The 144,179-nt window shown below is 39.1% G+C and overlaps 1 protein-coding gene across 1 annotated transcript; it reads right to left on the bottom strand.

Annotated features, from left to right (window-relative positions):
- Nucleotides 1–13,008: 13,008 nt before the first annotated feature.
- Nucleotides 13,009–100,326, bottom strand: BARD1 (BRCA1 associated RING domain 1). The gene is made up of 11 exons (XM_052635921.1): nt 100,184–100,326; nt 86,032–86,088; nt 80,491–80,639; nt 65,739–66,697; nt 55,780–55,860; nt 53,924–54,096; nt 32,707–32,815; nt 25,587–25,719; nt 24,735–24,827; nt 14,728–14,825; nt 13,009–13,341 (listed from the first exon to the last, which is right to left on the bottom strand). The coding sequence occupies exons 1-11, from the start codon at nt 100,324–100,326 to the stop codon at nt 13,009–13,011; spliced, it is 2,328 nt and encodes a 775-aa protein (XP_052491881.1).
- Between the last annotated feature and the right edge of the window lie 43,853 nt (nt 100,327–144,179).

Consider the following 144,179-nt stretch of genomic DNA (forward strand, 5'->3'; position numbering starts at 1 on the left):
TAATAATGGAACAGAATTTTGGAAAAGATTCAAAACAAGAGAAGGAAATGGCTGAGGACCAAGATTCTAAATCACCATTTTCTGACACTCGACACAGCTGACAATATTACAAGGGATGAGCCCATCAAGGACATGTTGAACTCCGAAAAACTTTTTTTGTTGTTCTATGGATTCTTTTCCTTCAAAAGTTATTATAAAATATTAAAATATTCTCCAGAGATAACCACCTGAATATGATATTTCTATGGATTATTTATCATCCAACGCAGGGTAAGAGGTCTATTGCCCTAAACTCCCACAAGGTACCGATATGCTCAGAACTGAATGACTATTTTCTTAAGGATAAAAAATTACAAAACCACAAGCTTATCTTTGAATAAAGAAGCTTGGCTTACCTGCAAATTCTTAAGAAATTACAGTATAACATAAAATGACATAAAGCAATTATTGTGTATGCTTCATTTTGTTTATTCCTTCTTCCTCTTCCCTCAACCATAGTTCTAGGAGATTGACAGACTTTCCACTTGGTATTTCCATCTTCCAAAATGTCCAAATGGTCATCACCAATTGGCCTTATCTTTTTGTATCATCAATACCTGATAGCTTCCTCTTCATATACACTTTTAAAATCCCCATCACCTCCCCTACACCTAGATGACTTCCATTTCATCTTACCAGATCTGTGAATACAGCCTTTATCTTTAAGCACTAAGGCTTATAAATCTCAATAGTACTACCTAAGGAAAAAATTGATGCAAAGAGCAGACTCACTGTTAAGACCCTGATGCTGGGAAAGATTGAAGGCAGGAGGAGAAGGGGATGACAGAGGATGAGATGGTTGGATGGCATCACTGACTTAATGGACATGAGTTTGAGCAAACTGCAGGAGACGGTGAAGGACAGGGAAGCCTGGTGTGCTGCAGCCCATGGGGTCACAGAGACTCGGACATGACTGAGTGACTGAACAACAGCAAAGGTAAAAGTATGCCTGGCCAGCAAACATGAGATAAGAAGGCTTAGTGCTTAAAAGATTAACCATGAATATCACAATACTTTGTATATAGAATATTACAGATAGAATCAGTGGACTTTTCTGAGCAAAGAATGAGTCAGCCATTTAAAATCATCATTCAAAGCCCCAAATCTCATTTGGAAAAGAATCTGTAGAACTTATATCAGTCGGCAAGTTGCTCCAAGTCCCACACGACTAGCCTGCTTATTTTGTCAAATATTACTCTAAAAGGTTAGTCTACACCTTTCTAAACAAGGGTATGTCCAATTATTTCCAAATGGCAGAAATAGTCCAAAGCATTGTTTTATTAACTATATATAAAAGGTAAAAATTTCTGGTTTTCAGAGGGATGTAAATAGATGTTGAAGACATTATACCCTTGACTGCCCCTTTCTTTGCCTGAAAACCACACTGAGAAACCCATGAAAACAACTTCATAGATAGGAGAAGGTCAAACCCCAGTGCCTTAGAGGAAGACAGACAAGAAGGCAGAAGTTGATTAACCCCTTAAAGCTCGACTCTGAGGGAAGTCCATTACCACCTAAGAATTATTTACCAAGCCAAAGGTCAGTGGTGATGGGAGAATAAAATATTTTTCAGACAAAATATTTAGAGATTGGATTCTTTCTCATGAAGCTACTGGAGGATATTCTCCATCAAAATATTGATGTAAAGCAGAAAACAGCGACTCCAATAGAGAAAAGCAGCAGGGGGCTTCCCAGGACCTGTGAAAGGGAAGTCGCAGGACGAAAGCTGGCAGCAGATCTGACAAGTGAGCAGTCAACACTCAAGAAGGGAAGACAGAAGGCTTAGTTAGGAGGGAAGTGTTCAGGAAAACACTGAAGCCAGTCTACTGCCCAACCAGGTGTTTCTTGGAGAAAAATTATATCATAAGACCTTTGTCAAAGATCTCAGGAAGTAGTGGAAGATACAGACATAGGTTCAAACATCTGGGTGTAAATTTTAGAAACTAATAAAAATAAAACCAAAAAGGTTTGCGAAATGAAAATGCAACCACTGCAGATAACTTGGAAGAGCAAGGAATATTTCCAGTCCTTATGGTGAAAGCCCTGAAGAGAGATTTAAGCCACCTATTAGGAAGGTTTGTAGAGGAAAGATGTGCCAGGAGTGCTGAGATGACCGACCATCTACCAGAAGAGAAAATCAATACATGTCTAGAATGGATGAATCAGGAGAACCCAGAGCATACATACTTACTAATGGAGAAGGCAAATACCAGTGTGAACTGCTGCAAGTACACAGAATGATTGCTTCTGGGGAGAGACAGAGAGAGAAGTTCAGGAAACTGATGCTTTTTCATCTTAATCTTTTAGTATTATTTGACTTTTTAAACTATGTACACACATTACTCCTCTGCAAAATGTAAATTCTTTTAACCACCAATGATCCATACTAAAAGGCTTTCTTACAATACATTAAAAAAAAAAAAAAAACCGTCTTCTACATCTGAATTCAGAGAAAGCCAGCATGAATATTAAAAGCATACGTTTGGGGAGAGGAAAAGATAGATGAAATAAATCTGGATAGCTTTAACTGCTGTTTAAATTATCTTGAGATTAACTTTGGTAACTAAGCAAATTAAACACTGATACCAAAAAACAAAAAACAAAAAACCTCTTATTTCCTATTCATGGCTTCAGTAAGATACATTTCTTATTTCTAACTTGACTTTCTAATTAAAGGAAAAACCTTCTAATAAAATATTGATAAAATGTCATTCTCTTACAAATATCACTCAAGGGGAATCAAAAAATGTTTAGTATCATAGTGAATATTAATTCATTTGATCCTAAGAATGAGTCCTAGAACCCTTTTCAAAACATTAAGCTGCATGTCCAGAGCAAACACTCGTGGGTTCTTTTGCCAAGTAAGTCATGGGTAGCTGTGTGTGAGACAGCCTTCCTGATGTCCTGACACAGAAATGCCCCCTAGGGTACATGGCTCCTCCAAGCCCTTCTTCCTGAACTGGTAAAAGTGGCCTACTTTGCCAGACACAGTATCTGTGCAGCCATCTGGCTACTTGTTTGACTTTCCTACTGAAGTGTAAGCCCTTTGAGGACTGTGGCCACATCATTCATTTTTCACTGCTGCAAAGTGAAGTGAAGTCGCTCAGTCGTGTCCGACTCTGCGACCCCATGGATTGTAGCCTACCAGGCTTTTCAGTCCATGAGATTTTCCAGGCAAAAGTACTGGAGCGGGTTGCCATTGCCTTCTCCAGGGGATCTTCCCGACCCAGGGATCGAACCCGGGTCTCCCACATTGTAGGCAGACGCTTTACCCTCTGAGCCACCAGGGAAGCCCAAGCGAGATGTGATATCCAGCAGTTTCCCAATAAATATCTAATGCATCAATGTACAAACTAGTGAGTGAATCAGTATCAGACTCTTGTTCAGCCTCCTTTAAAAATGTTAATGAGATCTACATTTTTAAAAAGAAAAAGGATAAACTGCATATGTGTAATTACTAGTGCATCTTTGCATACCATTTTAAAAAAGAGGATACTTTTTTAACTGTCTTCCCTTTGTGCTTTTGTCATGCATCTGTAAAAGAAAGGCCAGTGAAAAATAGCTTCAGATTTCATTTACTTTTCAGAATGTATTAATTCCTTCTTAAAAGAAATTAAAACATCATACTTGTTATCATTACTTCCACAGTCAAGAAATATATGAATTTACCACTAGGTATCAGACCTCTAGAACTTTTAGGAAAAAAAAAAAGATTATTACAGTGAGAACGGTGACAATTTTAAGACACATGCATCAATCACATTCTATAGCAAATTCCACATACCTTAGCTTAATAAATGTGTGTTTTGAGAGATGAGCTATATTACATACCTAAGATATGGCTACATTTAGTCAAATTACACCACGCACATTTTGCATTACAATAGTTGCCTGAATCAAAAAATAATCTCTAAATGGTGTGACCACATCACAAATTTCCAACAAGAAATGGTACCAAAGATGTAACTTGCAACTGTGGGAAGTGCAGGCATAAAGATCACCTAGAGAGCTTTTTCAAATTATCTTCCTCCTTCCGACTCTCTTGCTGCCTTTGAGCTTGTTTTCCCCCCTTCAACCACCAATTAGGAGGGCATGGCCTCCTAGTTGAGAATCACTTCTAGACTGAGCCACAGTTACTGACTGGAATATGTCCTATACTTCCCAAACACTGTGGAGAAAGCAACATACATATAAAGATTACTTAAGTTTTTCAAGCATGGCTGGTTTTAGTGAAGGTAAATAATTCTAACTGGAAAACCAATTTGACTAGTTGGCTGTGACTGCCTGAAATAAGAAAGATTTGAAGAAAAATTTGAAGATCCTTTTTGGTCTCAAATACAGACGCAATGACATGCAATGCCTGCAATGAGGTGGAGGTGGGTAGGGCTGCAGCAAATGTGGGATGAATGCTATCAGCTTGGAAAGTTCAATCAAGTAGAAATCAGATTACAGGCTCTGTAACAGTGAATGCTTTGGATTTCTTAAAGAAACAATGTACCCTGGAAGGTGAGATGGCAGAAGCAGAACAACATATGCTTTTAATGTGGGCCCTGCCAATAATGATGTATGTGACCTAAAGGTCTCCAGACCCATTTCCTCATCTTAACAGAAGAGCTCCTCACTGGTCAAATTTTAGTCACTCAGTCGTGTCCAACTCTTGTGCAACCCCATGGACTGTAACCTTAGCCTGCCAGGCTCTTCTTCCCATAGAATTCTCCAAGGATATTGGAATGGGTTGCCATTCTCCAGGGGATCTTCCTGACCCAGGGATCGAACCCAAGTCTCCTGCATTGCAGGCAAATTCTTTACCATCTGAGCTACCAGTGGAACTCCCTCACTGGCAAGGTGATCCATAAGATCTCTACCAAAAAGCCTAAAATTCCTTTGCCTCTTTTTCCTTTTAGCTTCTAACCTGTAAGAGCTGGGGTGTTCTGACTCTTACAAGTAAAGCTTCATCAACTCATGAAAATTGCAGCAATCAACTAAGGCTCTTTTTAATTTTTATATTTTAAGCATACTTAATTTAAATAGGTAGGGTGTGCACTGCATTTTATAGAGATGATAATGATAGTGACTTAGCTTTACATTTTAAAGAAATTCTCTCCCTTTCCCCAGGACCAAAATGTTTATATAAATATGTATATATATGACCAAACTAGACAGCATATTAAACGGCAGAGAAATTACTTTGTCAACAAAGGTCCATCTAGTCAAGGCTATGGTTTTTCCAGTGGTCATGTATGGGTGTGAGAGTTGGACTATAAAGAAAGCTGAGTGTAGAAGAATTGATGCTTTTTAACTATGGTGTTGGAGAAGACTCTTGAGAGTCCCTTGGACTGCAAGGAGTACCAACCAGTCCATCCTAAAGGAAATCAGTCCTGAATATTCATTGGAAGGACTGATGTTGAAGCTGAAACTCCAATACTTTGGCCACCTGATGCAAAGAGCTGACTCATTGGGAAAGACCCTGATGCTGGGAAAGATTGAGGGCAGGAGGAGAAGGGGACGACAGAGGATAAGATGGTTGTATGGCGTCACCAACTCAAAGGACATGGGTTTGGGTGGACTCCGGCAGTTGGTGATGGACAGGGAGGCCTGGCGTGCTGCGGTTCATGGGGTCGCAGGGTTGGACAGGACTGAGCGACTGAACTATACAGCTTTATCTGTAATAGTGAAGTGAAATGAACTCACTCAGTCATGTCCAACTCTTTGTGACCCCATGGACTGTAGCCTACAAGGCTCCTCTGTCCATGGAATTTTCCAGGCAAGAGTACTGGAGTGGGCTGCCATTTCCTTCTCCAATCTCTGTAACAGAAATAACCCAAATATTCAATAGCATGAATTTGATAAAATTGTAACACGTTTGTAGTAGGCAACTATACAAATAGGAAATTACATATAAAAATATTTAATCACATGGGAAAATATGGGAAGTACATTTAGGATTTAATTCCTTAGTTATAAAAGTTGTATGTGTGTGTGTGGTTGAATAGAAAAGAATGTTAATAACTGTGCTTCTGAGTTGTGGACTAACTCAATACTCCCAAGGCCCAAGAAGTGGAGAGGCAGGAGAGTAAGGAATGATGGAGGCTGTGGAAAACTGAAGCACTCAAGCCCTTTTAATAGCATTCATTCTATTTTTTTTTCACATTATGAAAGCCAAAAACTAATTTGTCAGTTTGATTCCTGAATCTGGCTACTATTGTCTTCCTTGTGTTTTTATACCTTGCAAATTTTCTACAGTAATTATGTAATATTTCTGTAAGAACTTAAAAACTTGAAGGTAGTACGTTGGTAAAATTCAGAAAAAGACCTATATATTTCACTGATGGAAGAATATTTTGGCACTATTATTTTAGCAGCAGGCAATGGGGAGTGATTTTGAAAATTCTGTAGTATTAATAATGAAAATATGATTTTCACAAGTTATTTTACAAATTATTAACTAAAGGTAGAAAAAAAATCAATTTTCTTTATTTAAGCGATGTGTAAAGATTGGGCTTCCCAGGTGGTGCTAGTGGTAAAGAATCCACTTGCCAATGCAGGAGACACAAGAGACACGAGCTCGATCTCTGGATTGGGAAGATCCCCTGGAGGAGGAAATGGCAACCCACTCCAGTATTCTTGCCTGGAGAATCCCCAAGGACTGGAGCCTGGCAGGCTCGTCCACGGGGTCACAAAGTTGGATGCGACTGAGCACAGAAAGTAAGGTTATCCTAAAGTCATACAGCACAAAGACTGAAGTGCCCATAAAGTACTATGACACAAAGCCGACAGGAACGGTTTGGCCAGTGCTTTCTAAGGTGTACATAGTAAGGATAGAAGCCTAAGCAATCTTGGTAACCAAAGCATAATACACACAATTCAGGGAATGAAAGCTAAATAAAACCTTACCTGAATGGGCAGGAGAATCTAAATAAAACCTTACCTGAATGGGCAGGAGAATCTACATAGCTGGGGAAGCTTCACTCAGCCGGGGAGAGAAGTCAGAGGAGAGAAATTAGCCAGGGAAGCCAGGTCCTGGACGCTGTTAAGGCTAACATGAGTTAAGTGAAGACAGCACAGGCAGCATTTAAGCTAGAGCCGATGATGATGGCAAGAATGAATCAGGACCAAGACGATCAAGACCAGGACTGACCGACTTCTCAACGAGCTGCTTTTAGAGAAGTCTCTGATCCATCTGCTCACAGAGGAATGCAAAGTGATCCTGTGAGTGCCTGCACGGTGCTGTGCTTTCATCCACTTTAACATCCATGGGCAACAGACAGGATTTTCCCACCTTTAGACACAGGTTAACTAAACTAGTAAAGATACAGTAAACAAGTCCAACTGACTTTAAAGCCTGTGCAGGAGGCATGCCCTTCCTGGGTCTTTAATCCAATGCCTGCCATTGGCTCACTGACCCTTCTCAGAATGGCATGCACAGGCAAACTGGAGCACTGTGGCCAAAGTAATCCTTATCTAACCAGGTCAGAGTCTGAACAGTTAAGTGTTTTCCCCACTTCTCCCACATCACCATTCTAATAGAAACTTCCAGGTATCAAAAGTTGTGTTTCCATATACCAAAAACAAGGTACCAGGAACAGAAGAAAACAGTCTAATTTACAACTGTATAAGGAGAATAAAACACCTAGGAACAAATTTAACCAGGCGGTGAGACCTGTATTTTTAAGGAATTTGAAGACAACATAATTAAATGGGAAAATATACCTTGCTCATTGATTTGAAGAATTAACATTGTTAAAATGTTCATACCACCCCAGGCAATGTACAATCAATCCCTATCAAAATACCCATGGCATGTTTCACAGAACTAGAACAAAGAATCCTAAAATTTGTATGGAACCACAAAAGACCCAAATAGCCAAAACAACCTTCAGAAAGAACAAAGCTGGAGGGATCATACTCCCTGCTTTCAAAATATACTAGCCCAGAAATAACCATGTATATATGGTCAATTAATCTATGGCAAGAGAAGAGAATATACAATGGAGAAAAGACAATTTCTTCAATAAAGATATTGGGCTCAGCATATCTTTATTACTCAAAATAGGAACCAGTAAAATCAACACATTTTTGCCAATGAGAAATGTTTGTTTATTCCTGTAACATAAAAAATTTGTGCTTTGGGATTCAACAAACTTTTGGGAAGCATTTTCTGCCTCCTGGTCATTGTGGAAGCATTTTCCCTGCAAAAAGTCATCAAGATGCTTGAAGAAGTGGTTGGTTAGTGGTCAGGTGAATATGGTGGATGAGACAAAACATCACAGCCCAATTTGTTCAACTTTTGAAGTGATGGCTGTATAACATGTGGTCAGGCGTTGTCCTGAAGAATTAGGCCTATTCTGTTGACCAATGCTGGCTGCAGGCCTTGCAGTTTTTGGTGCACCTCATCAATTTGCTGAGCATACTTCTCAGATGCAATGTTTTCGCCAGGATTCAGAAAGCTATAGTGAATCAGACCTGCAGCAGTCCACCAAACAGTGACCATACCCTTTTCCTGGTGCAAGTTCAGCTTTGGGAAGTGCTTTGGAGCTTCTCCTCAGTCTAACCACCGATCTGGTCATCATCAGTTCTATAAAATCCACTTTTCATTACGTATCACAATCTGAGAAATGGGTTCATTGTTGTTGTATAGCGTAAAAGACAACACTTTTAAATGACAATCTTTTTGATTTTCAGTCAGCTCATAAGGCACCTACTTATCAAGCTTTTTCATCTTTCCAATTTGCTTCAAATGCCAAATGACCTTAGAATGGTTGTTCTTTGACACCTTCTAGTATAGCTATAAGAGTATAGCTTTGATGATTGCTCTCATTTGGTCCTTGTCAACTTCTGATGGCCAGCCTCTACACTCATCTTCAAGGCTCTTGTCTCATTTGCAAAGCTTCTTGAACTACCACTGCACTGTACATTTGTTAGCAGTTTCTAGGCCAAATGCACTGTTGATGTTGAGTTGTCTCCACTGCTTTGTGACTCATTTTGAACTCAAATAAGAAAATTGCTCCAATTTGCTTTTTTTCTAACATCATTTTTACAGTCTAAAATACATATAAAATATATAGCAAGTAATGTCATTAGCAAAAAAACATAAAGCAATGCTCATTAAAATGATGTATAACATTTAAAAACGTATTCTAGTATCAAACAGCAAGATTCAACAACTCAAAACCACAATTACTTTTGTACCAACCTAATTTTTTTTTTTAAAGTGTTGGAGAGAATGAGGAGAAAAAGGAATACTTGTGCTACATTGATGGGAATGTAACTGGTGAAAAGTGAACGTTGCTCAGTCATGTCAAACTCTTTGCGACCCCATGGACTGTAGTCCATGGAATTCTCCAGGCCAGAATACCGGAGGGGGTAGCCTTTCCCTTCTCTAGGGGATCTTCCCAACCCAGGGATGGAATCCAGGTCTCCCACATTGCAGGTAGACTCTTTACCAGCTGAACCGCAATGCAAGCCCAAGAATACTGGAGTGGGTAGCCTGTGCCTTCTCCAGGGGAACTTCCTGATCCAGGAATTGAGCCAGGGTCTACCTGCATTGCAGGCGGATTCTTTACCAACACTATCAGGGAAGCCCTGTAATTGATGATGCCACTATAGAAAACACTAGAAGTTAAAAAATAGAACTACCATTATGATCCAGCAATCCTACTTCTGGGTACTTATCTGAAGAAAACAAAAACATTAAACTTGAAAATATGTATGCACCCCAATGTTCACTAACGCATTATTTACAATAACCGAGATACAGAACCTAAGTGCCTATCGACAGATAATGGAAAAAGAAGTGACATACACGTACAATGTAAATGTACAATACTGACAAATTCAGCCATAAGGAAGAATAAAGTCTTGTCATTTATGACAACACGGAAGACTCTAAAGGGTATTTTGCTAAGTGAAATAAGACAGAGAAATACAACTATTCTATCATTTCACTTATACGTGGAATCTAAAAAATAAAACAGAAAATGACTCACAGATGCAGCAAACAAACCAGTGGCTGCCAGAGGAAAAAGGGGTGGGTGGGTTGGGAGTCAGGCAAAATCAGTGAAGGGGATTAAGAAGTAAAGACTTCTAGTTATAAAAGAAATTTAAGTCACTGGGATGTAATATGCAGCGTAGGAAATATAGTCAATAATATTGTAATAACTGTGGTGATAAACAGCAACTAGTTAACAAGGTGACCATCTGAAATGTATAAAGTATTGAATCACTATGATGCACACATGAAACTAATACAATACTCTGTCAATTACATTTCAATTAAAAAAAAAAACAATGGAATCACTGTGTAATAAATGACACTCTTAATCACGATTGCAAATTACCAACGTTACACTGTATTCAAAACATTTTAAGTAATAAAGTACTTAATATACATTTGAAATATAGTACTCAAAAAGATTAAGCTTTTGTCAGCTGAAAGATTTCCTCACATGTCTTGCCGAGCCTCGTTCTTCAACAGTGCAGAATAGGCCCCTTCTATAGAAGAAACAGAGATATGCAAGCACAAACAACTGTAATGGTTTACGGTAATTAAGAAGGAAGCTTGAATCTCTGGCTGAAAAATGAAAATAATTACAAGTGTATCTATACAGAAAATATAAGAGCTTAACATCAATTAGCTGCTGTCAAAATAAATAGTTAAGGAAACGAAATATAAAAATGCTTAATAGTGGGGCACAAAGAGGGAGGACAAATCAAGAGAATGAACGAAGGAAGGCGAGATGTAAATATCAGAAGTGTTTTTACAAATAGGGATTCAGATCAGAGAAAACAAACACAAATTTGTCTGGGATATGACCAATGAGGCAATAGAAAGCAACCAAAAGTCAGTTATAAATCAAAAATGACAACCAAAATCCCAGGGAGTCTTAAATTATTTAATCCAGACATTATCTAACCCCTCAGAATTGCTTCCTGCTAAATATGTTCTTCATCTTTCTCCATTAGAATGAAATGCAAAACAAACACATTACTGGTTGAAGAGAGTGTTTCAGAGCTAATTCACCCTTTGAAGGTCAGGATCAGCAGTATTGTGTTCACATAATACATTTCTTAATATGGAAAAATAACACTGCAAAGAAGAAATTAAAGTAAACTTTATTTTGAAACAATCAGCCAAATTTCAAACTTCAAATAAATGGATCTTAAAATATTCACGAACTTCAGACTGTCCATATTCTAACCTAATGGTTACCAAAAGGGACAAAGCTGGCAAGTCTCAACAGAAACACCCTTCCCATGTTTTCAATATTGTAAGTACATTAAATTTCTCGAAAGACTATTACAGAATTCTACTTCTTAGAAAAATGTTTTAAATGATCCAATCTTCCTTGCTGATTCACAAATAAGAACACTCAGACCACAGCAACCTTCCCAGGTCTCCCCATTCTCAGAAGATGTCCTGTCCACTACTCTGCAGCCTTGGCAGTACTGGAATCATGAGTGAGCCCTTTTCGTTGCTACCATTAAACTGATTGTCACAACCATTTGTATCATCTGGACAAACTCTGTTTGAAATCAGTTACCAACTTCTGCCCTCCCAGAAACCTAAACATGAAAAACAATTTATGAAGAAAGAAATTAAGATCTATGAAAAAATTACGTTAAGGATATATGTTAAGGTCTACCAGAAAGACTGCATTCTAATTCACTTATACTTGACTAAAAATTTGTTAGTCTAGTGAGACCTCCTAATACTGAAATTAAAATGTTAGAGAAAATGTTCTACACAGATAGATACATATACTATTAACACAGTTATAAGCTGATTATTAATAAGCAAGTATATACAATAAAATATCATGAGCCCAATGTTGATTTTCACCAAAAAACAGTAATGTGAAGATTCAAATCATGATTTTCTGATTAAAAGACTTTTTTTCTTTTTAGAAAAGGGGGATAAAAATGTAGGAACAGACATCCAGGTAAATTATAAGTAACTAAAACAGAACTGTAGAAAGCAAAAGAATTTTAACACCTATGGTGACACATTTAGACCAGGTAAACTATTTTCACTATAATAAAACCAAAATAAATTATTTGACAGTATTATCTGCTTACTAAACAAATGCAAATATTTTTGCTGGTGGCAAGTGTGGATTTTTTTTCATCAAAGAATATTAAAAGCGACAGACATGATACCACTTGTAGATGTAACCAACAGTTCTGATATTGTCTCATAAATCTTTGACATCTGATAGCATGAATAGTGACTTCCCAGGTGGTGCTAGGGGTAAACAATTTGCCTACATGAGATGCAAGAGATGCAGGTTCTATCCTTGGGTCCGGAAGACCCCCTGGAGGAGGAAAATGGCAACCAACTCCAGTATTCTTGAGAGGCGAATCCCATGGACAGAGGAGCCTGGTGGGCACAGTCCATGGCGTTGCAAAGAGCAGGACATGACTGAGCATCTGAGCACAATGTGAATAGAAAGACATGATGAATCAACACATATGCTAGTTTTAAAAAGAAAAATTCTCTAAAGCAGTCTCAGCACTCAGTATGTGAATGTAAATGGTAAATACAGAATGAATTCCTACTCTGGCAAAGAATATATATATATTTTTTAATTCAAGGGAAAAAACTATATGAATGAGTCTGCTGCTGTTGCTGCTGCTAAGTCACTTCAGTAGTGTCCGACTCTGTGTGACCCCATAGACGGCAGCCCACCAGGCTCCTCTATCCCTGGGATTCTCCAGGCAAGAACACTGGAGTGGGTTGCCATTTCCTTCTCCAATGCATCAAAGTGAAAAGTAAAAGGGAAGTCACTCAGTCGTGTCCGACTCTTCGCGACCCCATGGACTGCAGCCTACCAGGCTCCTCTGTCCATGGGATTTTCCAGGCAAGAGTACTGGAGTGGGGTGCCATCACCTTCTCCCATGAATGAGTCTACCTATTTGTAAAAATGTGACTGATGAAAACAGTGCAATCACAGGTTATCACACTGTGTGAGTTCAGTTGTCAAGAGGGAGCAACTCAAAGGACATCACACAATCTATAAACCAGCTGGAAGGAGCCATCCAGACTTTGCCCTGCCGAACCCTTTCTGGGCGATAATTAGACAAGTCCTCATAGATGATATACTGTGTGCAGAAGCGCTGATCAGAATCAGGTTTGGCATGGTACGCAACTGTATTGATGGTTTGAGTCACGTCACTGTCTGGCTTGGGCTTTCTAATGAGGATCTGGCCCCCACCGGCAGCAACAAGCTTAATAAGGTTGTCCTTTGGATGGTGTTTGAAGGTTCCCCCCAAATAGAAGTAACATCCATCAAACAGCTTTGGCAACTGAAAAAAAACAAACAAAAAGAGCTCATTAAAAGCAGAAAAAAATATTTTAAAACACTGCACATGAAAAAAGGGAAATAAAAGTCATAAGCAGTTAAGAAGCTATTTAATGAGGTGCAAGGACAAGACACACTTCAAGAACTCTCTGGGTTAAGTAACTCTTTGGGTTAAGAAAAATGCTCATGAAAATAAAGGTTTCCTATAATTTTTTTCTCCTGAAGACTCTGGTCCTTTTCACTCTTCTCACATTTTAGGTGTGTTATGAATGTGTGTGTATATGTGTGTTTGGTACACATACACGTTTAAAATCTGTTCCTCAAACTTCTTGTATCAGAATCTTTATTCATATTTGTTAGGACTTAAAGCCTCAAGAATTCCTTCCTACTGTATCTAAAATATGCTTTGCATATACCAAGCTAAACTTCACTGTAAGTGTGACAGCTTGTCCATGGATCTTTCCAACTCTGCCCATCCACATTCAGGTCCCTATATACTACCAACCCAGGTTCCCCCAGGGCAGCACGTGGGAGGGTGGCCTCCAGGGTTCTAGAAACATTTTCCTTACAGCACAACACATTAGAAAGCCACGGTCAGAGAGCCACTTAGCTATAAACACATTTCTGTGTGCTTTACAAAAAAAGCTTCACAAGTCCCTTCTACAAAAATTCTTCAACATTTTTAATACACTTGTTTGTCAACAGAAAAATGGAATTTTGTCCATTAAAATCTCAATATGTGGTAATAAAGACATGGTTAACTAAACCTGAGCAGCAGCTCTGTCTTCTCTCAAACTACTTGTATCTAAGACTCCTCAGGTTCTGAAAGGTTTATGGTAATGTTTGAAATGCCCAAAATGCAGAACCCGTATGAAATTATTACCTTCTGGATTTTACTGCTCATTGTTATCATCTCTCAGAATCAAGCACTCGAAATGAGCACAATTAAAATTTTAACCAGGTGTTTCCCTGGTGGCTCAGTGGTAAAGAATCCGTCTGCCAGGGCAGGAGACATGGGTTCAATCGCTGATTGGGAAAGATCCCACACGCTGTGGAGCAAATAAGCCAGAGTGCCACAACTATTGAGCCTGGGCTCTGGAGCCCGGGAACAGCAACTACCAAACCCCGCATGCCATAGAGCCTGTGGTCCACACAAGAGAAGCCACCACAATGAGAAGCTGGAGCACAACTACAGAGTGTAGCCCCTGCTGGCTGCAACTAGAGAAAAACCTGCATAATAATGAAGAGCCAACACAGCCAATAAATAAATAATTACAAAAATTTTTAATCAGTCACCTGTACTTGTTAAAAGGGCAGAAGTTTTTCCTGATGGTAATAACAGTATTAATTTATGATAAGAACAATGAAAGTAGAATCAAAAGGAAAATACCAGCTGTTCTCTGTTGAGCCTGCTTTTCTGTGGTCCTTCAGGAATTTCATACTTTTCTTCCTGTTCACATTCTTTGCTTTGTAGACATGCTTTCACCCCTGGCAAAAACCAAGGATAAAAGCAAAATAAATATCAAGTGAAAACTATTTCTTTCACAGTGAAATGAAGCCATTTACCTAAGCGATTTTTCTTCTTCATGGTTAAGTATTGCTCTGAAACAGAAAAAGAAACCTAACTTATGCCAAAACAAAAGGGAGTAAAACTGATCTTTCCTTCAGCAGACTAGCAATGAGGCAGTACTGAATACAAATTTGAGTTTTCTTTCTAAAAAACCTAACTCAATACATTATTCCACATACAAAGTAAAAATCTAAATTTTAGTTTATGGCCATGATCAAAATTAGAGTGAATAAAAAGTCCCACGTTAAGTTCAGCTCACAATGATCTGACTTTGAGATCTAACCATCTGCCCCACTCATCCTGGCAATCCCATGTCTAACCTCCTGTTAGACTATAAGTGATCTGATGTACAGGGGCTCTACAGCACTTGTTAAAGTAAACAGTAAAGCAGAGTCTGACATGTTTGGAATCGACAGGTACACACTGCAGTCACCAAGGGATGACTGGTGAGTATTTCAAATGCCTTAGAGCCACTTCAAGGAAATCAGTCCTGAATGTTCATTGGAAGAGGACTGATGCTGAAGCTGAAACTCCAATACTTTGGCCACCTGATGTGAAGAACTGACTCACTGGAAAAGACCCTGATGCTGGGAAAGATTGAAGGCAGGGGAAGAAGGGGATGACAGAGAATGAGATGGTTGGATGGCATCACTGACTCGATGGACATGAGTTTAGGCAAGCCTCAGGAGTTGGTGATGGACAGGGAAGCCTGAAATGCTGCAGTCCATGGGGTCACAAAGAGTCAGACACGACTGAGCAACTGAACTGAACTGAACTGACAGCTGCTTCAGTTGAGATGTTCCAAGATATTATATAGTATAACAAAAGTCAGAATATTTTAATGACTGAATACTCCATCTCTTCAAAAGCATAGCTTTGTCAAGGGACTGAATTTTTCTTAACTTGGAGCTATGAATGTACATTACAATTCAGTGCTCAGTGCTGGCATAGCTGTACTTCTCTATCACGTGATTCTTAATTTTCTGCTAGTTTTGCCTGTGTTTTGAGGTCCCCTTCCCCCAATGTTTTCAATGCAAGAATTCTATTTAGCTAAGTCTGCTATGCTGAATCCTATTCTGATCAATAACTTATAAATATGATAGTTTTATAAAAACTGTTTTTTTGTATGTACTTAAAAACTTTATTTTAAAAATATAATTTTAATAACCACTCACAGGGTATGAAAAACTATCTTTCCAATGAAGCTAATACTAAACTATCAATTTTACCATTTATTAAAAATGAATGTAAAAATAAAAATTATGACTAGGTCAAAATCATACCAGAAACACTGACAGTGTGCTTACATGATATCCTATATTAAATATCAATACAAAAAACATTACCAATATAACCAAATAACTGACTTACCTCAGACTTATTATTTCACATATAAATTATTCCTTTTACTTTATGTCACTTAAATATGTAGCCCCCTTCTCCTAATGATATTTGCAGAGCATTTATTTATACTGGTTTCTTTAGATGAACTGTACATGCCAGTACATAAAGCCAAGAACTGAACATTGAATACCCCTATGATATCTAACTGTAACAAGTAAACAGCTAATGTATAACTACAGAAATAAATAAATACACTGTGCCTATGCTGGCTGCTTACCCACCTTATGGGTTTATGTGATTGGTTATTTAAACTATCAAAAAATCATACTAAAATTATTTTAATTGACCCAAGGGATATGCCAGCATTAGTCAATTAACAGAATATAGCCTTAACAGATAGCAGAATGAGACAAGCACGGCATCAAGAGAAATGAGACGGCAGACACCAAGAGGGCAGCTTTTTCAGTGTAAATATGCCTCAAATCATAAAACTTCCAGCTTTATCGTAATTGGTCAGTAAATTTCTGTAAAGGTAGTCAGAAAAATCCAAGGCTCTAATTACAATTGTTGAGCTAAATGAAGAATGCATTCCTCTGATATTCTCTTACTACAAAAAGAAACATTTTGCCAACTCTCTCTACCACTTAATATCAACTAAAGAAGGAGACTATAGTCTCCCCCCCGCCCCCCCCCCCCGCCCCGCTGAAAACTAAGGAACAGTTTCCAGTTCTATGATAACATGATAGAATTATTGCTGCACAGAAAACATGGAGAAGTTTTTGAAGCCTGGGTGAGAATAATGCCTACAAGAGCCTTTCAAATGATGTAACCATGTTGGGTATCTCATGTTAAGTGGGAGGAAGTTATAGAGACTGCAATCATAATATGCACATCTTACTCAAAGACACAGAAATTAAATGATTATGATGAACTAAATCACATAAATTGTACCTGTTTTGGACTAAAGACTGCCAATTTGAAACTCCTGATGCTTCATCTAATCAAATTCTTCATTTCACAGGTAAAGGAAAGTTAAATTCTTTAAGTGACATAAGTGAGAAAAAAATTCAGATATCTTCCAACTCCTAGATCAGTTTTTTCCTATCTTTATTTTATTTAAAAAAATAAAGCATCTTAGGAAATGCCAGGTACTCTCTACTCAGATTTAATATATTGTAGCTCTCTTAAAATAAATGACCTAATGACTAAACAGATGACTAAATAGGAGGATCCTTATTTTTAAGAGATTAGCCAAAAAGTGTATCAAAATGTCAAAAAGTGCTGACTACCTGGGAGATTGGGAGCAGAGAGAATAATGCATTTGGCTTTGTCTTTAGTGAATTCAATGAGTTTGTTTAATTTGAAACCAAAGCTGCCACTCTCTCATCTGTACCCTTTGAGTTTCAGAATAGTAATACTTGTCAGTAGACATTTATAATTACACTTCATATCAACTTCCTAGTTGACTTCTTTTGCAATAAACCAATTGAACAGATTTACTACAACATGAAAAGAATACTTTAAACTTTCAGTAACTTAAATGGTGATATTTATCTAATCCAATTTCATTTATCCAAAGCAATGAAATGGATGAATCTACAAGCCAAAATACTATTTAAAGTTACTACTTTAACAAACCTAAATAGATAATCATTAAGGTAGTTATTATTAAGATTAAGATAATTATTAATAATTACTCAATACTATAGTTTTAATTACTCAATACTATAGTTAACCAAACTGCAGCAAGAATTATTAAATCTATTTTCTGTATTAAACAATCAGAACTTTCAAAATATTCTTAGTCATAAACTCATCTAAAGTAATAATATATATTGTAATCATTAATCTCTATAAAGACTTTAAAACAGGCCATTTTCACCAACTTAATATTTCCTTACTGTACAGCAGAGAGACAATACTTAATATCCTATGATAAACCACAATTCAAAAGAATATTTTTAGAAAGGATGCATATATACATATAACTGAATTACTTTGCTGTAAAGCAGTAATTAGCACAGTATAAACCAATTATACTGCAATAAAAACTTTCTAAAACTGAAACAAATTACATTTTATATTTGTACTTAATAAAGTCCATATTATTTCATCATCTGCAATAGTTCAGCAGAAATAAAAATATATGCAAGATCACTGCTTAACTTTCTCAGCTAAATAGGAGGATCTGAATTCAAACTGAAATGACTTTACATGAGTAACTTAATATTGCTTATATAAACAGATTTCTGAATATGCCAGAAAGATACATACTTTAAAATGTGCCAAGCCACTACCCTTGTAAAATGTATGCTTTATAACATCTTTACTTGTCACATGTTGTATTTTAAGATTGTGACCAAAGCTATCATTCTGCAGAGACATAGAAATGAACTAGCTATCTTATTAAAAGGAAGAGATTCTTTTCAATTCAGATGTATTCTTGATCATGTCTACCATTTCAGGTAAGCTTTCCTTGTGCCCTGATTTTATTACTTTTTGATATAGAGGTAAGCAGCCCAATTCCCAAACTACTGCTTAACTCAAAGTCATTAACTCTAACTCATTAAGGCAGCTCCGGCTACCTAAGCAACGTCTGGAACCTGCATACTAATGCAGCTTATGAATTCTGGGATATGATTTTTTTAAAAAAAGAGTCTTATACCATCCAGAAATGTACTTCTTTATTCTAAATCTCCAGTAACCACTCTTGCCTCCTACTTCATAAAACCATACAAATCTATGGGTGTGTATTTTCATTTTAGCTACATGAACCACTGATGATGTTCATTAATTTCTATTAAGCTTAGTCACTTTTCCTAGTTTTAGAAGGAAAAAAAGGATTACACAAATGGGAGTAGGTTCCTGAATCCACAGCTATAGAATTCAATGAAGACAGAATAAAGCTTTAAAATGGAAATCTGTCAAATGCTCCAAATTCCAAATGTCCAAAGGGGAAATGATCCCTCGATGAAGCCACAGAACGTGCTCACTCTCTTCAAAAGCCAGAGCAATAAACAAACTCTTATTTTAAAGAACTGTTATTCTTCTGGAGCCAGTGGCTATTTGCATTGACAATTAGAATTAAATATTACTCTCAGCCAACGCTAAATGGTATCCTAAAAAAAAAATAAAAATACAGAATCAAAAATTTTATGTCAAAATCAAAAATCCTAATAAATATGTCATTAGATCCAAACTAGGCACTAATATAACTCAAGAAAACTGCATATTAGTAAATTTCCTTTCTATGAACACCCAAGTTGTAAAAACAAAACAAAAAATTATTTTTTAGGTTCTTTTCTAGTGGGCTTTTTAGTCAAATAGGCTATCATATCACTAAATTTTAGACAAAAGGAAATTGTTTTTAAGAGGAAACTTTCTACAACAATGACAAAAATGGGAAAACAAGTTTTATTCTTACTGTTACTTTTAAAAAATTGGATGGCAAGTAAAAGCTAAAACCAATATTATGAAATTCCACAGTGAGGATGGAAGGCCAATAAAATGAAGGCTGAAAACATAAAAGGTAAATGCTCCTCTCATGCCATCATAGACATTTGAATTTAGAAATTAACTGTCACAAATCACTAGATTTTGCATTTTCATATAAATATCATTGAACAATTGTTTATTTTTGGCTACATTTTAAGCCAATATTCTAATTATAAGCATATTTATACATAAAAATGTTTCTTCATAAGACAGTGTGCTAAGTTTATTTATTTTACTTAATGCATACTGAGAAGCAGGTCAACTTCTATCACAAAAATATATTACTGTATCATAAAATTTGCTTAGGCAAAATTTGGTATCAATTCTAAATCCTTGTATTATGAATAATAATATTAAAACAACCCTTCTTTTTATAAATGTGGTTAACAAACAAAGTCATTCTAATGGCCAAAAGTTTTCCTAATAAAATACTTTAAAAACTCATACTTGGTGCTCTTTTCTCATCATATTTTTAACACAAATTATTTATGTAAGATTTCTATGTTCATTGGACAATAATCATATTAAAATGTATCTGGCTAGATCTACGTAACAGGTATAAACAATTCACTGTATCAGATTCAAGCAATATACACACATAGGTTCTAATTTCCCTGATTAAGAATGAAACCATTAACTCCTCAATAAATTTTGAGAAAAGATCAAAAAGAAGATCTAATTGTTATTAGAATTTAAGAATTTAAATTTCTTCCTAAAACATTTAAGAGACATATATTGATGTTAAAACTGTTATAAACAGACCTCTACCTAATCTAATCCATGACTGTTTACTTCTTTCGCCTGTACATACTCACACATTTATGTAATATTGATAGAAAAGACATAAATGTTTTATGCTCTTTAAAAAGTTTAAACAAATTTGTTTTTCATATTTCAGACCTAAGTTATCATATAAAAATATAAATTTTTTTCAGAAAATATCTTTAAGTATTTCAGAATTTTCTTAATTCTCTGAGATTCCATTTATTCCCCCTATTTCTTGTTTTAAGAAATAACAATAGAAATCAGTTTTTTTTCCTTCTCTATTACTTGCTTGGGGTATATCTCAGAAATAGGACTATTATTATATTAACAGATGTTATTATTTTTTTTCTTAGACAATCTTTGGTAAAAGATTTCTGTAAGCATGAAGTTGGCTAACTAATCTTAGTTGATAGAAATGCTTTGGTATATTTATTTTTTGATAATTAGCAAAATATGAATAAAATTTTTCTTTATTTTAAAAATTTCACAGCACTCTCAATATCCATTTAAAGAAAGTTTTAATTGAAAAGTATGTTCATTAATCTGATTATGAAGTTATTTATAAAATGATGTAGTGATTGCCTTTTAGGTTCCATCTTCCACATCTAAAACTAAAACAAAGCAATACTGTATCTGGCCCTTCCTTTCCTCACAGATAAAAGTCCAGAGTAAAATGTTTGGCACATTCCCACACCAATTTCCTTAGGTGCTAAGGTCTTTCAAAACTTCTACATTTTATTTCAACTCAGGTGATAGTGAGAAAGAGGAAGAGATTATGAAAGAAAAGATGACAGCCATCTGCTCTCCCCTCCACAATGAGATGAGAAGTGAAGAGGCAAAATTCAATTTTTTTCAAAAAAAAAAAAAAAGGTTTGACTAGAGGAGATTTGAAAGAACAGTTCAGTAAAACACATCTCTTTCTGAAGGTTAGTTTACACCTTTAGGATGTAGTTCCATCTTCTTCATTCTCTATGAGATGAATACAATTTATACATCTTCTATTTTTCATTCTAGCCACTTCTTTAATTACCAAAATCACCCTGTACAGGGATGGTTAGTAGTTTCCTGTGAGGAATTGTCACCAAAACTAGGACGAAAGTAGAATCTGAGGCACAAACTCAAATCTTGACAAAGGAATTTTCCTATCTATACCTCCTGTTTCTACAAAATAAATACCATCCAATAAAATATCTGTAAAATAAACATGATGAGAAAGAATGCCTGGTACAATAGCATAATTATGGCCTATTCTTAGAATGTTCATGCACAGTTCATTAACTATGACACTGTAAGATGCTCCATATATATAAAATAGAAAAATAAGAGATATTAACCAGTTAAGAGAAAAATACATTTAAACAGAAAACCTCCAGTTAAATTTGGATCCAAGGAATCCAGACTGTTTTATATTTTTGTTAATTTATTTAAATTTGTTTAATTTTTAAAGTAAGTCAATTCCCTACAGAGAAAGTTTACATGAAACTTCCTTTTCAGTCTACTTGGTTTATAGAAAATACTGAAAAAGCTAATACTAAACATTCTACAGAGTTCAGCCAGTAAAGATTTTGTCTTTCAGGCAAGTCAGTGAATATCTCAAACACAAAATCTAGTTTTAATAACTCATAGATCTTTGTGATTAGTTTTGAAAGCTTTGGCCCACCATATCATTCCTTAATATAGATGATTTTCAACTAATTTTAAATAGCTCTCAACATGTTTTTAAAAATCACACTAAGTTGCCTGACATTAAGAACAACACAAAACAACAGAAAAATATATTAGGAAAGAAAGTGTTCTTGCAACTATTTCTTGCAACTAAACCCAGCAACTATTTAAATTCATTGTCTCCAACCCTGAACCTATTCCTGTTTGTACTTTGAATTAGAAAATATGGGGATATGAAGTTCAGTAAGAGATTCCATCCACCTTTTATCCTAAAAGAACCATTGATATTAGAGTCTGTTATTCACTACTGTGACAATCACCAAATGGCACACTATTAAGCCAGCTTGAGTCCATTAGTGATTCTATAAAAATGACATGGCCAAGCCATTAAAGTGACAAAACTTCCATTTCTTAAGAAGGCAGATTTTATGGAAATGAATCATGTAGTCTCTATATGTAACATGATGCAAGTTCAGCAAATTCACAACTAGACTTACAGGGTTAAGTGGTAAGTGCCTTAATATTTAAAATTTCACACAGCTTCTTTATTACTGAGATTCTTGTTACTATGAAAATCCATTTCTTTCTATAACCACTGGCAAGCTTTCTGGCAAAAGTTCAGTACAAAAACATCTATAATCATGGAAACATTTTAGGTCAATTTTTAAAATACTGAGACCCAATAAGACTTGATACAGGTCTGAAAGGGAAACAAAGGACCAAAAATAAGGGACTAGAGAAAAAACTTTTTTCCTACATAAGTGGCCAATCAGTCCAACTCATTCTCATACTTTTTAGCTTGGCTGACTGGCAGAGTGGAGTAACAGGCACAGACTAGAACAGACAAGAGTGGCACCACAGTTATATATGTCACAGACCAAATCAGTGGAGACAACCATCAGAAGAAAAGTGGTAGCTGTACTTCACTGAGATGAATACCAACTGCTAAAAGAAAACTTCTTACCAATCAAGTTAATTTAAAACAACAGATTAAATTAGTAATATAATTAAGGCTTTGATTCAATCAAGCAACTCTACCATAAAACCTTGAAAGTACAAACCTATAAAACAAAAGATTTTTCAAAACTAACTCTAACCCATCATTTGCTTCTTACAAAGAAAGTTTCATTAAAAACCTCACTATTCTTTAATTTTTAAATTTGAAATAATTATATATTCACAGGTGATTGCAAAGATATGCACAGGAAAGCATCATGCACTCTTTTTCTAGTATCCAGTGTTAATATCTTACACAACAATAGCACAATTATCAGCACCAAGAATTTGACATTGATACAGTCCGAAGAACTGATTCAGATTTCACCAGTTATACACTCACCATTTGTGTGTGTGTGCACACACAGACCTGACATTTAATCATATACATAGACTACGTAACACAACCACCTCTAAGATCAAGATATTCTACTGTATCATGACAGGACTTCGCAGGTCCCTCTTTAACAGACACTTTTCTTTTTACAAACAATCAGTTAGCAAAAAGGTCATTTCATTGTCCTATTTTAGTTGTCATATCAAAAGCAGAAGATACTTTAGTGATTGAGGAGTAGAAAATAACCTTGTACAAACTTTCTTTTTATTTTGTTAAGTCCTAGGTAAAACAAACAGGTGAGAGCTGGGAAGGTGAGAGGCAGCAGCAAAGGTGAAGGTGGTTGACTGCTAACTGGAAAGGAGTAACAGGAACACATTTTCATCAGAGGTTTTGAGAATTGCTAGTGTAATTGCCCCCAGTCAGGTGGTACAATTGCCTGGAGGATCCCAGGGACACGGGAGCCTGGCGGGCTGCCGTCTATGGGGTCGCACAGAGTCGGACACGACTGAAGCGACTTAGCAGCAGCAGCAGGTGGTACAAGGCAGTCTCAATTTCCAAAGACCTTCCTAAAACAAACTATAGTAGCAGAGACAGCTAAAGAGAGTTATGCAGGTAAGTTTTTAGACATCACAAGGAAAAGCAATAAACTAATTTCATTTAATAGTCATATTTAAAACAAGCATTTATTGAGTTAAATGTATCATACATTGGTAATATGGACTTCCCAGATAACTCAGTGGTCGAGAATTCATCTGCCAAGCAGGAGATGCGGGTTTGATTCCTGGATCAGGAAGATGACCCGGAGAAGGAAATAGCAACCAACTCCAGTACTCTGGTCTGGAAAATCCCACTGACAGAGGAGCCTGTCTGGCTACAGTCCATGGGGCCACAAAGAGTCTGACATGACTGAGCGACTAAACAACAACAACAACAATAATGGTAACACAGATTGCTTAAGCTTACAGGTCTATTACAGGATCCATTTACTCTGGATTAAAATAGTTGGTATTACAGAAGATTTTGAAATGAGAACATACTTGTATACTTTTACCAAGAACACCTAAATGATACCATTAATATGAAAAGCTTTTTCAAAATGTAGGGACTAAACAGAGGTAAAAAACATTAGCATAAGGTCCTTAAATAATTACTGGCAATACTGCAATTAAAAAATGAAATTAGTCTACTTAATTCCCTTTGTAATTCTCCCAAATCCAGTACTTACATTCAAATTTTAGGATCCAGCATCCACTGAGAATTCCAAGCATACATTTCAGGGTGCTTTGAACTGTATCACCAGGAACAATGACATGAGTTACTACAATACAAAAAAAGCAGTAAGAGAAACAGAAATATAAACCAAAACAATTATTTAACTAGTCCACTTACATCTGAATTTTCTTCAAAGGCAACAATTTTTATACTTCGGTAAAGACTTCTTTATTTAGTTTCATTCTCTATCATGGCTACCAACATGAAAAATTAGATCATAAATCATAAATCTTAATGCCACACAGAGTGTATGTGTATGCTCACTCGCGTCTGGGTCTTTGTGATGCTATGAACTATAGCCTCCCAGGCTCCTCTGTCCATGGGATTCTCCAGGCAATACTAGAATGGGATACCATTTCCTCCTCCAGGAGATATTCCCAACTCAGGAATCAAACCCACATCTCCTGCGTTAGCAAGTGGATTTTTTTTTAATAACTGAGCCACCTGAGAAGCCCAAAGCCACATTGGCCAAAGCGAATTTCTTTTCTATTTCCAATTACAACTAAGGAATTAAATAAAGCCATTACATTGTTTGACCATTTATCTGTCATTAGCAAACTCATAAAATTTCTCTTCTGACATATGCCCTAAAATAGGGGCAAAGCTTTAAACTTTATATTTCCTAATTAAATGAAGACTGTAAGTAATTTATAACTGCAGAAACATTTTAGAATTTATTACCAGATTCAAAGTATATAGTCAGATTCCAATGGGTAAAATGTATAAATTATCAAGGTGAGTTCTACAATGGAATTACCCATTTAAAATCTCTTCTACCAAAACTAAATAAATCAATAATCCTCACCTGTACTGTCAAACTCAGCACATTTTTTAGCCTTAAGAATCGTTACAAGCTCACTGAGCATTTTCTGTTGTTCAGAAGAAAGTCCACTGCCTATAAGTGCAAGAGGCCCATCCCGACGCTGACCAGTGTTTACCTGTCAATAGAAGAGGCGATGCCATAGTGTCAAAAACATTTAAAGGCTAGAGAAGATTAAACTGAGTTTCACTTGATATGAGCTTGGATTTCTCTACTTTATCTAGTAATTCCCAATAATTTCCATTGAACCGTCACTCAGAACCTTAAAGCTCAATGCATCTGGATAACTGTTTTTCTGTTTCTTTATCCCTTGCCCCCAGTAAAACACCATTTGGGACATCTCTCTATAGCTAGGGTGTCTCATTTCCTCGATTCTAAAGTGGATCTCTCTAGGGTTTTCTAACTTCATCCTGTTACCAGTAAGCCCCACCTTTTTATAAAATAACTCCAAATACCCACTTAAAATGATCAATTCTCTACCCCCCCAAACTAACTTATTCCAACAGAGCTAAATCCAGCCTGATGTGTTTAATTTAAACTCAGATTAAGTAAAAAATAAAAAAACACCAAGGCTTCTAGAACAGGACTAATCTCAAAAATAGAAAACACAATTTTAACAATGAAAGAATTATTTTTCAAAACCAACAAAGTAAAAACAGACAAGGGAATACTGAAGTTATTATATCAGATTTACCAACAGAAATAAGTCACTGCAGTTTATGAAAAGGAAAGTGCTCTAACAAAGATTAATATTTTTACTTTAATAGATAGAATTTACAGGAGACAAAAAAAGACAAGAAATTTAATTCCAAGAAACTGGAATGAGAGTTAGCCAAAAGCTACCTGATGAAAAAAAGCAATGATCCAGCAGATAAGAAAGTAAGGGTAAATGAGCACTACTGTATTACAAGATAAAAAGCAAGACATAATACTTTAATTTTCAAATACAACACAAAGGACCCTCCTACACGTATGAATGGGCTCTCAGAAGTTCCACAGAACATGAGTGAAACACTGCAGGTATAATTACCAGTATAGTTCAGCAACTAGATTAGAGGAAATTTATATTTAAATATTCACTTCACATATCTGAATAATGATAATTTATCTGGTCTGATGCCCTACAATATTACATGTAAATTGCTGGCTACATCTCTAAACAGACTGATCTCAATAATTCATTCACCCAAAATGCATTAAATAGGATTCTATTATATATTAAGCTAGTATGTATTCATGACATTTTAAAAAACATTTCTATACAGTTCTTTTTATGACAATATTCAGCACTTAAAGTTTCAGCTTCCTGAACTACTTTTCTCGAAGGTTCAAGTTACAGAGGTTTTACTGGACATGCTGTGCAAACACCACACACATACTGACATCACATTTCTGTCCATTTATCTTTCCTATTCACTCAGTTATAACATGAGGTAACTATGTTTAACCTAAACACTGTAAACACTCCATAGCATGAAAATAGTTCAGTCTACTTTATCAATCAATTACTATATTACAATCATGTTAAAAAACAGTATTTCAAATATTCCTGTCAGTTTACAAATGAGCATCATAAAGTAGTTCTAAATGGAACACATTACTTTTCCATTTTTATAACTCCACTTCAGCTAAATGAGTTCTCTGCACAAAATAAAAAGTGAAAATATATCAATTGTAAATATAGCATATGGTACTACTTCCATCAAGCTCAGGAAAGCACCAAAGTGGGTCAAGCATTTTTCTATCTAGTTTCTAAGTTTGAATAAAAAATAGAAACTGGCACTAATTTCTCACAATTAAGGAAAGCTATTAAAAATAAATAAACAAAATCAAGCAAAGAGCTGTCAAAGCCACATGTTTAATTTGGGGCAGGAGGTGGGAGTGTGGAGGCATTTGATTTGAGTAAGCAGAGGTCTCAGAATCAGGAGATTCAAAAGCTGTTCAGAAAATAATCCAAAGGGTCAATACTCTGTTTTTAGAGATATTAGATACTATGTACACTGGCATTAAATAAATTTATCTAAGGAATAATTTGATATGAAACTTTTTCTTAGAAAAATTAGTTACTCTGAATTTATCAAAATTAATGAGTTTATCAAAAACAGAGTTTAAAAAACTACAACAAGAGCCAGAGGGAGTGAGGAAGCATGCCACGTGTACATCTGGCTCCCTACATTTGTTCCTGGTGGAGAAAACTGCTAGCACCAAGGACTTGAAATGGGGACGTGTCTGGGGGATTCAAGAAACAGCGAGGCAGCCTATGTGGCTGAAAGAGATGAGTGAAAGGGAGACTGATGCTATTTGGCAAAGATTTTGTCTTTAGTGAGTATACACAAAGAAACAACTCTTTAAAACTTAAGGAATTGTTACCGTTCATGATCATTTCCTTAGCCAAGTATCTACCATTAAGAGAGTAGATAACCATATTCACTCACGGGCAGTATCCATGTGACATGCACAAAGTGTAGGTTTCTTACATTTAACAAAAACACAAGAGTAACTGGAAGGCTAAATTAAGAGGAAGATTGCCACTCTCAGATTCCAATAATACCATTAACATATCTTTATTTTTGACACATCTAAAATAATCCTTTTCCCATTTCTAACATAAAAGAAATACTGGCAAATGACAACTTAGTTACATTATGTTCTGCCAGCAGAATCCAAGTCCAAATGAATAGAGTAAGGATCAATATATAGTTAAGTACAATAGGACCGAATCAATACTGACCTAAAATTTTCTTAATATTCTGAATTCACTCAACTTCTAATTGATCTATTGGGGGGAAAAATTGTGTTTGGTTTTTTGTTTTTTGTTTTTTTTTCTGTGGTGGGCTAACCCTGAGCAAATCACACTACATATCAGTTTTCTCATTTATAAAACAAGGAAATTAAACTGCTGATTTCTAGGTTCTCTTCCAGGTCTATAGGTAGGGCACACTTCCAAGGCTGATGCCTGGAGCAAGGAGATTAAGAGTTTTCAAAGAATAAGGGTAACCAGCCTGTGATAGCATCTACTGTTCTTCAGTTGCTCAGTCATGTCCAGCACTTTGCGACCCCAGGGACTGACTGCAGCACGCCAGGCTTCTCTGTCCTTCATTGTCGCCTGGAATCTGCACATACCCATGTCTACTGTGGTGATGATGCCACCCAGCTCTCTTATCCTCTGCTGCCCCCTTCTCGTCTTGTCCTCAATCTTTCTCAGCATCAGGGTCTTTTCCAATGAGTTGGCTCTTTGCATCAGATGGCCAAAGTATTGCAGCTTCAGCATCAGTCCCTTCAATGAATATTCAGGGTTGATTTCCTTTCAGTTTCAGTTCAGTCGCTCAGTCATGTCTGACTCTTAGTGACTCCATGGACTGCAAACTGACTGGTTTGTTCTCCTTGTTGTCTAAGACTCTCAGTCTTCTCCAGCACCACACTTCAAAAGCATCAACTCTTCGGTGCTCAGCCTTCTTTATGGTCCAACATTCACATCTGTACATGACTACTGGAAAAACTATAGCTTTGACTAGATGGACCTTTGTTGATAAAGTGATGTCTCTGCTTTTTAATACACTGTCTAGGTTTGTCACAGCTTTTCTTCCAAGGAGCAAGTGTCTTTTAATTTCATGGCTTTAGTCACCATTTGCAGTGATTCTGGAGCCCAAGAAACGACCACCTCAAATTATAAACACCTTCAGTTACCTCCTTATCTTAAACAAACTCTGCTGCCCTTACTAGACAAGAAGCCTTCTCTGAACAGTTCTAGATCTCAGTTTACCCTTTTCTCTCATTTTCCCCCTTCTGAGCAGTTAAGATACACTGAGTCCATCACCCCGCTCTCTTTAAAGCCTCTCATCTTCACTTCATACCTCCATCCCCAACACCACTTGTAGTTCCAATCCTCTCCACTTCACATGGACACACAACAGCCTCCTCACCAGTCTTCAGTCCCAGCCCGCCCTCACTATCCCCCAGAGTCCCATTCCACTGAGGGTGCCTCACTAACTGGGGAATAAAGTCTCTGTTCCTCCACAGAGAGCTCAAGGTCTTTCACAATCTGATCCCCACCCAGGTCTTTACTTCCAATTTCTCTTTAATGCACCTCATGCTCCTCTCACACTAATTCTAGTTTCTCAAATTTCTAAGGCCCTTTATGTCTCCTTGTCTCTGAGCAGCTGTTCTTTAGATCTGGGCTCTATTTCTGCTTCGTGTACCTAATTGCAGTGGGCAATGAAAATCCATTCCTCACTCCCTCTAGACTCTAGTAAGAGTCCCAATTCTGTTCAGATCTTCAAAGATTGACCCTACCTTCAACCACAACGTATGTCAAAAGTAATTATGTGACCAGTTCTGACCAATAAGACATCAGAGGAAGTCCATTGAAGGCTTCTGGGAAAGGTTTCAGTCCTAATGCTGGACACTGTTGTATCTGGAATTGTGGCAATCACCCTACAATCACCAGGAGGGAGATTAGTGAGGACACAGCCACCACACTGAAGATAGTGAAGCAGAAGAACAGAAAGAATTTAGATCTTTGGGCAGCCTTGTAATTGCTAAGCCAAATTATAACAAGAACCGTCGTATACTAAGATTATTTAAGAGAATACACTCTTTAAGTATTTGAATGAATGTTTTCTGTTATTTGCAGCCAATATAACACAGTATTATATATCTTGCTAAAACTTGTACCTTTAAAGGCTTACTTAGACATCATGTTACCTTCTCTTCTGATCCCTCATAAAATCAGCTTCTTTCTATAAGACTCTACTATATATTTGTATGGCATCTATTACGAATTCACTGCAGTGTGTAATAATTTTTTTTACATCCATATTCCCGACTAAACTACAGGTTCCTAAGAAATAGGCATTCTTTCCACAAGGCAGCAAATGGCACCCACATCTCCTCCACTGCTAAAGTAAAAAGTGGAAGTGTTAGTCGCTCAGTGGGGTTTGACTCTTTGTGATCCTATGGACTATAACCCACAGGCTCCTCTGTCCATGGAACTCTCCAGGTAAGAATACTGGACTGTGTTGCCATTTCCTACTCCAGGGGATCTTCCTGACCTAGGGATCAAACCTGGGTCTCCCATATTGCAGGTAGATTCTTTACCATCTGAGAAAACAGTGAAGCCTAAGTCATATTAATTCTACTCTTTCTCCACACTTCGCCTATAATCTATCCAAAAGTTCTATTGGCACAAACTCAAAAATACACACCAATCTCATTACTTCTCACAGCTTCCATTGCTGTTCCCTTAATCCAGGTCATCATGGTCTCTCTCTCTTCTTTACCAAGAAAGAGTCCAAGTAATCTCCCTGCTGCCACTCTTGCTGCCGCATCATCTTCTGATTAGAAGCTGCCAGAGTGAACTTTCTAAAGTATAAATCAGATTATACCATTCCTTGCTTTACATTCTTTCAGTGGTTTTCCCATTACTCTTAGACATGCCCTGTGCCAAAGCCTTTGACTGTGTGGATCACAATAAACTGTGGAAAATTCTGAAAGAGATGGAATACGAGACCACCTGACCTGCCTCTTGAGAAACCTATATGCAGGTCAGGAAGCAACAGTTAGAACCGGACATGGAATAACAGACTGGTTCCAAATAGGAAAAGGAGTACATCAAGGCTGTATATTGTCACCCTGCTTATTTAAGTTATATGCAGAGTACATCATGAGAAACACTGGGCTGGAGGAAGCACAAGCTGGAATCAAGATTGCTGGGAGAAATTTCAATAACCTCAGGCATGCAGATGACACTACCTTTATGGCAGAAAGTGAAGAACAACTAAAGAGCCTCTTGATGAAAGTGAAAGAGGAGAGTGAAAATGTTGGCTTAACGCTCAACATTCAGAAAATGAAGATCATGGCATCTGGTCCCATTACTTCATGGGAAATAGATGGGGAAACAGTGGAAACAGTGTCAGACTTTATTTTGGGGGGCTCCAAACTCACTGCAGATGGTGACTGCAGCCATGAAATTAAAAGATGCTTACTCTTTGGAAGGAAAGTTATGACCAACCTAAATAGCATATTAAAAAGCAGAGACATTACTTTGCCAACAAAGGTCTGTCTAGTCAAGGCTATGGTTTATCCATTGGAAACATATGGATGTGTGAGTTGGACTGTGAAGAAAGCTGAATGCTGAAGAATTGATGCTTTTGAACTGTGCTGTTGGAGAAGACTGTTGAGAGTCCCTTGGACTGCAAGGAGATCCAACCAGTCCATTCTAAAGGAGATCAGTCCTGGGTGTTCACTGGAAGGACTGATGCTGAAGCTGAAACTCCAATTCTTTGGCCACCTCATGTAAAGAGCTGACCCACTGGAAAAGCCCCTGATGCTGGGAGGGATTGGGGGGAGGAGGAGAAGGGGACGACAGAGGATGAGATGGTTGGATGGGATCACCGACTCGATGGACATGGGTTTGGGTGGACTCTGGGAGTTGGTGATGGACAGGGAGGCCTGGCGTGCTGCGGTTCATGGGGTCGCAAAGAGTCGGACACGACTGAGCGACTGAACTGAACTGAGTCACCAGCAATAATGACTTTCTCTCTAACCTTCAAACACACCAAGGTCACCCACTGAGGGACCTACACACTTGCTGTTCCCCCTGCTAGAACACTTGTCCTCCAGACATTCACCTGGGTGCTCCCTTGACATCAATCAGGTTTCCGACCAAATATTAGATGTTTAAAGGCTCTTCTCAATGACCCAGGTAAAATGGTACCTTTCTTGAAGCCCACAACCTCCAGTCTATTACACTCTATAAAGTCTTCTTCAAAGAACTCATTTGTAAGTTTCAAAAATTATTTCATTTATATTAGTATACATATCAACAGTCTGTATCTTTCCTAGCTCTCATTAGAAAGTATACTTCTTGAGAATAAGAGTTCTATCAGTCATATTTACTGCTATATGAATGCTACCTAATATATGGAGGGGGGAAAACAATAAATATTTGTTGATTTATTCTGATTATGTCTTTGACATCACAACAGCTACTTTATAGAAAGTGCTCAACTGGTGAATGAAAGCAGTTCACTAACTAGAAATTTTGCCATTTTATAATCAATTTAAATAAAACACATAAATGTCCCAAGGCTACATCCATACTCACTACTAAGCAATGGCTGATTGATGAGGACGCCTTCTTCTCCGGTAGCAGCAACAGTGATTTCATATCTTTACTGTCTGCATAATCCACAGGCCGCAGACCAAATATGTTGCTGGTAAAATAAGTACAGATGGGTTTAAGTAAATAAAATGTGTGATCTGATTTTTAACTAAATGAATACACTAGTGGAACAATTTTTTCAACCTCCCTAATAAGACACAATTTTTTGAAAATAAATGACTCAAGAATTCATATAAGGCATAAGAATCAAGAACTACAATCTGCTGAAAAATAGAAAAAATATGTAAAAATAGAAAAAAAGATGTGAAATTTCAATTTAACACCAGACCATTACAGGAACTGTTCTTAACTGAATATATTGTTACTTAAACATGATTTTTGTTTTCACAACTCCATATTGGTATTCAAATTCTTATTTGAAAATATAGCTTCATAATCATTAATCACTATGGGCTGATTACATGCTTTCAAATGCAAATAAAAATCACTTACTATAGCTGTTACAGGCTCTGTAGTCTATATAAACAAATACAAAAATTAGACAAATTCACAAGATAGGTATTTAGATTCACTAGAAGGAAAACTATGCCACATGACAATTTAATAAAGTAGTAAACAGGGCATTTTAAAATTAATTTTTAATGTGTATGTACACTACAATCTATAAAAATTACAGCCATCACAGAATAAACTGATGGAGTTCAGAAAGCAACCCAGACTTCCCTGCTGCACTAATTTGACAGTCACAGAACATTACAATGCAAGAGACCTCAGACACATGATATGGCTGTTACTTCACTGAGAGAAAGCTTCCACTGACTTGACTAAGATCTCGCTTTCCTTCTATTCATTCTAACAATATTCCATATTGCCCATATCTCAATCATAAGGACACTGTTAAAATTACAGCACTTTGTCTAATAGTCCACTTCTTTACATACAGTTTCAAAATGATTTTAATGCATTATATCATGGCAGAAAACTTTTCTAAACTGAACCTGTCTTTTGAAACCTTCTCTGGTTTTTAGAGTACAGGATATCCATACAGCAGTCATTATTGTTCATGTAAAAAAAAATGCAATGTGTTAAATAGGATATAAAATTATAAACTTGGTAAAATATGAGCTTTTAAATTTGTATCAAACATGCAGGAAAAGATCTGCATGGAAACAGGGAAACATTAAGAGGGAGAGAAATGAAGGTGTCAAATCTGAGAGCGCAGGGATGAGAGATACGAGCACCTACTGGGTTTAGAGTCAAGGTCATTAATGATCTTAGAGAAAGCCGTTTTGATGGTAGATTGGGAAAAGAAATGAACCACAGCAAATGTTTCTCTAATGACTGCTATTCACGATTATCAGGTTCAGTCACTCTTTCTCCTTGGGCAAGTGCTATGTAAACTCTGATCAACGTGTATTCTCAGATTCCCTTACATGCCCAAGTCCTATAGCATGTGTCTTTCTTCTGGCAATAGTTTTTCTCAAACCAAAGTATAATACAATCATCTGTATTTCAACTTTCTGATTACAAAAAGAATGACCCAGTTATTACACTGGAAATTGGGTCCTCCCAAATTATTATACATTCAAAGCAGAAGCGGGAGCTTAACTTGTGGTTCAGCTGGTAAAGAATCTGCCTGCAATGCGGGAGACCTGGGTTCGATCCCTGGGTTGGGAAGATCCCCTGGAGAAGGCAAAGGCTACCCACTCCAGTGCTTTGACCTAGAGAATTTCACGGACTGTATAGTCCATGGGGTTGCAAAGAGTCAGACAGGACTGAGCAACTTTCACTTTCACTCTCAAAGCAGATAAGTTCGTTTTCTTTCAAAAGAGAGCTGATCTCATCTACTACACTTGACATTTCTCAATTTTATTATCTGTTATGCCCATGTACCAAATACACAATCTCCTCACATACATACGTTGTAAGTATGACAATCAAAAAGGAATCAATATGCTAGATCTTCTATCCCCGGATGCAAAAATAAACAAAAAAAGTCACACTATATGCATAAAAAAAAATCAATCAGTGCAGACATAGAGACTTTTTACCAAAGACAAATGTAGATTTCTCCAAGGAAATGAAATTTAAGAGCCCAATCAAGTGTACTTTAATGCACAGTAACTACAGCATAATTATTTTATACAAATACAAACTGAAGAGAACCATGACAACATTTAAAAATGTTAAATGAAAGTACTTTCCAAAGAACCAAATTAGCCTAAAAAGGCTTTAAATAAAAAATAAACAATGGTCTCTGAACAAGGAAGATGCTTTTACAATCTTAAAAAAACTGCTTCATAAAATGACTAGCAAGATTCTAGTCATTTAGAGTCCTTACTACACAAAGCTTACTACCTCAATATCGTTTTTAAACATGTGATTTCTCTACCTGGATTATCGATGGCTTCTGCTTATACACAATTTGCTAAACGCTTAGCCTTCCTGCATTGCTAATGAACTGGGGAATGGCACATTAAAAATGCTACTGAAATAATCGGTTAACCCTTAGTCCTGCATCATGGGAGATGCAGTCTATTAAATTCTGTCATGATACTGCTTTGCCATGGACCACTGAAATTTGGAATTAGGCACAAGTTTTTATGTGACACCTTCAAAAACCATAGCAAGAGAAGACAGAGCATATGTAAGATTTCTCCTTTATTATGTGGGCACAAAAAAGGCATAAAACTTTTTCCCCATGATGATATATTTGAATGAATACTTTGCTTACATTTTATGTCAAAAATCAGTTTAAAATATACTTAGATTTATTCTTTTTAAAAAAAAAAAAAATAGGTAATACATAGAGGAAAAGCCACAAGGGACTATTGATGTGATCAATTATTAACTGACGACATGAAGAATCAATTGTTCCCCATCACTATATAAGGAAGAAGTGTTTTATGTTTGCTTTAGATTTACTGCAATATCATGGATGCAGAACAAGTACCAATAATTTGCTATTAGAATGGGTTACCAAGGGAGCTTATAGAACAATTTTTTTCCTAAATGTTCTTAAATATAGCATGTTCTTTATTTTCTGACATACTTTAATCTAAAACCTTAACCTTAAAACAGATTATTTTGGAGGGATACATAATACTTAGAAAACACTGTCTTTGCCTATAATCCTACTGAGGACAAATACTCTTCCAATAGGTAAGTATAAAACTAAAAAGTATTAATCAAGGCACAAATAATGAGGTGAAATGTGAGATGGATTTTACAGGAGGTTAAAAAAACACACACACAAATAAAATGAATTCAAACTCAGGACTAGAAACTAGAATTTGGAAGATGAATGTGAAGGGCTTGTTGGGGGAATAAGCAATGTGATTTATGAAATGGATGGAATTAATGCAAGAAAGCTTTCTATCAGGGTTGAAGAGCCTAATTACTTTATGCTCATGTGTCTAAGCCAAATAGAACATGGAAAATTGAAAACTGTATGCAGGTCAAGAAGCAATAGTTAGAACCAGACGTGAAACAATGGGCTGGTTCCAAATAGGGAAAGGAGTACGTCAAGGCTGTACACTGTTCCTCTGCTTACTTAACTTATATGCAAAGTACATCATGCAAAATGCTGGGCTGGATGAAGCATAAGGTGGAATCAAGGCTGTCAGGAGAAATATCAGTAACCTCAGATATGCAGATGACACCACCCTAATGGCAGAAGTGAAGGGGAAGTAAAGAGCCTCGTGATGAAGGTGAAAGAGGAGAGTGAAAAAGCTGGCTTAAAATTCAACATTCAGAAAAAGAAGATCATGGCATCTGGTCCCATCACTTCACAGCAAATAAAGAGGGAAACAATTGAAACCGTGGCAGACTTTATTTTCTTGGGTGCTAAAATCACTGCAGAAGATGACTGCAGACATGAAATTAAAAGATGCCTGCTCCTTGGGAGAAAAGCTATCACCAACCTAGACAGTGTATTAAAAAGCAAAGACGTCACTTTGCTGACAAAGGTCTGTACAGTTAAAGCTATGGTTTTTCCAGTAGTCATGTCCAGACATGAGAGATGGACCATAAAGAAGACAGAGCTCCAAAGAATTGATGCTTTCAAACTGTGGTGCTGGAGAAGACTCTTGAGAATCCCTTGGATTGCAAGTTCATACCAGTCAATCCTAAAGGAAGTCAATCCTGAATTCATTGCAAGGACTGATGCTGAAGCTCCAACACTTTGGCCACCTGATGCAAAGAGCCAACTCACTGGAAAGACCCTGATGCTGGGAAAGATTGAAGGCAAGAGGAAAAGCGGGTGACAGAGGATGATACGGACATGAGTTTAAACAAACTCCAGGAGATGGTGAAGGACAGGGAACCCTGGAGTGCTGCAGTCTATGGGGCTGCAAAGAGTTGGATACGACTGAGTAACTGAATGCCACAAATAAGGCATAAAGCAACAGTCATTAGAGACAAAGACAGCATGTAGCTGTGAAAGCAGAAAAACATAAATGTCTACTGGCTAAACTATGGGTCAATGCAACACCAGTATAATGAAAACTATTTTCAGAATATAGGAACACATCAACATCTTCAGTGCTGAATTTACACATAGTGCATGACGGTATATTAACAACTTTCATATGCACCATTTTTGACAGTTCAGTTCTCTTATGACCTATCAAAGAAATCTCTTTATGATTCAGTGAATGGCAAATGACTACATATAGATAATATACTTTATCAATACTAAATCATAAAAACTGATAAGTAAAACATTTATATAGTCACTAACCAGGGAAGTATCTTTCTGATTCCAATTTTTTTCTGTTTCTTCACAATACGTTATATTAGCAAATTTTACCACTTTTTTTCCTCTGATATATTCCTGCTCTATTTCTTTAGTGCTGATTGTAAATAATTTTAAATATATTTCACATAAAAGTTTTGAAGGTATGACTGAAGATTTTAAATTTCTCTTCAAATATTTAGTTTAAAATATTGACAATCTAAGTGTCCATAAATTACTGCTTTTTCACTACAGAAAAATTAATTAGAAATGTTGGAGGGTCATTGTTGCTGACCTGTAACTGACCGAGGTTAATAGATTCAACATAAAAGTGCATATATGTATTAATATACATAATGTATATATATCACAACCAGTAATAATCATTTATTTATTTATTTAACACACATATATGTGCATGCAGCCTGCCTCCCATTTCCACAGGTTCTATATCCATGGATTCAACTAACAGTGAGTGGATCAAAAACATGAAAGAAGAAAAAACAAATTTTTTTTAGGAAATTCCAGAAACAAAATGAATTTGTCATGTACTAGCAACTATTTACATAGCATTACACTGTATTAAGTATTATAAGTAATCTAGTGATGCTTTAAAGGACACTGGAGGAAGTGCATGGTGGCACTAGTGGTGAAGAATCTGACTGCCAATGCAGGAGATGCAGAAGACCTGGGTTCAATCCCTGGGTCAGGAAGATCCCCTGGAGTAGGAAATGGCAACCCACTCCAGTATTCTTGCCGGGATGATCCCATGGACAGAGGAGCCCCTAGTGGGCTACAAGCTATGGGGCTGCAAACAGCTGGACACGACTAAAGCAACTTGACACACACAGGCACACACATGTGTAAGTTATATGCAAATACCATGCCACTTTATTTAAGGGACCTGAGTACTAGATTTTGGTATCAATGGGGGGACTGGTTCCAAGTCCTTTGTGGACACCAAGAGGCAATTCTGTACACCTAGGGGAAAAGCTACAAACGTCATTTTGTAATAAGTTTGGCAAACAGTCATGCACTCAACTACTTCTAAGTTCTCTTAGTCACTAAAGAACCAACGAGATAAAAGGGCCTCACAGAGCTCACCGGGGCAAAAGCCAAGGAAAGAAAACAAGAAGAACTTTAAAGCTTGGTAAAGCTGTATAGACATGAAAGGAGAAACAATAAAAGGAGATACAGAAGTAGAATAAGAATCTCCCAGGAGAGAGAAAAGCTTGTGTGAAGGCCTTGACATGAGCTAGTGTGGAAAATGAGAAACACCAAAAAATATAAAGAGAAGAGCAAGAAAGAAGAAAAGAGGGAGAAAGACAGAGAATACAAAGAATGCAGTGTTCTGGAAATGTACACTGTGACCTGAAACGAAAAGGAAGGAGCTGAAGAGGTGGACTAAGGACCCTGAACAGCTCCCTGAACGGCTATCAGCAGGCAGGAGGCATCAACACAGCAGGACAGCTGAGAGCTGGGGTTACACAACCAGAGAGCCTGAATTTAGAAAGCGTCTGTCTACAATGCGGGAGAGCTGGGTTCGATCCCTGGGTTGGGAAGATCCCCTGGAGAAGGAAATGGCAACCCACTCTAGTATTAAGCCTGAAAAATCCCATGGACAGAGGAGTCTGGTAGGCTACAGTCCACAGGGTCGCAAAGAGTCGGACACAACTGAGCGACTTCACTTTCACTTTTCACTCTGCCACTCAATAGCTGTATGACTTTAGAGGTAGATGGGGAACCAGTGGAAACAGGGTCAGACTTTATTTTTTTGGGCTCCAAAATCACTGCAGATGGTGATTGCAGCCATGAAATTCAAAGACTCTTACTCCTTGAAAGAAAAGTTATGACCAACCTAGATAGTATATTCAAAAGCAGAGACATTACTTTACCGACTAAGGTCCATCTAGTCAAGGCTATGGTTTTTCCTGTGGTCATGTGTGGATGTGAGAGTTGGACTGTGAAGAAGGCTGAGTGCCAAAGAATTGATGCTTTTGAACTGTGGTGTTGGAGAAGACTCTTGAGAGTCCCTTGGACTGCAAGGAGATCCAACCAGTCCATTCTGAAGGAGATCAGCCCTAGGATTTCTTTGGAAGCAATGATGCTAAAGCTGAAGCACCAGTACTTTGGCCACCTCATGTGAAGAGTTAACTCATTGGAAAAGACTGTGATGCTGGGAGGGATTGGGGGCAGGAGGAGAAGGGGACGACAGAGGATGAGATGGCTGGATGGCATCACGGACTCGATGGATGTGAGTCTGAGTGAACTCCAGGAGATGGTGATGGACAGGGAGGCCTGGTGTGCTGCAGTTCATGGGGTCGCAAAGAGTTGGACACGACTGAGTGACTGAACTGAACTGAACTGAACTGAATCTCCTATGTCTCTTTTCTCATCTGTATAATGAGAATACAACTCACTTTGTAGGATTAATATATATAAGGACCAAACGAATTAATGTATCAAGAGCACTTAAGACAGCACCTGGAAAACAGTAAGAGCTCAATAATTGTTTGTTATTAATATTATCAGATTGGCATTTTTGAGGAGACAGAAACAAAATGAAGATTTGGGAATATGAGTTATATTTCAAGTATTGGCCTCTTCATTTTTCCCCAATTTTATGACACACTTCATGCATGCACGGTAATGACAATATGGATGTGCACTAAAGGGAAAGGAGGACAGAAGCCTGGTTTTTTAGCAACATTAAAACACGTGCAGATCTATGTTGTCCTACATGCTTCCCAGGTGGCTCAGTGGTAGAGAATCTGCCTGACAATGCAGGAGACACAGAAGACACAGGAGATGCAGCTTCAAACCCTGGGATGGGAAGACCCCCTGGATGAGGAAATGGCAACCCACTCTAGTATCCTTGCCTGGAAAAGCCCATGGACAGAGGAGCCTGGTGGGCTGCAGTCTATGGAGTCACAAAGGAGTTGGACACGACTTAGTGACTAAGCACACACCCATAGGATACAATACAAGGATAAAAAAAATGAAAGGCACAATGCTCACTCGGATTCCTTCTCATCACTAAGGCTAATAAAAAGAAAGTACTTACTGGAGTGTGTTTTAACATTTCAGCCTTTTTTTCAGGTGTTTAACATTTCAGTTTTACCCAAAAGGCAGAGATCAGAATATAGTATAGGCCTTCAATGTCCTCCCCCTCATGAATGACAGAATAATTAATAAGGACCTACTGTATAACACAGGGAACTCTTCTCAATGGGAAAAGAATCTAAAAAGGAGTGGTTACATGTATACATTCTGAGCAAACTCTGAAATTCAGTGAAGGACAGAGGAACCTGGTGGGCTACACTTCATGGGGTAGCGAAGAGTCAGATATGACTTAGCCACTGAACAACAAGAAATATGTATATGTTTATTTGATTTACTTGGTTGTACAGTAGAAACTAACACAACATTTTATATCAACTATATTCCAATAAAAACTTAAAAGAAAAAAAGAATGATGAATAGACATGCACCTACAGCTGTCCCGGAGATGAACTTGACCACTAGTACAAGGGGAGAAGGAGAGATCGGCTAATTTAAACTTGCACTTGCACATATAATTCAGTCTATCCCAAATAACACATGAAAGAGCACTTTTACTACTACCAAACCTATAACATATGACAGGATACCAAGACGGTGCACGATGAAATCCTCTATGAACAACTATGAAACTGCAAACACACAGATTTTAATTTTTCAAGTCGCGTAATTTGTGATGAAACAAGAAACAGCAGAGAAATTCAAAAGAGCAACATGATTCCTAACAGCTATAAAATATAAATTATCTGTTATAGAAGATGAATATTTTAAAAATTAACAACAGTAGTGGAATAATAAGTCCAATGTATATACTATACTCTAACTAAGAATTCTACATCCTTCAAATGAAAATTCTGTTAATAGCAGTTCATTACAGTTCAGGCGCTCAGTCATGTCTGACTCTTTGCAACCCCATGAATTGCAGCACGCCAGGCCTCCCTGTCCATCACCAACTCCTGGAGTTCACTCAAACTCATGTCCCTTGAGTCAGTGATGCCATCCAGCCATCTCATCCTCTGTCGTCCCCTTCTCCTCCTGCCCCCAATTCCTCCCAGCATCAGAGTCTTTTCCAATGAGTTAACTCTTCGAAAGAGGTGGCCAAAGTACTGGAGTTTCAGCTTTAGCATCATTCCTTCCAAAGAAATCCCAGGGCTGATCTTCAGAATGGACTGCTTGGATCTCCTTGCACTCCAAGGGACTCTCAAGAGTCCTCTCTAACACCACAGTTCAAAAGCATCAATTCTTCGGCGCTCAGTCTTCTTCACAGTCCAACTCTCACATCCATACATGACCACAGGAAAAACCATAGTCTGGACTAGACGAACTTTAGTCGGCAAACTAATGTCTCTGCTTTTAAATATACTGTCTAGGTTGGTCATAACTTTTCTTCCAAGGAGTGAGCGCCTTTTATTTTCATGGCTGCAGTCACCATCTGCAGTGATTTTGGAACCCAGAAAAATGAAGTCTGACACTGTTTCCCCATCTATTTCCCACGAACTGATGGGACCGGATGCCATGATCTTCGTTTTGTGAATGTTGAGCTTTAAGCCAACTTTTTCACTTTCCTCTCTCACTTCCATCAAGAGGCTTTTTAGTTCCTCTTCATTTTCTGCCATAAGGGTGGTATCATCTGCATATCTGAGGTTATTGATATTTCTCCCGGCAATCTTGATTCCAGCTTGTGCTTCTTCCAGCCCAGCGGTTCTCATGATGTACTCTGCATGTAAGTTAAATAAGCAGGGTGACAATATACAGCCTTGACATACTCCTTTTCCTATTTGGAACCAGTCTGTTGTTCCATGTCTGGTTCTAACTGTCGCATCCTGAGCTGTATACAGATTTCTCAAGAGGCAGGTCAGGTGGTCTGGTATTCCCATCTCTCGAAGAATTTTCCTCAGTTTATTGTGATCCACACAGTCAAATGCTTTGGCATAGTCAATAAAGCAGAAATAGATGTTTTTCTGGAACTCTCTTGCTTTTTCCATGATCCAGCAGATGTTGGCAATTTGATCTCTGATTGCTCTGCCTTTTCTAAAACCAGCTTGAACATCAGGAAGTTCACGGTTCACGTATTGCTGAAGCCTGGCTTGGAGAATTTTGAGCATTACTTTACTAGCATGTGAGATGAGTGCAATTGTGCAGTAGTTTGAGCATTCTTTGGCATTGCCTTTCCTTGGGATTGGAAGGAAAACTGACCTTTTCCAGTCCTGTGGCCACTGCTGAGTTTTCCAAATTTGCTGGCATATTGAGTGCAGCACTTTCACAACATCATCTTTCAGGATTTGAAACAGCTCAACTGGAATTCCATCACCTCCACTAGCTTTGTTTGTAGTGATGCTTTCTAAGGCCCACTTGACTTCACATTCCAGGATGCCTGGCTCTAGATGAGTGATCACATCATCATGATTATCTGGGTCGTGAAGATCTTTTTGGTACAGTTCTTCTGTGTATTCTTGCCATCTCTTCTTAATATCTTCTGCTTCTGTTAGGTCCAGACCATTTCTGTCATTTATCGAGCCCATCTTTGCATGAAATGTTCCCTTGGTATCTCTAATTTTCTTGAAGAGATCTCTAGTCTTTCCTATTCTGACCAAGTATCAAATCCTGAACTCTATCTATTTCTGTTAAAACAAACAAACAAACAAAAACAGCATATGATATGCTCCAAACACTCAATATACTTCTCATGTTTCTGGAATAGTTCTGTTTTAGGTTCACTCTGAGACACATAGAAAGCCGTGGGAAAGGACAGCCTATGAGGTTTTAAACAGTTATCAACATATTTCTAAGCAACAAAGAAACAGAAGATATGAAATTTATTTTCATATATGAAGTTAAAAATAGAACGAATTTTCCCTCCTGGGTAACAATGGGTAAATGTCTCATGCAAAACACAGTAAATTCAGAGCTAAGCTAATTAATCAGTTCAGTTCAGTTCAGTTGCTCAGTTGTGTCAAACTCTTCGCGACCCCATGAACCGCAATACGCCAGGCCTCCCTGTCCATCACCAACTTCCGGAGTCCACCCAAACCCATGCCCATTGAGTCGGTGATGCCATCCAACCATCTCACCCTCTGTCATTCCCTTCTCCTTCAGCCCTCAATCTTTCCCAGTGTAAGTCAGCTCTCTGCATCAGGTGGCCAGAGTATTGGAATTTCAGCTTCAACATCAGTCCCTCCAATGAACAGCCAGGACTGATCTCCTTTAGGATGGACTGGCTGGATCTCCTTGCACTCCAAGGGACTCTCAAGAGTCTTCCCCAACACCACAGTTCAAAAGCATCAATTCTTCGGTGCTCAACTTTCTTTATAGTCCAACTTTCACATCCATACATGACTACTGGAAAAATCGTACCCTTGACTAGATGGACCATTGTTGGCAAAGTAATGTCTCTGGTTTATAATATGCTATCTAGGTTGGTCATAACTTTCCTTCGAAGGAGTAGTTCAGTTCAGTTCAGTAGCTCAGTCATGTCCGACTCTTTGCGACCCCATGAATTGCAGCACGCCAGGCCTCCCTGTCCATCACCAACTCCCAGAGTTCACTCAAACTCATGTCCATCGACTCGGTAATGCCATCCAGCCATGTCATCCTCTGTCGTCCCCTTCTCTTCCTGCCCCTAATCTCTCCTAGCATCAGGGTCTTTTCCAATGAGTCAACTCTTTGCATGAGGTGGCCAAAGTATTGGAGTTTCAGTTTCAGCATCAGTCCTTCCAATGAACACCCAGGACTGATGTCCTTTAGGATGGACTGGTTGGATCGCCTTGCAGTCCAAGGGACTCGCAAGAGTCTTCTCCAACACCACAGTTCAAAAGCATCAATTCTTCGGTGCTCAGCTTTCTTTATAGTCCAAATCTCACATCCATATATGACCACTGGAAAAACCACTGCCTTGACCAGATGGACCTTTGTTTCCAAATTTGCTGGCATATTGAGTGCAGCACTTTCACAGCATCATGTTTTAGGATTTGAAAAAGCAAATTAATACTATATTCAAATGCAAGAGCCATTTAAAAAATGCCAGTTTGCACAGCAAAAGCTCAAAGCACATTAAGAAAGTATTCTAAGCAAAATGTGACTATAAGAAAACACTAAAGAAATAGAACATTAAAATTAAATCAAAATCAAAGATAAAGTAAGAAGTATACATTTATATGGTCTCAGATTTAACTACAAAATAGATAACTTAGTTTCATAGTTCACAGGGACAATTTCAGGATAAATTAAAAGGATACCAAAAGTCCATCTTCTCTTTAGTACCTCTATTAACCTAGTAGAATATAGGTTAATGTTAATACATTAGAATTTCATTAAATTAATTAATTTCATTAATTAATTCAATACATTAAATTCTAATGTTAATACATTAGAATTTCAGAGTGATAACTACTAGTAGTAACCAAATTGAGAGGTATCTCCAAATATACTATATGAAAGTGATCAAAATAAATAATGTTATGTCAGGTTGGGGACAAAGGACAGGGGATGGGAAACAGGAAGTAGGGTGGGAATTATTTCTGTTAGATACTCTATTCACATACCCAACACCAGAGAAGGTGGAAAGCATCCTGATTATTTTTAAGAACTATAAGGATCATTTTAACATCAAAACCTGAAGGTAAAAAATGGAAGTTAAAACAACAAATTATTCTAATTTATAGCTATAGATGCAAAAGTCTTAAATAAATCCTAGGAAACTAATACGAACTATTTGTGTAAAGATTAACACAATACACTAAGTTTATCCCAACAATGCAACATGGAGTAATATTTTTAAATGTGGTAGTAACATCAACAGGCAAAAAGTGCAAGATCATGTCAAAATCACTTAATAAAATAAAATCCAGTCTTGTTTAAAAATGGTAAAATAACCGAAAGGAAAATCTTTTTTTAAAATTGAAGTGTAGGTGACTTACAATGTGCTAGTTGCTGGTATATAGCAAAGTGATTCAGTTATACACACATACATACATTTATAAATACATACACATACATACACACACACACATATATATATACTTTTCCATATTCTTTTACGCTATGGTTAATTACAGGATATTAATTACAGGAGTTCCCTGTGCTACACAATAGGACCTTGCTCTTTATTTTATATATAGTGGTTTGTATCTGCTAATCCCAAACTCCTGATTTATTCCTCTCTTACCCCCATTGCCCTTTGATAACCATAAGTTTGTTTTCTATGTCTGTGAATCTGTTTCTGTTTCGTAAATAAGTTCATTTGTATCATATTTTAGGTTTCACATGTAAGTGATATCATATGGTATTTGTCTTTTTCCTTCTGATTTACTCAGTATGATAATCTCTGCTGTGATTACCTCTGATATGATAACCTAAGATAATTAGCTCAGTAGGATAGCACCAAAATCAGATTGTTTATATTCTTTGCAGCCAAAGAAGGAGAAGCTGTATACAGTCAGCAAAAACAATACCAGGAGCTGACTGTGGTACAGATCATAAACTCCTTACTGCCAAATTCAGACTTAAATTGAAGGAAGTAGGGAAAACCACTAGACCATTCAGGTATAAACTAAATCAAATCCCTTACAATTTTACAGAGGAGTGAGAAATAAGATTCAAGGGATTAGGTCTCATAGACAGAGTCCCTGAAGAACTATGGACAGAGGTTCCTGACACTGTACAGCAGGCAGGGATCAAGACCATCCCCAAGGAAAAGAAGTGTAAAAAGGCCAAATGGTTGTCTGAGGAGGTCTTACAAATAGCTGTGAACAGAAGAGAAGCTAAAGGCAAAGGAGAAAAGCAAAGATACACTCATTTGAATGCAGAGTTCCAGAGAAGAGCAAAGAGAGATAAGAAAGCCTTCCTTAGCGATCAATGCAAAGAAATAGAGGAAAACAACAGAATGGGAAAGACTAGAGATCTCTTCAAGAAAATCAGATACCAAGGGAACATTTTATGCAAAGATGGGCTCGATAAACGACAGAAATGGTCTGGACCTAACAGAAGCAGAAGATATTAAGAAGAGGTGGCAAGAATACACAGAAGAACTATACAAAAAAGATCTTCACGACCAAGATAATCACGAGAGTATGATCACTCACCTAGAGCCAGACATCCTGGAATGTGAACTAAGGGGGCCTTAGGAAGAATCACTATGAACAAAGCTAGTGGAGGTGATGGAATTCCAGTTGAGCTATTTCAAATCCTAAAAGATGATGTTGTGAAAGTGCTGCACTCAATATGCCAGCAAATTTAGAAACCCTAGCAGTGGTCACAGGACTGGAAAAGGTCAGCTTTCATTCCAATGTCAAAGAAAGGCAATGCCAAAGAATGCTCAAGGTACTGCACAATTGCACTCATCGCACACGCTAGTAAAATAATGCTCAAAATCCTCCAAACCAGACTTCAACAGTACATGAACCATGAACTTCCACACCTTCAAGTTGGATGTAGAAAAGGCAGAAGAACCAGAGATCAAATTGCCAACAGCTGCTGGATCATCGAAAAAGCAAGGGAGTCCCAGAAACACATCTACTTCTGCTTTATTGACTATGCCCAAGCCTTTGACTGTGAGGATCATGACAAACCATGGAAAATTCTTCAAGAGATAGAAATATCAGATCACCTGACCTCACTCTTGAGAAGGAAGAAACTATTAGAACTGGACATGGAACAAAAGACCAGTTCCAAATAGGGAAAGGAGTATGTCAAGGCTGTATATTCCCTGCTTGTTTAACTTATATGCAGAGTACATCATGAGAAACGCTGGGCTGGAAGAAGCACAAGCTAGAATCAAGATTGCCTGGAGAAAGATCAATAACCTCAGATATGCAGATTACACCACCCTTATGGGAGAAAGCCAAGAAGAACTAAAGAGCCTCTTGATAAAAGTGAAAGAGAAGAGTGAAAAATTTGGCTTAGAACTCAACATTCAGAAAACTAAGATCATGGCATCTTGTCCCAACACTTCATGGACAAATACATGGGGAAACAATGGAAACAATGACAGACTTTATTTTTTTGGGGCTCCAAAATCACTGCAGGTGATGACTGTTGCCATGAAATTAAAAGACGTTTGCTCCTTGGAAGAAAAGTTATGACCAACCTAGACAGCATATTAAAAAGCAGAGATATTACTTTGCCAACAAAGACCTGATTAGTCAAGGCTACGGTTTTTCCAGTAGGCATGTATGGATGTGAGAGTTGGACTATAATGAAAGCTGAGAGCCAAAGAATTGATGCTTTTGAACTGTGGTGTTGGAGAAGACTCTTGAGAGTCCCTTGGACTCCAAGGAGATCCAACCAGTCCATCCTAAAGAAAATCAGTCCTGAATATTCATTGGAAGGACTGATGCTGAGGCTGAAACTCCAATACTTCGGCCAACTGATGCGAAGAAATAACTCATTCGAAATGATCCTGATGCTGGGAGGGATTTGGGGCAGGAGGAGAAGGGGACGATAGAGGATGAGATGGTTGGATGGCATCACCGACTCTACGGACGTGAGTTTGAATAAACTCTGGGAGCTGGTGATGGACAAGGAGGCCTGGTGTGCTGCAGTCCATGGGGTCAAAAAGAGTTGGACACGACTGAGCAACTGAACTGCACTGAAGAGAATCTCTAGGTCCATCCATGTTGCTGCATATGGTATTATTTAATTCTATTTTATTTTGGAGTAATATTCCATCAATATTCCAGCTCTTATTATTTCACTGTATACATATCCTACCTCTTCTTTATCCATTCCTGTATGGACGGACATTTAGGTTGCTGCCAAGTCTTGGCTACTGTAAATAGTTCTTTTATGAACACTTGTATGCATGCATCTTTTCAATTAAAGTTTTCTCCAGATATATTCCTAGCAGTGGGATTCCTGGATCATATGGCAGCTCTAGTTTTATTTTTTAAGGAATTTCCATATAGCTTTCCATAGTAGCTGTACCAATTTACAGTCCCATCAACAGTGCTTCCTCCACACCCTTCCAGCATTCACTATTTATAGACGTTTCTTATGGTGGCTATTCTGATTGGTGTGAGGTGGTATCTTATTATATTTTGATTTGCATTTCTCTAATAATTAGTGATTTTGAGTATTTTTTCATGTCTCTGTCGGCCATCTGTATGACAAGATCATTATTTTTAATACAACCTTAATATTGACCTGCAAATCTATGGCCAATATTTTTTCTAAAATGAGAATAAAGCAAGTATGCCAAGATTATCACTACTATTTTATAATATTGCTCTGGAAACTGTGACAAATGCAATACAAAATAAAAGCTAATATATGATCATTTGATCCTTCTCTTTACTTCTGCCCTTGATTATGGAACAGACCTTTTCAACTGGATTCCTTCCCAGTGTGGAGGTGAAAATTTTCAACTTCATATGTGAACTCTTTAGCACACAAGGCCTTTCACTGCCTCTGCCCATCTTCTCTGGCCTCTTGTCTCACCGTCCTCCCTCCCTTCATTCCAGTCTTGTATCAGCTCCTAGAAGTGAAACAAGTGCCTAATACCTTAGCAACCATCATCCTCTTTCTGCAAAGTTCACCCTCTTATCCTTTTTCTTCAAATTCAGTTGAAGTGCTACATCCTCTAGGAAACCTTTCATGACTTCCTCTAGTCGTTATTTCTAGCCCCTATCCTAGATACTCATGGAATCTTGGGGGCATTGAGCTATGAAGACATGTATCATACTATTCTGTAACCACTAACATAAATGTCTGTTCACATCTACTAGAATAAAAGTAGCAGATAAAACAACTGGGGAGATGAAGATGTAAAGGATAAGAGAAATATCTAACACGCATTCTGTTGGAAATTCAGGAAAAGAAGGCATCTAAGTAGAAAGAAGCCTTTAGCTCTGAGATAATGAAGAAGATTCCAAAATGTCTCTTCTAGAGCTAAAGAATGGTATTTAGAAATTTAGAATAGGCAAAATGACACTATTTATCTACAACTTCAATTAGCCAAAGCACCAAGGATAAGAGAACAGTTTTTGCCCTTTCTCGTCTCTACCCTTCTTCTAGAGATGGAAAAAGTCTAGTCCTGGTTACTCTGAGACAAGATATATTAAGAGTAAAATACACGGTAAGCAGAGAAAAAAATGGAAGCACACCTATCAACTCAGATTTCAGAGTCTGAGATATTAACGGCTTAAATGGAAAATGAACTTTAGGCGAAAAACAAAACGAGTAGTAAGAACCCTACAAAGTCTCCACGACCCCCTCCCCATGCCCTATTTCAGATATGGAGGAAAGCACAGGAACAAATTTCATCTGTTCTCACCTGTTAATACTTAACTCTAGAAAAACAATATATAGAACATTGGCAGAAAGAAAAATAGACCTTAAAAATGTCAAGGCTAAAATTACTTTGGGCGGCCTTGATCCCACAAAAGGGAACAGGAATGAACAATGGACAAGAGACTAACAATTCTGCCCAGGGAGCATACATGGTTTGTTCACGCCGATGAATACCGGGAACCAGTTCTACCATCCGAGATAAGGTGCAGCTTATGGAAACTTAGATTTACACATTCTCTTCATAGTTATAGTGAAGTTGGGAGCAGAGGGAGGCAATTCTTATTTTCATCTTGTCTGTCCCTTTAATCAAGAGATGAAAAAACATATCATCATTTTATGGATTCAGAAAGTGTTCAGAAGTGTTAGTCGCTCAGTCATGTCCGGCTCTTTGTGACCCCATGGACTGTAGCCCACCAGTCTCTCCATGGGATATTCCAGGCAAGAATAATGGAGTGAGTTGCCATTCCCTTCTCCGGTGGATCTTCCCAACGCAAGGAATGAACTGAACTTCCCAGGTCTCCTGCATTGCAGGTAGATTCTTTACCATCTGAGCCACCAGGGAAGCCCTTTATGCATTCAGGAAAATGAAAGTAAAAGTCGTTCAGTCATGTCCAACTCCTTGCGCCCCCATGGACTATATAGTCCATGAAATTCTCCAGGCCAGAATACTGGAATGGGGAGCCTTTCCCTTCTCCAGATCTTTTCAACCCAGGGATCGAACCCAGGTCTTCCACATTGCAAGAGGATTCTTTACCAGCTGAGCCACAAGGGAAACTCTTTATGCATTCAAAGACTTACCAATTCACTCTACAAATAACTGTGGGTTCAGACTACCTGGCATGCTACAGTCCATGGTGTCGCAGAGTTGGACACGACTTAGTGACGGAACAACAACAGACTACATCAGGCACTCAGGAGGGCCTGGGAGAGCAGGCACGATCCCTGGAACACAAGAGCACACAGCCTAACGAGAAGATAATAAGAAGCAGGTACACTGCCACCTCCACTTATAACCAGGAGGAAGCACCATATACAAAGGACTCGCGAAGGCCAGCCAAAAACAAACCATACGTAAGATGAAACCCAAAGGAAGAATATACCACACAAACCAAAAGCATATTTGATGGTTAGGAGACAAAACAGCTTTGCACATCTTAAGGAAATAAAAATTTAGAAAGGCTAATGCAAAAACTGGCCAGAGTGTCCTGACCAGTAAGGAACAGGAGACTCTATTGCCCTCTCTCCCCTTCCCTCTCTCTTTCCTCTCCTTAACCCTTCCTGTCCTTCCCTGTTTTTCTAGTCTCCTGGTCCTGGACACAGGAATCTGGTCGAAGGGCCCTCAGCCTGAGCTGAGGATTGGAGACTGATCACCTCCTCTTGGCAGAGAACTCGAATTCTGGTTCTGGTCTGGTCTGATTTCTGGTAGGGCTGAGTTCCAGTCCTCCCTTCTCTGGAGGCCCAGAAAAAAGTCCCATAACGCCTGGGTATCTGTCGGTGGCAGGAGACGTCTGTAAGGCCACCCCTTTCGCCCCCCACTCCCGCCTCCTCCCCCTCGTCTTTCAACCTGGCTTCCTTTCCTCCCTTGAAATCTTTGATGTTAGCACTTGAATCTGAAGTTCTGTGTCTCTATAGGAGGTTTTCTGAGAGACTGTATTCTTGTATTTAAGGGCTTCCCTGGTGGTGCAGAGGTTAAAGTATCTGCCTGCCATGTGGAAGACCTGGGTTCGACTCCTGGGTCGGGAAGATCCCCTGGAGAAGGAAATGGCAACCCACTCCAGTACTCTTGCCTGGAGAATCCAATGGACGGAGGAGCTTGGTGGGCTACAGTCCACGGGTCGCAAAGAGTCAGACACAGCTGAGCGACTTCATTAGTGCAAAAAAAGTTGAAGAAGGGGGACAGGAGGGGCCAGAGAGACGGAGCTGGAGAGATGAGGAAAGCTGGACCACGTGAGGCTCTACAAATCAAGTTCTTAAGTCTGACTTCTGTTTTAAAAACATTAAGAGTTACCAGGAAGAGTTTTAAGCAAATAAGTCATTTGGCCAGAACTGTATATTTTGAAAGCTCTTGGGCTGTGTAGTACGAAAAGTAATCTGAAAAGGAGATCAGTTAGGAAATGGCGAGGCTAATCAGGTCAACAGCAATTATCACAAGATAAAACAGAAACCAAGATATACAGAAAATACTTAAGTATGATGACCAACAGTCCAGAACAGAAGGAATAACGATGTTTAGAAATAGCTCCCGGTCTGTTACACCTTAAATTAAATCAACTCTTGCAATTGTCCTACAGTTGCCTTACCCCAAATCATTCCTGACTTCAGTCACCAGATAAACCTGCCTTCCCTACTATCAAAACGGTACCAACCAGCTCTCCAATGCAGTAACCATCTGGCATATGTGACTATTTAAATTAATTTAAATATATTTTAAAATGTATTTCCTCAGTAGCAACAGCTCCATTTCAAGTGCTGAATAATAAGAGATGTCCAGTGGCTACTGAGTGCCTGCACATGTCACGGAGTGTTTCCATCAGTGCAGGAAGATCTACTGGACAGTAACGGGCTAGCGGTGTACCAACACCTGCTGCTTCACCCCATAACCCTGTTGGGAACAACACAGCCATCTGAGAAGGCACTTCTGAAAGCAGACCCACTTACCATCTTAGGCCCACACCCTGTGTATTAATGAGCTTCACAGTGTAGTGAAGAATCACAGTGTACAAACCATACGACAGACCCTGTGTTTTGGCTCATGAATCCCCACTATACTCTGCAGAAATAGAAAAGCAGCAGGCATCACCCATGTTTTATAGGTGAGGACACCAAGGCACAGAAACTACCCTGACTGAAGCTATAAAGGCAATAATGGAGTCACAAATAAAAGCAGGAATCCCTAACACCCTGACCAGTGCTCCATTCGTTAGAGTAGTCATGGCTGATTTAAGCGCCCACGAACAGGAACTATTCTGTTTCGCCTGAACAAAGCAACCACCTGCTCTACCAAATGGATCACTATCCCGACAAGAGGGTCATACCTGTTACACATGTATATATGTACACATACACACAAACACACGGCCTAGTCTAATACACATGTATGTGACGTGTGTGTAAAAAATTTTTTTAAAAATTTAAGAAATAGAAGAGATGTATTTTCTGAGTTTGCCCCAACAACCTTATCACATGTGATGAGAAATAAAGGACATTAAAAGCACCAAAACTAACAGCATCAAGGTATAGTAGATTCCTGCATTATTATCTTTCAACTATGTTTTATGATTACCTATTTTTTTAAAAAATGAAACCTAGAAGATCTGCATTTTGTAATATTTATTCCCTTCTGTAAACAGAGCAAGTCCTGACTTCTGTGTACTACTTCCAAACCTGCAGCAGTAATGGGTAAACAGAGAGGCAATGCTTGCATTTTCATTCCAACTTCTTCATTAATTAAAAAGAGTAAAATAATATATAGGGAGACATGAACCAAGTTAGAGATTACAGATATAAAATCCACATGCAGCATTTACTTGTGACACTCTTGACAACAGCCACTTTAAAATGCAGCCGCCAGCATTCACTGATGTGTCTCTGTGCTCCAATACTGGGAAACAATTTACCTGGAGGTTCACTTGAATGATTTGAAAAATCTAAGAAATAATTTGACTGCACTTCACTAACATCTCAATTCTTACATATTTTAAATGGGGTTATACTAAATATTCAGGAAAAGAAAAGGAATAGAAGATTTACAACAATTCTAAAGTGCTAGGGAGCATACAAATTAGTTATTTACAGGCTTCTAACTCTTGCCTTACTAATAAGTATGAATCAATCTATATAAAAACTGAATGACTTTTTCCAGAAACTCGAAGCTTCCAAAATTAATCTGAAAACTTTCTGAATTAAGAGTACACCTCCCTTCGACACGTAAGACTTATAAAGGAAAAGGGCATGAATGCTGATTTTAAGTCTAGAATATATTGGCCACATTTAAATATAGTTGTGAAAAAAAAAAAGAAACAGTTATCAACTTAGGTAGTAAAGTCTCTGCTTCATCAAAGACCTTGTTTCAATAAAATGTCAGCAGAAAAAAAATAGGCTTTAAGGTGAACTACTTACACTGCCTCCCTGGAGGCTCCATAGGCGAGTAACAGCTTGACAATGTCCGCATGCCCATTCTTCACTGCGTCATGAAGGGGTGAGTCGTTCTGATACCCAGTGGTGTTTACCAACGCCTTGTGCTGGAGCAGCAATTCCACCACCTTCAGGTGCCCATGATTGCAGGCTTCATGCTGATTAAAGGAGAGTGAGAAGAGTAATGAGGAAGACCAATGAATAATAACAAAGCCCACACTTCAGAAAAATAATACGAACCTCGAATCAGAAAACTGGTTCTTACCTAAATACTCACACAGACCATAAGTTATTGACAGAGTAAAATCACTCTTAACAGTCTTAAAGGTAAGATAGGTCGCAATCAAGATTTATGCAATTCATGAAAAAAGATTTTTCTCATTTGAGCCTTGGGTCAAACGCTCTTTACTTGGAAGAAAAAGTAGCTTTAGTCCAATTACAGCTCCTAAATTGCTCTATAGCAAGAAATTTAAAACAAGGGGCAAAAAAAAAACCACAGAAAATATTTCAAAACCAGATCATGCATAAAATCTGAAATCCTTCAAGGCTGAACAGTATTCACTAAATCAACTGCTTAGCCATAAGCTAAGTGGCATATATATACGTAAGCACCCAGCAAAGTGAATATCTTAGAATGAGAACTGACGAGACAAGCCTCTAGTTGTGGAAGCTACAGATATTGTATGGCTGGTGTCAGTGACAAAAGATACAACATAGAGGAGATGCTCAGAAGGAACTTAATGAATGACATAACTGGGAATGGTGGAATGTTCAAAAATGCTTCACACTGCAAATCTTCCTTATGTTTAATGATCTCCTAACGATGCCACTGTGTCGTATTCTAAGAAATCTCTGGCATACCATGCCTTTAAGTACATACCTTCAAATCTTAATAGGCAAAACACCACACTGTATGCTTCTGGTCTATTTCTATTTCCAAATTAGGTCTCATGTCCCCTAAATTATTCACCAATTTTTATTAAAGTTTGCCTTAGTTGTTTAAAAGAAAAATTAACCTTTCTTTGAAAAGGTTAGCCAGACTGTGTGTGGAGTCCAAACAACAAAGTGACTCTAATCCAGAATAAACATTCCCAGCTTAAAACATTGCAGGGAGAAGTCAGTATAGACGAGTTTAAAACCTTTTTTGCACCTGGTCTAATGAGAATCTCTCCATTTCTTCAAATTTACAGTTCACAGAATAAGGCTATCCATCTCATCTCTTGATAGTCTATGGTTGTATTCAAACCACATGCTAACTGTCCCAATGGTCGATATAGCACTTGTTTCCATGTACTTGTGCCATCCTTTTTCCAGACTGTCCTTTACATTGTATTTTTAGCAATAAAAAGCAAAGACTTTAAAAATTATTTAATGTGAGCAAAGATTTCTACTACCTCTGTGTGTCTGTAATTGGACAGGCTATAACTGAGGCCAAGACAGATCCTCAGTAACAACCATTGCCTTGTGCTACATTCCTATACCCAGTTCTTGACTTCTTTTTCCCGAAAATTGTGGTTCCAATGACATGCAGTGCTGCAGAACAGAGCCTAATGTCTGTTGTAGCAGTTAGCTTTCCATACATGTGGTAAATTCAGCAATATAGTGGAACCAGACTCTTAAATCTACAAGTAGTCAGTCAAAAGGTAGGCAATTTTTCACCTGGCACAACTGAAAAGCTAGATGAAACATGACATTTACCCTTATTTATTTAAAATATGAGTTCTTCAGATTAAAAAGAGACTATATATATGGGAGAGGGGGATATATAGAAACCTACATAACTATAATAACTATAAACCATAAACAGAAAGATAATAAAAAACAAACAAAAAGAAAACTACCAATGGTGTCCATCCAGCATGGTCTTTAACATTGGGGTCACTTCCACTTTGTAAGAGGTATTCAACAGAAGGGATGTCGCCCTAGTAGAACAATGAAAAAGTAAAATTAAAAATTATAAAGGAAAGAAAAAAAAAACTCATGATTTTGTATTTCTTCTTTAAGATTTCTGTCTTCTTCAAGATATAATTTAAACCTGTTCTATACCCATTGCTCATGAGTCAATAAATAATAAGTTACTCATTCATGGATTGTTCTGAGATACCAACTCAAACTCATGTAGTCCATCTCTGAACAGACTCCAATATCTCTGATATTAGCAATCTGTATCAAAATTCATGTCAAAATACCAAGGACAGTAGCCAAAGTTCATCTGATCATAATGAAGTTTTTAAAGTCACCATTTCATTTGTGAAAAACGTCCTTTTTGAACATATAAGAAAGTGGTTTCTTATTATCATTTAAAACAAAATTAAAGCCAAGAGGGCATCTTGGTGAAGCCAATGTTAAACCCAAAACTGGAGTCTTACTGGTAGTTAATCAACTTATCCTCAAGACACCAATTTAGTTTCAGTTCAGTTCAGTGGCTCAGTCAGGTCCGACTCTTTGCAACCCTATGAACCGCGCGGCACGCTAGGTTTCCCTGTCCATCACCAATTCCCAGAGTCCACCCAAACCAATATCCATTGAGTTGGTGATGCCATCCAACTGTCTCATTCTTTGTCATCCCCTTCTCCTCCTGCCTTCAAACTTTCGCAGCATGAGGATCTTTTCAAATGAGTCAGCTCTTCGCATCAGGTGGCCAAAGAACTGGAGTTTCAGCTTCAACATCAGTCCTTCCAATGAACGCCCAAGACTAATCTCCTTTAGGATGGACTGCTTGGATTTCCTTGCCATCCAAGGGACTGTCAAGAGTCTCCTCCAACACCACAGTTCAAAAGCATGAATTCTTTGGCGCTAACCTTTCTTTGTAGTCCAACTCTCATATCCATACATGACCACTGGAAAAACCATAACCTTGACTAGACGGACTTTTGTTGACAAAGTAATGTCTCTGTTTTTTAATATGCTGTCTAGGTTGGTCATAATTTTCCTTCCAAGGAGTAAGCGTCTCTTAAATTCATGGCTGCAATCACCATCTGCTGTGATTTTGGAGCCCCCCAAAATAAAGTCAGCTACTGTTTCCCCATCTATTTGCCATGAAGTGATGGGAGCAGATGCCATGATTGTAGTTTTCTGAATGTTGAGCTTTAAGCCAACTTTTTCACTCTCCTCTTTCACTTTCATCAAGAGGCTCTTTAGTTCTTCTTCACTTTCTGCCATAAGGGTGGTGTCATCTGCATATCTGAGGTTATTGATATTTCTCCCAGCAATCTTGATTACAGCTTGTGCTTCCTCCAGCCCAGTGTTTCTCATGATGTACTCTGCATAGAAGTTATACAAACAGGGTGACAACATACAGCCTTGACGTACTCCTTTTCCTATTTGGAACCAGTCTGTTGTTCCATGTCCAGTTCTAACTGTTGCTTCCTGACTTGCATACAGGTTCCTCAAGAGGCAGAGCAGGTGGTCTAGTATTCCCATCTTGTTCAGAATTTTCCAGTTTACTGTGATCCACACAGTCAAACGCTTTGGCATAGTCAATAAAGCGGAAATAGATGTTTTTCTGGAACTCTCTTGCTTTTTCCATGATGCAGCAGATGTTGGCAAATTGATCTCTGGTTCCTCTGCCTTTTCTAAAACCAGCTTGAACATCTGGAAGTTCACGGTTCATGTACTGCTGAAGCCTGGCTTGGAGAATTTTAAGCATTACTTTACTAGTGTGTGAGATGAGAGCAATTGTGTGGTAGTTTGAGCATTCTTTGGCATTGCTTTTCTTTGGGATTGGAATGAAAACTGACCTTTTCCAGTCCTGTGGCCACTGCTGAGTTTTCCAAATTTGCTGGCATATTGAGTGCAGCACTTTCACAGCATCGTCTTTTGGGATTTAAAATAGCCCAACTGGAATTCCATCACCTCCACTAGCTTTGTTCATAGTGATGCTTCCTAAGGCCCACTTGACTTCACATTCCAGGATGTCTGACTGGTGAGTGTGAGTGATCCTATTCACCTTATTTTCTCAAAGTTATTTTTCAGGCAAAGGAAAGGCTTATTTTCTCCCAAAAAAAAAAAAAAAAAGAAAAACTGACAGCTTACTCTGAAATGCTGAATAAATAAAAGTTACATGTGATAAAAATTACATACACCAATGTTGTGTTTTGAGAAGAGCTTCTTCAGGGAGAAGGAAATCTCTCTCCTACAATAAGCAGCCCCAACTCTATCAAATAAGCTATTCTGTATTGGTTGGAAAACGTAGAAGTCACTAAATCCCCTCAAGACAGTAACATTTGCTTTTACTGGGCTGTTTCAGACTACCTCGCAAATACCGCAAATCTAAGCTGGTAGCTTACTCAGTTTTCGAAAATACAAAAACAAAAACAAATCTTCATGCAATATATATTCTTAAGTTCCTAGATTACCAACAATACCTTAAATACTCAATGGGCCTAAAAAGCAAGCACTCCACATGTTTCAAATCAGTTGCGCCACATCCAATAAAAAAACTTTTTCCCACAGTTCCTCAGAGGAGCAATTCTACACCTGTGGTGCAAGTTAGCGTACATTTAGCTACTGTTGCACTATGTTTAAGTCAGTTCCAAATGAGCTCAGGAACATCTGTCAAGATACAAATTTTATTTTTTGAAACAATCCCATGAATACAGAGGCAGATGAACTGCCAGAACCATACACATTCCCAATCTTCAAAATCAAAGTATACACAAAAAATACACAAAAACCTTCTCAAAAATATCCTCAGTCTAATTCTACACAGCAGTCACAAAAACATATTAAAGAAGCCTGTAAAATAATATAAACACAACTGTGGAATAAAGAGTCATATGGAAGTCACATAGACAATTAGAGCGACAATTTGGAAACTAAAAAGAGAATCTCTTTTAAAGTTGCTAGCTGGTGGCAGTTTTCTTTCAAGTCACCTCTTCATATTATCAAAGGTGTCTTATGTTAACATTTTACCCCTAGACTACCCTGAAATGTATGAACAAAGTTAGTGGAGGTGACGGAATTCCAGTTGAGCTATTTCAAATCCTAAAAGATGATGCTGTGAAAGTGCTGTGAATATGCCAGCAAATTTGGAAAACTCAGCAGTGGCCACAGGACTGGAAAAGGTCAGTTTTCATTCTAATCCCAAAGAAAGGCAATGCCAAAGAATGCTCAAACTACCGCACAATTGCTCTCATCTCACACGCTTGTAAAGTAATACTCAAAATTCTCCAAGCCAGGCTTAAGCAATACGTGAACCGTGAACTTCCAGATGTTCAAGCTGGTTTTAGAAAAGGTAGAGCAACCAGAGATCAAATTGCCAACATCCACTGGATCATCAAGAAAGCAAGAGAGTTCCAGAAAAACATCTATTTCCGCTTTATTGACTATGCCAAAGCGTTTGACTGTGTGGATCACAATAAACTGGAAAATTCTGAAAGAGATGGGAATACCAGACCACCTGACCTGCCTCTTGAGGAACCTGTATGCAGGTCAGGAAGCAACAGTTAGAACCGGACATGGAACAATAGATTGGTTCCAAACAGGAAAAGGAGTACGTAAAGGCTGTATATTGTCACCCTGCTTATTTAAATTATATGCAGAGAACATCATGAGAAACACTGGGCTGGAGGAAGCACAAGCTGTAATCAAATCAAGACTGCCGGGAGAAATATCAATAACCTCAGATATATAGATAACACCCCCCTTTATGGCAGAAAGTTAAGAAGAACTAAAGAGCCTCTTGATGAAAGTGAAAGAGGAGAGTGAAAAAGTTGGCTTAAAGCTCAACATTCAGAAAACTAAGATCATGGCATCCGGTCTCATCACTTCATGCGAAATAGATGGGGAAACAATGGAAACAGTGGCTGACTTTATTTTGAGGGGCTCCAAAATCACTGCAGATGGTGACTGCAGCCATGAAATTAAAAGATGCTTACTCCGAAGAAGGAAAGTTATGACCAACCTAGACAGCATATTAAAAAGCAGACATTACTTTGTCAGCAAAGGTCCATCTAGTGAAGGCTATGGTTTTTCCAGTGGTCATGTATGGATGTGAGAGTTGGACTATAAAGAAAGCTGAGCACTGAAAAATTGATGCTTTTGAACTGTGGTGTTGGAGAAGACTCTTGAGAGTCCTTTGGACTGCAAGGAGATCCGAGCAGGCTATCCTAAAGGAGATCAGTCCTGGGTATTCATTGGAAGGACTGATGTTGAAGCTGAAACTCCAATACTTTGGCCAACTGATGCAAACAGCTGACTCATCTGAAAAGACCCTGATGCTGGGAAAGATTGAGGGCAGGAGGAGAAGGGGACAACAGAAGATGAGATGGTTGGATGGCATCACCAACTAAATGGACATGAGTTTGGGTAAACTCCGGAAGTTGGTGATGGACAGGGAGGCCTGGCATGCTGCAGTTCATGGGGTCGCAAAGAGTTGGACATGACTGAGCGACTGAACTGAACTGAACCCTGAAATGTATAGCTGATTTGCAAATTGCTTGTTTTTCATACTCAATCTATTTTTTCCTCCCTAATTCTGAAAAGTTTGTCATATTTTCTCCTTCTCCTTTATGTAGATGTAATGTCATGCACATAAATAAAATTATGATAATTTGATAGGGTCCACAGTAACAGGGTAAGCTTGAACCAATATATAGTTTCCAGGAAATAAATTCACTTCTGCTTCTGATTTCTTGGAATTACTTTAAAACAGAAATACTCTCAAACAGAATATTTTCTGAGTAATAAGAACTTCTAGGCTTCTTACAACTTACAAGAATAATTGAGATTCTCTTAAACCACAGAAGGAGGAAAAATCAGAGGAAACAGTATTTACCAAGGCTTATAAAAATTTTTAAACAGACTTGATGTTTTCAAATAATACCTTAAAGGGAACATGTGTCACACTGAATCTTCTTATTGCTAACCTTTCATTCAAAGGAAATATTCTTCACGTATTCATGCATATGGCATCAATATAAGTTAACTTCTCAAAAACAAATACACTCACACACAAACAAAACTTTTTCCTTATAAAGGTAAGCTCTTTAGAATAAATATCTGTATCAAAATAATACAGGACAGTAAAGTACAACAATAATAATACCTACCCAAAGTGGCACTTGTTGTAAAGAAACTGCCTGCCACCGTGATAGATGCAAGAGATGTGGGTTCAATAACCGGGTCGGAAAAATTCCCTGGAGTACGAAATGGCAAACCACTCCAGTATTTTTGCCTGGAGAATCCCACGGACAGAGAAGCCTGGTGGGCTACTGTCCATGGGGTCACAAAGAGTCAGACATGACTGAGTACTTACACACCGCAACACCCAAAACGGTTAAGTTTTTACACATAAATGAATTAACCAGGTACCTAACGTTTCTCCTTTTAGCAATTAAGTACTGTTGTTGCCAACTTGAAGACAAAGGAAAAGGGTCACATACCCAGGAATGTGAGTCTCTAGAACCTGAGAACAGCTCTTAGCTATAAGCCAGCAAGAAAACAGGATCTTAGCACTATAACCATAAGGAAGTATACAGTTTCTGCGAATAAACCAGATAAGCAAGGAAATGGGTTCTCTCCTAATGCCTCCAGAAAATAACACAGCCGATGAACTGATTATAATCTGGTGAGACTCATACCAGACTGACCCAGAAAGCTGTAAGAAAACTAATTTGCTTGTTTAACTCACTAAATTTGTGGTTACTAGCTATGACAGCAACAGGAAGCTATTTCAAGTGGCTAGGGCAAGAAAACACAAGTAACTTCCACTAGGGTGATAGCTACAGCCAACAAAGATGCCCGAAGTAGGTATGGGGCAAGATATTAAAGAATTTTAGTAATGATGTGGCCAAGCTCAAAGGTCCTTCTATAAAGCCATCACTGTAGCAAGGGATGCTAACCAGCCCAATAGAAGAGTAGAACTCCTATGGGATTCTCAGACCTCAGCACATCCACCAGGTGTACACCGTGCAACGGTGCACTCTTAGCATCTGGGGGAAACAAGAATGTAGGCACTGCACGTTTACAAGATATTTCTGGAGAAAATAACAACAACAACAAAATCTGTCTCTGACAGCAAAACACTTCATCTGTTCTGCCAACCTGCAATGTCATCAGATCTGTATTCATCACTCGGCTGCTCTAACTCCTTCCTTTTCCCTGTGCTTTGTTCCACGTTATAGTATAGCTGACCCTTAAACAACACAGATTTGAACTGCATGGGTCCACTTAAACACACATTTTTTTCAATAAATATACTGGAAAAATTTTCAAAGTTTGTGACATTTTGAAACAACTTGCAGACACACCAGGTAGCATAGAACTGTCGAAAAGAATAAAGAAAAGTTAGGTATGTCATGAATGCATAAAATATATGTAGATAACAGTTGATCCTTACCCTGATCTATGCTGGTATTTAAATTAAATTAATAATGCATTAGTATTCTTACTCTTTTATAACTTTGCTCTCAAAGAACTACACTACCATTCAAGATGCCTCTCTGTACAGTATGCCTCTCTCTTGCAAATGGAGAAACTGCACATCAGTCTATCATCACAGGTAAGTCATTTTTTAAAAAATGTCACAATATTTCCAATAGTGTATTATGAGTATGACACTGTGGGCCATACAAATCTTATGATTCACTTACAGAGTATAGGCTGGGCTACAGTGATGCAACTGTATCAATTACACTAGTCTACCATAAAGCAATCACATTGCTGCTTCACTATCAATGCATGAATCATTATACCTGTTAATAAATATGAATTTCTTTTTCACAATATCTCTTCATTTTTGATGTCTAGTGTTAGTATTCCATATACCAAGTACACTATTTTATATCGTACAAGACAACACTGATGTATGTACTGACTGACTATAACATAAACTAATTCTTTTGTATTGTATAAAATCAGTACAGTATCATAAATGTTTTCCTTATGATTTTCTTAATTAACACTTATCTCTAGCTTCCTTGGGATTCTCTTGTGGTTCAGTTGGTAAAGAATCCACCTGCAATGCAGGAGACCTGGGTTTGATCCCTAGGTTGGGAAGATGCCCTGGAGAAGGGAATGGCTAACCACTCCAGTATTCTGGCCTGGAGAATTCCATGGACTATATGATCCACAGGGTCACAAAGAGTCAGACATGACTGAGCAACTTTCACTTCTAGCTTCCTTTATTGTAAGATTATAGTATATAATACTTATAGAAAATATGTATTCATTGACTGTTTATATTACCAGTAAGGGCTTCTAGTCAATAGATGGCTATTAACTTTTTAAAGAATCCAAAGTTATGCGTGGATTTTGACTGTGTGGAGGTCAACCCTCCTAACCTCTGCCTTGTTCAAGGGTCAACTGCAGTTTTAACTTTAGAGTCACCTCAAATCCTTTTCTGAAGTAGGTGGATAGAAAGCATAAACAAGACAGCAGTACCGCAGCAATCGGTTTTCAAGTACACACGGATTATTCATTCTGGGTTGCAAACAAACAAATCAAGATAGTAAGTGAAATGAATACTATTTATAAAAAGATAAATATACTGATAAATTCATTGATTTTTCTTCAAGTATTTGTTTTGACTATTAAAATCAAGCTGAGATGGGAGCATACATTCTACTTACAAAAAATTTTTCAAAGAACATTACTGTTAAATAGGTATTTTAAAAACAATAGCAATCAATTAACTTTTCTTAAAGGTACTGTATCAGAATCTGCCAGTGAGTGACAAAACAGTATCTGATAAGTTGGAGAGAATCAAAATTCTAGTTCTGGCATTACAATTTCTAAGTAAAATGACAATCTGACAAAACTTGCATTGAAGCAATCTTGAACATTATCAATGGAGAAAATTCACCAAGACAACATCATGCCACCATATTTTCCTGCCTTAGGATTCCCCTGGGCTTTTTTCCATGGCCCATGTTGAGCATAGATAAACTATGGCCTGAAGGCTCGACACCCGATTTTGTGTACAAAACTTTACTGGTTTACAATATTGTCTATGACTACTCTGGCACTAAAATAGAGTTGAATAGTTAAGACCATATTACTACAGAGCTGAAAATATTCACTTTAATTTCTCCTTTAATAAAGTGTTTGACAAACCACGGCCTGGACTCTAGGTCCTAGAGATCCCCACTAATAAAGATATATGATTCTTATGATTGAAAGAAAAATTCTCTACCAAAGTAAGTGGATGCTTAACTAGTGGTCAGAAAATAATTCCCAGAAAGCAGAATGTAGAAACTAGAGCAATCTACATTCATGTACTAGCTAGAAAACTGAACAAAAGACACTGATTACTATACTAACTACTTATATCTATAAAGCATTAATAACACTATAATGTTAATACTGTTATACCTACTGTAATACACATATGAACATTCTCACACGCACACACATATATATAAAGAAGACAGAAAATAAAGTCTGATTTTTTAAAACCATACCTTGCAAAAATCAGACTAAAATGGAACTAGAGCCAAGTCCAAAAATTCAAGTTGTTCAAAGTATATGGACAGCGTAGAAAATGGTCATCTTACAGGGGAACCAGACAAAGAATATTCTACATTCATCATTTATTAGAAGAAAAGAAAAACATTAGAAGAAACTTACTTTTGTGTTTTTCCCTTTCTACCAGAAAGAATATATCTGGACTCGGCCTACTCCATGTTCCTCCCAAACATGTTATGATGCTCACCACCTTCATGCTCACGGGTCTCAAGGGGTTCTTTCCAGACCTCCCAAAGTTCTCTACCCATGCAAAAGACCTAAGTTTCCCAGTGAATTTAATGTACGATTTAAAAAAAAGCTATCCTAATTCAGTGCTAATCTTTCCTATATTATCGTTTCGTAACACCTGCATGAATTCACAAACCAAAGTCTATAAAGCTGTGTCACTAAGCGCTCCCTCTATGTCCAGCACTTGTGTCAATTTCAAAGAGTAACCACTGCAAGTACACCTCATGCTCAGCAAAAGAGGTAGCTTCCAAAACACAAATATTGCCACTTCTGAGGTACAGAGGCAATAAACAGACATAACTCAAAGAATGGGCTATTGAAAGGAACAGGCTGGCTGTGGGGCCCAGAGAAGTCCCTCTGCGGTGAACCACAGGAGTCATTCATGACACTCAAATTTCCAGTCACTGGAGGAATGCCCAGGCCATGTAGTGAGACCTCCTGGACTCTGCACAGGCCCGCTAGGAGGGTCAAACATACAGAAGCTCATGCCTTCTCGAACTGCCCTGAGCTCAGAAGCTGGGTAAAAGACATGTTGCCAGCAGTAAACTTGGCAATGTTGTGTCTATATCCATAAAGCATAAGAAGAATGGGTTAAAAAAAAATGGTAAAAACTGAACAAACCATTGAAAGTGAGAGTTGCTCAGTCATGTCCAACTCTTTGTGACCCCATGGACTACACAGTCCATGGAATTCTCCAGGCCAGAATACTGGAGTGGGTACCCTTTCCCTTCTCCAGGGGATCTTCCCGACCCAGGAATCGAAGCAGGGTCTCTTGCATTTCAGGCAAATTCTTTACCAACTGAGCTATGAGGGAAGCCCAAACAAAACCATTATGGAATAGAAAAAAACAAAAGCACTTGGCAAAGTTGAAGCTGAAATATGGAAATACTGGTTTTCTCCTGCAAGGTCATGCTCCTCTGGCCCAGGGACCCTGCTCTGAGGTAGGGTTCAAGTCCTTATCAATTCTTGCTTCCCCGGTTCACAGGAAGTACCACTTATGGTCAGGTTAATTAGCCTAGTAATCGTGTCATTTTTCACAAACTCCAAAGAAACCACTTTATACTGGGTCTCATTGTGAAGCTGTATTTCACAGTAAGCATCCTACCTTAATTGAAGCAATATGGAGCAAAGTCTCTCCTCGATGATTTCTCTTCACAGCTGTAAGGCTAATGGGCCACAGCTTTGTTGCTGAGGGACTACACATCATTCGTCTGTAACTTGGACTGTTCAGGGCAGAAGGCGGCGTACCTGGTGACAGGCTAATGGATTCATCCAAGATAGTATGGCTTCTCCTCCTTAATGTGTCCCCAGCTTTTTTGTTTGAAGGTGGTGAAGAACATGCAGGCAATGGCATGTTTTCTGAGAGCACTGCTGGCTTAACAGAGTTTCCACCAGTGCTCTGACTGCTGCTTCTGCATCTCTTAGAAACAGGACTGGAAATTCTGTTGTGTTGCCCACGCTTCCCATTACAACCTGATGGCAAAGATTTCTCGGATGGAAGACAGTTTGCAGAGACTGTCTTTTCAGGAGTCACTACTTCATCCTTGCTTTCAATTTCTGGAGACTCTATATGCTCAGCCAATGGTAAAAAGACTTCAGCCAAGCTTCCGAAACATTCAGATTCTGTAACGGACCCACTTGCTAGTAAGTCTATTTCACCATTTATCTGCAGGTTAGGAATCACAGATGGTTGGCTACAGAAGGATACCAGCTTTTCCTTACTTTCCTCTTTGGAGTCAAGGTCACCATCTTCCTTTTCTGCCTCTAAATTCCATTTTTGGTTGACTTCAGCTAAGGTTTTCTTTTTCTGTTTTTTTCTAGATTTTGTGGAAGGCTTCTTAGGCCTCTCAGAAACCTCCACCGGAGGGGTCATAGAGACAAATTCGTACATGGAGGTCTGCTGAGCATTTTCATCATTTTTCACAGAAGGGTGGGTTTGCACTGAAAGTTTACTCACAGTATATCTGACTTTCTTACTTCGAGGACTAAACCACATTTTTATTGAATTCTTCTTACTTTGTGCATCTTTAAATAAACGTTTCCTAGATGTTTCTTCTTTCAAATCTGATAGGAAAAAGGAAAAGGAATTGTTACATGAACATAATCTCTCCCATCTTGAACTCCCAAAGAATTGTGTTGATAGTTCTTCTAAGGTGTATCACCTTTTATTTGTGTACCTCTTCCTTCCTTCCTAGATTATGAAAGCAGATAGCCTCATTCAACAAATATTTACAGAGTCCTATCTGATTTTAGACCATGTTCTAGAAACTTACAGTCCACTGGGAAAGACAAAATATACAAACAAATAATTAGAACATACAGTCTGGTGTATGGAAGTACAGCCATGGGAAAAAGCTATGGTAAATAAACAGATTAACAGGTGAGACTTAATAAACAGTAGTCAAAAAAAATTAAGACTTATTAGCTGGGGAGGGAATAAAGTCAAGAAAAAAAACAGACTTATTAGCTGATGCTTAATTTTAAAAGAGGACTTTTGAAAATTAATCAATATAATTCACTATAAAACAAACTAAAAAGAAAAACAGGTGGTTTTTCTCAACAGATATAGAAAAATATATACACTGGCCAAATCCAGTATCCATTCATTATTTTTAAAAAGGCTCAGCATTAGGGATAGAAGGAAACTTCATCAACCTGCTAAGGACATCTACAAAACTACACACTGCTAGTGCCATCCTTAATGAGAAAAATTGGACTACTATTTTGTTCCTATTATCTTGTTTCTGTCATCAAGACAAGGCAAAGATGTCCACTCTCATCATTCCTATTCAACATCACACTGAAAGTGTGATAGCACACCAAGGTTAAGAAAAAGATAAAAATCACACGAATTAGAAGATATAAAAATGTATCTGCTCAAAGCTAACTTGATTAGCTATACAGAATATCCCAAAGAATCTCTTAAAAAATCACTAATAAACCAAGTGACTGTTCAAGGTCACAGAATACAAAATCAATATACCAAGTTCAATTGCAACTGTATTCCTACACACTAAAAATGAACATATGTAAACTACCAGACAATGCAAATTCTTATTGGCAATGTTAAAGACTTCAACACATATGCTAAGAGCAAAAGAAAACCACTAAAATGTTTTATGTCAATCCGGTGGCATGACTATATCTGTGTTTTTAAAAGATCCCTCTTGGCTGGAGTGTGGGAGAACAGGTTGGAAGAGGGCAAGAATGGATGCAAGAATAATCGTCAAGAGGCAAAGTAGTAATACAAGGAGAAGATAACAGCCTAGAGAGGTGACAGTCGAGAAAGAAGTAGAATTACTTGAAAAATATTTAGGAGATAAGATTTACAGGATTTGGTGATGAAATGAATAAAGAAAAAGGTGACAAAACAATTCATATGTTTCTGGCTTATAGCACTGGATGCACCTAGAGAAAAAACACTTATGCTGGCAGGGACAATCTGCTCAGGCTCCCGAGCACACCAACATGCTCTTGTGGGGTGTACCAAGAAGGCAAGGCCCTGGATGCTTTTACCCAGGCCATTTCTCAGGACTGTGTGCAGCAAGCAAACCTGAGGGAGCAGCAGTGTTTCCCCAGGGAAAAAAAGCAGGTCCATTTCTGCTTTCTCTGTGCATGCTAAGGCACTTCAGTCGTGTCTGACTCTGTGCAGCCCTATGGACTCTAGCCCATCAGGCTTCTCTGTCCCTGGGATTCTCCAGGCAAGAGTACTAGTGTTATATACAGTCAATTCCCCAAAGCTCTGAGTTCCTTTCCTGTATCGCAACCACCTGTATGTGTAGGAATCCATGATGGGCCCTTTGTCAAGTATCATCACCAATGCAAAGGTGCACTGAGGAATTTCAATGGCAATGTGATAAAATATTTGCAAACTTTTTACGCATGTACTCTTTCACAAGGCAATTTTACCTCTAGTAACCTATCTTACAAAATATACAAAATATTCATACATGTGTCTGCAAATCTGAATGTGTGAATGCTAACTGCAGCAATATTTGTAATAGCCCGAATGAGGAAAAAAGTCAGTGTTTATCAACTGGAAATCAGTTAACTATGGAGCATTTATATTACAAAATCTTATGGAGCTGCTATACACATCAACTAACATGCAAAGATCCTCAAGACACTTTAAGAGTAGTACAATCCTATTTAAATTTTAAAAATTCTATTGTGTTTATATTCAAATATTTTCATAAATTCATAAAGAAAGATTCAGTTCAGTCCAGTCACTCAGTCGTGTCTGACTCTTTGCAACCCCATGAACCGCAGCATTCCTGTCCATCACCAACTCCCAGAGTTCACCCAGACTCACGTCCATCGAGTCAGTGATGCCATCCAGCCATCTCATCCTCCGTTGTCCCCTTCTCCTCCTGCCCCCAATCCCTCCCAGCATCAGAGTCTTTTCCAGTGAGTCAACTCTTCGCATGAGGTGGCCAAAGTACTGGAGTTTCAGCTTTAGCATCATTCCTTCCAAAGAAATCCCAGGGCTGATCTCCTTCAGAATGAACTGGTCGGATCTCCTTGCAGTCCAAGGGACTCTCAAGAGTCTTCTCCAACACCACATTTCAAAAGCATCAATTCTTCAGTGCTCAGCCTTCTTCACAGTCCAACTCTCACATCCATACATGACCACAGGAAAAACCATAGCCTTGACTAGACAGACCTTAGTCCACAAAGTAATGTCTCTGCTTTTGAATATGCTATCTAGGTTGGTCATAACTTTTCTTCCAAGGAGTAAGCATCTTTTAATTTCATGGCTGCAGTCACGATCTGCAGTGATTTTGGAACCCAGAAAAATAAAGTCTGACCCTGTTTCCACTGTTTCCCCATCTATTTCCCATGAAGTGATGGGACTGGATGCCATACTAATAGAGTTTTGCCAAGAAAATGCACTGGTCATAGCAAACACCCTCTTCCAACAACACAAGAGAAGACTCTACACATGGACATCACCAGATGGTCAACACTGAAATCAGACTGAGTCTATTCTTTGCAGCCAAAGATGGAGAAGCTCTATACAGTCAACAAAAACAAGACCAGGAGCTGACTGTGGCTCCGATCATGAACTCCTTATTACCAAATTCAGACTTAAATTGAAGAAAGAAGGGAAAACCGCTAGACCATTCAGGTATGACCTAAATCAAATCCCTTATGATTATACAGCAGAAGTGAGAAATAGATTGAAGAGCCTAGATCTGATAGACAGAGTGCCTGATGAACTATGGAATGAGGTCCATGACATTGCACAGGAGACAGGGATCAAGACCATCCCCATGGAAAAGAAATGCAAAAGAGCAAAATGGCTGTCTGGGGAGGCCTTACAAATAGCTGTGAAAAGAAGAGAGGTGAAAAGCAAAGGAGAAAAGGAAAGATATAAGCATCTGAATGCAGTTCCAAAGAATAGCAAGAAGAGATAAGAAAGCCTTCTTCAGTCATCAATGCAAAGAAATAGAGGAAAACAACAGAATGGGAAAGCCTAGAGATCTCTTCGAGAAAATCAGAGATACCAAGGGAACATTTCATGCAAAGAAAGATTAGGAAGGTTAACTAAAAACAGTACCTCTGAAAAAGATTTTGTGTTTTTTGGTTGGGCATAAAGGGTAGAGGGGGACTTCCACATATTACTCTACACACTTTCATACTGCTTACTCAGTTGCTAATAGAATGTTCTCTTATATTTCTTATGTAAATTAAACAAAAAGAAAATAAAACTTGTATAATACAAGTTATATACCTAATTGGTGACTGAGCTGGCACTTGAATTCCTAAGTTCTCACTATGTAAAAATTAAAACTTTTCACTAAATACATGCTATATGTAATACTGTGATTTATAAGAAATACACATTTGGTCTTCGTCCACCGTTGTTGTTGCTGTTTAGTCACTAAATTGTGTCCAGCTCTTTTGCGACATCATGGACTATAGCCCGCCAGGCTCCTCTGTCCATGGGATTTCCCAAGCAAGAATACTGGAGAGGGTTTCCATTTCCTTCTCCGGGGGATCTTCCCAACCCATGAATTGAACCTGTGTCTCCTGCATTGGCAGGCAGATTATTTACTACTGAGCCACCAGGGAAGCCCACTGTACCAGGCACAGAGTTCCTAAAACCCTTGAAATTTCCTATATGAACCACAGGGGCTTCTTTTGTTACATTTAATTGTGTTCCTAGTTACCGAAACAGCTTCAGTAAAAAAGATAAAATTGGTGTCTTTTATTATTCATAACAAGCCCTGGTTCAACCACACCTGAGTTTATGTTAATAAGATATCAGAAAGTCCCTAATGTTGGAGGCTGGTTGCCAAGGGAACGGACCTGGATTAGAGGGTTAGAACTTTCAATCCCACCCCCTGACCTGCAGGAAGAGAGGGACAGAGGTTGAGCCCATCACCAAAGGCCAATGATTTAATCAATCAAAACTTTGATCAGGCTTCCCTGGTGGCTAAGACCATAAAGAATCTGCCTGCAATGCAGGAGTTCAGTTCAGTTCAGTCGCTCAGTCACGTCGGACTCTTTGCAACCCCATGAATCGCATTCCAGCCATCTCATCCTCTGTCGTCCCCTTTTCCTCCTGTCCCCAATCCCTCCCAGCATCAGACTCTTTTCCAATGAGTCAACTCTTCTCATGAGGTGGCCAAAGTACTGGAGTTTCAGCCTCAGCATCAGTCCTTCCAATGAACACCCAGGCTGGTCTCCTTCAGAATGGACTGGTTGGATCTCCTTGCAGTCCAAGGGACTCTCAAGAGTCTTCTCCAACATCACAGTTCAAAAGCATCAATTTTTCGGCGCTCAGCTTTCTTCACAGTCTAATTCTCACATCCATACATGACCACTGGAAAAACCATAGCCTTGACTAGACGGACCTTTTTTGGCAAAGTAATGTCTCTGCTTTTGAATATGCTATCTAGGTTAGTCATAACTTTCCTTCCTACGAGTAAGTGTCTTTTAATTTCACAGCTGCAATCACCATCTGCAGTGATTTTGGAGCCCCTGAAAATAAAGTCAACCACTGTTTCCACTGTTTCCCCATCTGTTTGCCATGAAGTGACAGGACCGGATGCCATGATCTTTGTTTTCTGAATGTTGAGCTTTAAGCCAACTTTTTCACTCTCCTCTGTCACTTTCATCAAGAAGCTCTTTAGTTCTTCTTGGCTTTCTGCCATAAGGGTGGTGTCATCTGCATATCTGAGGTTATTGATGTTTTTCCCAGCAGTCTTGATTCCAGCTTGTGCTTCTTCCAGCCCAGCATTTCTCATGATGTACTCTGCATAGAAGTTAAATAAGCACGGTGACAATATACAGCCTTGACATACTCCTTTTCCTATTTGGAACCAGTCTGTTTTTCCATGTCCAGGTCTAACTGTTGCTTCCTGACCTACATATAGGTTTCTCAAGAGGCAGGTCAGGTGGTCTGGTATTCCCATCTCTTTCAGAATTTTCCAGTTTATTGTGATCCACACAGGTTCAATTCCTGTCTTGTGAAGATCCTCTGGAGAAGGAAATGGCAACTCACTCCAGTATTCTTACGCAGAGAATCCCAGGGACAGAGGAGCCTGGTGGGCTACAGTCCATGGTGTCACAAAGTCAGACACGACTGAGCGACTAACACACACACACACACACACACACACAAACACACACACACACACACCCCTATATAAATAAGTCTCCATTTAAAAAAAACCCTCCAAAACACACACACACACACACACACACACACACACACACACACCCCTATATAAAGAAGTCTCCATTAAAAAAAAACCCTCCAAAATACAGTTGGCAAGTTTCCGGGCTGATGAACGTGTGAAGGTGCTGGGGAAGCTGTACACCCAGAAGGGACATGGAAGCCCTTTGCCCCTTCAACACACTTAGCCCTATGGACTTCCTCCTGTCTGGCTGTTCCTGTGGTATATCCTATTATAATAAACCAAGAATCTGGTAAGTAACATGTATGCCTGGATTCTGTGAGACACTCTAGCAAATTATTTAAATTCGAGGTGTTGACAGGAGCCTACAATTTATAGCCAGTGGGTTCAGAAGCAGAAACTGGACCTGAGGGTGGCACCTAGGAGGAAGTGGGGGCGGTCTTATGGACTCCTAACCTGTAAGATTTGACACTATCTCCAGGTAGACAGGGTCAGAATTGGGTAAACTGACACCCAGCTGATGTCACATAATGGCTTGACGTGTGGAAACCCACACATCTGGTGTCAGAAGTGAAACAGTACTGTATGTAATAGTAGGGTGAGTGGTGGTGGTGGTTTAGTCGCTAAGTCGTGTCCGACTCTTGCAACCCATAGCCCACCAGGCTCCTCTGTCCTTGGGATTTCCAAGGCAAGAACACTGGAGCGGATTGCCACTTCCTTCTCCAGGGGATCTTCCCAACCCAGGAACCGAACCTGGGTTTCCTGCACTGCAGGCAGATTCTTTACTGACTGAGCTGTGAGGGAAGCCCAGTAGGGTGAGCAGAGGACATATAAGGAGAAGAAAGCTTTTCTTCACACAACTTATAGTATAATCTTTATGTGTATTTTATTCTTTCAGACCTACCAATCTTGCCTGTTAACAGAGGCTCCAGAAATAGAATAACTGTACAGAATTTCACTTTCTGACTCTGGCAGTGGTCCCTCTTCAAGCTCTCTTGTTCTGTTTTTGCCCTTAAGCCCATTCAGTTCAGTTCAGTTCAATTCAGTCACTCAGCCGTGTCCAACCCTTTGCGACCCTATGAATCGCAGCACGCCAGGCCTCCCTGTCCATCACCAACTCCCGGAGTCCACCCAAACTTCTGTCCATCGAGCCGGTGATGCCATCCAGCCATCTCATCCTCTGTCGTCCCTTTCTCCTCCAGCCCCCAATCCCTCCCAGCACCAGGGTCTTTTCCAATGAGTCAACCATTATTCAAAAATATTCCCTTAACATTCTCTTTTCTCACTCCATATGGACAGGTAAAACCAACCCAGTCAGCCCAGCACAGTGGTGAGCACATAAACAGTGCTCAGAAAATACTGATGAATTGATGAATAAATTATTTGGAATGTTCTCTTAAATTCCCTGGTGGCTCAGATGGTAAAGAGTCTGCCTGTAATGCAGGAGACCCAGGTTTAATCCCTGAGTCGGGAAGATCCCCAGAGAAGGAAATGGCAACCCAGTCCAGTATTCTTGCCTGGAAAATCCCACGGACGGAGGAGCCTGGCCAACTACAGTCCATGGGTCGCAAAGAGTCGGACACGACTGAGCGACTTCACTTTCACTTTCATGTTCTCTTAAATCTTGACTGGTATTTATTCAAGGGAGGTTAGAATTTAAGTTAAGGACCAGAAGAAAGTTGAGGAACTGTCCAATTCTCTCATTTTAAATATAAGGAATTAAAAGTTAAAAAGAAAGAAGAGGAAGTCTCCCAGCTCCCAATCCAATACTCTTCTCTTCACACACAATGGATTATCAAGAGGCCACTTCAGTTATGAAGAAGAACATCAGAAAAGCAGAGAAACTGGGAAAAAACCACAATCACCAGGACCACCTGACAGGACTGACAATGACCAACAAGTAACTTCACATTTCCTAATGCTTACTCCCCGAATTAACATGGACTGAGTCTCCCATAACTAACCAGGACAGTAGAATAGGTTTTATTTGTCCTGTTTTAAAAAAGAATTAAGGAAGTCATTTGACTAATGTTTTTCTCTTGAAAGGTCACTCTTCATTCAAGCTGGAGCATGCACGAGTGCCCAGTCGTGTCTGGCTCTTTGCAACACGATGGACTGTAGCCCGCCAGGCTCCCCTATCCACGGGATTCTCCAGGGAAGAATACTGGAGTAGGTTGTCATTTCCTCCTCCAGGGCACCTTCCGAGCCAGGGATGGAATCCGTGTCCCCTGCATTGCCAGGCAGACTCTTCTCCAAGAGTTCTATATAAAATCTTTCTTACATTATGGAATCTAGAGAAAAATCTTAATGAAGTTCTAACACTAAGTTGCTTTAAGAAGAAAACCTACCTATGCATCTTACTCCTGAGGACCGTAACAGCCACTGAGTAGGAAGTAAGCGTGTATGGACGTTACCACAGTGAAACTGTCAAGTGCGTTATTCCTACAAAGCTTTCATACTTAAAGAGATACACAGTAATTTTAATTTCATTTTTCTATTGTTTCTGGGAATACATTTCAACATTTCTCATGTCTTAAAATATTAGCAAGAGAAAATGAAGTTATGAAATGTTATTTTTGAATTCCTTTTAGATACTCTTTATTCACAAAGAACAGTTTAAAATTATTTTAATACATGAGAGGATTAATAAACTCTCAGATCTTTCCTAAAGTTCAAAACCCCTTTGGTGTATTCTTTCACCTCATGTTTCTTAAGTACAAAATTCCTATCTTTATAAATAGATCTGCCAAGTAAAAAACAGCACTTTAGACAGATTAAGAAAAATGAAACACTGGATTTTGAAAATCAACTTGTATTTATCTCTGGAGAAATTTCAGAGATATGATCCCTGTCAAGCAAAAAAATTCAGTGAAACCCCCACTCACTCCAAAGAAGCTATTCCTTCCTCCTGGGAATGGAAAAGGAAGCCACTGCACTGAAAAGCCAGTTAACAATAAACCAGCTGGAAGGAGAAGAGGGTATCGGAGTGAGAGCAGACCCTCTAACACCCTTTTTCCATCTGAACTGAACTGATGCTCAGAAAAGTGCAATTAAGACAGGATCTTGGAAATAAAGGCAATCCAAATGAAGATCCATTCACACAGACTTTACATCTAAATTCAACATCTAAATGTCACTTTTCTCTGCAGTGACAAATAGATTTCAAAACTAAGTCCTTTCTAACATAATCTGGAGACGAGAGAAAAGGTCAAAATGAAATGTTATCAGGATTACTTTTTAAGAAAGACTCAGAATTACAAAGACTTAAAGGTTAATCCTTTGCTACTCTGTAAAAACTCATACTTGATTTTTTAATTTAATATTAAACACAGGTGATGACATTTTCAATTAAAAACATTGAATTCTGAAGTCCTTAACAGTTATAAAACTTACAAAATGTAATTAGGCATTTTAAAGGAAAATTAAGAATTGCAGGTAGTAATAACATAATTAACTAAAAAAAACTCTAAACCTAAAAAGACAACAGAACTTCCAACTGAAGAGCACATGTTTTCTTCAGTAACAACATAATCAACAACAGACTTTAAAATGCGGAACACAAATACAGGAGTAAATGAAGATAGCATATATTCATGCAATTTACATGTACACAATAATCTTACTAATCTCACTAATCATCCAGTAATAAATTTACTCAGGATGATTTTGATTATGCATCTTGTCCTAACTAAGCAAGAATGACTATAGCAAACACGATTTTAAGTTTTGGATTTTACACAGCATAACTAAGTTACACAGCATAACTAAGTTAAGAGTGTAAAAAGAGAAAACACCACTACTGTTGGAACATAAATCAAACTATCAACAGCTACAACAGGTTTTATGGGTGAATGCTGTTAAGCATGAATTATCATATTCATTTCATGAAGAAAAATATTGGTTCTTCCTCTATATAGCAAATTTCTTAATGACATATAAAAGAATTCTATTCTCTGAATTTAAGTATTTCTGAGTACTCCACAATACACCGAGGAACGGAGATGTACATGCTGCTAAGGAGCTGCTTAGCCAAGAGTTTTGTTAAAATTTAATAATAAACTATAGAAAAGGGAAGCAATTAACAAATGTGATTTAGCTATCATTAATCTACATCAAAGGATTATAATGATGTACATTGTGTGCCTTTCAAATTATTCTCTATTATAGGTTTCACAACAGAAGTTGAGAAATCTCTTTGACAAACTAGTCCCTTATTAAAAATCAAAGGAAAGTACTTTGCTACCATCTGTGCAACATTAACGCCTTCACTAAAGAATGATTATTTTGTAAGTTAAGAAGTATTCAGCTCTATTTAAAACAAAACAGCAGTGACACAGCTATTCAAATGCTCATCTTCATCTATTATAAAAAAGTCATAGCATATATGAAACACTATGCAATTCGCTACAGAAAGACCAGCATCTCTCCCAAAACCTTTCCTAACAGAAAGGAAAATTGAGACCCATGAAAGCATAATCAAAGTGTTGCTGTTTTTTTTTTTAAATGTCACCAACACCAACATATGCTTCACAAAATCTGACCAGCACCTGCAATGTCTGATTTAATAAGATGGGGGGCAAGAGAAAATAAAAACTTAAAAGTTTAATGCCACTCTTAGAAAGCAGATTATGTTTTAAAGAATAAGGTAAAATTACCCATAAATGGTTGTCAGAAAAATTTATGACAATCTCTTCTCTTTAAAGAACACTGAACCAAGAAAAATCTGTTCAAGTATTTAAAAGCTCATTTTAGAAAGGATTACTATAAATTAGGCTTCTTTGTCTCCAGTATGCCATATACCATGTCCATGATTTGACAAGTTCTTCCTAATTACCCATTTTAATTACAGTAATTATATATGTTATAGTAAATGAAAGTAACCAGGTTCATTAGGAAGATAAATTATGAATAACAGGTTTTAAAAAATTAGAGAAAATGTGGCTATGTCCAACCATTCCACTTAATTAATCATATTCAACAGATTACCATTTAATAGAACCATATGATTTTGGAGCTAGAACTCAGGAATCAATCTAATACTTTTATCTTATAATGATATTATTTTCCAAGTTCCTCATTACAAAGAGGATGAACCATTATTTGTCACCAACTGTTAGCTCCCTTTACATAGTCATCTAGTTTGCCTTGTAATATTTTGGCTTTAGAAGTACTTGCTAGATAAAAAATATATGGAATAAACTATAAAGACACAAAGGGATATACCAAAAGAAACCACCTCAATTCCCTTCAAGACTAAATCTGTTTTGGGTGGCTAAACCTTGAGAGGAAAAGGTGATAATGATGCAACTTACAAGAAGTAGAAAATACTTTGCACCATGGAAATAACACATCCAGATAGAAATTTATACTTCAATATATTTATATTCTAGATACATTTCATCTTCTCTAAATATAGCAAAAGAGATGTTACCATTATAAAATGGATTACTGAAACCAAAATGCAAGAATTTGTTTTAATATTGTTTTAATTAAGTTTAGTCTTTAGGATATGAATTAGTCTTAACACTGCCAATTTTTCTCTAACACAATTCAATGAACTACCCACACTTCTAACAAAAGTATTGTGCTAAATGATAAAACAATAGGCGAGACACTGACAATATTATCATCCTGCATAACCTAGGCCCTCAGTTTCCTCACCTACAGAATAAAAAATCCTAAAATTGTGATATAGGTTAGGTAAACAGTGAAATTTCAATGCATTTTAAAGTAAGTAAAATGTTAAAGCCAGCACAGCTCAAGTCTGATAATGACTAATGTAGTCATCATTCATTATAATAAGGAAAATAAACACAAAGTGGCCTTTGGAAAGTGAATCGCTGTAATTCACTCCCCACGCTCCACCTCTGCTTAGACAAGAAAGGCAGAATTCCAGAAGGCCTCAGGCTCCACACGAAAACTTGTTCTCTACTCAGCAATTTTCCTACATCTCTTTTTTAATGATGAAATATCAAGGCATTTAATATTCCAAGGTCCATGAAATGTGAAAACCATACTGATAACTCAAACATCACTAACTAATAGTAAAATTTCTTGAGGAGCCCCCGATTCCTCTTGGCATCAACATGGCACGCAGACCTCAGTGAGCCAGAAGTGACCACAAGCAACCCACTGAAGGTTATTCTGCTCCCGCATTAGTACCATCAGAGGTGTCAGTGCTTCTTTTGGGCTAACCTGTGTCTCTCCCAAAATTCACATTTTGAAGTCCTAATACCATTACCTTAGAACATGACCTTATTTGGAAACCAGGTCATTGCACATATAATTAGTTAAGATGAGGAAGATGGGGCTCTAATGTAATATGAACTCTGATCCAACAAAAAAGGGAAATTTGACACAAACATGCATATATGGAGAACACCACAAGACCACCTTCTACAAATCAAAGCGAGAAAAGCCTGGCACTCATCTTTTCCTCACAGACCTCAAAGTAACCAAACTTACCTACCCCTTGATTTCTAGCCTTCAAAACTATGAGACAATAAATTTCTATTGTTTAACCCATCCAGTCTGTGGGACTTTTTTACAGCAGTCCTAGCAAGCTAATATCTGACTATATAGAAGCTGAAGAAGAATCAGATCAGAATATCATGACAGCCACAAACAAAATAGCACCCAAATCTCAACTCCTGGCCGACATTCCTAAAAGGCCACACATCTTTAAGAACCTGATGCAAGCTACTTTCACAGAGACATGACATTTTTCATATCATACACTTAAGAGAATCACTAATCCCCACCCTCAACACTGCTAAAGATGTGTGGACTCTTGATTAAGAATTCCTGCCTAATCAACGGGATGGGGATGGGGAGGGAGCAGATCATACGCCCATCTTTTCTAAATATAAAGTAAAACACTATCAGCACTGCCTCTGATAAAGAAGGAAAAGAACACAGATGAGCTAATAAAACTTTTCCTCATTGTGCCTTTAAATAGGGTTATGCTATTTTTTAAAGGTAAGTACTTTTAAAAATATGTGCATATAAAATTATATCTGAAAATAAGAAAAACTTTATCACCATAGCTCATTTTATCATGAAAGAATAGAATCTAATGCAATAATCAGCAAACTAGATAAAGAAAACTTTTCTTTGGTAAACTATGGTTCAAAGTCTTCTCAAAAATATGGACCTGGTCAGTAAGACTCAAAGTAGTTGTCTTATTTCTTTATTTTGCCCAAACAACTTTGCCTTTAGTAGTTGACAATAACGTTATCATGTTGGAAAATAAGATCATAAATATTAAAAAATAGAAATTCTACCATTTTATAGGAGCCTAATCAATCATTCATAGCATCCTACCAGTCAAGAAAAGGTTCTCCCATAAACACAAGCTAACATGGTATTACCTGGTCAATAAAAAACCAATTCCAATATCTGATTATGAAGATTTAAAATGCTTTACTTTCTTTCCGCAGCTGATTAGCTCTCAGCAGAAAGCAAAAAGGGAAGATACATAGTTAATACACAGAGCCTAAGAACAATTTTGAAAAACATTAACCTCTGTTTAAATAGAAAAGAAAATGAATATTAGGTTTTGCTCTTTCAAAATGTGCACATCTAATAAATCTGTAGGAAAATGATACACAGAAGGTTGCATTCTGTCTAGTGAAATGATATTTAAGTGAGTTTTAAGGACAAAATCATTATTACTAGGGACAGAAATCACTACTCCATATATATTATACAGAAATTATTTAACAGTAAAAAGCGGGCAGAAAGAGAAGGGGACGACAGAGGATGAGATGGTTGGATGGCATCACTGACTCCATGGACATGAGTCTGAGAAAACTCCAGGAGTTGGCGATGGACAGGGAGGCCTGGCGTGCTACAGTCCATGGGGTAGCAAAGACTCAGACACAACTAAGTGACTGAACTGAACTGAAAAAGCGGGTAGTGTAGGTGAGGAAAAATCTCTGAACTGAGAATCGAAAGAAACAGGCTTTATTTCTCCTGCTCCTGGTACTAACTATGGGAGACTTCAGGCAAGATCATGTAACTTCTCTGGACCCTGGCTTCTCATCTATAAAATAAGGTAGTCAGACTTAATTATCTCTAAGGTACCTATCACCTCTTGATTCATAACACTATAAACCTTCAAATCTGAAATAAGTCATTCATATTTTATACATTTATAAAATCAATATGAACCTCCGTTATTTAAGAGAGACAGTGATACTTCCTTCTTACCTGAAAGATCAGTGTCGTGCAGCAAATTCCGAAGCTTACTACAGAGCTGGATCATGCTGTCCAGCTGTCTGTTTATCTTCACATCTTGTATCCAGGCTGGGGTATAACACACTGGACATTGACTTCCAATGCAGTCACTTACACAATAACTTAAAAAGGATCAAAAAATATATAGATATCAACACACATTCAGCAGGATCTAAATTCAAAAAAATAAACAGTATGAACAGAAGTAAATGAAGCAGAGGCTATTCTAATACACATTGGTCAATCATAAAATATCAGTTAAAACAGTGTTTTCGAAAGAGTATATGACACTAATACAGACATCATGCAATCCACATCTAAAGTTGCTTATGTAACTGCTACGAAGAGACTATACCTGGCCAGACAAAGTCTGCATAACTTTTCCCTGTAGATAAATCTATAGCTTCTAAAGAGAGTACTGCTGCTGCTGCTAAGTCGCCTCAGTCGTGTCCGACTCTGTGCGACCCCACAGATGGCAGCCCACCAGGCTCCCCTGTCCCTGGGATTCTCCAGACAAGAACACTGGAGTGGGTTGCCATTTCCTTCTTCAGTGCATAAAAGTGAAAAGTGAAAGTGAAGTCGCTCAGTCGTGTCCGACTCCTAGCAAGACCATGGACTGCAGCCTACCAGGCTCCTCCGTCCATGGGATTTGCCAGGCAAGAGTATTGGAGTGGGTTGCCATTGCCTTCTCCAAAAGAGAGTACAGAGGGAGATTTAAAAAAAAAAAAAAATTAGTCCCCAATGCATACAAGCCATGCATATGAACCTTGCCTGTTCTAAACCTAACACTGTGCTTCATAGAAATTCCCAAAATTACTGCACAGACAAAGGTAAAGGTATTTTTTCTTTTATTTGTGTACAAGTGTCTAAAGGTTTTAAAGTAGTTTTTGAGAAAAGATTTTGGTTTTTTCAGGTACTTTTAATCTGTAGATTCAGTTAAATGACCTCAGATTATCTGTCCAAGAGTTATAATCTCATAATTAGAAAGGCTTTTATTAAATTTCTTGGTGGCTCAGACGGTAAAGAACCCGCCCATAATGCGGGAAACCTCGGTTTGATCCCTGGGTTGGGAAGATGCCCTGGAGGAGGGCATGGCGACCCACTTCAGTATTCTTGCCTGAAGAATCCCCATGGATGGAGGAGCCTGGCAGGTTACAGTCCATGGGGTCACAAAGACTGAGCAACTAAACACAACACAACCCAACACAACAACACCATTTATGGCTCCGATGAAGATGTGCACAAGCTTTTGTTTACAATTCCCCCCTGAAACCTATCTGTGAATCCCGAAACAAGAACCCTCTACACTGCATGGTGGGAGTTCCCTGGTGGCCGAGCGGTTAGGATTCCAGGCATTCACTGCCAGAGCACAGGTTCAGTCCCTGGTTGGGGAACTGAGATTCTGCAAGCTGTACAGCACAGCTGAAAAAATAAATTAAAAAACCTTCCACACCCTCTTTAGCTTCACCAGATGGGCTGCAGCAGGAAGGGGTAAAATAATAGCCGTAGCAGCCACATCTCCTCCAAACACCACACCCCTTTTCCTGTGACCCTCTTGTCTGCAGGCAGAGGACTCCTCCCACAGGAGCCCCTTCAGAATATTTAACCCGACTTCTACTCAGCAAAGGAGAAGGAAATGGCAACCCACTCCAGGACTCTTGCCTGGAAAATCCCATGGACGGAGGAGCCTGGTAGGCTACACTCCATGGGGTCACGAAGAGTCAGACACGACTGAGTGACTTCACTTTCACTTTTCACTTTCATGCATTGGAGAAGGAACTGGCAACTCACTCCAGTGTTCTTGCCTGAAGAATCCCAGGGACAGCGGAGCCTGATAGGCTGCTGTCTATGGCGTCGCGAAGAGTTGGACTCTACTGAAGCGACTTAGTGGCAGCTACTCAGCAAAACAAAGAAATTTGCAAAAACGTAAAAACAGTGCCACCCTGCCATTTTTCCTTTGGTTTGCCCAAGTTATTTTCCCTTAAAAAGTGTTCTTTAATATTACTATGCAATGTGTTTATCCTCATTATTTTTAAGTGAATTAGTATTGTTTAAATGTCTAAGTTTTACATGGGAAAAACACACACCCATAAACAAAAGCTCTTAGCAGGGCTCAATTTTCAAGAATGCAAAGTGGTTTGAGCCCAAAATGTCTGGGTCCTCCTGCCACATATCTTGAAGACTTACATCTGAGAGTTCATGAACTACTTTTATCAGGGACTGGCACGAAAGTATGATATTCTGAAGCTGCCAGAATGTGTCAGTAAGATAAAGACCTGTGTTCCTGCTAACCTTCCCTTGACTCCAAGGCTTCAGCTGCACTGTGACATATTAAAGCCATCTTTTAAACCCACATGGCGGTCAGAGAGGGCAAGGGTAGGATGACTTGAGAACAGCACTGAAACATGTAAATGACCGTATGTAAAACAGCTGGGCAATGCAAGTTCAATGCATGAAGCAGGGCACTCGAAGCCAGTGCTTCGGGACATCCCAAAGGGATGGGGTGGGGAGGGAGAAGGAAGCGGGGTTCAGGATCGGGGGACACATGTACACCCACAGCTGATTCACGTCGATGTATGGCAAAAACCACCACAATATTGTAAAGTAATTAGCCTCCAATTAAAATTAATTAATTAATTTTTTTAAAAACCTGCATGGCAGGAATTCCCTGGTGGCCTAATGGTTAGGATTCCAGGCATTCACTGCCATGGCACAGGTTCAATTCCTGGTTGGGAAACTGAGATTCCACAAGAATGCACAGCACAGCACCCCAAAATGAAAACAAAACTTCATGGCATTTACAGCACTGGTCAACAGCTTTAACATCTCCAAATCACCAGGAAACACAAACAGCTACCCTAATTCTTGGCACCATATAATGAAAATGAATCAAAACTACACTGAATCAGTTCTTTCTTCTGTTCACATACAGATGACCATTTTCTCTTTTAAGATGCTTCTCATGCCTCTCTTAATCTTTCATTGGTTGTTTTAAATTACAGATCCCTTCAGAATCCAATTAAAGGTATGGTCACACACACACACACACACACACACACACACACGCCTTACATATAGACCCCTTCAGAATCCAATTAAAGGTATGGAACACACACATATACACATGCTTTACATACAATTTCAAGTTTATTATGCTCTAGACGTGTAACTGATCTATTATATACAGTGAGTACAACCCCGAAATGAAGTAAATCTGCTTATTCCAGAGTGGAGGCAGGGAGCAGGCAAATTTTAGATAGGCATTATGAGAGGCCTTTTGGAGGAGGTAATATTTGAGCTGAAATGCAACTGATGAAAAGCTAGGCTGACAAAAATCTGGCGGACAGAATTTTAGACAGGCATTATGGGAGACATTTGAAGGAGGTAATATTTGAGCTGAAATACAACTGACGAAAAGCTAGCCTCACAAAAATCTGGCAGAAGTACAGTTCAGATGGAAAAATCAGTGAGTGCAAAAGTCCTGGGGCAGGAGTGAGTTTGACATGTTTAATGAACCAAAAGGAGATGGTGGCTGAACAGTGTGGTCCGAGAGGCAGTCAGAGACTCTGCCCTGTGCAGAGTCTTGCGGACCCCAGCACAGAGTATTCTGATTGTAAAAGGAAACCACTGAAGGATTTTAAGAGTGGTAATGATATGAATGTGATTCAGATTTTCAAAAGATAACTCACAAGAATGTAGAAAATGGAGAAGGGGACCTGTTCTGAACGTTTTACAATCGGCCAGGGAGAGATCATTCAATGGTGGCTTGGACAAAAGCATAAACAGGAAATAGAAATGTGGGAAAATGAAAGACTTAGAGTACATTTTCAGGTGAAACTGAGAACTTTATGATGTGGGATAAGCAAGAAAAATAGCAGCCAGGTGTGCCTACTGGTTTCTGCTTTGAGCAACTTTGGTACCATTTATTCCAATGGCACGGTTTACTGATATGAAGATTACCGAGGCAGAACAGGGTAAAGGCAAGGACGAGCAACAGATCTGCTCTCAACATACCAAGCCTGGAATCCCACTTCATCATCCAAATGGAGTTCTCAGGTAGGCAAGAGATACTCTTTCCTACCCCATCCTCCTGCCGGATGTGCCCCATGGAGCAGACCTATGTTTCTACATAGAAACAAAATCTGGACCCTAACCATAGCCACCTCCCACAGTCCCCAGCGCACCCAAGTGACACTGTAAATTACTTTCATATGTGCTTAAACTTCATATTGCAGTTTGCTCATGCCAGATAACCACAGTCATAACTTGAAATAATTAAAAGGTTGATTCAAAGGAGGATATATTAACCCTGTCTCACAGACAATTAAACTAAGACATTCACTCCTTTAATTGATTTCCTCTTGACTAAGAAATAAGATGAAATGAAAATCTAACATTCTAACCTCTCAGACAGGGCTTTAGTAGATAATTTCATAGCAACTGTTATGACTTGAATTGTGTCCCCCAACAAAAAGATGCTTAAGTCTTAAACCCCAGGACCTGTGATCTTATCTGGAAACAAGGTCTTCGTAAATGATCTAGTGTAGATGAGATCATTAGGGTGAGCACCCTAATCCAATATAACCAACTGGTATTTTAATCTTATAAAAAGTGGACATTTGGACACAAAGAGGCTACTCTGGCCACCTGATGTGGACAGCCCACTCCTTGGAAAAGACTCTAATAATGGAAAAGATTGAAGGTGGAAGGAGAAGAGGGTGACAGAAGATGAGATGGCTGGATGGCATCACCAATGTGAAGGGCACGAACTTGGGCAAACTCTGGGAAAAGGTGAGGGACAGGGAGGCCTAGCCTACTGCAATCCATGAAATTGCAGAGTCGGATACAACTTGGTGACTCAGCAACGGCAAAAGGCACACAAGGGAGACTGCCATGTGAACTTGCAGGCTAAGAGCAGAGTGATGTATCTCTAACAGGATCACTGCCAGAAACCAAAGACTCTCTACCAGAAGGTAGGAGAGAGGCATGGTACAGATACTCCCTTACCTCCCTCAGAAGGGGCCAACCTCACTAACACCTCGCTATCAGACTTCTAGGCTCCACAACTGTGAGACAATAAATTTCTGTTGTTCTCAAAGTCACCTGGTTTTTGGCACCCTGTTATGGCAGCCTTCAGAAACTAATACAGTAAATGAAAAGAACTTAGGTTTCACAGTTTGTAGAGACCTAGATTCAACATTAACTGGAAGAGTAAGAGAGGCATATTTGAATTATATAATAATTAATTTTCTCCCCATACTTAGTAAAGCTATTTTCTAAGCTTTGTACCTGTCAGTAAGTTATCCTCTTTGACCTTTTAGCTTCTGATTAGTAAATTAAGACAGATAAAAGGATCAAAAGGAGATAATGTACAGTAAGTCATTTTGCAGTCCATGAGAATTATACAACAGAAAGTAATACCAGTATCAACATGATCACGTGACTATTACCTCAGTAAAAAATACACTTACATTAAATGTGTGTGTCTATCTATCATAAGCCATCATTACTTACCTACAGAAGATGTGCTCACATCCGCCTAAGCACACAGGCTCCCTCAGAATATTAGTGCTGTTTTAAGAAAGAAAAATAATCAAGACTTAGGTCACTGTTAAACATTTTTTACCCAACATTTCACAAGTCCAAGACCCAACACTACTGTACTTGTTTCTCAAAACATAAGATATTAAGGTCATATTCATTTGAAAGGCTGTAACTCCCTGATTAAATATTGTATCATCACACATCTGCTGAATTCAAATAGCAACTACCAAACTCAGGACAAACTGTAACACTTTTTATAATGCATATGCTGTGAAATCATAGAAAGAAGCAACTTTGCTCAATATCTCTGAACCTCTTTCAAGTAAAATGAACCACTAGCCACTTCTTTCAATTCATGATTCAAAGTGTAGACCATAAATCTCAAAAGGAGACTCACAAATAGAATGGCTATACAGTGTAATGTCCAAATGAAAATACTTCTGAGAGTAAAGGGGAGTGATAACTGGATAGAACAGCAGGTGTAAACCAAGACTGTCATAGAAAAACAGGACATCTGGTCCCCTTGACCATAAAAATTTATGGTTTCCCATTTAAAAAAAAAAAAACTGCTTTCCAGTTGTTGTCAAGTAGCCATCTATTTTTTACAGATGTCTTTTCAGAAATGCAGCAATTCTTTCTATTTACAGGAAATTGTTTTATTCTTTAAAGCAACTGGGAATAGGAATCATCAGGTTGGCAGTCTGCAGAAAATTAAGTATCCCCAGCACTGTCCATCAAAAAACACCTGCTAAGTTTGATAATCCGAAGAAGGTAAAGCTACTTAACTAATAAACACAAATCAAGTCCTTAGTCAGAGGGCGTAATGTGGCAAGAAAAAACAGGAGAAGTAAAGCTTTTTAAAAATGAACTTTTTTTGGCTTATTATACTAACCCTAGGACCTTTAGGTATTTACATCATTATTATTCAATTATCTCTGCACACATCTCACATATCAATAAAAATAGTTTTCTATGTTTCTTGAAAGATCAAATGCATCACACTGCACATTTTAATAGATATGAACATTAAAGTGAAATTGAGTTTTCAGCAAGAGTGCTAAAAACAGAGCACACCCACAATGTTATTCTCAAGATATTGAAAATGGTGCTCACTGACATTATAAAACCCATCACTTTTTAAAAACTCAGAATATCTGATTTCTCTATCACACTACATAGGACACAGTGATAAAAATATGACTTGTGCTGGCAACTTCTGGCAATTCAGATGATTTCTGCTACAATGCTCATGCTAGCCCTATAATTTCTGTTCATTATTTGAGCTACCAAACCTAACCTCTGATCTCCGAATAAGTGTGTTAAATTCTACTTCATTACAAGCTCTGCTTCTGAGATATCAAAAGTGGTGTGACCAAAAGTTCTCTTATCATAATATCCCCCCTCTCTTTCTACCCCATCACCCTGACCAAACCTCCACATTCAGGTTGCTCTCCATCTGGAGAGACTTCCATTCAGTATTAGCTGCTTGGGTTCCCTACCAGCCCAGGCCACAGAGTTTTACCTGCTTCAGCACCATCTTCACCATCACCCCAATTCTACTAACCTCTCAGACACTCAAGAATGCCAATCTACAATGCTAGACAGGCCCCCCAGTCAGCTCTTTCTATGCCTGCACTCAGGCTCTGAATAACCACTATAAAAAGATAGAAATATATATAAACTTGTCTCTAAAACTCATCAGGTAGTTTCCTCACCATTGTATCTCTACCAAAATGATGTAGCACATGTTCTGTGAGTAAACAAACAAACGAATAGAATAGCAATGCCCAAGCTCTAAATCCCATTAATCTTACTGAAGCCAAACAGTGTGAGCTTTGTCCCACCAGATTTATTCCTACTTCCCCACCCTCCAGGTTCAGACTTGTCCTTGGATCCCTTATCTTCTCTGCTTTCTAAAACAGTCTATTCACATGACTATAGCCACCTTTCATCTTCTAGCTGCATCTAAACATCCAAAGTTAATCTCTCCTGCAACATAAAAAAAAAAAAAAACCTTTAGACTCTACCCTCCACTCTACCTTCCGCCCTACCTCTTCCCTTTCTTGTATATTTAAGATCTTAAATAAGGAATCTCACCAGCAAATCCTTCCCTGGCTTCCCTGGTGGCTCAGAGGTAAAGCGTCTGCCTCCAATACAGGAGACCCGGGTTTGATCCCTGAGTCTGGAAGATACCCTGGAGAAGGAAATGGTAACCCACTCCAGTATTCTTCCCTGGAGAATCCCATGGACAGAGAAGCCTGGTAGGCTACAGTCCATGGGGCAGCAAAGAGTCAGACAGGACTGAGCAACTTCATTTCCACTTTCACTTTCACCAGCAAATCCAGGAGTCCCCAACCCTTTATAGCACCAGGGACTAGTTTTGTGGAGGGCAATTTTTCCATGCACTAGTTGGGGAGTAGGTAGGGTTTGGGGATGATTCAAGAGCATTACAGTTATTGTGCATTTTATTTCTATTATTTATTACATCAGCTCCATCTGTGATCATCAGGCGTTAGATCCTGGAGGTTGGGGACCCCTTAGCTAATCTGCCTTTTCTTCCTAGCTTTAACTCCCATCACTGTTCACACTGCTCACCAAAACACGTTTTGGTCCTCGTTCTCCCCGACATCCCTGTGAAATAACATCAACCTCACGTTCTTTTCTGAAACCTGCCCTGAGTTTTAATTTTCTTAATTTGCTGAGTTCAATACTTCCTTAGCTGCTTCTTTTCCTATTTCTCAGTGGAGGTGTACCCTCAGGATGCAGCCCACAGCCTTCTGGCTCTCTCTGCCAATACCTGACTCAATGACTTGATTCTATTTATAAACTTAAATTTCTTTCCTAAAATGACTCTGAATGTCTTGATCTACAGTTCTTACCCTTCACCCCAGCAACAAGACACTACAGTGCAATTAGCAATGACCCTAGTACTATGAATAACTGGTCAACTATAGTAATTATTATAATTAATGACCTTGAAAATATTTTTTATTGCTGTTAATAAATGAGAAAAGACACTGGAAGAGTGAATGAAAAGTACGTGCATGTGTGAGTTAGGGGAAGAAGCAGGGAGAGGAGTGTTATAGCCAAAGCTGGGAGTAGTTCAAAAGAATTCTAATGGAAGAGCTCAAAGAATAGATTTGCTACACAGAGGGTGACACTGATTTCTGTCAAAAGTGAGACTTTCTCAAATGTCTAGAGCTTCGCTGAGAAGATGCTCTGGAATAAAAGAATTCTTATTACAACCAGACAATACCTATCAAAATTTTAAATGTGCCAAACTTTAACTCAACTATTCTACTGCCAGCAATTTATTTTTTAGATAATCTCAGATGCTTGCAAAACTGAAACTTCAAAATAGTAAAGATATCTATCTAAACATGACACCAAAAGCTTCCAGAGACTAAGATAAAATGTTAGATATATATACATACATATTTTTTAAAGAATTCAGAATAGTATAAGTCATCTCAAGGGAAGACAACAGGCATTAGGTCTTCACAGTAATGACTAAAAATTATTTTGTCCTTTGAATACGATATCCAGTCATCTTCCATAGTAGAAAGTTGATCACTGGTAATCAGAAAAGTCATCTTTCAGAGTAGGAAGTTAGGGAATTAACAAATAATGTCCAAAACAGAAAAAAGAAAATCTAGAACTAGCAATAGGAACACATTTGGTCACGTGGAAGTTAAAAGAATTAAGAGATGAAAGAGGCTGTACCTGGAGTATAGAACTCAAAGGAGATAGGAATAAGGCAAAAGAATATTTCATTACAGTAGTACAGTCTTTGTCCCACTGATTTTGTCAACCGTGTTCAGGCATAATTTCAATTTTAAAATTTTTAATGTAAAGACACATGGACAAGGACATTTACTCTAGGCGAAGTCCTGTATTTATATAGCACAAGACTGAAAACTAAATTTCTACCGAGGAAATGGTTAAATAAATCATGACATATCTACCTGGTCACTGTATCCTCTCATCTGAGGTACAAAGTGCTTATACAAACAGAGAACCACTTAAGGGACACACAAGTAATTGATCGCAGTGGGTTCTTGAAGAAAGTTCAGACTTACTTGTCATTCACTTAACAAATATTGAATGACTATATACTGTGTTAATTCTTTGGCATATACATGTATTACTTTCAGGTTTTAAAACACAGTTTTAAACAGTTCTTCAAAATTTGGTTACTCCAAAGCAAAAACTGCTCTTATCACACCAGTCAGTGTCTGTTAACATTTCTCGAACACCTTAAGTCCAATGCCAGGCCCAGGACTGCTCAGACTGTCCCCAGTTCCTCCTCTTCCAACACATTTTCCAAATACTCTCCAGGATGACAGAATAAAAGTGACACTAAACAAAGAAGCATAGAAACACTTGGAATTTTGTTTCCATACCATTCACTTCTGCAGAATCTGTACCCTGCAGCAGACACAAACTGGACGCAAAGCTGACTGCATTATACTCCTTCCTAAGGGGCTTACTAATCTAGTTAGGTAGCTTTATAAGCCAAGTTAACATGTGTCTTAAGTACAAAATCTAAAGTTCCACACAGGGCATCAAGCGGGGGCTCCGGAAACCAATGTTGAAAACTAAGTATTTTGTATTTTATCTCCCTGATTCCATTTTTTTTTTTTAAGTCTCCAAATAGATCATAGTCCTACGGACAAGAAATCTTGACTTTCATTTTTTCTGAGCTCCCCAACACACCATTACCTACCTAGCATGGTGCCATGTGATTTCAATAAATCCTTAGTGCATGAATCAAGTGGAAGACTACATACAAAAATGCATTTATATTAGCAATTCTATTTTATCCTCACCCTGTATTTTGTCTGATATACAGGGGGAAAAAAGCCAGAGGAATAAGAAAATACATTTGCATGGTAACAGGATTTCTGCACCTTGAAAATTCAGCTACTTTACTTTTTTCCATCTGCCATCATACTATTGTTACTTTACATGTAGTTGATTTAGAAAGACCTGTAATCAGAGGATTAAAACTAAGTGAAGAAATAAGTAGGGAAAACAGACTGTTTTTTTTTAAAGGTCTTACTGACAGAAAATTTTCTTTGCAGAGAAGAAAAAGAAAGTAAATTCAGTTGAGATCACAATACTGAGGCAGACCTATTTCTGAAGTGAATTGGTCCCTAAATTTCCATGAGATATCAACTGCTATTTAGTATTAGGCAAGATAGCAGAAGGAAACGGCAACCCACTCCAGTACTCTTGCCTGGAAAATTTCATGGACAGAGGAGCCCTGTAGGCTACAGTCCATGGGGTCGCAAAGAGTCGGGCACGACTGAGCAACTTCACTCACTCACTCAACTCACTCAAGATAGCTACTGGGCTTCCCTGGTGGCTCAGTGGTAAAGAATCCGCCTGCCAAGTAGGAGACTTGGATTCAATCCCTGGGTCTGGAAGATGCCCTGGAGGAAAAAATGGCAACCTACTCCAGCATTCTTGCCTGGGAAATTCCACGGACAGAGGAGCCTAGAGGGCTACTGTCAATGGGGTCACAAAAGAGCTGGACCTGATTTAGCTGATTTAGACAGCTACTACAGTGCTCAAGCATTTCAGAAAATCCCCATGCTATTTTAAGCGTAGACCAACACACTTACCAAAATACAGAGGCTCACCAAGTGAACTACACAATCTGGGTTTTTTCTTAAGGGGAAAAAACAAAATTGTTAGCAAATAAAGGAATATGGACAATGACAGGAAAGCATATTATTTTGCACAGTTATTCTGTATGTCAGATTCAAGTAAATCACACGGAAAAATAATAATTCATGTCTAATTATTCAGTTCAGTCACTCAGTTGTCCGAGTCTTTGTGACCCCATGGACTACAGCACACCAGGCCTCCAGGCCCATCACCAACTCCCGGAGCTTACTCAAACTCATGTCCATTGAGTCGGTCATGCCACCCAACCATCTCATCCTCTGTTGTCCCCTTCTCCTCCCGCCTTCAATCTTTCCCAGCATCAAGGTCTTTTCAAATGGGTCAGTTCTTCGCATCAGGTGGCCAAAGTACTGGAGTTTCAGCTTCAGCATAAGTCCTTCCAATAAATATTCAGGACTGATTTCCTTTAGGATGGACATGGACAGAATGGATCCCCTTGCAGTCCAAGGGACTCTCAAGAGTCTTCTCCAACACCACAGTTCAAAAGCATCAATTCTTCAGTGCTCAGCTTTCTTTACAGTCCAACTCTCACATCCATATATGACTACTGGAAAAACCACAGCTTTGACTAGATAGACCTTTGCTGGCAAAGTAATGTCTCTGCTTTTTAATATGCTGTCTAGGTTGGTCTTAGCTTTTCTTCCAAGGAGCATCTTTTAATTTCATGGCTCCAGTCACCATCTGCAGTGATTTTGGAGCCCAAAAAATCAAGTCTGACACTGTTTCCACTCTCTCCCCATCTATATGCCATGAAGTGATGAGACCGGATGCCACGATCTTTGTTTACTGAATGCTGAGTTTCAAGCCAACTTTTTCACTCTCCTGTTTCACTTTCATCAAGAGGCTCTTTAGTTCTTCGCTTTCTGCCATAAGTGTTGTGTCATCTGCATATCTAATTATTTAGTGTCAATAAATATTGAATAAATCAGTGAGTCAAACATCAAAGGGGTTAATAGAATTCTATACCCTAATGTCTAATAGAATAGAATCTACTATTAGGAGACAGATAAGCCACAGAGAATATTATGTTTATCTAACTCAAATAGTTTCGGTTATTTTGTCTTCCGATATATTCCCTTTCTATCAAAGCAAAACAGTATCTAAGTAACTGCTGATGCTCCTGTTCTTAAAGCATCACTTCCCCTACCAGGTGGCTCAGATGGCCAAGCGTCTGTCTGCAATGCGGGAGACTCGGGTTCAATTCCTGGGTCAGGAAGATCTCCTGGAGAAGGAAATGGCTACCCCAGTATTCTTGCTTGGAAAATCCCACAGAGGAGCCTGGTAGGCTACAGTCCATGGGGTTGCAAAGAGTCAGACACAAGTCAAGTCAAGTCGACTTGACTTGACTTCACTTCACTTCTTTCACCTACCTGATGTTCAAATACTGAGTTTTAAGGCTTGCTGCTGCTGCTGCTGCTGCTGCTGCTAAGTTGCCTCAGTCGTGTCCGACTCTGTGCGACCCCATAGACAGCAGCCTACCAGGATTCCCCGTCCCTGGGATTCTCCAGGCAAGAACACTGGAGTGGGTTGCCATTTCCTTCTCCAGTGCATGAAAGTGAAAAGTGAAAGTGAAAGCACTCAGTCGTGTCCAACTCTGTGCGACCCCATAGACGGCAGCCCACCAGGCTCCCCCATCCATGGGATTTTCCAGGCAAGAGTACTGGAGTGGGTTCTCCGGAGTTTTAAGGCTTAGACACCTTTGATAGATGAAGTATTCCTGACACATCAGTAAACAAGGATCACAGTCATCAGCGATTTCAACCCTGAATGTCTGAGCCTGAAGGGCAACCAGGAAGGAAAACAATACCTCCAATCCAGCAGTTATTAGCCTGCAACCACTCCCTTCAGGGAGCCCAGATGCTACTGGCCCCAAATAGCTGAGATGCCTCTGAAAGGAATGACTTCTGTGAGCCCAGACCTGCATCTTCCCATACACAGAAAAGTGCTAAATTCCTTAACCTGAGATATTTGATTTTAATTCACAAAAATGCTTTTGATATTCAGACTACCCACCTTTTGTTGCAAACTTCTATGTAAACTGACTCCTCCCAGCCCCCAAGCAATACTCTCAGGGTTACCTGACATGCTGTCTCCAGTGCTTGAAGTCCTAAAAATTCCCACTGAATAAAACATAACTCTCAAATTCTAGGTTGTGACTATTTTTTAAGTCGACATTTTTATACCCTCTTTCCCACTTACTTCCGGGAGTATGCTTTCGATTGCCATGTATTTGCTGATAACTTTCAAATTTGCACTGAGCCTGAAACTCTCCTCAGCCTCAGACCTGCATAACAGTAACTTCACTTGCAAGACCATCTCCTCTGCTACAGAGGTCAGTAACTAAAAGGTGCTCAATGTCTCTGGTAAGTTTCCCCAGCAGTCACAAGCCCTATATAACACCAGGTCTGTGTAGCCTGTAACAGGACTGCGCATGTCTTGGTTCTAGCTCTAAATCCACAGGGGAAAGACCTGCACCTTTACATCTGCCCTGAAGCCTTGTTGTTGTTGTTTCGTTCAGTTGCTAACTCCTGTCCAGCTCTTTGTAACCCCGTGGGACTGCAGCACGCCAGGCTTCCCTGTCCATCACCAACTCCCTCAAACCCATGTCCATCAAGTCTGTTATGCCATCCAACCATCTTATACTCTGTTGTCCTCTTCTCCTCCTGCCCTCAATCTTGCCCAGCATCAGGGTCTTTTCCAATGATTGGGCTCTTTGGATCAGATGGCCAAAGCATTGGAGCTTCAGCTTCAGCATTGGTCCTCCCAATGAATATTCAGGACTGACTTCCTTTAGGATTGACTGGTTTGATCTCCCTGCAGTCCAAGGGACTCTCAAGAGTCTTCTCCAGCACCACAGTTCAAAAGCATCAATTCTTCAGCTTTCAGCCTTCCTTATGGTCCAACTCTCACATCTGTACATGACCACTGGAAAAACCATAGCTTTGACTATACAGACCTTTGTCGGCAAAGTAATGTCTCTGTCTAGGTTTGTCACAGCTTTTCTTCCAAGGAGCAAGCATCTTTTAATTTCATAACTGCAGTCACCGTCTGCAGTGATTTGGGATGCCCAAGAAAATAGTCTGTCACTGTCTCCATTGTTTCTCCATCTATTTGCCATGAAATGATGGGACCGGATGTGATGATGAAGCCTTAGTCACTGTTTACTATGGGTAATTATCCCCCAGGAACCTATGGAGGATTCCTGGCATTTCAAATGAACTGACCAGGTCCTCTGGTACTCACACCTGCAATGTAAACTTAACCTAGATGCTTTAATATCTTAATTTAACAAACACTAAGAAACTATACGTCCAACACTGTGGCAAATGTGGACCTACCCTTCTGAAATGTGTAGTATCAGTGAAAGAGAAAGGTGCCAATCAAAGAAACCAAAAGACCACAGAAGTAAATAAATCCCACAATTTGGAGGACATGATACAATGGTCTTTTTCTATGTGTATATCCAACTTAACTAAAAAGTTTTAAATGATATTTTGCATCCAAAACATGCTAATAATTCCAGAATCTGAGAACAGGAAAGAGTTCGAAAAATCAAGTCATCCATTTTCCTCATTTTACTTAGGAGGATGCCAGAGTCCAGGGAAAGTTACACAAGTGGCTCTCCTTAGGGAGTAACAATGCTTCTAATCTAGGATCTGACCTTGTCCTAACTCTGCCCACCTGACTCACTCCCTTCCTATTCTATATAATTTTCCACATATTTTCATGTGCTATAATCTTCTATCTGGATCCACCTATAAAAATCTATCTAAACCCCAATTCAAAAGCCCAGGAAGCTTTCCTCCATTGGCCCTGCACAAGTATTCATTTCTGCATCCCCTAATTTACCCTGGATTGTGTGTTGCTGCTGTTGCTAAGTCACTTCAGTCGTGTCCGACTCTGTGTGACCCCATAGATGGCAGCCCAACAGGCTCCCCCATCCCTGAGATTCTCCAGGCAAGAACAGTGGAGTGGGTTGTCATTTCCTTCTCCAAAGCATGAAAGTGAAAAGTAAAAGTGAAGTCGCTCAGTCGTGTCCGACCCTCAGCGACCCCATGGACTACAGCCTACCAGGCTCCTCCGTCCATGGGATTTTCCAGGCAGGAGTACTGGAGTGGGGTGTCATTGCCTTCTCCCAGATTGTGTGTTAGGGTGACACATTTCACCTCTTACAGCTCAAGATACCCTCCTTGAGGGTGGAAAGCCTCAGGGCATCAGAACACACAGGTGCCTCGAAGTTCCTCATCGTCCTAACAATGAAGGCAATAATCATCCCATTAAAGGATGGATGGCCTGTAAAAAACTGCCTCTGAACAATCAGAACTAATGAAGAAAGACAAATTCCTGATGCTGGCATCAGGAATTCTATCCTTTATTTTACAAGCATCCATATAGCAATTCAAACAGAACACACACTGCTCTGAGTACCTTATAAATATTAACTCATTTAATTCCCTTAACAAACTTACAAAGTAAAAACTACTAACTCATCTCGCAGATGAAGAAAAGGAAATATATAAAAATGAAATAATTTGTCCAAAATCGCTGAGCCAGGATTTGAAGCCAGGATCCAAAATCCATTCTCTTAACTACTAAGCTATACAACTTCAAAACAATGTCAATCACCTTTACTATTAATAAAATGACCAGAGATAATTTAGAAAAATAAAATCGCCTATCTTAAAAAACACAAAACTACATTTTTACATTTTTACTTTTTACTTTTTACTAAAAGTTGACTTAAAAAAATCATTAGAATAAGGACCTAATAATCATTAGATTAATCATTAGAATAAGGACCTAATCATTAGAATAAGGACCTAATAAAGACCTATAGTATAACACAGAGAATATTCAGTATCAATGGTTTATGGTAATAAACCATAATGGAAAATATGAAAAAATGTACATATATTACTGAATCACTTTGCTGTACACCAGACAATAACACAACACGTTGTAAATCAACTACACTTCAACTACACTTCAATTTTTTTAAAAGTCACCAGAATTCCAAGTTAAAATTGTGGTAGATGCTAAACTCCAACCCCCACCAAAAAAATATATCAATTATTTTATCTCACAAAACAGTGTCAAATGACACCTGGGCTTTCACACTACATTCCCTAATTCCTGCTTCCTTTAGGAACACATTATTCTCATGCTTTCTGTCAGCCTCTCAAACGACAGTCTTCCTGTTGCATTTTTGCAAATCTTTAAATAGCTACTATTTGGTTGTGAGGCATGCACTTAACACAAATGTCACATCTGGCCTCTTGAACAATTTCATCAGTTTCGCCTTCAAGTCATACTCCTATTAAAGGTCAAGAAAGGATGCCCTGTAATGTAGCCAATCCACCCTCACCCACCAGTAATGCTTGCTCCAAAACAGATATAATGTTCTACACAGGACAGGTGACAGCTGGGAATGGGAGATGGATAACAGCTGCAAGCTGAATGTGAGGGTAATTGGGGTAATCACTAGCCCACTGAGTAAAACTGTGAAGCTCTATAAAAAGGACATACTGACACACAATTGCAGATAATATGACTTTGTTTTGAATGATGGGTAGCAAAAGCAAGAAACAGGGCATCCTGAGTTGCTCCTTTCAAGCTATGATACAGCCACTAAGCAAAGCATAAGTGGGAAGACTGGGCTGGTTTTCTCCCATACTTTACTCGCCACAGACAATGTCAAATGTGCAGTGACAGGAAGAGGAACACTAATCATTTCTAAACACTAAACCCTATCTGACGCTAAATTTTCCATCAAAAAGGATTTTTTAACCTTAAGATGTTCTAAAATAGTTTTGCAAACTATTGCCTATGCACCAAATCAAGCCTATTTTTGTACAGCCTTTGAGCTAAGAACTTTTTTATGTTTTTAATTGATGCTTTTGAACTGTGGTGTTGGAGAAGACTCTTGAGAGTCCCCTGGACTGCAAGGAGATCCAACCAGTCCATTGTAAAGGAGATCAGCCCTGGGTGTTCTTTGGAAGGAATGATGCTAAAGCTGAAACTCCAGTACTTTGGCCACCTCATGCGAAGAGCTGACTCATTGGCAAAGGCTCTGATGTTGGGAGGGATTGGGGGCAGGAGGAAAAGGGGATGACAGAGGATGAGATGGCTAGATGGCATCGCTGACTCAATGGATGTGAGTCTGAGTGAACTCCGGGAGATGGTGATGGACAGGGAGGCCTGGAGTGCTGCAATTCATGGGGTCTCAAAGAGTTGGACACAACTGAGCGACTGAACTGAACTGAGCTAAGAATTTTTTTATGTTTTTAAGGGTTGTAAAAAACAAAAGAACATTGTGTGGCCAGCAAAGCCTTAAATATATACCATATGACCCTTAGAGAGTTTGCAGAGCCCTATGTTAAAATAAGCACAAAAGGAATAGCTAAGATTTAGTTAATCCATCAGTGGTTCACATATTAATTTTGTGCTTTCAATCACTGGAGTTAAATATTATTAACCATGCAGGATGAGTTGTATTAAAAATCTAGCCCTAGTTACCGATGTCTACTTTCAGTCTTTTTTGGCTCTTATTGTTTGCTCACTTTAATAAAACTGGAAAAATACTGGTAGGGGATAAAACTGAAACTGGCCTTATTAGATTTCAGTACAACCTATAGATTATTCCTATAGATTACCTCTTTTGTCCACCTTCCTCCCAAACCATTCAGCAAGCAGACTGTATTTTTGTATGTTTATAAGACACTTGTTGTAGGACTTCCCTGATGTCCAGTGGTTAAGAATCTGCCTTGCAATGCAGGGAATGTGGTTCCGTCCCTGGTTGGATAGCTAATATCCCACAAGTTTTGCAGAAACTAAGCCCACAAGTGACTCAGCTACTGACCCCATGTGCCGCCAAGGAAAGATCTCTCACATAACAAAACGAAAAAAGAAAAAGGTCCCACATGAAGCAACTAAGACCGAATGTAGCCAAAAAAAAAAAAAAAAAAAAGACAACTATTGTCAATCACTTGTCCTATGATAATCACAATGGCCACCCCAACAGCTGAACTCTACTGTCTAATGAAGCAACATGTTGCTACCCTCGCACCTTCCATACTGAAATGTACCATCTGAATGTCTAACTTTCATTGACTTTTAAAGGTGTGACTACAGTTGCTTCTGTTTTAACAGCCGGTAGAGCCGGTTTGTTTGAATTTTTTTATTCTCAGATGGATGACCTGTGAGCTATGGGAAAACACACACAATCAGAATGTCTTCATATACAAACACGCCACTTTTCTAGTGTCACGATGTCATTTCATCACAAGTTTTAGAGTTTTTGTAAAACAAAATATAAGTACAAAACTCTTGACAGTTAAGTCCTTTCAGTTTGAAAAAGTTGCTATATTACTTATGCTTTCTGTACAACTAAGTTCTGCAAGTTGGAAATCACAGTGAGAAAACAAAGTCCAAAAAAGAAATATGATAGAATAGTCACAAGCAGGGAGAAAAGCTGCCAAAGTGATAGTGATGCAGAAATACTGAGCTGTGCACACAGCAGGGACTCAATAAATGATTTTTGAGCAGCAAAAGTGAGATAAACCCTTTTCTGGTTTTATAAACCTTCTTGACCTCTATATTAGGAGAAGCTACAGGAAAAGGAGAAGCTACAGGAAAAGGAGAAGCAAGGAGTACCAGTCATAAAAATGATGGAATGAAAACCTTGAAAGGATTCCCATGGTGTCTAACAGTATGAAGGAAAACAAGCAAAAGTTAATAACACACAGCATCTCTAGGAGCTGGAATCCCAAGCCACACAGTCTGATCAAACCAAGGAAATGTGGAATTGAATGCGCAACTGGCAGTGTCCATTACACTGGCATCTTCAATCGCCAACAAGGGTACCCAAAACTCCCCCTCCCCAAACAAGGCTGCGACGGAGATCTGATCAAAGGAGCCAGTTCAGCAAAGTGACTGCTGCTTTATATTTAGCGGGCCTCTTCAAACCTTACAGCCCTGGGCCTAAGGTTTGGAAATTACCCTGGACACAAGAACCTGGGGCAGGGTGAACAGTGCAGATGCCTCAGCCCTACCGATTCAAACTGCAGGCGGGAACTGGGATCCTCCTCTTTAGCCACACCTCTAGACTCTTTTGCCCGCTAAAGTTCAAAAACTACCATCTTAGATGGTGTTTGGTGCAACTGAAAGGCAGAAAGTCGCCCGAAAAGGATTGAATGGGGGCCAGACGGGGGAGAACCAGATCCCTGTTGCTGTTCAGTCGTAAGTCGTGTGGAACTCTTTGAGACCCCTAGACTGCAGCAGGCCAGAGCCCCGGGCATGTATTAACACTACTCGCCCGCCCAAATAGGGGACGGGAAGGGAAGCGGGAATGAAAGGAGGAAATCGGAGGTTTGAGGAGACCCCTGGCCGCGCTGCGGCCCTCCCGGAAGCCCCCTCGAGAATCGGTCTTTACCAGCGTGAGCAGCGCAGCAGCTTCTCCAGCCGGTCAAGCGCGGCGCGGCTGTGGGCCCAGGCCCCGCGACCTGCCGGCTTCATGGCGGGCGCAGGATGAGACTGGTTCCCAGAGCGGACCCTCGGCTGCCGGTTCCCCTGCATCGCCCCGCCCTCGCGGGGTAGGCTCCTCCGAAGGCGGGAGGCTGAGAGAACTCGGGCCAACCTCCGAGACACCGGAGACCGGCGACCCGACTCTTCGCCCGCAGCCCAAGCAGTTCCTAGGTCTGGGCCAGCGGGACGCCTAGGGGGCGGGGCGCGCGGGATGGGCGGGGCGCGCGGGGTGGGCGGAGCAAGGCCGAAACGCGCCAAAAGCAGGGGCACGCCAGCTGGTGGGGCGGGGCCTGGACAGGGGGAGCGGCCGCCGCAGAACCCTTGTGTTGGAGGGAAAGGGGGCGGGGCCACAGGCTGTCTGGAGGGATAAATGCAAAAAACTGAGACGATTCGAAGGAACTTTCACTGAATTTAATCAATGGAAAGTCACAAGCCGAGAAGTTTTAAGTATTATCTATGTTACTCGTTCAGTCGTGTCTAACTCTTTGCAACCCCCGTGGACTGTAGCCCGCCAGGCTCCTCTGTCCATGGGATTTTCCGGGCAAGATAACTGGAGTGGGTTGCCATGCCTTCCTCCAGGGAATCTTCCGGACCCAGGGATGGAACCTGGGTCTCCTTATTGGCAGGCGAATTCTTTACCGTCTGAGCCACCAGGGAAGCCCTATAAGGAGTGCTATTTCGACAGCTGCTTTGTTTGGAAAAGCTTTGTTGTGACACTGAAGATGCCACTCTTGATTCCTAAGAAAGTATCTTTATTTTCTTTCCCTACTTCCTCTTCCACCCCCACCCCAGGCTTTTCTGTGATCGCCATATATACAGACAGACTTCTCCGGTGGCTCAGAGGGTAAAGCGTCCACCTGCAATGCGAGAGACCTGGGTTTGATCCCCGGGTCGGGAAGATCCCTGGAGTGGCCTGGAAAATTCCGCGGACGGAGGAGCCTGTTAGGCTACAGCCCATGGGATTGTAAAGAGTCGCACACGACTGAGCAACTTCACTTAGATATACCCAGACACTAACTACTACTCACCCCCTCAACCCGCCCCCATCCACTCCACTGCCAAATCTTTGCATTTTTCCCCCCAACTTACTCGCAAATTTTCCCATTTCTGTCGTCACAACAGGTCCAGTTGTATCATTTTAGCCTAGATTTTCCCCATCACCTTCTAGCTGATTCACCAGTGTCGCCCCAAGTCCCCTTCAATCTTTAAGCTACACTGCAACTGTCTAAAACATTTCCAAATAAACCCATGGTTAGTAGAAGTGGAAGGAAAAAACTAAAGATTTTAACTGACCTACGATAGCACGAGAAACTAAGCACACACACACACACACACACACATATATATATACACACACATATGTATATATATAAATTACGTGCTTAGTCACTCAGTCCTGTCTGACTCTTTGCGTCCCCATGGATTGTAGCCCACCAGGCTCCTCTGTCCATAGGATTCTCCAGGCAAGAATACTGGAGTGGGTAGCCAGGCTCTCCCCCAGGGGATCTTCCCAACCCAGGGATCGGACCCAGGTCTCCCACATTGAAGGTGGATTCTTTATCGTCTGAACCACCAGAGAAGCCATATAAATTATATGTAAATATATATTATTCATATGTTTCTATTTATATATAAGTATATATTTACATTTTTATATATGTTATAAATTTCAAAATTTTTATAAGGATATTCTTTTTATAATAATTTTTTCCATTGTGGCCTAAAACATTTATTAATATACCCTGGAGGAGGATATGGCAACCCATTCCAGTTTTCTTGCTGGGATAATCCCATGGGCAGAGAAGCTTGGTGGGCTGCAGTCCGTGAGGTTGCACAGTCAGGCACAAGTGAGCAATTGAGCATGCATTTATTAACACATTTAAGCTCAGGGGTAGCCAAGAAGTTAATCCTTGATTTTTAACCCTGTTAAGCCGTTGTTGACAATTTGCAGACAAAAGCTTTCAGTTCAGTTCAGTCACTCAGTCGTGTCCGACTCTTTGCGACCCCATGAATCACAGCACGCCAGGCCTCCCTGTCCATCTCCAACTCCCAGAGTCCACACAGACCCGTGTCCATCGAGTTGGTGATGCCATCCAACCATCTCATCCTCTGTCTTCCCCTTCTCTTCCTGCCCCCAATCCCTCACAGCATCAGGGTCTTTTCAAATGAGTCAGCTCTCCGCATCAGGTGACCGAAGTACTGGAGTTTCAGCTTCAACATCAGTCCCTCCAGTGAATACCCAGGACTGATCTCCTTTAGGATGGACTGGTTGGATCTCCTTGCAGTCTACGGGACTCTCAAGAGTCTTCTCCAACACCACAGTTCAAAAGCATCAATTCTTCAGCACTCAGCTTTCTTCACAGTCCAACTCTCACATCCATACATGACTACTGGAAAAACCATAGACGGACCTTTGTTGGCAAAGTAATGTCTCTGCTTTTTAATATGCTGTCTAGGCTGGTCATAACTTTCCTTCCAAAGAGCAAGCATCTTTTAATTTCATGGCTGCAATGACCATCTGCAGTGATTTTGGAGCCCCAAAAAATAAAGTCTGACACTGTTTCCACTGCTTCCCCATCTATCTGCCATGATCTTAGTTTTCTGAATGTTGAGTTTTAAGCCAACTTTTTCACTCTCCTCTTTCACTTTCATCAAGAGGCTCTTTAGTTCTTCTTGGCTTTCTGCCATAAGGGTGGTGTCATCTGCATATCTGAGGTTATTGATATTTCTCCCGGCAATCTTGATTCCAGCTTGTGCTTCCTCCAGCCCAGCGTTTCTCATCATGTACTCTGCATAGAAGTTAAATAAGCAGGATGACAATATACAGCCTTGACGTACTCCTTTTCCTGTTTGGAACCAGTCTGTTGTTCCATGTCTGGTTCTAACTGTTGCTTCCTGACCTGCATACAGGTTTCTCAAGAGGCAGGTCAGGTGGTCTGGTATTCCCATCTCTTTCAGAATTTTCCACAGTTTATTGTTTAGCAAACTTAAAATGTTAAATGAACTTAGAGAATTAGTTGGCAATTTCAGGAGCCAGTCTTTTTTTTATCATAATTTTAAAAATTTTAATGAAGTATAGTTGATTTACAATGTTGTATTAACTTTTTCTGTGGCTTCCCTGGTGACTCAGAAGGTAAAGCTCTGCCTGTCATTCAGGAGACCCAGGTTTGAATCCTGGGTCAGGAACATCCCCTGGAGAAGGGAATGGCTATCCACTCCAGTATTCTTGCCTGGAGACTTCCATGGACAGAGGAACTTGGCAGTTCCAGTCCATGAGGTGGAAAAGAGTTGGACACAACTGTGGAACACAGTTGGAAAGAGAATGACACTTTCCACACTTTTCATATATATATATATATATATATATATATATATATTCTTTTTTATGTTCTTTTCCATTATGGTTTATCACAGGATACTGAATATAATGCCCTGTGCCATGAAGTAGGACCTTATTGTTTATTCATTCTATATGTAATAGTTTGGAAAAGTCTCAGTCCCTCCCCCCAAACCCCCTCCCCCTTGGGATCCACAAGTCTGTTTTTAATGTCTGTTTCTGTTTCATTTATGTTGTACTTTAGATTACACAAAGTGTTGTCATATGATATTTGTCTCTTTCTCACTTCACTTAGTTGATAATCTCTAGATCTTTCCATGCTGCTGCTAATGGCGTTATTGCTTTTTCATGGCTGAGTGGTATTCCATTGTAGATACGCACAAGACTGTCTTTTTCCATGCATCTCAGACAGCCCTACTTCTAATCCCACTTCCTCTACTGAATAATTGTGTGATTTACACCAAGTCCTAAGTTCTCTAAGAATTTGTTTCCTTACTCGCAAAATAGCGATTTATCCTGTAGATTTGTCAGATTATTAAATAGGATAAACGTAAAATCGCCTACATCATAAGTACCCAAAACCAATGTGAAGATGACTGGTACTGTGAATGCTTTACTTATCCTAAAATACATTGAATACTTTTAGCAGATGCCTTTTATTTTTTATCAGGGCATACTTTACTTTGTGATCAGCGTAAATGAAAATTTCACATTTTGGTCAAATGCTTTGAGAACCAAATAATTGTTACTGGTCTATTCATAGTGCTATTAAGTAAATTATGATGCAGGTGCAATGAGTTCTTTCTCCTATTTGTTTCCTTTTTCCTTCCCTCTACCACTGCTCCCTAGGTCTTCCCCAGTGGCTCAGTCAGTAAAGAATCTTCCAGGAATGCAGGAGATTACCTGCAATGTAAGAGGTTCAATCTCTGAGTCAGGAAGATCCCCAGGAGAAGGAAAAGACAACCCACTCCGGTATTCTTGCTTGGGAAATCCCATGGACAGAGGAGTCTGGAGGGCTACAGTCCATGTGATCACAAGAGTTGGACCCAACTTAGTGACTAAACCACCACCACTGCTCCAATACCTCCCACCCCCTAACCTCACAAAATTCTTGGCAGCTGTTTTGTGGTGGCCACAGTTAACCGGTCAAAAGAATAGGCAGTTATTCTTCCATCAGCCACTTCCCCTTCCATTTCCTTACTTCCAACCCCACAGTGCTGCAGTTCAGCTGGCTGATGCTTAGCTTTTAGTTGAGATGGGATATGTGTTTTTAAACCAACTCTTCCTCCCAGCCCTGGATCCTGAATTTCAAGAGCCGGTTCTTTCTCACACGTCCACTGGGCGTGCAGGTAAAAAGATGAGCAACATTTCAGGATGAGGTCCATGAACAATGTGTGAAATCCTGCAATTCTGCTCCTAAAGAAAACCTCCCCTGGGAAATCTAGTCCACATATAGGATTCCGGTGGAGTTTTAGCTTAGGGCATTAACAATATCCCTTCTCTGCTTTAAAAGGGCGAAATGGTATCTTCACATCACTTCATGGCAAATAGACAGAGAAATAAAGGAAACAGTGAGAGATTTTATTTTCTTGGGCTTCAAAATCACTACAGACTGTGACTGCAGCCATGAAATTAAAAGATGCTTGCTCCTTGGAAGAAAAGCTATGACAAAACTAAATGAAACCTGCTGCTGCTGCTGCTGCTGCTAAGTCACTTCAGTCATGTCCGACTCTGTGCTACCCCATAGACGGCAGCCCACCAGGCTCCCCCGTCCCTGAGATTCTCCAGGCAAGAACACTGGAGTGGGTTGCCATTTCCTTCTCCAATGCATGAAAGTGAAAAGTGAAAGTGAAGTCATTCAGTCGTGTCCGACTCTTAGCGGCCCCATGGACTACAGCCTACCAGGCTCCTCCGTCCATGGGATTCTCCAGGCAAGAGTACTGTAGCAGGGTGCCGTTGCCTTCTCCAAAATGAAAACCTAGATGGCGTATTAATGGAGAAGGCAATGGCACCCCACTCCAGTACTCTTGCCTGGAGCCTGGTAGGTTGCAGACCATGGGGTCGCACAGAGTCAGACACAACTGAAGCCAACTTAGCAGCAGCAGCAGCAGCAGCAGATGGCGTATTAAAGAGCAGAGACATCACTTTGCTGACAAAGGTCTGTATAGTCAAAGCTATGGTTTTTCCAGTAGTCATGCACAGATGTGAGAGTTGGACCATAAAGAAATCTGAGTGGCAAATAATTGAAGTTTTTGAGTTGTGGTGCTAGAAAAGACAAGGAGTCCCTTGGACTGCAAAGAGATCAAACCAGTCAATCCAAAAGGAAATCAACCCTGAATATTCATTGGAAGGACTGATGCTGAAGCTGAAACTCTAATACTTTGGCCACTTGATGTGAAGAGGCAACTCATTACAAAAGCCCCTGATGCTGGGAAAGACTGAGGGCAGAAGGAGAAAGGGACGACAGAGGATAAGATGGTTGGAGGGCATCACCAACTCAATGGACCCGAGTTTGAGCAAACTCCGGGAGATGTGAAGGACAGGGGAGCCTAGCATACTGCAGGCCATGGAATCACAAAGAGTCAGACACAACTTTGCAACTGAACAACAAAATAGTTAATATCTTATGTCCCTTTCTGTTTCTCTGCAAGGACCTCCTGAATCCTTGAGTTCAGGTTTGCTGCTTCATTTCACTCCTAGTCTTTGGTTCTCTTCTTCCAATTAAGCATTATTTCCCAGAACCTTAGACTCTTCCAAAATTATTCATCCTACCCCAGTGTAACACTCTGGTACCAGGAGGTAATCTGAATGATACAAATTGGCTTGCTCTAGCCTACTTACCCATTCTGCTCTCTCCATGCCCACCCCCTCCTCACTGTGACTATCATCTATAATTCTACTTTGGGCTTCCCAAGTGGCACAGTGCTAAGGAACCTGCCTGCCAACATAGGAGACACGAGAGACATAGGTTTCATCCCTAGGTTGGGAAGATCCCCTGGAGTAAGAAATGGCAACCCACTTCAGTATTCTTGCCTGGAGAATCCTATGGACAGAGAAGCCTCAAAGAGTGAGACTGAGCACAAGCATGAATTCCACTTTATTCCAAATAGGCTTCCCCTGTGGCTCACCTGGTAAAGAATCTTCCTGCAATGTGGGAGACCTGAGTTCAATCCTTGGGCTGGAAGATCCCCTGGGGAAGGGAAAGGCTACCCACTCCAGTATTCTGGCCTGGGGAATTCCATGAACTGTAGAGTCCATGGGGTCACAAAGTGTCGGACATGACTGAACCACTTTTACTTATTCCAAAGGCATCTTGTGCCTGGACCTCTTTCCCAATATTCAGGCTCAGTATAACCATTTGTTGAAAACAGTCTAAATGCTAACTTGTTTGTTGTGTTTGAAGTATTTTACAAATAGTAAATTCCTCATATTCATTCAGATGAACATATATAACAAGCAAAATGGGAGAAGCATAATACCCAGACTCTCAGCCCATGGAATGTAAGCTATCCCACAAATTTAGCATGTACACTAGTTCTTCTCTGGCCTTTAATTATGATGTCATGCAGTGAACTCACCACCTCAGTTCTTTTGAGTGCTTTCTCCTTGACGGATATAAATTTTGTTTTCAAGGACCTCTATGAAACCTCGAGCTCCCCCCAGAAAATGCAGTTTGAAAATAATTGATAAAGAACAATCGAATGTGGTAATTGATGGAGTAGAACAAACCTCCCCCGCATCTAGGAGGGTGGTGTCTGCTCTCTACCTATAACTGAGCCAGCCTTCCTATGATGTGAAAATGCCATTAACCCAAGTTAAAGTCATATGTTCTGTGCCATTTTTTCTGGAAACAAGTGTGGCATAATGATTAAATGCCTTGGAGCTCTGGAGTCAAGCAGAACTGGGTTAAAAACCAAGCCCTGTCATTTCCTAGAATTGTGTCCATGGGCTCATTGTTTAACCTATCCTGCAACTTAGTTTAATCTTTTGCAGACCTCAGATTAATGTATATCAACCTCACATTCATAGGGTTGTTGTGAGAAAGGAATGACAAACTGAAACTCTTCTAAACCAAGAAGGCAGCACAACCATTGCAAATCCCTTCACAATGGGCTGTCCTAAACCTTAATGCCTATATTAAAGCTTATGTCACAGAAAGTGCACAACACATTTTCCCATTCTTAGAACTGGTTTTAGCATTGTTGATTTACACTAAGCCAGTTACACTTGCTTTAAAATTCTCTTACGAAAGAGAATTCTCTTACCTCTTCTGAACAAGAAGGAGCCACTCAATTCCGTGCCTATGGAACCGAGGTACTGGCTGTAGCAATTCCTTCGCAAATATGATGTCATGACTCTGAAAAGAAACTTGAATTCTGTTTAATGCCCATAATCTCTCTTAGTATCTTCGCAGATGCAGTATCTACTGGATTCCTAACATCATTCTTGGCATGGTGTTAGGACTTGATAATAAAATTCTTATAGTTTTTGTTCAGTTAACTTGGAGATCTTTTATTTACAATGTTTTGTTCCTCCTTTAAGAGCAAGAACACCTCAGCAGTTAAAAACAGTAATTTGGGGGACTTTCCTGGCAGTCTAGTGGTTAAGACTCTGTGCTTCCAATGCAAAGGGCGCAAGTTTGATCCCTGGTCAGGGAACTAAGATCACATATGCTGTGCAGTGCAGCCAAAAAAAAAAAAAAAAAACCAATAATTTTGTTCTCTGTACATTATGCATTATGACAAACCAAACAGTATGGCCAAAACTAATCAGTACCTACCCCCTACAGAACCATGCGATGAAGGTGGATCCCCTCTTGATTAGTATGGTTGTGCACACCTGTATTGATCAAGTTAGTGGCTGCAGCCTTTTTGTGTTGCATGTATAGACACAGTCTCAAGGTCACGTAGACCTTGGCATTTACTGAAAAACTGCCTAAGTCTCTAGAAGCATGTAGATAGTTTGAAATGGTTTCTGATAGGATGTTAACCCCATTCTTGTGGGCACCTACCAAATTTCTGTCACTGGATCAGAAGTAACTAGTCTAAAGGCATGGGTATATTAGTAAGTCCCTTCAGCAGAGAATTTAAAGGTTTTTGTGTCTTCTATATTTCCTGATCATTTATCAAATTCAGTCTGACACAGATATTTCACTGGTCATTGTTTTTTGTTCAACAGACTTCAGAGTTCAGCCCATTCCACTGCCTTTTATGGCTTGCTATTTTTAAGGAGATACCTCAGTAGAAACCTCCTTTTTCTGTACAGTGTAATTATTGAAGCACATAAAGTAGTTATAGCAGGAATTTATCACTTTCAGGTGGAAATACTCCCAGCCAAATAAAAGATAGAGTAGGAATGCCAGACGCAATTTATAACAGGCTCACTGGCATTTTGTGTCGAGAAGCTCTACCAATGAATAAGCATCAAGTCATAAATCTCTGTAAACGTGATTAAAGCAAGCAAGTTATTCTTCGAGGAGACGCCATAATAAAAGAATGTTGTGATGCAAAGCAGAAAAATTCTGTTGACGAAAATCACCAAAAACAGCTGTCAGTAAAATTTACAAACAGCATGTTTTAAATTCTGTTGAATTCCAGCAGCTGTTTGTTTGAGCATAAAGTGTTCATTTAGGAAACAAGAATTGGACCTAGTTTGGGTTCCATTGTGTTTCAAAATTTTGTTATCAGTTTAATCAAAATTCATACAATAATTTAAATTTCTTTCCAAGGCCAAGTGAGAGGTAATCAGTATATTTAAGTATACCTTAGACACAGTACATGTTTAATAGTGAAATAAATGAGCGAATGACTGTATACCACTGTCCCTGAAATTACAAAGTGCATTTCAGCTTTTTTTCCATTCACATATACTGTTTTGAAAATTATGGTTTATACATATTGAATTCATTTTGCTAGTGTTGGTAATAACCCTTAGTAGCCCTTCAAAAATAGATTTTAGAGTTTAGACCATTGAATTAAAATTTAGTTACTGTGTAAAGTCACTCTATGAGAGAAAGTTTATCAAATCTCTCAATATTTTGCATATGCCTTCATTTAGTTGCTTTTCTCACTATTTCAAAGATCGTTTATTTATTTCTTCATCTGTGAAGCAGGGAAAATAGAAAATACTTCATTGCTATTGTACGAATAAAGTAAACTAATACCCTTAGCAAAGTGCTTGACTGATACATTGTAAACTCTTAATACTATCACTTATTACTGTACAAAACTCTAGGTCTAAGAATAATACAGTGATAAGAAATTTATTCTTAAGTAATAAGAATGACAATATCTTCTTTGATGCTCAGATCGGAATCCAGTATGTTTCAACTTTTAAAAATATACGTTCCCTCAGCCTCTCTCTTTCTCTGTGTCTGTGTATATATGTGTGTGTGTGTGTGTGTGTGTGTGTGTGTGTGTATGTGGCACTAGTGGTAAAGAATCTACCTCCCAAAGCAGGAGACTCAAGAGACACAGGTTCAATTCCTGGGTCAGGAAGATCCCCTGGAGAAGGAAATGGCAACCCACTCCAGTATTCTTGCCTAGGAAATTCCATGGACAGAGGAGCCTGGCAGGTTACAGTCCATCTGGTGCCAAAGAGTCGGATACGACTAAGTGATTGGGAACACACATGCAATTTTTAGATGTTAATTGGGAGATTGGGAAGTTGCCTCAAATGATAAAAGCTTATCTTAAAAATAACTATACCAACACTTTTCACTGTTAAGCCAGACATAACACAATGATAATCTTTACCAGAAGTATTCAAATCATTGAGAAAAATATACAGTCATTCCTCAATATGGGGCAGGAGTCATAGGGTACGGAGGGGGAGATTGGTTCCAGGAACTGCCATGGATACCAAAATCCAAGGTTGCTCAAGTGTCATGTAAGCCTTCTGCATGTGCAGGTTCCATATCCAAGGATAAGCCAACCTTGGACCATGTACCAAGTTTGGGACCCACAGTTGGTTGAATCTGAGGATAAAGAAGCCACAGATAAGAAGGTCCAACTACACATTTACTAAAAGAATTCTATGTATAAGTGGACCTGCACAGTTCAAACTCCTGTTATTCAACAGTCAACTCTATCTATTGGTTTTTAATTTCTAAAAAGAGTCTATCAAATGCAGACTTACCATATAATCTTAACAATCACCTAATGGTACAGGTGTCATTATCTCTTCAATAGACAGAAAAGAGGATTCAGATTGTTTAGTAACCATCCCAAGGACACACAGTTTATAAATGGCAGAGGTGGGAAATAGATCCAGGTCGCCTGTCTTCAAAACCCAAGTTTTAAGCACTTGCATAACCTACTTTTAATTAAATTTAACTTCCAAGGATTTTTAATTCTAAGTTAAAGACCAGAGCGCATACTGACTTTCAGCACAATTCCTCATTATAAAATTATAGAAGAAGTTTAATTCATAGTCTTTTCTCCCAAGAAAATTTTCTGTCTACAGATAAGACTAATATAAGAAACAATACAAATTATATGAGACAGGTTATAATTAAGTGTTTCATTATGCAGTGCATCTGTAAGTATCACAAAATGTCAAAGGATAGAGTGTTTAAAATTGCTTATAGAAGACTGGGGTGATGGTGGATGTTTTTATGGGAGACGTGAAAGTGGGAGTTTAGTCTTGGAAGATAAAAGTTTGAAGTAGTAGAAAAGCAGAGGAAGATGATTTCAAATGGGCAGAATCATATAACAAAGAGACGCATGATAGGGGAACATTGGCACCAGTTTGACTAGAACAAAAACATTAGATTGAAGCATATGAAATGACTGTTTTTGTAGGTCAGAATTGGTCAGGTAACAGCAATTTCAGCTGGCTTGAGCTGCTGCTGCTGCTAAGTTGCTTCAGTCTGCTGCTGTTCCTGCTGCTGCTGCTAAGTCGCTTCAGTCGTGTCCGACTCTGAATACATATTAAATAGTAGTGATTATCTAGAGTGAATGAAAGTGAAAGTTGTTCAGTTGTGTCTCACTCTTTTCAACCCATGGACTTTACAATCCACGAAATTCTCCAGGCTAGAATTTTAGAGTGGGTCAGTTCAGTTCAGTCGCTCAGTCGTGTCCAACTCTTTGCGACCCTATGAATTGCAGCACGCCAGGCCTCCCTGTCCATCACCATCTCCCGGAGTTCACTCAGACTCGCGTCCATCGAGTCAGTGATGCTATCCAGCCACCTCATCCTGGGTCGTCCCCTTCTCCTCCTGCCCCCAATCCCTCCCAGCATCCGAGGCTTTTCCAGTGAGTCAACTCTTCGCATGAGGTGGCCAAAGTACTGGAGTTTCAGCTTTAGCATCATTCCTTCCAAAGAAACCCCAGGGCTGATCTCCTTCAGAATGGACTGCTTGGATCTCCTTGCAGTCCAAGGGACTCTCAAGAGTCTTCTCCAACACCACAGTTCAAAAGCATCAATTCTTTGGTGCTCAGCTTTCTTCACAGTCCAACTCTCACATCCATACATGACCACAGGAAAAACCATAGCCTTAATTAGATGGACCTTAGTCGGCAAAGTAATGTCTCTGCTTTTGAATATGCTATCTAGGTTGGTCATAACTTTTCTTCCAAGGAGTAAGCGTCTTTTAATTTCATGGCTGCAATCACCATGGTTATCCTTTCCCTTTTCCAGGGGATCTTCCCAACTCAGGAATTGAACTCAGGTTTCCCACATTGCAGGCAGATTCTTTACCAGCTGAGCCACAAGGGAAGCCCATGTATAATACATAGCTGAGTGCAATAAAGAATTTTAGGAATTTGGGAGAGGAGTCCATGAAAATCCACTTTCTTGAGTGGGAAGCAAGCAGGAATGAACTAATAATGGCTGAGATTATTATTTGCTCATTTATGCACTGTAAGAGAGATTTGGAAATAGGTTGCTTAGATATTCAAATAAAAGCCCTGGTTCAGTTAAAGCAAACTGAATAAAATTAAAGGACTGAATTTTTTTTTAACTTGCTTTTTCAAGGCAACTTGAGCATGAGAATAAAAATTAACTCACATTATTAAAAACAACAATTCACATATATATGGTTTTGGCATCTATCAGTGATGTGTGGTAGCTGGTTTATACAGGTTCAAAAGATTCAACACAAACTTTGTAGGAATTTTACTAGCTATTTGTTAAACATATCCATTATCAAAAAACATATTATGTAAGCTTAGAATTAAATAGTTTCTTAAAAGTAGTAAATATTTAAAACTCATCACATCCTAAATGTTTTCCTACATTTTAAAAATTATCTATCTTCTTAGTGTGAATTATATTTTTTAGAAATTTCTATGATGAACATGCTACAGTACATAAAAGTGTGGCCCTGCACATTTCTTGCCAGTTTCATGATCAGTAACCTCCTCTTGGTGGCTTGAAATCTATGTTCAGTTCAGTTCAGTTCAGTCGTTCAGTTGTGTCCGACTCTTTTTTATTTATTTATTTATTTTTTGCGTCCGACTCTTTACAACCCCATGAATCGCAGCACACCAGGCCTCCCTGTCTATCACCAACTCCCGGAGTTCACTCAGATTCACATCCATCGAGTCACTGATGCCATCCAGCCATCTCATCCTCGGTCGTCCCCTTCTTCTCTTGCCTCTAATCCCTCCCAGCATAAAAGTCTTTTCCAATGAGTCAGCTCTTCACATGAGGTGGCCAAAGTACTGGAGTTTCAGCTGTAGCATCATTCCTTCCAAAGAAATCCCAGGGCTGATCTCCTTCAGAATGGACTGCTTAGATCTCCTTGCAGTCCAAGGGACTCTCAAGAGTCTTCTCCAACACCACAGTTCAAAGCATCAATTCTTTGGCGCTCAGCCTTCTTCACAGTCCAACTCTCACATCCATACATGACCACAGGAAAAACCATAGCCTTGACTAGACGGACCTTAGTCAGCAAAGTAATGTCTCTGCTTTTGAATATGCTATCTAGGTTTGGCATAACTTTTCTTCCAAGGAGTAAGCGTCTTTTAATTTCATGGCTGCAGTCACCATCTGCAGTGATTTTGGAGCCCAAAAAAATAAAGTCTGACACTGTTTCCACTGTTTCCCCATCTATTTGCCATGAAGTGATTGGACCAGATGCCATGATCTTTGTTTTCTGAATGTTGAGCTTTATGCCAACTTTTCCACTTTCCTCATTTACTTTCATCAAGAGGCTTTTTAGTTCCTCTTCACCTTCTGCCATAAGGGTGGTATCATCTGCATATCTGAGGTTATTGATATTTCTCCTGGCAATCTTGATTCCAGCTTGTGTTTCTTCCAGTCCAGCATTTCTCATGATGTACTCTGCATAGAAGTTATTTAAGCAGGGTGACAATATACAGCCTTGACGTACTGCTTTTCCTATTTGGAACCAGTCTGTTGTTCCATGTCCAGTTCTAACTGTTGCTTCCTTACATGCATACAGATTTCTCAAGAGGCAGGTCAGATAGTCTGGTATTCCCATCTCTTTCAGAATTATCCACAGTTTATTGTGATCCACACAGTCAAAGGCTTTGGCCTAGTCAATAAAGCAGAAATAGATGTTTTTCTGGAACTCTCTTGCTTTTTCGATGATCCAGCAGATGTTGGCAATTTGATCTCTGGTTCCTCTGCCTTTTCTAAAACCGGCTGGGACATCTGGAAGTTCACGGTTCACATATTGCTGAAGCCTGGCTTGGAGAATTTTGACCATTAATTTAGCAGCATGTGAAGTGAAGTCGCTCAGTCGTGTCCGACTCTTTGCGACCCCATAGACTGTAGCCCACCAGGCTCCTCTGTCCATGGAATTCTTCAGGCAAGAATACTGGAGTGGGTTGCCATTTCCTTCTCCAAGCAGCGTGTGAGATGAGTGCAACTGTGCGATAGTTTGAGCATTATTTGGCATTGCCTTTCTTTGGGATTGGAATGAAAACTGACCTTTTCCAGTCCTGTAGCCACTGCTGAGTTTTCCAAATTTGCTGGCATATTGAGTGCAGCACTTTCACAGCATCATCTTTCAGGATTTGAAACAGCTCAACTGGAATTCCGTCACCTCCACTAGCTTTGTTTGTAGTGATGCTTTCTAAGGCCCACTTGACTTCACATTCCAAGATGCCTGGCTCTAGATGAGCGATCACACCATTGTGATTATCTGGGTCATGAAAATCTTTTTTGTACAGTCCTTCTGTGTATTCTTGCCACCTCTTCTTAATATCTTCTGCTTCTGTTCCGTCCATATCATTTCTGTACTTTATCAAGCCCATCTTTGCATGAAATGTTCCCTTGGTATCTCCAATTTTCTTGAGGAGATCTCTCATCTTTCCCATTCTGTTCTTTAACTGTCTGAAGAGAAATAAAACCTATGAATGTGTAAAATCAGAATAACCCCCCAAATGTTTTTGAAAAATGATTTTCTTAATGGTTCAAATCAGAATTTCTTTTGTGAGATGATTTGGTAAAATTCTTGATAAGATGTTTGGCTGAGAAGGGTATTCATAAAAGCTAAAGCAGCAACAGGCAGTGTTTAAACTACTATGGACAAGGAGAAAAAATAATTAGCTTTGGGGCCTGGGAAAGAGGAAATGGGGGAGGGGGGAACAGAAAGAAGAGCCAACGAGACTGTCAAGGGATAGGGCTTGCAACAAGAAAAGGCAGCCAATGAAGAGTTCCAGGAGTTGGATGGTGAGAACTTTAAGAACAAGTCCTTAATAATGGAACTGTTTTAGCCGGCTATAGGATTACTATGGAAACAAATCTGAATTCCATGTATTTATGGGGCCTGGCTCCCTGAAAAATGCTATGGATGCTCTCTATGTACACTGAGGTAGAGATAATGGTATTTCATGTCTCTTATGCCAGTGAAGTAGCTGAATATATTTTTGCTTACAGATCAGAGCACATCATCATATGCTGCCCAGCCCCCAACACCAAAAAAAAAAAAAAAAATACAGATAGGAGCTGGCTGGCAATCTGGGACCTTGAAATGATGAGGAAAGTATGAAATTGTTAGCAAAAATGGTGAGAGCCCAGATTTGAGCAAGTCTGCCTTGAAATCTAATCTTTTGTTTTATCTCAGTAGGGCCACTGGGTAAGAAGATTCTGGGTTTTTTGTTGTTTTATTATTACTTTTTAAACATCAGATACTTTCTGCCCCCAAGGGGAAACCTTTTGCTCGCAGAACAAGGACAAAGACTGTGGTGCTGGAAGATGTTTCAGGCTTCTAGCTTTTCACCCTCAAAACCATCCAAACAGCCCACCAAATGTGTGCTTATTCTGCAAGAGGCAAGAGACGAGAGTCTGTGTGGGTAAAAAACATTACCTGAAATTTTTTTCTGATCATATTATCTTCTCAATAGAGTTCTATTTTCACATTCAATGACATGATGTCCAAGATTTTCGCACCTTTCTGGCTTATTACTTTTGGTGAATGTAGGTACTATGAGAGCAGTAATTATCAAAACCCAGAAAGAACAAGAAAAGGAAAAAGACCCTTTGTTTTCCAACTATTTTTAATGGCTAAGTCTACTTATAACAAAAAGGAGAAATATACTTCAAATGTATACATATGTTTAAAAGGATCCATGTGCATCTTTTGGGGTAGGAGTAGGGAGATAAAAAAAAATAGGAGAGATGGAATAACAACTAATGAATAGGCTAAGAAACAAAAATAAACCAAAAATGAAAATAGGACATTGTACTGGAGACTTGGTCCAGAGCAGAGGGTGCAGGTTCAATCTCTAGTCAGGGAACTAAGATTCCACGTGTTGCCTGGCACAGCCAAAAAATTATATATATAAAAAAAAGATACATGGTCAAGCCCTTGCCTTGCCTTTTGCTAATACTCTGACTCTAGTTAAGTCATTTTACATATCTCATGCATCACATGGTTCTTGAGCGTGTACATGCCATCACTCTATTAGGTGCTGGAAAACCAATCTCTCTCCCACTCCCGTCACAGATTTTATAATCTCTGCTTCCCTTGTATTAACTCTATAATAGGAAAAATAATAATTACCTTCTCATAGCATTGCTGTGAGACTCAAATGAGAATATCTTATGTAAAAACACTATGAAAGCTATACACACCAATGATTATTATAAAGCTATGACAAACCTAAACAGCATATTAAAAAGCAAAGACATCGCCTTGCTGACAAAGGTCCATAGTCAAAGCTATGGTTTTTCCAGTAGTCATGTACAGATGTGAGAGTAGGACCATAAAGAAAGCTGAGTGCCAAAGAATTGATGCTTTCAAATTGTGGTGCTGGAGAAGACTGTTGAAACTCTCTTGGACTGCAAGGAGATCAGACCAAATACTTCTCCTTACTTGAACTCAAAATAAGAGGTACTCAGCCAACCCTACATTTGTTAAAATTGAAACAAATTTTTTAAACTTCAGTTGTCAGTGCGCAATGGCTTCTGCTGAAGAAAACACCTTCTTTTAAAAAAAGAAAATCTATCAAGATTTTGTGCAACTCCCATTATGATCAATAGACAATGTGGCTTGCTTTGAAATTTCTCATCTGGATTTCATTTCCAAATAGGAATAAAATGTCCTCTCTTGAATTGTAGGGTGCCAGAATAAATGGTTGAAGCATTGGGGGAGAATCACAAAATCACACTCATTCTGTTCTAATACTAGAACCACAGACAAAATAACCCCCTATAATTTAAATAGAGATATCCTCAGACCTAGTTAGTTTTTAATTACATAACATCATTACAGCATAGTTAAAAGAAAAGTATATCTAAAGATAATTTTTTTAATATTGAATTAAAATAACAAAAAATAAATAAAAACAAACAAAACGGCAATTTAATATGCCTATTCAGGGACTAAATTTAATATGCCTACTCAGGGACTAAATTTAATATCAAGTCAAACAGAACCATAACCCCATATCCTCTCTTATTCTCATTCACATGCTATATTTCTTTAAATAAAATTCTAGCACTAACATATTTGTAGCTCAAGCAATCTTGACAAGCTCTGCTCTGGTAAATGTTCTATAATTAATCAAAAATTGTTAAGTATTACTGGAAATGAGTATTTCTTTTAAGTATTACTTGCTGACAAACACACCAGTTTTGAAGTAGTGGTAGTACCTATTTTAGATAGTATTTGATCCATGGATCTTCTAAATAAAGTTGCCACTAACTTTTGAAAATAAAAGTTACCATAAGACATCATTTTCTTTCTTACAAACTGAAATATGCCTGCAGACTTGTGAATAAATTGGTTTATGTATGCATTTCTGTATTGGGCTTTACTTAAATTTACAACCAAGTAAACATAGAACAAACCACTACATAATACAACCAAGATCAAAGGCACATAAAAGTAATAGTATGTGCATACATATATTATTGTAGTAGGATATAAGATTAAACTGATTCATTCTTAAATTCACAAGGTTGAAGAGTTACAGACTTTAGAAATATAGGAAAGAGTTTTTTCTGCAGTAAATTATTGCAGACAGTTGAACATTTCAAAGTGTGAACAACTGGGCCTATGCAAGCATAAAGAATAAACAGATCACTAAATTTGGTTTATGTAGTGTTTAAGCGTGGTGTGATATATGTGATAGCTTAGTTCTGTGCGAACATGAATCAAGACGTCCACATCCTGTCAAAGTAACAATGGACCCAACCTTGCTAAGAGAGTGATATGATTTCCAAGCAACGCACTTCTTAAAGAACAAATTTAAAGAGAAAAATAGCACTTTGGAAGAGAAGTACAATCATATTCCAAATAGATTGTACTACAGCCTCTGTATTTTAAGTAGCTCCACTTATCATCTTTATGTACTACTTAATACAAATAGTTTATTTATTAAAATGCCTAATGAAAATTTGAATACAAATATGGTACTCATTATTTTACAAGGGTTGGTATGTTTTTTAATATAGTAAAAGTTAAAAATATTCATCTTTGTGAAAATCAATATTTTAACTCACTGAAATAAGTACAGGGAGAGCAATTTCACAATTGTAACTATATTTTTAAAATAATGAACCTTTTATTGCTTTCCAACATGACTTTAGAAAGGATTGCAGCTCTTTTTTCTATTATTCATATTCTGCATAAACAGAATATGAAACAAAGAATGTCATGAAACAATTTATAAAAGCATATAATCACAGTCAATGAACCACATTTTACTTAATATTTAAGTGAAATATAATAAAATCCTGTATAAATTATGTTTTTATGAGGAATAATCATTTCACATCTTACACTGAAGCTACATCCATCACTGGTGAGATTTTCTTTAAAATACTCCATTAAGATTAATTGTAAGGTACCTGAAGAAAATAAACTGCAAATATGGATCTCTTCTTAAGATTCAAATTCAACCTATAATTTATGTTTAATATTTCTATTGGGCATCTATATTAAAACTAGGGGTGAACAAAAAACCCAGTATTAATGACCCAGGGTTCCTTAGAAAGTACTAGAAGGGTAGGTTCCAATAGTTTTCATTCCTCACTTGTATGGATGATCTTGACTGAATCACAATGAGCAAAGCTGTTTAGTCAGTCATATCCTCCTTTCCAATTACTTAAGTCTGGAAGAGACTGAAAATTTATTCTGGTGATGATTTTCTCTGATACTTAGAATTAACAAAAAGAATACATCAAATAGAAAGAGATTCCATTTCAAGTCCAGAATTAAAAGGAAGGATATGAGAGATTTATTTCCACATGTTGCAGAATAGCAATGCAAGAAGAATGGCTTCCTCTATGTAGTACCTGTTCAGTTTGTTAAAACTTGACTTTCATGTAGAAAAAAAATGTTTTTGGTCAAATAAGTATCAATATTTAGAAAGCTCTTTTCAGGGAAATCAACCCTGAATACCCTTGGAAGGACTGATGCTGAAGCTGAAACTCCAGTATTTTGGTCATCTGATGCCAACAGCCAACTCACTGGAAAAGCCCCTGATATTGGGAAAGATTGAGGGCAGAGGGAGAAGCGGTCATCAGAGGATGAGAAGGGCTGGATGGCATTACTGATGCAATAGACAAACTGGGGACTAATACCAAATAGTGTCAGATCCTGGAGACCCTCTTTGGGTGGCGGGGAACAGAAAAGGAATGAGCCAGAGCTATTTCAAATCTCAGTATTCTGAAAGGGGTGGGTCCACTTGGGGTAAAGTATCCACCTGCCAACCCAGGAGCCACAGGAGATGTGGGTTCGATTCCTGGGTCAGGAAGATTCTCTGGAGGTAGAAATGGCAACCCACTCCAGTATTCTTGCCTGGGAAATCCCTTGGACAGAGCGAGGTAGGCTATAGTCCATGGGGTCTCAAAAGAGACTTGGCTAAGGTACTAAACAATAACAAAAACAGTCTACTTGAGGTGGGTCCTCTTAACTCCAGGGCAGAATTTCATAATAAATACTAATGTAGGAGAATGAAAAAAAAAAAAAAAAAGATAGAAGAGAAGGAGAAAGAAGAAGAGGGGGATAAAAGAGATATGATGGTTCTTTAACTTAAAAAATGAAATCAAAATTGTGAAAATAAATTATTTAACAACAGGTTATAACTGCCATTACGTGTTCATCTTTAGAATGAACAAAGTATGAAACAAAACTTCACTGCTTTGGGGTGTAACATGGCAAAGAAATGTTTTTGATAGTCAGACATGGCATTCTTAATTCATGTTTTCATCCATGTATGGGCCTCTCTTAATCCTTTGATAGTCAAATAGTTCTTTTTTGAAGCTCCTCCCTTGTCTTCATGCCTCCTACGTTTTTTTGCTCCTCTCCAGTGCCTGGGTAGTGAAATTGGCATTTGCTCAAGATTCTAGCAGTTATCTATTATCACTTTCAGTGACTTCAAGAAAGTTGGCATTTTATGCAATATTTGTATTTTCACTTTGAATTTGATTTGCTGTTGCATTTATATCATATTCTCCAGATGCTGATGTTTTAAGCACTGGGCAAAATAGAATCTAGTGTTAAGTGTACAGAATTCTGTTCCCTTTGAGTGAGTACTTATTTTCCAAAGGCCAGTTTTGTAATGTATATTTGTAAGTATTTTGTATTTTCTTTCCTATACAATCCTGTATACATCTAGGAATTTGATTATGAAAACTCAAAAGAAATACCTCTTTGATCTCTAAATAATCAAGAATGGCCTGTCTTTCTGAACATCCTATAAATGACTAGATTTTTATATAGATGAACCGTAATCATTGAGAAGTATGTTTCTATTTCATCCTCAGAAATTTTTTATGCTATTCTCATGTCATAATAGTATATCTTTGCAATATATATCTAGTCTTTAGCAAGTTAGTTGTTTATCTCAAAATTTAACTAAAAAAAAATAGCAGAAAAATAATTGCTTATCCACTATCTGACTGGTGAGTTGTCAACAAACAAACAAAAGATTCTCTATTTTAATTGCTTTTCTTTGTGGGAGTTTAAATTGGTTAAAAAAAATGATTAGTCAGATTGTCAACTTTGTTGTTTGTACAAATATATGTAGGGAAAGGGTAACTATAAATTATGACAATTTGAAATGCAATTATAATCTGATGATACAATGTGTATTCACAGTCTGAAAAACATAACATTGGCAAGAAACTTGTTGCTAGGAAATAAAGCTCTCACTACCAATTAGTATTCCTGGAAGTTTTCTATTAAATGAATGTGTTATTTCATTTTGAAAGTTTCTCTGGATTAATTTGGATTTTCAAATGGGGTTTACATAAGAACCAAGGTGATAAAAAATTGTAAATCAAACAAATCTATCCAGTGCTTTTCAAAAATAATTAAGAATGGGTATTCTGACAAAATCCCACTTATAATATCAAATCTCCACATTCCATTTGTACTAGTGATGCAGGAAAAATCATCATAATGCATCATAAAATTGACTTGTTTGATTTTACTTGGAAAAAAGAAAAAGGTTTACTTTTGGAAGAAGCACCTTCATTGCCCAAATTGTTTTGCATTTGTTTCACTAGAAAACAAGCCATTATTGGCCAAAAGATAATCAGTAGATGAAAAGATGTAATAGAGATGCACTCTTTTCCGCCACCTTTAATGCCTAAGTTCTAATAATTTGGTTCATAACCTGCCAATTTTGAAGCAATCTATATTTTTCAGTCATTTCTTTATTTAGAATCCTGTGACCCTTCTCATTGCTTTAAACAGTGGGGAACACTTCAGACAATGTACTACTGGCTTCACTTTTCCCTGTCAGCCACAAACATGCTCTAGTAACTTTGAGAAATGACTAATCACTTTCCCTAGAACAATGACCAGAAGATTTTCTGTTAGAATTTGATAAATTAATTCAGGTCAGTCTCAGTAGCGTCCAACTCTTTGTGACGCCATGGACTGAAGCATGCCCTGTCCATCACCAACTCCTGGAGCTTACACAAACTCATGTCCATTGAGTCAGTGATGCCATCCAACCATCTCATCCTCTGTCATCCCCTTCTTCTCCTGCCTTCAATCTTTCTCAGCATCAGGATCTTTTCTATAGAGTCAGTTCTTTGTATCGTGTGGCCAAAGTATTGGAGTTTCAGTTTTAGCATCAGCCCTTCCAGTGAATATTCAGGACTGATTTCCTTTAGGAATGATTAGTTTGATCTCCTTACAGTTCAAGGGATTCTCAAGAGTTTTCTCCAACACCACAGTTCAAAAGCATCAATTCTTCAGTGTTCAGCTTTCTTTATAGTCCACCTCTCACATTCATACATGACTACTGAAAAAAACATAGCTTTGACAAGATGGGCTTTTGTCAGCAACGTAGTGTCTCTGCTTTTTAATGTGTTGTCTACGTTAGTCATAGCTTTTCTTCCAAGGAGCAAGCATCTTTTAATATCATGGCTGCAGTCACTGTCTGCAGTGATTTTGGAGCCCAAGAAAATAAAGTCTATCACTGTTTCCATTGTTTGCCATTTGATCCATGGCAGGTGCAAAAAGCTCTGTCGCATACACACTATTCCTCTCACTTTCCAATGAGTAACAAAGAAGTGGCCTCACATTAGGAAAGGCCAGGGAGATAATAGAAACAGTAGTGATATTTTAGGATGATTCTCAATTATTGTTAGTCTTGCTTTGAATTAAATGTTTCAATAAACTCAATCACAGTTATTTTAGTTCATGCATATCAAAACGTAGCAAGTTCCTAGAAACTTAGCAGTACATAAAAAATTACCAAATGATTTAAATTTCCCAAGAAGGTTTAAATCACTAAATTTCCAAAGAAGGAAGTATCACTAAGAACAAAGCTAGTGGAGGTGATGGGATTCCAGTTGAGCTGTTTCAAATCCTAAAATATGATGCTGTGAAAGTGCTGTACTCAATATGCCAGCAAATTTAGAAAATTCATCACTGGCCACAGAATTGGAAAAGGTCAGTTTTCAGTCCAATCCCAAAGAAAGGCAATGCCAAAGAATGCTCAAACTACTGCACAATTGCACTCATCTCACACTCTAGTAAACTAATGCTCAAAATTCTCCAAGCCAGGCTTCAGCAATACATGAACCGTGAAATTCCAGATGTTCAAGCTAGTTTTAGAAAAGGCAGAGGAATCAGAGATCAAATTGCCAACATCCGCTGGATCATCAAAAAAGCAAGAGAGTTCCAGAAAAACATCTATTTCTGCTTTATTGACTATCCCAAAGCCTTTGACTGTGTGGATCACAATAAATTGTGGAAAATTCTGAAAGAGATGGGAATACCAGACCACCTAACCTGCCTCCTGAGAAATCTATATGCAGGTCAGGAAGCAACAGTTAGAACCGGACACGGAACAACAGACTAGTTCCAAATAGGTAAAGGAGTACGTCAAGGCTGTATATTGTCACCCTGCTTATTTAACTTATATGCAGAATACATTATGAGAAACGCCGGGCTAGAGGAAGCACAAGCTGGAATCATGATTGCTGGGAAAAATATCAATAACCTCAGATATGCAGATGACACCACCCTTATGGCAGAAAGCCAAGAAGAACTAAAGAACCTTTTGATGAAAGTGAAAGAGGAGAGTGGAAAAGTTAGCTTAAAGCTCAACTTTAAGAAAACAAAGATCATGGCATCTGGTCCGATCACTTCATGGCAAATAGATGGGGAAACAGTGGAAACAGTGACAGACTTTATTTTCTTAGGCTCCAAAATCATTGCAGATGGTGATTGCAGCCATGAAATTAAAAGACACTTGCTCCTTGGACGAAAAACTATGACCAACCTAGATAGCGTATTAAAAAGTAGAGACATTATTTTGCCAACAAAGGTCCGTCTAGTAAAGGCTATGATTTTTCCAGTAGTCATGTATGGATGTGAGAGGTGGACTATGAAGAAAGCTGAGCGCCGAAGAATTTATGCTTTTGAACTGAGGTGTTGGAAAAGACTCTTGAGAGTCTCTTGGACTGCAAGTAGATCAAAGCAGTCCATCCTAAAGGAGATCAGTCCTGGGTGTTCATTGGAAGGACTGATGTTAAAGCTGAAACTCCGATATTTTGGCCACCTGATGCGAAAAACTGACTCTTTTGAAAAGACCCTGATGCTGGGAAAGATTGAAGACAGGAGAAGGGGACGACAGAGGATAAGATGGTTGGATGGCATCACCGACTCAATGGACATAAGTTTGATTAAGCTCCGGGAGTTGGTGATGGACAGGGAGGCCTGGCGTGCTGCAGTCCATGGGGTTGCAAAGAGTCAGACATGACTGAGAGACTGAATTGAACCAAACTGAAGGAGGTTTAAAAAATTATATATTACTATGAGAGATGCCTGAGAAAAAATAGGTTGTAAAACCACTAGACCATGGTAACAGCTATGTCTTTCTTCCAAACAATCTCTATGGAAACTGCAAACATCCTCTGTCCATTTACTCTCCCTCTCTGAAGCTTTCAAATTCATGACAAAATAAATGACAGACATCAAATTATGGTAGAAGAATCCTGAATTGTTGGAGTAGGAAATGGCAACCCACTCCAGTATTCTTGCCTGGAGAAACCCATGGGCAGAGGAGCCTGGTGGGCTACAGTCCACAGGGTTGCAAAGAGTCGGACACAACTGAGTGACTTCACTTGTTCACTATCCTGAACTGTGGGTCTCTCCTTCACTAAGGAAGTCACAATACTGATAAATTTAAGTTTCTCTTGCATCCCCTCACCTGCTTTGCTCCAACTTAACTTGTCTGCTGAAATCAGACAAATTTCATCTTGATGTTTCTTTTGTGTTCTCTCACTTTTACTTGCTTCTGTATTTATTCCTACACTGAAATTATTTTTCCCTTCCTTTCTTCCAAAGAGAAGAAACTTTCTCATGCGAGAAATCAATAAAGATATAACAATGCTTGGACAGTTTTCTCAAATTTAACCCACCTTCCTCTTCACCTTCAGTATTTAGCAATCCTTTTAGTCTTGTATACAGTTGTAACTGATCATGAAAAAGATTTCATAAATGTGGATATTCTTCCTCGAATTTATCATATTCCTCAAATGTAGCAATTTAGTAAACTTCATAGTCAAAACTATTGTTTTTCCAGTGATCATATATGGATGTGGGGGTTGGACCATAAAGAAGGCTGAGTACCAAAGAACTGATGCTTTCAAATTGTGGTGCTGGAGAAGAATCTCGAGAGTCCCTTAGACTGCAAGGAGGTCAAATCAGTCAGTCCTAAAGGAAATCAACCCAAATATCCATTGAAAGTACTGATACTGAAGCTGAAACGCCAATACTTTGGTCACGTGATGCAAAGAGTCGACTCATTAGAAAAGACCCTGATCCTGGGGAAGATTGAAGGCGGGAGAAGGGGATGACGGAGGATGAGATGGTTGGATGGCATCACCAACTCAATGGACATGGATTTGAGTAAACTCTGGGAGTTGGTGATGGACACGGAGGCCTGGTGTGCTGCAGTCCATGGGGTTGCAAAGAGTTGGACATGACTGTGTGACTAAACAACAAATAGAATAAGAGATACACATGAAAAATTTTTTCTTTTCCCTCCTCACCAATAACTCAAGTTATGTACCTAATTAATGCAAATTTCAATAAATTGGCAATCATGGGTTTCTCTGGTCAAAATTTAGTTAGGTACAAAATCTAATTACTTTCAACTAGAAAGCAACCCCGTGAAATTGTCAATACTAATGTGAACTAGTATTATTTGTATTAGTATTACTGTGTTAAAAATATGAATACATACATTACATGAGGTTGAAATAATACTGTAAGAAGTAGCAGGTAAAGATGATAGAAAAGAGAAAAATAGAATAAATGTCCTTAATTGTCACAGTGGTAAAAAATATATATACACTTAATATAAGAGTCTGGCTGAGTCTATATTTTTCAAATCTTTGTATTATTTAATCTATTCATTATTTTGTTTTTTATTTAAATTTACCAAAATAGTAGCATGAGACATAGTTAATGTTTTCAATTTAAATTGAATTATATTTATACATTAATTTATATTTAATTTGTAATTTTGTTGATTTTATATTTTATTTACATATTTATTTTAGTTTATAAGAGCTATTAGCTTAAGAAATTAGACTTAGTCTTACCTTTGTATGTATATATGTAAGCAAACCTCAGTATGAGAAACATTTTTTTCCATTTAAAAGCTACTATTTTAAAATATATTGTAAAAGCTACTTGACTCAGAAACATTATTTGAAGTCTCTATAAGGCTTAGCTAGTCAATAGCTTTCTATTCTTCCCTACTTCCCCAACAAACTTCCAGGAATAGAGTTTATCTCTCAAAGCCTGAGAAACTACAGCTTTATCTCTCAGTTTATCTCTCAAAGCCTGAGAAACTAACCATATTCACCTTATGGTTAAAGATATTCCCCGATACATTTGCTCTGGCATGTCATTTGCTAATGTAATCTTTATGAGTTAAGCATAGTTTTCAGAATAAGTGCATACCCACTCTGACTGGAACTCTCATGGTTTGAATATACAAAGTTTTGGTTAAGATCAATATTGGTTTTCAGATGAAAATTTACATGACATAAATTTCTCAAGTAAAAAACAAACAGAGTTAATAGACGGTGATGATAGATGTCAGAAATGTAAACTCCTGAGGTCTTACTCATCTCTGAAAACTCAGCTACTTTGTCATTTCCTCCAGGAAGACTTCCTGGGCCCCCAGGCTCCAACGGTGGGCCTGGTGCTGCTCCTCTAGACTCTCAGAGCACCAGTCCTTATTGTGTTCTTTCCCATTAATCAGATGGAAAAGGAAAGTGTATAGGTGTTGGTCTTTTAACCTCTATATCAGATAAAAGGCTTGTCTCAAAGTATCATACCCAATGCCTAGTGTATATTAGACCCTCAATGTTTATTGAAAGGGTCTAGCTCCTGCAAATCTTATTTTCCAGGAGGAAGAACACTTTTAAGAAGAGGCTCATTTCAGCAAATGTCAAGTCTTTTAAACTATTGCCTAGGAAAATCTTGCACTGGAAGCTTTAACCTTTAGAAGCCATATTAGCATTTACTTGAATGCTATGTTGTGCAATGAATAACTGGCTACATCTAAAGTTAGCTAACTTGTACTCCAGTAACACAGATTTAATAAAAATGTAAAGTGGATAGTGAAATTATCAGAAACCGTAAACTCCCAGCTTATTACTCTCTAGCAAAGAACATATTCTCTAGTTAATCTTCTATTTCCTAATGATCTATGGCCACTTAGTCATTCTTAGAATCCAGTCAAATCAATTACAACATCAGTTCTTACAGCTTTCAGGCAGGAATATCCTTCATTTGCCCACATCTGCATGTTTCCCTGTGGATGAAGATTTCATTGTATGCCAGGTGAAAGCATAGCTCAGTCGGTAAAGAATCCGCCTGCAATGCAAGAGACCCAGGTTCGATTCCTGGGTTGGGAAGATCTCCTGGGGAAGGAAATGGCAATCCACTCCAGTATTCTTACCTGGAAAATCCCATGGACAGAAGAGCCTGGTGGGCTGCAGTCCATGGACTCGTAAGAGTCGGACACGACTTAGCGACTAAACCACCACCATCACAGGTGAAAGCTGATTTTTAAAATAACATGTGCTTTGAGTAATTTTCCCTATTTGAAAAAAAAAAATACTGAAAAGATAGAGGCTTTGGAATAAGCAACAGTACGATTGCACTTAATGTGTGTCCACTCAGGCTTTCTCTATGCTCACCAATTTACTTTTTGTTGTTCAGTCACTCAGTTGTGTCCAACTTTTTGTGACCCCTTGGAGAGCAGCACACCAGGCTTCCCTGCCCTTCACCATTTTCTGGAGCTTGCTCAAAGTTATGTCCATTGAGCCAGTGATGCCATCCAACCACCTCTTCCTCTGTTGTTCCCTTCTCCTCCCGCCTTCAATCTTTCCCAGCATCGGGGTCTTTTCCAATTAGTCAGTTCTTCTCATCATGGAGAGAAGCTCCAAAATATTGGAGCTTCAGCTTCAGTATCAGTACTTTCAAGGAATATTCAGGTTTGATTTCCTTTAGGATTGGTTGGTTTGAGCTCCTTGCAGTAAGGGATTCTCAAGAGTCTTCTCCAATACTACAGCTCAAAAGCATCAATTATTTCAGTTTTCTTTATGGTCTGGCTCTCACATCCATACATGACTACTGGAAAAACCATAGCTTTGACTATACTGACCTTTGTTGACGGAGTGATGTCTCTGCTTTTTAATACACTGCCTAGGTTTGTCATAGCTTTTCTAAATGCATCTATAAATAGTTTATGATTCTTCCTCTAGTTTTCCATGAGCACATGTACTCATAATTATTTTATATTTTATATGTGTTTGCATTCGTTCCACAAATATTTCTTGAGCATGTATTATACACCAGGCACCTGTATAGTTCTATAATATATGTATATTTCTTATAGCAAAATATTTCTAACTTATATGAGGAAATTAGATATATCAGTGTTTGTAAAACTGTGAATCTATGTATTCTGCACCTAAGCACAACTACAGCTCTCTCAAGCTAGAACCCATGGAATTATTTGCGCCCATTGGTTTAGTCTTCAAAGCATAAGAAAGAGACCATGTTTGGAAGAACCGTGTGTCATTCCCCTCTAATTGTAGTTCTGCTACTGTTGACTGATTTGTTTTTGGTCTCAGTCAGTCCAGTTCAGTTGCTCAGTCATGTCTGACTCTTTGCGAGTCCGTGGACTATAGTGTGCCAGGCTTCCCTGTCCATCACCAACTCCCAGAGTTTACTCAAACTCATGTCCATTGAGTCGGTGATGCCATCCAACCATCTCATCCTCTGTTGTCCCCTTCTCCTCATTTCCTGGTATGTTATCATCTCCTCCCAGGTTTCATACTCTTCCTGGAACTCTTGATATTCTATCAAAAAACTTATCCCTCCCCTAGCCTTTCTATCTCAGTAAATGGCATGGTCATTGACACTGTGCCTTATATCAAAAATTTAGGAGTTAACCTTGATTTCTCTCATCCCCTCCTCAGTATCTAATCTAATATTTTGATAACCATTGGCTTTATCTTTAAAGGTACCACAAACCCATTAATTTATCTCCATCTCCTCTGTTCTTACCTGGTCCACCACCATGTCTCACCTAGTCCACTGAAATCACTTTGCTATTAGCTTTCCCATTTCAACTCTTGGAATTTTGTTGTTCATTCTCTGCACAGCAGTCAGAGTGATGCTGTAAATCTAAACAGACCCTGTAACTCCAGTGCTTAAAGCTCTCCTGTGGCTTCTTTTTCCACATGGAAGTTTTGCCACTCAAATCCCTTTCTGTGATCTTCATGAGTTTCCTGATGCTCCCTGCCACCCCCACCCCCACCCCCCACTCCATCTAACTTCCTTTCCTACACTCTCTCCTCTGCTCACTAAGCTGCAGTCACTTTGGCTTCTTGCTGAAATACCAAAAAGGCAAAAAGCCTTCTCCTTCTTCAGGGCCTTTGCATTTCTATTCCCAGAAACATTTTACTCCAGTTCTTTGTGGTTTAAGTGTGTGTGTGCTCAGTCATGTCCAACTCCTTGTGACCCTGTGGACTGCAGTCTACCAGGCTCTTCTGTCCATGGGATTCTCCAGGCAAGAATACTGCAATGGGTTGCCATGCCCTGCTCCAATCTAAATAACTCACCTTCCCTTCATTCACTTATCAGTTTCCCTCATTACAGCTCTTTGTGATCTTGTTTTATGTATTTTTTATGGTCTACTTCTATCCACCTAATCATTATCTTCATGAAAGCAAGAGACTCTATTATTCATCTGAATGCCTGGATCAGGCACTTGTTCACCTAAATGTGTGCCTCAAACATATTTGGCCAAAAGTATTTGTTGGATGAATAAGCAAATGAATACTTGAATGAATTTTCATTTTTAAAAGTCAATATGCTTAGAGTATAAACGTAACTCATGACATTGCAGTTCACTCAGACACTCAGAGCTACGTGACTACATGCTGCTGCTGCTTAGTCACTTCAGTCGTGTCCGACTCTGTGTGACCCCATAGACGGCAGCCCACCAGGCTCCCCCGTCCCTGGGATTCTCCAGGCAAGAACACTGGAGTGGGTTGTCATTTCCTTCTCCAATGCATGAAAGTGAAAAGTGAAAGTGAAGTCACTCAGTCGTGTCTGACTCCTAGCGACCCCATGGACTGCAGCCTACCAGGCTCCTCCATCTATGGAATTTGCCAGGCAAGAGTACTAGAGTGGGTTGCCATACATAAATGATCCTTAAACGGGAGAGAAGAGGGCAGGACACGACTTTTGAAAGAATGACATGTCCCAGAGGACAAAACATAAACCAAGCAGAATCAAATGGGCCCAAGATGGCAGACAAGTCAACTTTGACTAGACCTTGATCCTCATTCAGCAAGCTAAATGACATACCCAGAGGCATCATGACATTTCCAAGGCACTATCAAAAGACCAAAAAGTGGGCAGTGGCCCAATTCCTGGAAATCTCCACCCCTTCCCCAAAATAGTTGGAATAATCCCGCCACTCATTAGCCTATGAAATTACCCATGAAAGCTAACCACACCACATTTTGAGGCCACTGCACTTGCCCTCTGTGATGGCCAACAATCTGTCTGTGGAGTGTGTTTCTCTTGAATAAATCCACTTCTCACCTATCACTTTGTCTCTCATTGAATTCTTTCTGCAATGAGACATCAAGAACCTGAGCTTCAATAGGTCCTGAAACCCAGTCTGTGATCTTAGTGGAAAGACCATGGGTTTTGGCTGGGTTCAGGTCCCAGCCACATGGATTTGAGTCCCAAACTGGGTTTTGGCTGGGTTTGAGTCCCAGCTCATGGATTCAAATCTCAGCCTGAGGTAAATGGCTTCAATCCCATGATGTAGGTACTTGAGCTTGAGGTTAAATAACAGATTCTTTTGTTTCATAATTTGCTGCCTGTTTTCTGAAACAATTTTCTGGCTTCAGAGAAAAACATTCTCAAACAAATACCACTTTAAACAAAGGCCAATCTTTAAACAAACTTTCAACATGAATAGACAATGATCATTTTTAGTTATGTAAATTTACAACATTTGATTAAAGGAAAATTTTAGTACCTTAGTGATATGCAGGAAATATGAAATATATGCTAATGTTTGAATTGTACACATTTGGTAGGAAGAAAAAAATAGTACTTTAAAAGATAAGGTTCTATAACTCTGCAATTTGCTTATAAGATATAATAAATGTAATATTTTTCCTATTAACCAGGAGTAAATAGAGGATATAATACATTTTTATCAAAAATGAAAAAATGAGTTTTTATATTTTAATATATTAATATATTTACCATATTCTATTTATATATTAAATTATACATTTAATATATAATTTTATATTTACATTATACTGTTTTAATGTGTTTTTAAATATTTATTATATTTTACTGAATATTGAAGTTCAGGTCTTGGATCAGACAGAAAAAAATATTCAAGTCACATAGGAAAATAAAATTCTCTTATGAGATAAAATAAGGCAGGCTGGGACAATTCTCATGGAGACAAAAGACAGAATTAAAAAAGATTTTAAAAAATTATTGCAAGACAGATGTATCATTTTATTCTTAAACAAAAATGCTTTCTTGCTTTATGACAATATTCAGAACCTCTCCCTAAATGTACATGGAATTACAGATTCTACTGAATGCAGAAAAGAATACAGCAAGTGTGTCTGAGATCTGGCAGTCATGAATAAGGAATTTTTAGACTCGCCTTGAATGCCAATGAATGTCAAATTCATGAAACTTACTAATAATAGCACTAACATTTGTGTAATACTTTATAGTTTATGGACACTTTCAAATACATTATCTCATTTGGTTTTCAAAATGACCCTTGGGAAAATCAGAATATATTTGATGATATTTAACTGATGGCAGAAGTTAGGTCAGGCCTGAAGTCACTTAATGGCTTCCCAGATGGCTCAGTAGCAATAAAAATCTGTTTGCCAGTGCAGGACTCATAGGAGATGCAGGTTCAATCCCTGGGTCTGAAAGATCCCTTGGAGGAGGAAACAGCAACCCACCGCAGTATTTTTGTCTGAAAAATGCTATGGAAAGAGGAGCCTGGTGGGCTACAGTCCATTGAGTCACAAAGAGCCAGCCAGACACAACTGAGTAACTCAGCACACACACACACAGTTACTTAATTGTTGTTTTTGTTCAGTTGCTCAGTATGTCCAACTCTTGTGACTCTATGGACAGCAGCACACCAGGCTTCCCTTCTCTTCACCATCTCCCAGAGCTTGCTCAAACTCTTGTCCACTGAGTCAGTGATGCCATCCAACCATCTCATCCTCTGTCATCACCTTCTCCTCCTGCCTTCAATCTTTCCCAGCATCAAGGTTTTTTCCAATGAGTCAGCTGTTCTCAGCATGTAGCCAAAGTATTGGAGTTTCAGCATCAGTCCTTCAGGGTTGATTTCTTTTGGGATTGACTGTTCCTTGCAGTCCAAGGGACTCTTAAGAGTCTTCTCCAACACCACAACTCAAAGGCATCAATTTTTCAGTGCTCAGGTTTCTTTAAGATCCAACTCTTACATCCATACATGACTACTAGAAAAACCATTGCTTTCACTAGACAGACCTTTGTCAGTGTAGTGATGTCTCTGCTTTTTAATACACTGTCTAAGGGCTTCCCTGATAGCTCAGTTGGTAGAGAATCCTCCTGCAATGCAGGAGACACCAGTTTGATTCTTGGGTCAGGAAGATCTGCTGGAGAATGGATGGACTACCAACTCCAGTGTTCTTGGGCTTCTCTTGTGGCTCAGCTGTAAAGAATCTGCCTGCAGTGCTGGAGACCTGGATTCGATCATTGGGTTAGGATGATCCCCTGGAGAAGGGAGTGGCTACCCACTGCAGTATTCTGGCCAGGAGAATTCCCTGGACTGTATAGTCCATGGGGACACGACTGAGAGACTTTCACTGTCACTTATCACAGGTTTTCTTCCAAGGAGCAAGGGTCTTTTAATTTCATGGCTGCAGTCACCATCCACAGTGAATTTGGAGCCCAAGAAAATAAAGTCTGTCATTGTTTCCAATGTTTCCCTATCTATTTGCCATGAAATGATGGGACCGGATGCCATGATCTTGATGTTTTGAATGTTGAGTTTTAAGCAAGCTTTTTCATTCTCCTCTTTCACCTTCATCAAGAGACTCTTTGGTTCCTCTTTGCTTTCTACCATAAGGGTGGTGCTATCTGAATATCTGAAGTTATTGATATTTCTCCAGGCAATCTTTGATTTCAGCTTGTGCTTCATCCAGCCCGGCATTTTGCATGATGTACTCTGCATGCAAGTTAACTGAGCAGGGTGAAAATATACAGCCTTGACGTACTCCTTTCCCAATTTTGAACCAGTAATTTAATACTGTATTCAGTTCAGTTCAGTCACTCAGTCGTGTCCAGCTCTTTGCAACCCCATGAATTGCAGCATGCCAGGCCTCCCTGTCCATCACCAACTCCCAGAGTCCACCCAAACCCATGTCCATCAAGTCGGTGATGCCATCCAACCATCTCATCCTCTGTCGTCCCCTTTTCCTGTATTGTCCTGTATTGAAATAAGCAAAATCTACTCTGCAGCTTAACCTTATTTTACTTGGGAATAAAGCTTTGCATTGCACAAGAGTACATAGGTTGAACCTGCAGCAGCCCTGGGACACTCAAGGCAGCAATTTACATTTCCACTAAGATGCAAATAGATGATTACAGATCCTTTGCTGTCAGAAGATTTGGGGAAAAAATGAAAGAAAGAGCCTGCAAGCACTCTACTTCTGAAAACGTGGACCTCCTCCAGTGAGGAGTTTGCATAAGCAGGAGCCCTGGAAGAGAAACCTGGCCTTATCCACAGGCCAGCTGGGGCCACCCTATCCTCACTTTAAGCTGTGCTAGAGAAGGAAATGGCAACCCACTCCAGTGTTCTTGCTTGGAGAATCCCAGGGACGGGGGAGCCTGGTGGGCTGCCATCCATGGGGTTACACAGAATCAGACACGACTGAAGCGACTTAGCAGCAGAAGCAGCAGTGAACATCATGTATGACAGTGTATTAATGTTCTGGAAAATGTTCATCTGTGCCAATTTTTTAAGATAATGAGTCAAGGCATAGTTTAAATTTGTTAAGTGATGGGCTTCCCTGGTGGCCTAGATGGTAAAGAATCTGCCTACAATGTTGGGTTCAAGCCCTGGGTCGGGAAGATCCCTTGGAGAACCCCTGGAGAAGGGAATGGCTACCCATTCCAATATTCTTGCCTGGAGAATTTAATGGACAGAGGAACCTGTTGGGCTATAATCCATGCAGTCTCAGAGTTGTACATGACTGAGCGACTAACATTTCACTTCACTTCAAGGAGGGTTTAGACTAAGATGTGCAGAGTGAGTAGGAGCTAGCCAGGTAAGGAAGAAGGAAGAAGGAAGGGCAAGCAGCAGTATTCCAGGCAGAGAAAGTGGCATGAGTGAAAGTCAGAGGCAAGAGATGGTACAGCCCACTTTACTACTATGTGCCAGAATTCTTCACTGAGGAATTAATGTGTGTTTTCTTTACATAGCTATAGATGAATCAGAAGCACAAGCACTAATTTTTTTTTTACTTCTTCAAATCTCTGTCTCAGTTACACTTTCAATTGATAGAGTCCTAGACCCTGATTTGCAGAGTTAAGAAAATTTGGGGGACTTACCTGGTGGTCCAGTGGGTAAGAGTCTGCCTTGCAATGCAGAGGACATAGGTTGGATACCTGTGGGGAACTAAGATCCAACGTGCTATGGAGCAACTAAGCCTGTGTGCCCCAACTACTGAGCCTCACCACAACTAGAGTCCATGCCCCACAAGGAAAGATCCTGCATGAAGCAACAAAGATCCTCCATGATGCAATTAAGACCTGATGCCACCAAATAGAAAAATAGTTTTAAAAAGAAAATTTTCTTTTGTAAGAGAAAATAGTCCAAGAAAGCAGATGTGCTTTGAGGTCGTAAGATCAGGAACCAGACATGACAAAATTGAAAGAGGCTCCTAGGAGGGTTGATGATGAGGGTTCCTGAGAGTAGCAGATCTGCACTCCACCTCTTCACTGTATCCTGGGGAGTTGTCAGGAGCTTGAAGAATGGCTGGGTCCAATCACCAAAGCTCCTAGTTTCTGCAAGGGTCTCAGTACTCATGTTACCAATGATGCCTCTTTACAAAGAAAATCCAGGCTTGGACAATAAACAGGGACCTATTTGGGCCAAAGAGAACACCTACTAAACCTGAGATATGGTGGGGTTGGCCAAGGGATAGATGTATTAGTTTCCTTTTAGTTCAGTTCAGTTCAGTCGCTCAGTCATGTCGGACTCTTTGCGAACCCACAAATTGCAGCATGCCAGGCCTCCATGTCCATCACCAACTCCCGGAGTTCACTCAGACTCACGTCCATCGAGTCAGTGATGCCATCCAGCCATTTCATCCTCTGTTGTCCCCTTATCCTCCTGCTCCCAATCCCTCCCAGCATCAGAGTATTTTCCAATGAGTCAACTCTTCACATGAGGTGGCCAAAGTACTGGAGTTTCAGCTTTAGCATCATTCCTTTGAAAGAACACCCAGGACTGATCTCCTTTAGAATAAACTGGTTAGATCTCCTTGCAGTCCAAGGGACTCTCAAGAGTCTTCTCCAACACCACAGTTCAAAAGCATCAATTCTTCGGTGCTCAGCTTTCTTCACAGTCCAACTCTCACATCCATACATAACTACTGGAAAAACCATAGCCTTGACTAGATGGACCTTTGCTGGCAAAGTAATGTCTCTGTTTTTGAATATGCTATCCAGGTTGGTCATAACTTTCCTAGTTTCCTTTAGAAGTATGTAATTGCTGTAAATACTCATTTAGAATATGTGGAGTGCTTATCTCAGACTCAAAAACCTCAAGATTCTGAGCTCTGATCCAGGCCTTTGGAATATGAATGGCTCATATTTACTTCTGTCTCCAGAATTAGTAGGGTTTCCAAAGGTCTCAGGATCATCAATTTTTACACATTTATACATTCAGAATATGTGTGTGTGCTCAGCCACCTATGATTCTTTGTGACACCATGGACTGTAGCCTGCCAGGCTCCTCTATCCATGGGATTTTTCAGGCAACAATACTGGAGTGGGTTGCCATTCCTACTCCAGGGAATCTTCCCAACCCAGGGATTGAACCCATGTATCTTGTATCTCCTGCATTATCAGGCAGATTCTTTACTATTGTATCACCTGGGAAGCATACATTTAGAATTATAAGTATTCATTTTCATAATGATTTGGCAAACTCTATATATTATAATTGTCATGATCACAAAGGCCAGAAACCAATATGAACATAGGCAATGCAAAGGTAGAACATTTACCACATAAGAGTTAAAATAAGAGGAAACACTCATATACACAGCACCACTTTTTCCAGGTACTGTTTTAAGTGATTGAGCTAGATTAAGTTGCATGATACTCTTAACAGCTCTATAGACAGATATTACTTTTATCTTAAGTGTATATTGCCAAGAGAAGGATAGTGGATGAAGAAATGCAAATCCTGTGTAGGTAACACTTTCCAACAGGAAAGAAGATGACATTAGGCACCAGTGAAGTAAAGCTAAATGTAATTCTTGGATCAAAGTCAAATACAATCATAAGGAAAAACTAATCCATTATTTGTACCAACATTAAAACCAGACACAGAACAATTTTTTGCCACATAGAGAATGGGTGACATGATTATATGAACTTATTTTACCCTCTCTTTTTTGGGAGTCTGTTGCTTATTGTATATAAGGCTTTTTGGCATTATCTCTCTTGGGTTTTCATTGAACAATGAAGGCTTACTGTCAAGTGATTTCCAGCATTATTATCAGGCAGCTGTACCATCCTATTTTTAATCATCATTTCCAAAGTATCTAGGAGCCTCTCATTGATTGTAATAAGTCAAAATACTCTACAATCGGAAATTTTATATACTATTGTTCAATAGAACCTACTATCCAGTTTATTCAATTTATTTTATAGTAAAATCTATCAGAAATCATTGCGTTAATTATCTGGCTCGACTGCCAGGAAATTCTAGTGCTACAGTTTTTCCCCAGAGCACCAAGGGGAGTTTACTCATTTGTCGTTTATATTATTTCCAATGTTTTATTGTCAATGACATGGCTGACCCTAAGCAAAACTGAAAGGCAGCCAAAGTTCATTTTAAAAGTCCTTCTTTTTTTCATGCATTTTCTCTTCAGCTTTTTTATAAAACATGGATTGTTTTTAGTCCCAGGAATGCTCTGATATCCACTGACATTCACTGGATTTATGAAGTGCTTTGAACACCCAACATTTGTCATTAGGCTTGAACTGATCTTTCCATTGCTAAATTCTCTTATAAATGCTTAGTCCTTATGTAATCTAACTTATCTTCAGCATTTGCTACTTCTTCCTTGATTTATCATTTTTCTTTGCCACTTTGGCCTCCCATTTGGACATCTCATTTCCTGGATTTTCCTCCTATTCCACTGCTAACTTCTTTCTGATATCCCTTGTTCCTTCTCTTCTCTCTAGTTTTTTAACATTGGAGGGATGCAGTGCTCAGAGTTTGGTTGTCTTCTCTTTCTCCCTATAATCACTCTCTTGATGATCTCATTGCTGGAAACATCATCTATATACCCATGACTATCATTGTATCCCTTCAGTGGGTCTTCCTCCTGAACTCCAGACTCATCTTTCCAACTAGTTACTTGAAAGCCTCTCAGGGATATCTAGTAGGCTGACAAAAACTGAGTTCTGTATGTTCCCCAGAAAATCTGCTCCTCCTGAAATCTTTTCTGTCTCACTTGAAAGAAACTCAATTTTTCCAATTAATCCAGGCAAAATCTTTGGAAACATCCTGGACTCCTTCATTAGCTCATATCACACATCCAACTTTATGCATCTAACTTGAAAATATATCCAGAATTCAACCTCTCCTGACTACAGTAATACCACCCTGAATGAACCATCATCATCATCTCCTATTGTATTATTGCAATAACTTTGTAGCTGCTTTCCCTGTCTCTGTCCTATAAAGTGTCTTGGTTTAGGTGCCTCCAATAACAGATCCTGAGTGAGAATGTGGGTATAATTTATTTAGAAGATGTTCCTAAGAACCATTGTAGGATGAGGTGCAAAGAGAAGAGTAAGAAAAAAAGCCAATAAAAGATTTAATGTTAATAAGAAGGTCAGCATGTGGATAACTGGGGCTCAGTCTTGCTGTTGATCCTCTGAGAAACTGAGCAAAACATATTTCTGAATTTTACCACCAAGGAGCAAGGAATGTCAGATAGTTAACCCTACCAATAGGATATCTCCCAAATTCAAAGAGAGCTACAGTGCTGTGCCTCTGTTTTTAAGGTAAGAGGTGTAATAACTTGTCCTTTAGCATTGAAGGAATATCCTGGCATTCCTCAAGACATTGGACCATAAAAATATCACTGATGTACCATGAATATTTGTGGGGTTTATGTACTTTCCAGTTGACAAATGACTCATCAGAGCATCCAGAGCATTTGCCACTTCATGGTCACTAGTTCAATGATTGTCATTCACCTACAGGACCAGTGTGAAGTTCTGTGGAGTTCTGCTTTAGAGTCTACTGCAATAGGAAGCAGAAAAGTTTACAAAGACCTGGGGAAGGACTCTAAATGTATATGGCTCTCTACCCATAATCCAGACATCCTGGAGTATGAAGTTAAGTGGGCCTTAGGAAGTGTTACTACAAACAAAGCTAGTAGAGGTGATGGAATTCCAGCTGAGCTATTTCAAGTCTGAAAAGATGATGCTGTGAAAGTGCTGCACTGAATATGCCAGCAAATTTGGAAAACTCAGCAACGACCACAGGACTGGAAAAGGTCAGTTTTCATTTCAATCCCAAAGAAAGGCAATGCCAAAGAATGCTCAAAATACCACACAATTTCACTCATTTCACATGCTAGCAAGGTCATGCTCAAACTTATTCAAGGTAGGCTTCAAAAGTATGTGAACTGAGAACTTCCAGATGGTCAAGCTGGATTTCGAAAAGGCAGAGGAATCAGAGATCAAATTGCCAATATCCCCTGGGTCCCAGAAAAAGAAAGAGAATTCCAGGAAAACATCTACTTCTGCTTCCCTGACTATGCTAAAGTCTTTGATTATGTGGATCACAACAAACTGTGGAAAGTTCTTTAAGAGATGGAAATACCAGACCATCTAACCTGCCTCCTAAGAAACCTGTATGCAGGTCAAGAAGCAACAGTTAGAACCAGACATAGAACAACAGAAAGGAGTATGTCAAGGCTGTGCACTGTCACCCTGCTTATTTAACTTATATGCAGAGTACATTATGCAAAATGTTGAGCTGGATGAAGCACAAGCTGCAATCAAGATTACTTGGAGAAACATCAGTAAACTCAGATATGCAGATGACATCACCCTTATGGCAGAAAGTGAAGAGGAACTGGCAGAATGCAAAGAGGAACTAAAAGCCTCTTGCTGATGATGAAAGAGAAGAGTGAAAAGCTGCCTTAAAAAACTCAACGTTCAAAAAACTAAGATCATGGCATCCGGTCCCATCACTTCATGGCAAATAGATGGGGAAACAGTGGAAAGAGTGGCTGACTTTATTTTCTTGGGCTCCAGAATCACTGCAAATGGTGACTGCAGCCATGAATAAAAAGATGCTTGCTCCTTGGAAGAAAAGCTATGACAAACTGAGACAGCATATTAAAAAGCAGAGACATCACTTTGCCAACAAATGTTCATCTAGTTAAATCTATGGTTTTTCCAGTAATCATGTAGAATGTGAGAGTTGGACCATAAAAACTGAGTGCCAAATAACTGATGCTTTCAAATTGTGGTGCTAGAGAAAACTCCTGAGAGTCCCTTGGAGTTAGTTTCTTTAGTCAATTCTAAAGAAAATCAATGCTGAATATTCATTCGAAGGACTGATGCTGAAGCTTCAATACTTTGGCCATACTTTGATATGAAGAGTCGACTCATTAGAAAAGACCCTGATCCTGGGAAAGATTGAGGGCAGGAAGAGACACAGGATGAGATGATTGGATGGCATCATTGACTCAATGGACATGAGTTTGAGCAAACTCTGGGAGACAGTGAAGGACAGGTAAGCCTGGCATGCTGCAGTCCATGGGGTCACAAAGAGTCAGACGTGAATTAGCGACTGAATAACCACAAGTCTGTCCACATGAATGCAAAATGCTTTTGATTCTCTTTCCTGGTAATGAATTTTAAAAATTCATTTTTCAGGTCAAGAGCAGCTGTGTTGATTTGTCCTAGTAGCAGTACCACATATGACAGCAGCTGTGAATAAGGTCTGTATTGTGGTAGTCCACTATCATGTGTTATCAATCTGATTTTTATAGGAGCTATGCCAATGATTCAAATGAGAACACAATGAAGTCCATCTTTTAAGACTTTGAGGATGGTACACATCTCTGGCATTCCAACTGATAAGGACTGATATTGAGTTACTGTTTTGGCCAGGTGGCAGGGTCAGTTTCAGAGACTTCTTGCCTTTTCCTACCACCATGGCTCAAGGAGTAAATGGAGGTTTCTGCTACCTGCAAAATATATCCAGTTTTGCATTTATAATGGGAAAATGATCAATTACCTGGGGACTTAATGGACTCACTGTGAGATAGACATGGACAGGACCTCTATTTGTCTTATAGCCTCAATGTATTCCAAATTGAACAGGGGCTCTGAAGCCATTTTGTGTCCCTCAGCATCAGAGTCATCTTTGACGCTAAATCCTTGAAAGTTCTGGGTATTACCATCTGTCTAGTGGACTATTAATGTGATAAAAGCCCTGAGGTTCTTTTGGAGATTTGGTGAAATATTTCTACTATATACTTGCTATGACATTGCAAGTCCCTTTTTGAAGAGAACCTGGCCTTCTTCTTGATCAGTGAGCCTTGGGTCTGAGAATAGACTCAGATGTGAACACAAGGTAAGTGAGCATGATTTGCTATTTCAATGACTGACATCAAACATTTGCTTTCCAGCTCTTGATTGTTTTTGCTTATACAAATGAATCAACAATTATTATTGATTGCCTACTTATCTAGTCCAAGGCACACCCTGGTTAATTCACCATCACCACAGATCTTTGTGGGTTAGGTTTCCTTGGTTCCCACTATGGTCTCTGCCTGTTGTAGTAATAATGTTATAGTAATTACCTGTGTTAGTTAAATGATCCCACTATGATTATTCCAAAATTTTTTCATCTCCAGCATCATTAGGAAGCTCAGACTCCTCTATTGTCAATCCTGATCTAGAGATGACATCCATCACTTTGTTTTTCAATGATACCAGTATCCCTTCACTAACGCATCCTTTAGTTTTCTTAAAGAGTGTCTGCCCGGGTCCTTCTACATAACAGTCAGCTAATGGGTTCCTTTGACTTAAGTAATAAGGCTATCTTTTTGAGTATCAGGACCCCTTTCTCAAAACACTCCTGAGCCTGTGCTTTCATCTCCATCCCCATTGTAGACAGTCCTTATTTTTCAAGCTTCAAGGCATCATTCCAGCAGCATACTGAGACTGACTCCAGGTATCCTTGTCAAGGTGTTGCCTTCTAAGTCACAGGAGAATAGCCCATATTGATAAAATCTTCACTAGTAAATTAATATTCTGTCCCCACCTTACCCCCAGTCCCCCTCAAATACATATGATATGAATCTCCTGGTTCTTGACAACACATACTAGCAGGTTCTGAAGAACTTTGGGGAAACTGTTTCCTTTAAAACAGGGACAGCATTTCCCCACTTGATTCATGCTGAGACCTGACTCCAGTCATTGGCCTGGAAGCAAAGAAGGGTTCAGTTCAGTTCAGTTTCTCAGTCATGCCCAACTGTGACCCCATGGACTGCAACATGGCAGGCTTCTCTGTCCATCAACAACTCCCAGAGCTTACTCAAACTCATGTGCATCGAGTCACTGATGCCATCCATCTCATACTCTGTCGTCCCCTTCTCCTCCCACCTTCAATCTTTTTCAGCATCAGGAGCTTTTCCACTGAGTCAGTTCTTTGCATTAGGTGGCCAAAGTATTGGCATTTCAGCTTTGGCATCAGTCCTTCTAATGAATATTCAGGACTGATTTCCTTTAGGGTGGACTGGTTGGATCTCCTTGTAATCAACAGACTCTCTAGAGTCTTCTCCAACACCACAGTTCAAAAGCATCAATTCTTTGGTACTCAGCTCTCCTCATAGTCCAACTCTCACATCCATACATGACTACTGGAAAAATCACAGCTTTGACTAGATGGACCTTTGTTGGCAAAGTAATGTCTCTGCTTTTTAATATGCTGTCTAGGATGGACATAGCTTTTCTTCCAAGGAGCAAGTGTCTTCTAATTTAGTGGCTGCAGTGACCATCTGCAGTGATTTTGGAGCCCCCTCCCCAATAAAGTCTCTCACTGTTTCCATTGTTTCCCCATCTATTTGCCATGAAGTGATGGGACTGGATGCCATGATCTTAGTTTTGTGAATGTTGAGATTTAAGCCAACATTTTCCTTCTCCTCTTTCACTTTCATCAAGAGGCTCCTTAGTTCTTCTTCACTTTCTGCCATAAGGGTGGTGTCATCTGCATATCTGAGAGTATTTCTCTTGGCAATCTTGATTCCATCTTGGGCTTCATCCAGCCTGGTATTTCACATGAGGTACTCTGAATGTAAGTTAAATAAGCAGGGTGACAATATACAGCCTTGAAGTACTCAATTTGGAAGCAGTCTGTTGTTCCATGTCCAGCTCTAACTGTTTCTTCTTGACCTGCATACAGATTTCTTGGGGGCAGGTCAGGTGGCCTGGTATTCTCATCTCTTGAAGAATTTTCCACAGATTGTTGTGATCCACACAGTCAAAGGCTTTGGTGTAGTCAATAAAGCAGAAGTCGATGTTTTTCTGGAACTCTCTTGCTTTTTTCATGATCCAACGGATGTTGGCAGTTTGATCTCTGGTTCCTCTGCCTTTTCTATATCCAGTATTCTCCCCACTTGATCCATGCTGAGATCTGACCCCAGTCATTGGTCTAGAAGCAAAGAGGGGAGGTGAAGACAGATCTTGAGGAGGAGAAACATCATTTTTTGAGGCATCTGCCTTGGGAGAGGTCTTTGCATGAGCCCCAGGCAATGGAAAGAAAAGGGGAACGAGGTACTCATGCCTCCCAGAGATGCTAGAAGTTTAATATCAGTAGTAGTGACTCAATTCTCAACAAAGAAGGGAAGGGCCTTGCCTGGAATGCAGTGGTACAGTTCTGAAGCATATTTCACACTCTCTTAAAAAGTCCATAGCAGGAGGCAGTCCTAAGATGGCAGAGGAATAGGATGGGGAGGCCATTTTCTCCCCTATAAATTCATCAAAAGACCATCTGAACGCTGAACAACTTCCACAGAACAAATTCTGAATGCTGGCAGAGGACACCAGCATCCAGAAAGGCAGCTCATTCTCTTTGAAAGGAGGTAGGACAAAATATAAAAGACAAAAAAAGAGACAGAAGAGTTAGGGATAGAGACCTGTGCCAGGGAGGGAGTCATGAAGAAGAAGTTTCCAAACAGCAGGAAACCCTCTCACCAGTGGGTCTGTGGGGAGTTTTGGAACCTCAGAGGGCAACATAACCAGGAGAAAAGAAAAAAAAAAAAAACCCCACAGAATATGTGCCTAACCACAACTCTCACTGGAGAAGTAGCCCAGATTCTCACATCCACCACCAGCAAGCAGGGGCTGGACAGGGAGGGACTGGTTGCATGCTTAGGGTAAGGACCGGGCCTGAATGCCCTGAGGACAATCTGAGGGAGCTAATGTGAGTTAGCAGCCCAAACTATGGGATAGCCAGAGACAGGGAAAAAAAGAGAGAGAGAGAGAGAAAGAGAGAGAACTTTCCAGTGAAAAGCTCTAACCTAAGGCACAGCCTGGCCTGCTCACAGAACAAAGGATTGAGCAAATACCAAAGGAAAGCTAGCCGGCTGCAGACTGGCCCATCCCCCTGCCAGAGGCAGGGAGGCAAAGAGGCAGGTGGGCAACAGCCAGAGCCAGAATGCAAGGGCAATCTCGGCCCCAGAGACTGGCATCCTCCACCCAACTATAAACAGGCTCCCAGTTGCCAACCAAGTCTTCCTGGGATCCTGGATGGTTGACATC

The sequence above is a fragment of the Budorcas taxicolor genome, chromosome 2 (genome assembly GCF_023091745.1).
Source record: "Budorcas taxicolor isolate Tak-1 chromosome 2, Takin1.1, whole genome shotgun sequence".
NCBI classification, from domain to species: domain Eukaryota; kingdom Metazoa; phylum Chordata; class Mammalia; order Artiodactyla; family Bovidae; genus Budorcas; species Budorcas taxicolor.

Coding starts and splice junctions, on each gene's coding strand:
- BARD1 (XM_052635921.1), bottom strand. CDS start 100,326: ATGCAGGGGAACCGGCAGCCGAGGGTCCGCTCTGGGAACCAGTCTCAT. Junction 54,097..55,779: donor ATGCTGGATGGACACCATTG/GTAGTTTTCTTT, acceptor TCCTTTAATCAG/CATGAAGCCTGCAATCATGG. Junction 14,826..24,734: donor CTGGATCCTAAAATTTGAAT/GTAAGTACTGGA, acceptor GGTTTTTGCCAG/GGGTGAAAGCATGTCTACAA.